We start from the raw sequence: 121,019 nt of genomic DNA, 5'->3' as shown, positions 1-121,019 counted from the left end.
TCCAGCGTATCTCAACCCCAGAAGGAAAATTTATCTGAGTCCTGGGGCATTTCCAACTTTTGGTCCAGCTAAATTTTCCAAGCTGGAGCGGTTCATTCAGCTTTTCTCTTTCTGAAGGCATTTGTCCACTCTCTTCCAGCTGCTCTGCCTCAGACAGTTATATTGGTTTGAAGGGAGCTCTGTTCATCTGGGAGAGTGAGCAGAAAGAGCCAGTGGAACATCTCTGGGTTAAACTGTCCTTCTCTAGTTAATTATGGGGTTGAATTCAATGACCTTAAAAGGTTACTTGATATTGGCCTCCTGCCATGCCCAAACTTTTGAAGAAGGTCTCCTCCTCTGATCACTTTAACTGAAATTTTTTGACTCAGCCTTCAATGTCTTAAACTGCTGTGGTAGTTAGATTCAGGTGTCAACTTGGCCAGGTGCAGGTACCTAGTTTTATTGCTGTGGACATGAGCCAATGGCATGTGAACCTCATCTGTTGCTGATTACATCTGCAGTCGGCTAGGAGGCATGCCTGCTGCAATGCATGATGTTTGATTTAATTGGCTGGTGCTTAAATGAGAGACTCAATGTAGCACAGCCCAAGCAGCTCAGCATACCTCCTCTCAGCACTCGCAGCTCAGCCCAGGCCTTTGGAAATGCAGAAAGGAATCACCTGGGGAAAGTTGTTGGAACCCAGAGGCCTGGAGAGAAGGCCAGCAGAGATCACCCTGTGCCTTCCTACGTAAGAAAGAACGTCAGTTGAAGGTTAGCTGCCTTTCCTCAGAAGAACTATATGTTAACTAAACAAATCCCCTTTTATTGAAAGCCGATCCATCTCTGGTGTGTTGAATTCCAGCAGCTAGCAAACTAGAACAACTACTAATAGGAACCCCAGCTTAAAGCCAAAGCCCAGATTTCCTTAATGACAGCAAGGGACAGTAGAATGCACCCCTCTCCAATTTTGTCCATTTTCCCTCTTCTATACAAGCTCCTCCTGCTAAGGTAAGCCTCTGGAACCTCTTTCTAATCACAGACTCCCAATCTTTAATCTCATCTTTCCCTGCATCACCTTAACCAAACTCTAGGTTTGTGACTGGTTGAGGAGCAACTGAGCTTTTCTTTTTGGGAAACATAATGTAGTAAGTCTGGAAGTGAAAATTTCCTCTCTCATTAGAGTTGCTGCTTGTTACAGTTGTTGTTTAGTGTGTGTTTGCATGTATGTGTGTGTATACTGAGTTCTCTGAACTAATTCTGTAAAGTCTGTATTGGTTGTATGTAGCCACCGAAGTCTCATTTCCACTTGATTAGCTTAGTGGTCATCTAATAGTTGGACAAACATTTGCTTAAATGTCTGGAACTGATAAGTCTCCCTGTCCTTGTTGAGGGTCTATGTAACGATGTCGGGGCTTGCCTTAGACACTTAGCCAGGAAGCTGACAACTCTGCCTTAGCATTCATTTCTTGATATTTTAGAGCCTCAAGGTCAGTCAGCAGTGGAGCTGAGGGCCTTCTCATGTTTTTTCTTGAACATGTCCATAGCCCTAGGTACACACATGTGCAAGGTCTGCTAAATTCTCAGGAAAATGTTGGAGCTTTACAAAGCCCCTATGAACATCTCACCCCCCAGCTTTTCCTTTAAATTTTCCGGTTAGTCTATCATTTGCTCCAACTTTTATTCACTGTTTCAGGCAGCCAGGAAATTAAAATAATGAAAATAGCCCACAACTGTTATTGCCACTGATGCCTGGGAGAAGGCTTTTGACACAGGTGGAGCTCCCTGACAAGTCAAATACAGCATGCACGTGGGGTTTTCCAGGGAACCACCACACAGGGAAAATGATGACAATCTGGGGGGATTTGGTCTTTGACTACGTTCTGCTCCCTCTGGTGGTTTCCCTGGGAATTTTATTTTCTTATTTTCTTCTTTATTATTTACAACTATGTTATTTTTCCAAGTTACCATAGGTGACATAAGCGAGTGGGATGGGACTAGGGCAAGTTAACATGCCACAAAGCTTACTGTTCTGAGATTCAGTTGTTATCTTGAACAAATGCTTCTGGGTTGCTGCAAGCCTTTAGTTAATTTACAGAGTTCTGAAGACATTCATTCTGACAACTCTTTTTTTTGCCAGTGTTTTCATTGCTTTTATGGAGGAGAGGCCCTTTCTTTGGAGTTCCTTACTTTGCCACTTCTGCTGGCATCTTCTTGTTCTTGACCACATCCAGGGTTTGGCCAGAGCAGCAAGGAGTGGTTCTTCACAGCTAGAATAATTCCCTTGCTTAATGGAACTGATTTTGTTGGGTAAGAATACCTTGGAAATAAAAAAAAATAAAAAACCTGACTAGAACAGGTATCCTGTTCATTAGGCTTTTTGTTATCCTTTGAACTTCATGATAAATTGTGATAATCTTCCGATGTCAATGAGCCTGTACCTGAATGCTGTTAAATGCCTACATAGTATTTCATTGTGTGACTGAAACATAAATTCTAACCAATCTTCTATAACTGAACTTTTAGGTATAAGAATGTTTTTAGATATTTTTCTCCCCCCAGTTTAATGTCTTATTTTTTTTGTTTTTGAAAATTCAAACTTGCTTTCATCGTCAAACCCTCAGAGATTCTCCTTGAGAAACAAAACTTGAATAGATGAGACAGAATTAAGTGATATAAAATATCATTTGGACATTTGTATTTCCATCAGTGCTAAAATATTCCTGAACATGGAATAGAATTCAGAATTCCCAGCAGCAGAGCCAATGTTCTGAGAGCTGATGTCACACAGCCTGTGTCCTAGCTGGTTTCTGGACAGGGGCTGTTCATTCTGCCAGACATGGCAGAGGACTATGCTTCTACCAGTGACCTCGTCAAACTTGGCTCTTAATTATTCCTAACTGGGATAATTAGAACCTTCTTTCTCAAATTAAGGGTTTGAGAAATTCCTGTTATGATGTCCATTTCCCTAAAGGTTATTTTCATTGTAATTTTGTTTTACTCTCAGCCATCTTCCAGTGATGATGATGATGAATCTCTTGACTCTGAGGAGGAGGCAGTTGACTCTGAAGAAGAGTTACACACACCTGGACATGAGCTGGTCAGCGCTGTACACGCACAGTGTGGTGAGTGTGCTCTGATTCTTCTCCCCCGACTCACCTTTCCCTAGTCTCTGAGTGTTAGAGGAAACAAATCGCATGTTCCAGACAAATGAGACTTCCTGGGAGGCTTTAGGATTTGGGAAGGAAAATGGCAGGGGAGGTGTGCTGTCTAGAATAAAGACGGGATGAGGGACAAGGCCCTCTGGAGAAGCTGGCTCCTGGTCTGGGCAGGTCACTCCCTGACTCTGAGCCTGGGGGGGAAAGGCTCTGCCTGGCAGCTCTCTAGAATCTCCTTAAACCCTGAGATGATAAACCCTGTTATCAGTGGGAGAATTGAACACTTTTTTCTTAAAATACATACCAGTTCCAAAAATGGAGTTGCGTATTTTTGGCCTCATAGGGCACAACATGTTGAAAACAGTCATTCCCTTAGCTATTTCCAGGTGGGATTTTTAAACCTGATGTTCAGTGAGGGGTCAGCACTGACTCTCACAGTATTTCAGGAGGCCCAGGGGTTAGAGGAAAGCCATCTGCTCATGTGCAGGCCTGTGTTCTTCTTTATAGCTGCAAACCACTCCATGTGAAGATTTGTCAATTTGGGTGAAGATTTGCCAGTTCCTCCCATTTTCTCTCTTCTGGCTTTCATTTTCCTGGATATAGTATTTCAGTCCTTGTTCATGCACACATAAGCCCTTTGCCCCATCCCTGGGCTAGCTTAGGGCCCCGCCTCCTTGGAAAGACTCCCTGGTGGTTTGTGTGCATAAGGGTCTGCAGTTTGGGGTTGTTCTTCCCCCACTGGAGGAACCACACAGAGGTAGCTAATGGGCTTGGTGGTGGGGAGGCTGCGTTCACAGCTTGCCTGCACTTTTCTGCCTAGACAAATGCAACGCTCTTGACAACAAGATGATTATTTTGATTGCCATTTTGGGCACTGTCCTGGCTGCCATGCTCGTGCTGCTCCCTCTTGTCATCTCCCTTCACGTCAAACTCTCCAACGCAATGAAGTGAGTTACTGTGGGTACTAGTGAATAGTGCCTCCCAAATGGGACAACTGGGCACTCTGCTGGGACAGGGCCATGCCTTGCCCTGTAGTCAAACCCTAGGTAAGGTCAAGAACAGCAGGTGGGTTTGAAAAGGCGAAGACCAGGTTAGTTTAGAATCTTGGCTTTTTTCCCTTCTGTCCAGGGTTGTGAGCTCATGAATAGAATGCTCTCAGCCTCGCAGCAGCATGAGTTGGGCTGCTTTGCCATCACTTTGATTCCTTGAATTTATGACCCAGAGTTCAGCACATTGGCTGGGCCCTCCCTCTGTCCTGGAGACAAGACTCTACAGAGGATCCTACATGAATAAGTCTCTGCCTTGTATTCACTCAGATGACAGGCTGTATCGATGGCCTCTAGCCTGAATTAGGGGGCTCTCGAGGTGTTCTCTCATTCATTGCTGGTGCCCTGGGAACAGTGAGGTGAACCTGTCAGCCTGGGGGAAAGCTAAGCTCGGTGAGGATACAGGAGGACACCTGGCAAGAGGATATAAGACAAGAGCTAAAATTTGAGGACGGGAAACTTCAAAGATGGATAGTTGGAAGCATTCCATACTCACGTTCTAGGGAAGTAAAACTTGTGAGTAGAGGGTAAATCTGCGAGCCTAAGGCTCGGCCTACTGCAGCCCCTTCCCGAAATGCCCTGTACCTTGACAGCCTGCAGCGACCAGCTGGGTGACCCATGCTTCCAATTCCTCCTTATTTGCTGTAGCCTGATTTTACAGTTATAGCAGTATTAGGAGAGGAAGGGGTTACAGAAGGATTTAGGACAGGGGCTGAGAGAGCCTCTGTGTCACATATTTGATGGGCTCCAGCCCTGAACTTCTAAGATAACTTGCAACTTGTTAAACAGATTTAGAAGATAAACTCTAATCTGATGCTTTGTGTTTGTCTTTTCTTAAGAGCTGGAAAGGGACCTCCTGCTCCGTTGTCAGCAAATAGCAATCTAGACCGCTCCCCCCAGGCCAGAATCAACACCTGTGTGACTTCCGACCCCCTCAAGTTATGCGAAGAGTGTAGGATATACAGAAATTTTGACTCTCTCCCACCTTGCTTCTGTTACAAAAATGAGGGACTCTGAATTAGGAATGATGGGCACAAAAATCTTCAGGAACAATAGTTCTTCACTGTTAGTACAATGTCTTTATTATTCTATATTGCTTACATTAAATGTACCATATAAATATTATTTTTATATACTTATTTATTTATTTATTTTTCTACATGGGCAGGCACCAGGAATCGAACCCGGGTCCTCGGGCATGGCAGGCAAGCATTCTTACCTGCTGAGCCACCGTGGCCCGCCCTATTTTTATATACTTTTGAATAAATGTGCAATATGAAAATAATCCATTTTTCCTATGGTATATATATTTTTTGTTAGTATATATATCCTTTACTTAAAATTGTATATTATCCATCTGGAACTTGAGGTACAAAACTTCAATATTATATTGCTATAGGAGCAGAATTAGAGTAAAAAACAAAAAGAGGGCATGTAAATAGTTAAACAAGCGGGGACATCGTTGGTTAAGACGCCTGGGGTGACAAAACAAGTGTTTGAAAACTCAGAGGAGGCTTTCTAGCAGCTTAGGCAAAAAGGAAAACATGATGTCTTTGAATGAAGCAAAGCTTTTACCTAGTGAAAAATCTGCTTAGAATATATGACGTTGAATCCTCTCCTTGAAATTCTGAGAAAATGGTATCTTTAGTTCGGATGATACAGAAGACTCAGAAACACTCTCAACCCTCAGTCCATGCTGAGGGCCCACTGTCCATCCAGGCCCTTATTTCTTCCAGACTCTCAGGTGCTCTTGGCTCAGAGAGTGTGGGTTTTAATTAGGGAACTCTACTCTTTGGGGACAACTCTCTTTTCAGGGCAATTGCCAGGGCCAATGCAAGGTTATCAGCTGTGAAAGAATCTGAGGGTAAAAATGAGAATCCCAGAAGCAAAGCAGAGAAAATCCCAGAGAAAAAGCAGAGATGGGCCTGGGCCAAGAAAGGGAGACATATCCAGGCTGGCATGGTCCCGGTTCTGGGCTGCTCTCTGCCACCAGAGATGCGATTTTACAGGTATCAGGGTGTTTACAACCGCCCGAGTCACTGTTAGTCACAGGCACTTGGCAAAATAAGGGAGCCTGGTGAAAGTCCTTTGGAGCATGTGTGGTGGTTTGGAGCTCTGTACCCCAGAAAAACATGTTCTTAATCTTAATCCACTTCTATGTGCGGGACCCAGTTAAGGTATGGCCCAGCTCAGTCATGATGGATCTTAGTCCTGTACCTCGAGTCCTTTATAAACAGAATGAAATTCAGACACAGAGAGGAAGCCACAGGAAACAAGAAGCTGAAAGTCAATGGAACCTAGAGGAGAAGGGAGAGTCCAGGAGAGGCCAACGTGTGCATTGCTGTGTGATAGAGGAGCTCAGGACCAGGGATTGCTGGCACATCCCTAGAATGCCAGTTTTCAGAAAGAAAGCATCGCCTTGCTGAGGCCTTGGTTTGGAATTTTGCAGGTACAGGGTGTTTACAGCCACCTGAGCCAGGCTTTAGTCACAGGATGGGCACTTGGCAAAATAAGGGAGCCTGGTGTAGGTCCCTGTGAGTGTGAATGAGGGTGGAGTGGCATGACATTTGCTGATGCCATGAGCTCTGAGCCCTGAGCCCAGCACCCTGTAATTCTGCAGTAAATTGCTGTGACAGAACCACATTTCTCTCCTGATAACCCAGGGTTCTTTCCACACTGCCAGACCTCCCAGATATGTGACCAGTAAGCTGTTAGGTTCAATGGTGATGGTCCATTAGATCACTGTCTAGAAGAGAGGTGAGGGGGTTGGTTGGTAAGGAAGCCTGGGAGGCAAGCAGGGTATCTGTGGTACAGGCTGAGGATGAGCGGCCCTTCCTCATCAGATGGTGCCCGGCCCATACACCTGACTCCCACTAGGCCAGGACTCCCAGCCTTGAGGACTCTGAGCTAGACAGGAGCTGAGTGGAGCTGACCAAGTGACTTGGTAATTTTTCAGGCTCTTTGTGAGGACAGCTTCCCGGGCCCCAGGTGCTGACCTTGCCACGGAGGCATTGGGCATGGGGCCATACACCTGCTGCAGGAGGAATTGATTCCCCTGGGCCACTAGCTAGGACCATGCCCTCCCCCAGTGGCCTACAGCCCAGTGAGGTGGCAGGACAGTCAGAACAATGTGGAAGGGCTGAAGGAACACAGGGAGGGTTTCCACAGAGAAGATCCAGTTTACACTCACCTTTGTTCTCCACAGCACTGTTGGGAGAGGTCTTAAAAATTAGTTGCCATTCTCCTGTTTGGAGGAATCTCCAAACCCTTTTTCTGACCATTCCCTGCCTTAACTTTTCCATCCTCATCTCCCAGCTTTCTGCCCTTCGCTGACAGCCAACCATACTGGCTTGCCTTCCCTTATTTACAGGTATGCCCAGCTGGTTCCTGCCCCAGGGCCTTTGCACTTGCCTTTTCTCTTCCAAAAATGTACCTCCTCCAACCTTAGATAACAGAGGAGTGCCTCCTTTTATCTGTCTTTGCCCAAATTCCTTCTCAAGATGCATTCCCTGGCTACCCTAACATTGTACTCTCACCTCCACAGTCATCACTTTCTAACCCATCAACCAATTAGATCACATCATCTCTCACTACTTAGATTGTTCATTTATTGTTGTTTGTCTTCCCCACTTAGAATACAAATTCCCTAAGGGCAGGGCTGTGTCTCTCAGAAACCTCATATATTCCGTGGCTATGGAGCCATTAACTAGTGAATATTTATGGAATGAATGGCGGAGAGGGTAGCCCAGCACATACACACACGTGCCCTTCCTCACCTCGCCTTGTACACCAGGGTTCCCTTCTCTCACCTGTACAACAGAGTGCCTGAGGGACTTCGGTTCACCTGCTTCAGACTGTCTGGCTCTCCCAGGGTTGAAACTCCTGGTGGTGACCCTGAATCTGTGGGTTTTTTTGTTTTTTGTTTTTTACTTCTTTTTCCTGTGCTAATTCTTCTGTCCCCATCAGGGTCAGCACCCTGGCACAGCATCTGAGTGACCCAGCTGGCCCAGAGTTTGTTTATATGCCACCAACCCCTTTCACTCAGCAGATCCTTTGAAACCCCACAAAATTTCATTGCTGGAGAAGAGCAGTGAAGGCTGGACAAGTCAGCGATGCCATTCCATTAGACCTGAACACACCAGGGGCAAAGGTATAGCTCCAAGTTGGTTCCATGAGCTTACTCCATGAATATGAAGAGTGCTAATTCTGGTAGTGCCAGTAAACCTTCCAGAAGGAGTGTGTGAATGTGTGTGTGTGTGTGTGTGTGTGTGTCACTCACTCACTGGGGATTGCTGATAATAAACCAGCCACACAGCTGCTACCTTCTCACATAAATCTTCTCCTTGCGTTACTCTGGTTGGCACATTCCCCTGAGGCCACTGGGTAGCTTATGAAACCAGATAATTATGATACACAGAGAGATATAAAAGCCTGCTGGTCCTCAAGAATTCCCAACGACCTACAAAAATGGAGGTACTAAGAAGGCTCATCCTACTGGCCCTTTTAATATCATCATGTTTGGCAGAGCTGAATTCAACTGAATCTGAAGGTGAGAAAATTGAACCAGGTTTTACAATCGAAAGCAGGGAAGACGTTCTTTCCAGGAGCCCCTTCCAGAAATTTAAAAGTTTTACTATCCACTGCCATCACCAGTATAGATAAAAATTTGCTCTTATATGCTTTTGGTGGGATATTGAATTAGTATGCATTCTATTTAGGACCATATGACAATATATATATAAAAACATAAAAAGCACATGGGTATTTATTTTACCGGGTATTTTCACATCTAAGAATTTATCTTTAGGAAATAATCATAAAAACATGTGAAGATATGTACTTGTAGTTATGCATATTTACATATGAACAATATAATTCCATTATTATGTAAATTATGATAAATCCATACAAAGGAATACTATGTGGCATTTAAAAAAAATGAGACTGATGTCTGTCATCTACATTAAGAGATAAAACTCTGAGATGTATACAGTGTGATTATGTTTATATATACATTCACACACTTAAAAAACCTGGAAGAAGAAAGAAGAGAAAGGAATAGGGTCTGGGAGTGTTTACAGCAAGTTAATTGCACAATGATTTTCCTGGGTGGATGAGATAACTGGGTTTTACTTCTTCTTTGTCTTTGCTTCTGATTTTTCACTAGTAAACAATAATAATGGTTTTTGTTGGAGAAAAATAAAAAAATTATTGTAAGACTATCACTCATCAGCCACAGATGAGGAAAAAATTAAAACTTACCTCCTTGTTAAGCGGAGTAATTAATCTTTAGTCAGGTTCCATTATGAAGCATTTTTTTCATTTCCATTCAACTAAAGCTTCTTTTCAAATTTCAGTTCTCTTGAGACATAATTCACATGCATCCAATTTACCAATTTAGTATATTCACAAAGTCTACAACCATCACAATTAATTTTAGAAATTTTCATCACCCTAAAAAGAAATCCTGTATCCATTAGGAGCCATTCCCATTTATCTCTAATGCCCCAGCCCTAGATAATCATTAATCTACTTTTTGTCTCTGTAGATTTGCCTGTTCTATATAAATTTAATGTAAATGGAATCATATGTGATTTTGGGGACCGACTTCTTTCACTTAGCATAATGTTTTTAAGTTCATCCATGTTATGGCAGTACTTCGTTTCCTCTTATGGCTGAATGATATTCCATTTTATAAATATACAACATTTTACTTAACCATTCATTAGTTGATGAACATTTGGGTTGCTTCCATTTTTTAACTGTTTTGAATAATGCCGCATAAAAGTTTGTGCAGAAGGATTTTGTGAACATGTGTTTTGTTTTCCTTGTCTATCTGACTTAGAAATGGAATTGGCTGGATCATAAGGTAACTCTATGTTTAGTCTTTTGAGGAACGGCCAGACTGTTTTTCAAAGCAGTTACATCATTTTACATTCCCACCAGCAGCAGTTTATGAGGGTCCCTATTTCTTTACATCCTCACCAACATTTAGTATTTCTCTCTTAAGTAGAGCCATCCTAGCATGTGAAAGGTGGTATTTCTTTGTGGTTTTGATTTGCATTTCACCACTGGCTGATGATGGTGAGCATCTTTCCACGTGCTTATTGACCATTTGTATATCTTCATTGGAGAAATGTCTGTTTTCATCCTCTGCCCAATTTTAGTTTTTTTTTTATTGAGCTATAAGAGTTCTTTATATATTCTAAAAATAAAGCTCCTTTTAAAAATCATTTATCCTCAGGGCCCAATATATGCTTTACTCTTTTATGAACTCTATATAAGAAATCACAAAAACTTTCTTCCCAACGACTCCAAGAAGTAGAAATCAATTGCTGGTGCTTTCCACTGTGGGGAGCTAATGCCGTTCATCATGGCAGCATGCTTACATGGCTATCACATGTGGGAGGGAGACTCCCAGGCACTAGGGGTTGGGGTGCTGGCTCTCCTCAGTGCCACCTACATTCTCTACCAGGAAAATCAAGCTGCAGGGCCAGCCTGGGAGGTGCCAACTTGGGCGAGGCCCACAAAGCCATGATCCTGCAACTCAATTCCAATGAGAACTGCACCTGGACAATAGAAAGACCAGAAAACAAAAGCATCAGAATTATCTTTTCCCACTTCCAGTAAGTAAAGGCTCTGGTCCCCTAAGGAGGGTGGAGGAAGTCTCTGGGGCGTCTCTGTGGATGGAATCCAGCTGCTCCTACAGGTAACAACTGCAATCGGGAGGACGATGCTAACAGTTGGTGTCTCCTGTGTGGTCTGCACTGGTTCAAAGAGGTCCTGAGAGGGGAAAGAGGTCCAGGGAGGTTGAGAACTTGCCTGATGTCACACAGCTGGGAAATGCAGTAAGGAGGATCAGTACCCAGCCAGTCTAGTTCCAGATTCTGGGCCTTCAGACGCGAAACTAATGGTTCCAAGCTTTATTGGGCATTAGAATCAGTGGGGAAACTTCCAGAAACCCAGATTCCCAGGCTGTACCCCCTACACTCAGACCACAATTGTCTGGGGTGGGACCCAGGCATCATGATTTTTTAGTGCCCAAGTGGTCCTGGTGTGAGCCAAGCTGAGAACTTGGCACAGCACCACAAGGACTCTCTTAGGGCTTCATGGGAACCGCCCCAGGTAATCCTCTCAACAACCCTCTGGGGGAGACACAGTCTGACCTCCAATGAATAGATCTGGAAGCCCAGAGAAGGCACTTCAGGTGCCCAAGGCCCCACCCTGATAAAAGTGGGAGAGAGACCAAATTCAAGCAACTGGTTCTATAAGCATGCAGAGTGTGCACCTGGGGCCTTGTTAAAGCACAATTCCTGGGCTCCACCCCCAGAGTCCTGATTCTGGAGGTGTGGGCTGGGGAATCTGCATTGGTAACAAGTTCTCAGGTGATGCCGCTGCTGCAGGTCCAGTCGCCACAGTGTAGAACCATGGTCCTGCAGCATTCGAGGTAGACTTGGCTTCCCTTCGGGCCTCACAGAAACATGAAGGGACTTTCAAATTTCCTGAGAGCTGTTAAGAAATGTACACACTATTCTGCCATGTAAAGAGGGAAAGAGAACAGAAGCATGGGAAGTTCAGGGGAAGGGAAAGTGACCACTTAACATTTACTGGATACCTCCTGTGAGCCAGGTCTGTGCAAGGTGCTTCACGTTCAGAACATTACAAACCTTACACAAGAGATAGAGTAGGCTGAGTAGGCTGTGTTACCCCCATTTTACAGAACACAAAACTGAGGTCAAGAAGGATAAATCACATCTACAGTTATGCAGCAGGTGAAAGTGACTAAGGAGGAAGGAGGATTCAGGTTTGTCTGCTCTTTGTAATTTACTTCTAAGGCATCTTACAAATGCATTCTTCAGATAACTAGAGAGACTCTGTCAAAATGAACAGAAAACTAAAATTCTGGGCTGCCCTGTACATTGCACAGATGGGGCTGTCTTTAAGGACAAAGCAGAGATGTGAAGAATGGGAGGGGCAGCTGGGGTGATGTAATTTTGGCTTTATTTTAAGAGCTGTGGCCATAGAGTTACCTCCATTTTCAACAACCTTGGACCTCAAATGTCAAAGGGGGTCACTTCTCACTTGGAAGAAGGTCTTACACCAAAGGGCCCCATGGAGGTGGGGGACAGGAGAGATGGAAACAGGGACAAGGAACAAGGTCCTGGGTTCTATGCCCTTCTCCCCAGTTTACTTGTCACACAATGCTAGCAAAGCAGTTAGTTTCCTGAGCCAGTTTCTGGCTGATGTGTGATTTGACCTTGAGAGTAGTGGTGATGGTGATGGTTGATCTTGGAGAGTTTGCAGTGAGGACAGATGTCACCACTTTGTAAATTGTGATGCCAGTGTGAACAGTTGAATTTACCTGGAGAAACCCCCTTTGCTAGCAGCTCTTTCCCAGCCACTGGTGTCTTCTTTCTCACAGGCTCGATCCAGATGGAAGCTGCGAAAATGAATATATTAAAGTCTTTGATGGATCCTCTACTGGTGGGCCTCTGCTAGGCAGAGTCTGCAGTAAAAATGACTACGTTCCTGTATTTGAATCGTCATTCAATACACTGACGTTCCAAATAGTCACTGACTCTGCAAAAATTCAGAGGACTGCCTTTATCTTTTACTACTTCTTCTCTCCTGGAATCTGTAAGTTCTCACTTATACATCCTTTGGGCCCATCTCTTGTAAGCACAGGTTGCCCATTCACCTGCCCAGCTTATGAAATCTTGATTCTGAGGCTCTTCCTTCAGAGATTTCTCTATCTATTAGAGCAGTGGTTCTCTAACTTGAGGGTGCCTAAGTATCACCTGCAGAGCTTGTTAAATTCCAGATTCTTGGGACCCACCAAGGAGATTCTGATATAGGTGCTCTGAGATGGAGTCCATGAATTTGCCTTTTGAACAAGCTCCCAGATATGGTAGATGGGTCTGCTGAGATGGCCCCATACTGAGGTGGATTGTGTTGGAGTCCAAAGCCGAGACTCTCCAATGTCAACCTGTTTATTGAAACCCTGAATTCTTTGAAATGTTCATTCAGGGACTACTCCTCCCTCTCATCTGAGTCATTAGCTCTGGGTCTGGACTCTAGAACCTTCACATGTAAGAGTTTCCCAGGTATTTCTGACAGATAAGATCGTCTGGGGAGCAAATGCTGAGAATTGCTTCCTTTCCATCTGCAATGAGACTGTCAGGCAGCCAGGGGCTTCACTTACATGCTTCTTAGCACTTTCAGCACCTAAATTCTATTGCCAGCAAAGCACAATGCCAAGAACTCCTTCAGGTGAATTCATGAGCAAAGCTTCACTCTGGTTTTCTTGCCAAGACATAGATCTGCTTATGTCATTTTCCTGCTTAAACCTCGGATTTGGCTCTCCACTGTTTCCTTAGCCAGCAAATATGCGGAGTGGATCAGTCAAGGTTTGCCCCAGCTGGCCCAGGCTAGCTTTTCAAGTCTCATCTCTAGCCCCTACTTGCGTCCTGTGATTTAGCCAATGTAAGCCATGTTACATCACTCTGAAAAAAGCCTTCAAGGCTGTTTTTCCACATTTCATTTATCCAGGTGCTTCTTGGCTTCCAGCAGAGGAGGGGAGGGACCAAGGGAAGCTTCAGGAAGGTTTTGTCAGAGCTGAGCTTTGAACAATGGCTTGGATAGGGAGGGAGGAAGTTAGTGAGGGAAGAATCACTCCTGCTGGATCCAACAGCCCCGAGGAGACACAGTGTAAGAGAGAACAGGCTGGAGCCGCAGGTCAACAATGATAGCTGTTGATGAGACTGGAAAGTAAATGTGCAGCTGAATGAGGACAAGCCTCAAACGCCAGTTCTGAGAGTATTTCTAAGAACTGGAGTGGCTCGGTGCAGATGGCGGAGGGTCTCTACTGAAGGGACCGATCCATTTGGCAACAGCATGAAGTTTCACTCTCTGCTCTGCACCTAATGGGCATAAAATCAGTGATAAAGAAGGATCAAAATCTCAATATGTCACCCAGGCGAAAGAGGGAGATGGAGTAACCTTTAAAGGGGAGATGGGTTTATCTGGACATATGGCACAGAAATTAAAAGCCGTCTTTACCTTCTTCTTTTCTTTTCTTTTTTTTTTTTTTAATATTTTTATTGTAAAACCATAACAAGCAAACATACAAACCTTCTTGGCATACCAGCATTCTATACATGGTGTACAATCAGTGGCTCACAATATCATTGCATAGTTTATATTCATCAACATGATCTTTTTTTTTAACACTTGCATCACTCCAGGAAAAGAAATAAAAAAGAAAAAGGAAAAAAACTCATACATATCATACCTCTTACCCCTCTCTCTCATTGACCACTAGAATCTACTTCATTTACTTTAACCTTTGTCCCCCCATATTTGTTTATCTGTATCCATATGTTTTACTCACCTGCCCATACCCTAGATAAAAAGAGCATCAGACACAAGGTTTTCACATTCCTAGTCACACTGTAAAAGCTACAGCACTATAGAGTCATCTTCAAGAAACCTAAGCCGTCTCTATCTTCATCCTCCTTTTGGTCATGCTCACATCCCTTTCAGATATTCCAGATTGTGGCGGTTTCCTGGATGCTTCTCAAGGTGTCTTCACCAGCCCCAACTACCCAAAGGCACATCCTGAGTTGGCCTATTGCGTGTGGCATATACAAGTGGAGAAAGGTTACAAGATAAAATTAGACTTCAAGGAGGTTTTGTAAGTATAGGGTCCACCTCTCCTGTTTGAGCAAAGGTAGCCATCCCAACTGGCAATTGGGGTGCCAAGGGAAGAAAAGCAGTCAATGCACACCCTACAGAGGGGCCCTTTTCAAAGGAAACACTACTGCATTGAACCAAGCTGACAATTTCTCTGATGATTCTGAACATGCCAGGGTCTGGCAAAGCCCCAGGCTTATCATCATAAATTTGAGCTATGATTGTAAGGAAAATTCCTGAGTTGCTCAAACTTTGGGATTGTTGGGATTATAGAAAACACAGTTCAAGTGGTTTGAAAAGCTTTTTCACTCATGGACCTCATTCTCTAGCCTAGAGATAGACGACCACTGCAGATTTGATTTTGTTGCTGTTTATGATGGCCCCACCACGGACTCTGGCTTGCTTGGACAGGTCTGTGGCCGCGTGAAGCCCACCTTTGAATCTTCCTCAGACTCTTTGACTGTCGTGTTATCTACAGATTATGCCAACTCCTACCGGGGATTTTCTGCATCCTACACTTCAATTTATGCAGAAAACATCAACACTAGTAAGTTATAGTTTATGCCCCTTAGATATATTTGAGCTCTCTGAAGAGTGCACACCTAGAAACTGTGCCTTAATTCTTAGCCTACCCAAGGCTACACTTGTTTACAAGCCTGTCATGTATACCTTGGAACATGTTTGTAATCTGAAGCTTGAGGATCAGTTCTGGGCCTTGTTTAATAAAAGAGGGAATTAATGATTTTGTAACCTGCAAAAAATGATAACTATTTCCCTTAATGCCTTCTGCAAAGACACAATTAAAAATATCACATTTGCGGATTTTAGCCACCAACAAGGCCACAGTGAACAAGATCACCTTGTAAAAGTGGATCAACTTCTCTGCTAGGTCAGGCTTCTGATTACAGTTTAGAGCAAAATAGGTTTTGTGCTTTTATATATTCTCCTGCATGCAGAGCTTTTCAAGACTAGAGTTTCTAGCTGATGTAAACATTTGATTTTTTTTGACAGCATCTTTAATTTGCTCTTCTGACAAGATGAGAGTTATCATAAGTAAATCTTACCTGGAATCACTGAAATATAATGAGAATAACCTACAAGTAAATGATCCAACTTGCAGACCAAAAGTATCAAATGTTGTGGAATTTTCTATTCCTCTTAATGGATGTGGTACAGTCAAAAAGGTAAACTGAAACACTGTGGATTTTGTCAAATGCCAATTACATGTTGCATGTAGTCAGAGTAATGCTTGTTAGCTGCTTTAACAAACAGCCCCAATCTCAGTGGCATAACACGTGATAAGTATATGCAGACACACATGTACACACACTCATTCACACATAAATGCCAAATCACTGCATTCATTTTAAGGATAACTGGAGAGTGGTTATCTTGCTCAGAAATGAAAGAATCCTGAAAAGTCACTAGAGAAAGCTTGAACATCTATATACTGTGGGTTTAATAGCTTACCATAACACTTGTGCAGAAAAAGTTTAGGTCTTATATTTGGTGGAAATATAACTGCATTGTTATTAATCGTCTCCTTACCCCTGTACAAACAAAGGTAAAGGCATTATCCTTATTCTAAATGTGTAGAACAATCCTCCAAGTTTGTGATGTGCTCTATATCATCTGTTCCTGAAGTTTCTAGACTTCTTATTCAGTATCTCAAGCATTTCCAAACTGTGGGTCCCTTGAGGATGCATATCCTAAACATTCCACTCAGGACTTAAAAAAACAATGGATTGAAAAGAATGGAGGCTACTCCAGAGGAATCAATAAGGACAGAAGTAAATCATCATCATGTTTTTTTGCCAAAAATGAACACCCAGGCTTTATGACATTGTGAATCACAAGGAGGGGGGCATAGTACAGCCTATTGCGTCAGCCACACTAATGTGGTGCTATTTACGGGAGGAGGTAAGGAAATATAGGGTTTAAATTCTTTATAGGGTTGTAAATTTGCATTAAAAATCAACTTTAATCTAACAAAAAAAAATCTGTCCAATTCCATCTTCAAGTCTTTCTAATCCAGGCAGAACTTCTCATCTCATGTTCAATTCTTTCTTCCCCAGAATTGTTCTTAAAGAAACAAGTTTCAAGTTTATAGTATTCTGGCATGGAAGCTGTCATTGTGTGATTTAAGAAAATGATTTCTTTACCTGCAAATGTTATTCCCCTCTATGCTGTAAAATATTAATGTACTTAAATAAATAAAATAATAAAATAAAATTTTCTCTTGTCCTACAGGCAGAAGGTCATTCGATTACCTACACGAATGTGATCACTCTTGCTGCGTCCTCGACTTCCGAGGTGATCACCCGTCAGAAGCATCTCCAGATAATCGTGAAGTGCGAAATGGAACATAATTCCACCGTGGAGATGATGTACATTGCAAAAGATGACATAATACAAAATCAGAGTGCATTGGGCAAATATAATACAAGCATGGCTCTTTTTGAGTCCAATTTGTTTGAAAAGCCTTTACTTGAGGCACCATATTACGTGGATTTGAACCAAACTCTATTTGTTCAAGTCAGTCTACACACTTCAGATCCAAATTTGGTGGTATTCCTTCACACCTGCGCAGCTTCTCCCACCTCGGACTTTGCACCTCCAACCTATGACCTAATCAGGAGTGGGTACGTCTACTGTATGGTCTTCCTGTCTGTTGGACAGATAATTATTTTCATGAAGTAGCATTCACGCACATATCCATTTATTTTATTCAATTTGTTTTAATCATTTTATAAAATACAATTCCTTTGTACTAGTTATAAATAATCTAAGATAAAACCTTTCCTAAGCGACAGCTCATGTCCACTAGAATTTTTAAGTTTATTCATGCACTATTTGCTGCTGGAAACAAACATTTTTTGTCAAGAAGACTCTATTTGTGTTTTGGGTTTTTTCATACTTAGGTTATTTTCAACAGAAACCCAGAAGATTAATTCATTAATTCATCGTTTGAACACGCACAACATGTCATCAGTAAAACATATGTGGCATTCTTTAAAAAAAAAGTATGAAGTTCTTCTTTGAAAACAGGTTTCCTTTTTTTTCTAAAACTGATAGATTTTAACCATCAACCATACTGACACATTATTAACAAGTGTGTAAAGAAAGATGCTTGAATCTAATTCATAGGTATCGATTTTGTAATTAATCCATAAGAACTTGGAATTACAGAGCTCAAAGGGAACATTGCTGTTTTTCAGAGATCAAATTGATGGTCTTAGCTCTGCATTCTGAACTAAAACACATTGTTTTTAGAAGAGTGGTTCAGAGAAAACTTTGTATCAGCTCCTTTCAGTGTTGAAAAGATGAACTGTGCATTCTCTAAACATGTTCATAAATTCGGTTTCAGATGTATTCAAGATGAGACTTGTAAGTTGTATCCCTTATCTGGGCACTATGGAAGATTCCAATTTAATGCCTTTAAATTCTTGAGAAGCCTGGGATCCGTTTATCTCCAGTGTAAGGTTTTGATATGTGATAGTAGCGACCACCAGTCCCGCTGCAATCAAGGCTGTGTCTCTAGAAGAAAACGAGACATTTCTTCATACAAATGGAAGACTGATTCGGTCATAGGACCCATTCGTGTGAAAAGGGATCGGAGTGCAAATGGAGATTCAGGTAAGAAAAAAACCTGTTTCATGATTTAAGGACACATCACAGCTCTTAAAATGCTGCTCAAATATAGTTGTTCCCAGGCACATCTACTTTAGGTTTAGGGGTTTGCAATAGAGGTTTAGTTGTCAGTTTTAAGTACGTAAGATCAACTTTTTCCCATCAGTTGATAGTATGCAAATCATGTACAATTAGGGCATCTTTTTCACTCATAATTCATTATCCTTATGGCTTTTGATGGTATGTCTTCCTTTCTAAAGACAACAGTTTCCTTTAACTTCCTAATATCCGATTCTAGATACCATACACAGATAAAAGATCAAAAGCAGTGTACTCTCAATGACTAAGTAATAAAAGAAAGTGGCATTCCACACAATCACCTATTTGAAAAGTTATTTTTTAAACAGATAAAATATTATATTAACACCAGACAAACCTGCTTGGTTCAAAAGGACAGGAACTTGAGTTCTGCCATGTTGCATGGGACAGAGGTGAGGGCGAACCCTCAAGGGATGACAACGTCAGCTAGTTTATGAGTCGTTTCCCATGTGACCCAACTATCTGGTACTGAATGTATTGAGTGTGATATGTTTTTTTTAGGATAAAGCACAATTGCATAAGAACTGTTTATATGAATTTATCTTTGGCAAAAAATAATCCTATGAAAAACCTGTCTTTATTTATTATTATTGCATGGACTATGAAGGAATATGATTTGGGTTTGTAGGAAATTATTTCTATGCAACAAAACAATAATTAAATTCAGTAACTTTATAAACGCATTCACTAAAAGGCTTGCATGACACCTCTTTAGATATTAGTTTTAAGTTATTTGAAAACTGTGAATGAAAGTCACGTAATAGAAAAGTATCCCTTTCCCCATTTCAAGGGAAAACACTATTTTCCTGTTGATAAATGTATTTTGACAACTATGGGGAATGTCCACCATTAATACATGACCTTGCATTTCTATTTGTTTGAATTTCACAAGTTTTTCAGCTTACATCAGGGAGCCTAAGTAAGTCAACTGTCTGAAGCAAATAAATGTGAGGACATTTTGTCTTAGAAATTAAGCATATACATGAGCTAATTCAAATATTTGATAGTGGTTCTCAATGCTGTGAATGAATTCATGCATAAAATTCATAGTATTTGCAAGCAATGATATGGCTAAGAAATGCTTTCTTTAAAAATGATTTTGATCTTGTTTTCAATGACAGGATTTCAGCATCAAGTACATCCAGAAGAAATTCAAAATCAGCCTCTCAGCAGTCTGCATCTATTTTCTTTCATGGTCCTTGCTTTGAATGTGATGGTGGTGGCTACAATCATAGTGCGGCGTTTTGTAAATCAAAGAACAGAGTACACGTACCAGAAGCTGCAGGACTATTAACCAAAAAGGTTCAGCCACAAGTGAGACACAAGTTCTCCTGAATACCAAACAAAATGGCACCTCCCAGCTACTATGTTTTGAAGGCATTAGGAAGGACTTGATAAAAACCATATACAGACTGTCTCATCACCAAGAACGCGGTGTGTTTCATAGAGTTCAACCCCTTTGCAGAAAGATTGACAGGAGTAAACCATATAAGGGAGCTCTTATTCTAATGAAGTCACCAAATGGCAAATGAATTAAAAACAACCCCCTTGATAAACATAAAACATTTTAAGCAGATATTGAGAAAAGGAAAAGGTTATTTTTAATAAAGAAACAAAGTCTTCAGAATTAGATGCATTTAGTTTTTCAGATGCAAATATGCTATCTTTTGAACATGTATAATAGTTATAATTTCTGAAAGTTAGGTCTGTTAGTGAGAAGTGCAATCTCTCTATTCCTGTATCACAATGCTTAAATGCCGACTCTCAGTATTTCACACCTTTAAACTGTCAGAAAAGGGCCTTGGAAACAAGAACCTGACTATAAATGGAAAGACTTGCATATGGTTTCTGGGTTAATGAGATGAAACACCATTTTTCCTCAGTTTACTCCATCAAACTCCCAAAGCCAAAAGTCGTTGTCCCTACAAGGAGTAGCCAGTTCTGACTTACACTTACCTACCTGCTGTGGCTGAACAAAAATTATGAAAGACCCTAAGATGAACTAAATTTACACATGCCAAACCTCAGATCGCCTTCTTTATCTTAGGTGAACAATTCACCTCGACTTCCTGTTTTAACAACATGCACAGTTTCAGGTTATAATGTACAGACACAGCAGACAAGTACATTTCTGAATGTTCCAAAGGCATTTTCATTTCCTTAATTCTACAAGCATGCACTGAGTATGCAGAATGCTGGAGAGAATACACAGTGGATATGATAAAATCTCTACCCTCACAGAACAAGTAAGTTCTTCGGGGCCTGATTGATTTCCAGCTCCAAGTCAAAACAAATCTTTCCTATCCTCTTTTGAATATTATCAAGTAGACCTTTCAAGTATCTCCCCAAGTGGCCATCTGGCGAGTTTCCTCTTTGTTCATCCATTTGCAGTAGTTCACAAACTGAACTACTGCAAAGTTCTTTTCTAAACTGTCTCATATGAAAAGACCTAAGAATTTAAATAGAATGAGAAAATCAAATTAAGTATTGAAAAAAATAACACAAGTGTCTCGTCACTGGCCCTTCACCCCCCTCACCCCACCCCAAGAACAGCCTGAGCATCCACAGCTGGCCTGCATGACAGGTAATCAGAGGCCCACTGGCCACAAAAGTGTAATACTAAGAGAATTGTCAAATATTTTGACTCACTAGAGAGTGTACAACCGCATTACCCGGAATCAAAAAAAAACCCTTTTGTAATATCAAGAAACATTAAAATAGACCACTGCATTAACAGTATGCAATCTACTATTAGAGACTTTTTCCTTTAGGAAAAAACTACAGCGAAGCTATGAAAGGTTATGGATCTGGTGTCAGGGCCTCGGTTACAGTTCTGTCACTTACCTGGTGTTACTGGGGTGAAATCTCCTTCTGCCTTCGTCACCACAATTTAAAACAGGAATAGGAAGAGCTGCCTGCCCCCCCAGGGGCATTGTGAGAATGGGATGAGAGAATGCATCAGCCCTCAGGGGCTTTGCGTGTTCCATTTGCCACCAATGGCGCATCCGCCTTGCCAGCTGCCAAACCCCATTTCATAATCTGCATCCTGGTTCTTCACCAGGCACTATCAGAGGTTGGAGTCCTGGGAAACAGACATTGAGGCAAGTGTTCAGGCCTTAGGTACCTCTCCTAATCTGCCATCAGGAGGGGTCTTGAACTTGGGCCAGACAGCAGGCTTGAGTGGAGGGACGTTTCAGGAGAGAAATTTCCAGAAAGCATGAAGCCGAGAGCCCCAGCCCCCAACCTCCCAGCACCGTGCAGGAGGGGCAGCTCCATCCTGAAGAGGGTTCCCGTGAGGATTCACTACACTCACCTCTTAAAAGAGCAAGACTTTCTGATTGTCTCACAAAGCAAAATCCAGCCCAGGTGGTATTTGGGAGCAGGCCTAACAAAGTGCTTTAGAGAGGCTAAAATGAAGGGCTGGGTAATGGAAGACCTGGCACCTGCAAGCAAAAGAAGGAGGGTTGCCTCATTATTGTTTGGTGTGGTGGAACCCAGGCTCCTTACCTGGTGACATGGGGACGTGATGGAAACCCCAGCCCCCCACTCTGCCTTCTCTGACACCACCCTGGTGAGGGGAGAGGAAGAGATTAGGGACGCCTGGGAGGGTGGAAGTCGGGGCCCTCTACTGGACCATTGCTGACACTCTTGGAGATGGGGCCTCAGTTTTTCCCATGGTGCTTGGCTGGATTAGGAAGATTATTGTCTAAAGGTGTTCTCTTTTGCTAGATTGCCCTTTCTTGGTCTTTTGTATTAAAAAAAAAAGTAGGCTTTTGGGAGCCCTGTTTTGTCTGTGGCCATTGGTGTTTCTAGGTTGCCAGCTTCTCCCTGTTAATTGCATAGATGTGATGGAGCCATGGGGCAAGCGTGTGACAGCACCGACAGGGCATAGGTGTGGAGGCCCACCACTGTGGCTGACACAGAACCACAGAGGAGGGTGTGACAGAGCCACGGGGCATAGGTGTGACAGGGCCATGGCTTTTGAGTTTCAGCAACCCTAAGAATCAACCTGGTGCTTTGGAAAAGGGCAGTTTCCTAGAGCTTATTCTTTGAACTACACCAAGGGAAAAACTAATCTGGAAGTTCACTTGGTCCTTAATTAATTTACTCTTAAAAATTATCTTTTCATTTTCAACACTTTTTATGGTAGGGATTTGTTCAAACCCATAAAATGCTAGACTTTGGAAGCTGTTATCTTCCTATTTTCTCAACACGCTATGGATTGGTGTAGCTAATTCTAGCAGCCCACCATTACTGGGAAAAATTCCTTAATTCATTTGGAGTACTTGCATGAAATAGATGCCAGATGCTAAAAATCATTGTTTCCTGCAATTGATGATGAAACTACACAGGAACAAAATTAGCTTTTTTTTTTTTCTTGGCATGGGCAGGCACCAGGAATCGAATCCGGGTCTCTGGCATGGTAGGTGAGAACTCTGCCTGCTGAGCCACCATGGCCCACCCAACAAATAATTAACTTTTGATTTAAAGATGCTGTCATCACCAAAGTGACCAGCAACCACGTATCATCAACTTCTACTACCTATAAGCAGGGAACCTTGTCAGAATAACCATCAGTATTGTGTTTTCACCAAGACAGTTGTCAGTGAAGGGCATGGCTGTGACGTAACCAAAATACTCCCCTTTAGGAGTAACACCCCTCCTTGTCTCCTTGTCAGAATTTCATCTCTCAGCACCTCTGAGCTGGCTCTCAGGCTCCACCAAACACTGACCTCCTTCCTTGGAAATTAACACCAGAGTCTCATTTTGTACAGGCCATTTATTGACAAAGATCAAAACAATTCTTGGAGATGGGAACACATATATTAAAGAGTGCTGCTGAAAGTCCCCATCGGGGAATGGTGAAAAAGGGGGAAAATTCAATCTTGAATTTTTGATATTCTCACAAGCAGTATGGACAACCAAAGCTATAGGCTGAGCACCCACTCTTGGGGTTTGTTCATATGAAACTTAACCCCACAAAGGATAGGTCAAGTCTACTTAAAATTTAGGCCTAAGAGTCACCCCCAAGAGAGCCTCTTTTGTTGCTCAGATGTGGCTTCTGTCTCCAGCCAATACAACAAGCAAACTCACTGCCCTCCCCCTGTCTATGTGGGACATGACTCCCAGGGGTGTGGACCTTCCTGGCAATGTGGGACAGAAATCCTAGAATGAACTGAGACTCAGCATCAAGGGATTGAGAAAATCCTAGAACGAGCTGAGACTCAGCTCATTTTCTCCATTAAGGGATGGAGAAAACCTTCTCGACCAAAAGGGGGAAGAGTGAAATGAGACTAAGTGTCAATGGCTGAGAGATTCCAAACAGAGTCGAGAGCTTATCCTGGAGGTTTTTCTTACGCATTAAGTAGATATCACCTTGTTATTCAAGATATAATGGAGAGGCTGGAGGGAGCTGCCTGAAAATGTAGAGCTGTGTTTCAGTAGCCACGTTTCTTGAAGATGACTGTATAATAACACAGCTTTCACAATGTGACTGTGTGATTGTGAAAACCTTGTCTGATGCTCCTTTTATCCACCTTGTCAACAGACGAGTAGAACATATGGAATAAAAATAAATAATGGGGGAACAAATGTTAAAATAAATTTAGTTTGAAATGCTAGTGATCAATGAAAGGGAGGGGTAAGGGGTATGGTATGTATATATTTTTCTTTTTCTGTTTTCATTTTATTTCTTTTTCTGTTGGCTTTTTATTTCTCTTTCTGAATTGATGCAAATGTTCTAAGAAATGATCATGATGATGTATATGCAACTAGATGATGATATTGTGAATTACTGATTATATAGGTAGAACGGAATGATCAAAATAGGAATGTTTGCGTTTAATTGGTGTTTTTTTGTATTTAAAAAAATAAATAAAAATAAAAGTAAAAAAAAAAGTGCTGCTGAATATTTCTTGACAAGCTAGGAAAAAAGCTCAGTTCAAATCTGTTTCTTTCAAGACAACTTAGAAGGTGGTGAGTCTGGCATAGGCTTAGTCCTGCTAAGGTAAAAGGGAAATAGATAAAGTGGCCACTGCTCTCCTCTTCCGGGAAGATGTGGGAATATGGTCATTTTTCTTTGCATACTTCTCAAGTTTTCTATGCACTTTTTAGGTTTCTCATAATGTTTTGAGGATCTGGGAAACAGCCTGAGAGACCACACGAGCCACTGGCAGCTCAGAGAGCAGAGATGCATAGTTCTTGCGGATGTGTTTCAGATTCTCTAATTGTGACCTGTAACTCAAACGCAACAAAGCCAAGGGCCAATCTGATCCCTCTGGAACTGTTTTGATGGGTAAATGTCCTGCTCAATTCAACTACCAGTAATTAGAGTTAAAAAAAAAAAAATGAGCAGTGGCTTCCTGACAGACACATAGTTTATTTTTCATAAGACTCTTGGTGGAACCTGACAATAAATTCTCATATCACCAGGACAGAAATAAAGACATACACTTACTAGCAGTAGAAAATAATTTCTAAAAGAGCAATGTGGTAGCGAGAGATAAGCCCGCTTTTTTTGTACACTCGGAGACAATGATCAAGTATCTGATAGTGAAGAATTAGAAAATGAAGCACTTCTAGCCTGCAAAGAGTGATTGCCTTAGAAGTTTGGTAATAAGACAAGAATTATTTAATTATAAACCTCAGAGAAGCAAACCTTCTAGCTGTCTATTTTACCTGCCTCTAATAAAATCTGTCAGACTAATCAGTTTACAGAGAGAAACAGATGTTACTCCTTAACTTCAAAACAGATTTATACAAAGACTGGGGAAATCACACAAGAGTGGTGCTCTGACCAGTTCCTCTATGGATCTCCAGTGGCCCCACTGTTGGGAAATGCTCTGTCTGCTGTTCCTTGGCCTCTGCGGAGCCTGCGCCCCTCTTGCTCCGCCCTGCGCAGCCCTGCGAGCAGCGGGAGTTGTGGTCATCTGCTTTGCAGACAGCGATCTCACACTGCAGATAGACCACATCATAGCTGTCGAGAAAGCTGAAGGCGTTGAACTTGAACTGGGCCAGGTTCTTGTGGCGGGAGTGGAGATTGACAAAGGTGTTGTCTTTGATGCACCTGATGGGAAGATAAACCCCAGGCCAAAATGATTAACTTAAAGAGACTCAGGCTTCCATCCAGATCTCTGCATTCCAAATGGAGGTCTCCCCTTATCCATTCTTTTTTTTCAAAAGAAAATTTAGAACACCATCAAATGAGAGGAAAACTTTTATTCCTGGTCATAAATAGAAGGGAACTATAAAATAAACACAAGAAAATCAAAACGAGGCAATTGAATTCTAGCTAGGGTTTTTGTCCTTAGAAGACCTACTCTATTTTGTCAAGAGGGTATACTAAGAGTGATGGTTGTATTATTTAAAGGTAGACTTAGAGTATTTAAAAGTGTATATTGTAGGCAGCACAAGGGTAGCTCAATGTTAGAATCTTGACTGTCATACCAGAGATGTGGGATTCCCTGAGCCTGCACATGCCAAAAACAAACAAACAAAAGTGTATATTGTAAATCCTAGGGCAACCATTAAAAGTTAAGGAAAATAGTATAAATGATACATCAAGAGAAGAGATAAAATGGAATCATAGAACTCTCAGTTAACACAAGAGGAGGCAGTAAAAAAAGGAGAAAAAAACCAAAGAACAAATGTAACAAGTAGAAAACAGTTATCAAATTGGTAGATTTTAATACAATGGTATCAATGATCACTTTAAATGTGAATAGTCTAAACACATCAATTAAAAGAGATTTATCAGAGTGGATAAAAAAAATAATACACAACTAGCCAACTAGCTCTCTATAGCATTAAATGCATCAATCCACTTTAACTCAAGTTAAAAATAAGGGGATGGAGAAAGAGATCTATGTTAACACTAATCAAAAGAAAGTTGGAATAGCTATATTAATTTCAGACAAAGCAGACTTCAGATAAGGAAGATTATTAAGAGCAAAGACATAACAATCATAATTCCAGATGTATCTAACAACAGAGTGCCAAAATACATGAGGCAAAAACCTCATGTAGAACTGCAAGGAGAAACATAATCCATAATCATGGTAGGCGGGGACTGTGCTGGTTTAGAGGATGTATGCACCCCAGAAAAGCCATGTTTTAATCCTAATCCCATTTTGTAAAGGCAGCCATTTCTTCTAATCCCTATTCAGTATTGTATGTTTGAAACTGTAATCAGATCATTTCACTGGAGATGTGATTTAATCAAGAATGGTTGTTAAGCTGGATTAGGTTGAGGCATGTCTCGGATGGGTCTTGATTAGTTTCTGGAGTCCTATAAAAGATGAAACATTTTGGAGATGAAGAAGAAGATTCAGAGAGAGCAGAGCAGAACCATATAGCCTCAAGAAGCAGAGTCCACCAGCTGGCAACTTTTGCAGATGAAGAAGGAAAATGCCTCCCAGGAAGCTTCATGAAACAGGAAGCCATGAAAAGAAGCTAGCAGATGATGCCGTGTTCGCCATGTGCCCTTCCAGATGAGAGAGAAACTCTGACTGTGTTCACCATGTGTCCTTCCACTTGAGAGAGAAACCCTGAACTTCATTGGCCTTGAACCAAGGTATATCTACCTGGATGCCTTACATTGGACATTTCTATCGATATGCTTTAATTGGGACATTTTCTTGGCCTTAGAACTATTAACTAGCAATTTATTAAATTCCCCTTTTAAAAAGCTATTCTGCTTCTGGTATATTGCATTCTGGCAGCTAGCAAACTAGAACAGGGACTTCAACACTCTTCTTTCAGTAATTAATTGATCCATTAGGCAGAAAATTAATAAAGATATCGATAATCTGAGCAGTACTATCAATCAACTAGACCAAATTTACAGACCACTCCATTCAACAATGGCACAACACTCATGATTCTCAAGTTCACTTGGATAAACAGGCCACCTTCTGGGCCACAAAGCAAACCTTAAATTAAATCACACAAAATACATTCTCAGACCACAATGGAATTAAACTAGAAATCAGTAACAGAAAGAAAGCTGGAAAATTCCCAAATATTTGGAAATTAAACACACTTCTAAATAACCCATGAGTCAAAGAAGTCTCAAGAGAAATTTAAAAATATTTTGAATGAAATGAAAATACAACTTATCAAAATTTGTGGAATACAACTCAAACAATACTTAGAGGGAAATTTATAACACTAAAAGCATATTAGAAAAGAAGACGAATCTAAAATCCATGATTTAAGCTTCCAATTTAGGAAACTAGAGAGAGAAGTACAAATTAAACCCAAAGCAAGTGGAAGAAAAAGTGCTGGTTGGTAAATTCTGGACAAAAACTGAGCCTATCTCCCTGACACATCTGCAAGGAGGATTGAAGCAGAAGAGCTTTCTCCCTCTCTTGAATTAGTGTAGTTTAGTGCTACATTTGTGCGCCTCCCTAGCTGTGACTCACATCACCTGTGGAAGGTGCTGCTTCCTGCCCCTCCTTGGCTCTGGGAAACTGATGCTATGTCATGGGGATTCTCATGAATTCTCATGACTTCTCATGAGCTATGGCTCCCACAGTCTACGCTGCCATTGAGTAAGTGGTGATTTTTAATTTCATGCTGGTTGCCAATTACCACCCATAAACGGTTAGCCTGTATTGGGGGCAAGGGAGCATGAAACCCAAACAACCTGTCAAAGCTCTAACATGCCAAATTCCTTGGCTAATCAAAGTAGCCAGAATAAATCTCACCAGTATCCTAAGAGTTGGCCTGAGCTAATCTGCCAGCACCCAGTGCAGGCCCAAAGCCCTGAGGGCATGGACCATGAATGGGGAGTCTAATGGAGCCATAAACCAGAAGGGAAGGAGGGCCTGGACAGGACTGAGTGGGGCAGGACAGCAGAGGTGGGGCTCCAAGTGCGGTTGTTCAGGCTGCCTGTTTCTATTTGTCCCCAGCTGGGATCAGAGAGATGGTGACGGCCCCAGCTCTGCCTCTGGGGCACAGTGAGGATCCTTTTGCACACCGCTATGACTCTGGACTACCAGTCGAGAAGCCCCAGGCTCCCTAAAGGAATGCCAGATGAATAGCACAGTCAACCCGAGAAGGCCTTACGCCCTTCTTACCCCTGCCGGATCAGATCGTACTTGACAGTTGTAAAATCATGGGGGTCTGGAGAAGCCACACAGGTGTCCACGAACAGCATCAGGTTGGGGTCCGGGGTCTGGAGCGTGGCTTGGAGGAAGACCTCTTTGCCTGGGCTGGTGTGGTATGGCGCCATGCTCCCCCCAGGCCGGGACGCGGGCGACTCCAGGAATGATATGGTCACGTCATAGTTGGCGCCCTTGTTTGGGCTGTCGGCCCCATGAACAACTTCAGCAGCTGGTGGGCCGCCCACCCTGCAGGTGAACTTCAGCTGGGGTACCTTGTGCCTCACAATGACTCGCCCAGGGTGACCCCGTATTCTGCCTCTGATGGAGTTGGAGTAGCTGAGGGAGCCGAGGTTCTCCTGTTGGGTGAGGGGAGGGTTGGCGGTCAGGGTGCTTGGCTTCCTGACAAGCACTTTCCTTTCTAAGCAGAGATCTCTCCTCACCCACTTGCCTGGCGCCATCTTGCTGCCTTGCCAGAGCCCAGGGCCTGACCTCTTGGGCGCTAAGTTCTGAATGGCCTCGCTCCTTGGGGTCTAGTGTATGTGCAGAGCCCCCAGGAGTGTACGCCTGGCCTCTCCTTCCCTCCTGTGATGGCCATGGTGTGGGAGGCCCAGGCTGGCTGCAGGTCTCACCGACTCGGAGCTCCCTCTCTGCCGAATTCCTCTACATCCCCGTCCCTTGGATTCGTGCTCTCTTCCAGGCCACCGCAGGCCATCACCCCATGGGACCTCTTCTGCCCTCTTCCAGCTTCCCCTGCCTTTGACCCCAGACCAGTTTGGACTCCCCTTGAGCTGTGGACCTCTGCTCTTAACCTTGTTCCTTCAATTCCACCATGACTAGTTGGGGCCTGGGAGGGGCTGAGGGCATCCTCTCCCTGCCTCCTTCCCACACCCCATGTGGACGCCCAGAGACTCGGCCTGCCCAGGGGCATTTGCACAAGGAATCTTGGGCTGGTGTAAATCAGGTCCTGAGATTCTGCCTCAGAGCTCTTCAAGGACTAACCTGTCAGCTTAGACCAGAGTTTCTCAATATTTTTAAATTATTTTCCCCTCTGCAGGACAATTTTAGACCTCTTCTTTCCTATTCGCTTCCACCCCCCACTCTCACCATGAAATTTTAATACAATGTATATATTGCGTATACTGTACAAATATTCTGTATACTACATGTATATCTGGGCTTTATACGAAAAAGACTAAATTGTATTTTTTTTGGTCTATAATAATCAATATACCCCTTTTGAAGGTGATTTGTCCTTATTAAGAATGCACAGCTTAGAATAAGAGCCAAGTTCCATGGCTACAAGCCCCTACCCCACCTTTTTAACCTCACCTTAGGTTTCCGTGTGCTTACCCAGGCCTTGCATCTCTTCCTCACACCCTTCAAGCTTGCTGCAGCCTCAGGGCCTTTGCACCTGCAGATTCTTCTGCAGGGAGCCTCCTCCAGCTCCTCCTTACCAGACTGCTCCATCTCATCGTGGAGTCCTCAGCTTCTTGACTATCCTATTCAAAGCAGCTTCTCTTCCACCCTAAATCGCTCTTCTATCCTGCTCCTTGTTTTATGTCTTCCCACCCTTCTGCTTGTAAAAGGACTCTCATACATGCATTTGCTCAGTGTCTGCCTCCCCTCTTTTGCACGTTCAAGCTGTGAAGCAGGGACTGTGTCAGTCTTTTTGGCCACTGCAACCTCTACACCTGGAATATGACTTGTTCACTGACTCTCAATTCAGGCACTGACCCCGATGCGGTGGTGGGTGGCCTGGGACTGGCCGTCACTCCAGGTTATTCCTGTCTCCACTGTGTCCTCTCCCCCTAGCACTGGGGTCAGCATACAAGGCTTGCTACTGGGCCAGCCAATGCCAAGAGGACACTCACAGGGTCCTCCTGGTTGGCCTGGAAGCCCCCGGGGCTGCCCTCTTTATAGATACAGGAGGGCTTCCAGCTTGGCTCCTGGGGCAGAAATCTCTGAGGCAGAATTTTCAGAGCATACAGGATAAGAATGAGTATGGTCTGTACAACCAAATAACAGACAAACAGTAAAGTATGGAGTTAAAGGAGTTATTTGGGAGCATGTAGACTGAATAAATCCAACTTTAAAAAATGCCAAGTGTTTTCTGGGCTGGCTTGTGTGTTTTTAAACAGGGATGTCAAAGAATAGAAGAACAGCATAGGACCTTGCTTTTGATTATGTTTTTACTGTTCAATATACTGAGAAAACTGATTTCATGGTTACATACTCTTTATACGTCGTTGGTACATGTGCTTTCTTAACTTTAATGTTAGTGTTTATTGAAATAGGCAGATGATTAATGTAAAGTAAATCAGAATATGTATTTCACTGTATGCAAATGTCCTAGATATTTGCATTCTTGAATGCAAAATAGCTAGCTAGGTAGCTGGGTGAAACATAGCAGTAAGACAGACAGAAATCTGTCCTCTCCCTGACCCATTGTTATAGTTTATACATGGTGGGTGTGTACTAATGCTGTGATAAAGAAACAAATTGTGAAAAGTGCTTTGGAGCTAAGAAAACATCAGCTAATACACCCATTCCTTCATCCATCCATTAACACTCTTTGCTGTGATGAAGGCCTCAGGTGTATCCCAGGTTCCCAAAAGGAAGGCAAGTTTCAGGCAGATTAGTAAACTGCCCTGGGTCTCAGGGATCTCAGAAATGAAGTCATGGGTCATGCCTTTTCTCTGCCCCTGTTAAGAGGAGAGCTTCTCTTCTTGGCCTCCATCCACAGAAGGAAGGGTACCACTGCCTTGTCAGTCTCTTACCTGCCGGACCGTGCCGCAGCGGCCATAAGGGATGGTGAAGATCAGGTAGCGCCCCGTGACTCGGGGGCGACATAGCTCGTCATTTAAGTGGATGTTCCAGGAGGAGTAGCCCAGCCTCCGGAGGTAGCCCCGGTCAATGGTGGCTTGGAAGAGGTGAGGCAAGCAGGAGAGCTGGGCTGCAGCAGGAGGAGCACAGGGAGAGCCTCATAAAGGCAACCGCATGCGCTCAGTGTGAAGGTCAGGGATGTGGGTCTACTTTATCAAAGCCCCTTGGACAGTGCCCTGGCTTAGCTCTCTTCACCCCCCTCCCCTAACTTGACGCTCATTGATTCTTCCAGAAAGGCTGTGGAGCAGCACAACCATGGGGGATGCTACCTACAGCACAAGTCCCAATGGACTGAGCCAGCACTTCATCCAAAGATTTAAAGGACAGCTCATTTCACATGTTGAGAACACCTGAGCCTGGACACGCATCCATCTGGGCCTCTGATTAAGAAGCAGGTTGGAAAGACAGTGGAAGCAAAACGAGTGGATGGAAATGTAGGAGCTCTCAATGGAAATGCAGGAACTGCCCCCCAACTGCCCTCACAGAAACTGGTTCCCCAGACAGCTGCAGACCCTGGGAGGGGAGAAGGTTTACCATTGTCCTTGGGAACAACAGAGTCAGCTGGACCTGGGGAGGGGAGAAATAATGAAAAGCAAACATCAACTATGCTGAATGAAACATTGACAGAGGACTGTGCAGCCACCAGTAAACAGGAAATGTAGGTGAATGGACTCATTTAGTTTAGCTGTTAAACTGGAGGAAAGTCTTATGAGAATACTTAGAAAGGGATTCTGCATTTGCCCAGTGATGTTGAGAATTTGGGTGCCACCAGCACCATGAATTATCAGAGCAAGAGAGCAGGAAACCAAGGGCTTTGCAGGCTACAGACACTGCCCTGTGTATGAACACTGACTGCTGCCCCTTCCCACCACGTGGCACAGTTGGAACCTCAGGTTGGGGAAGATGTTCTTTGTGGTTCACAAAGGCTTCCCCAGGCAGGAAGCTAGTCGGGAGAGAAACACTGGGCCAAAGTCCAGGCCTGAAAGCACAGCCAGCCAGATCCATTCCGCCCCTCCAGACACCCTGGTCCCAGAACACCGGTCCTTCAGACATGTGCCCCCGTCAAAAAGGACCCTTCACCCCCACCCTGTGGTATATAATCCAAGAGGGGAAAATGAATTACCATGTACATTCCACCAGGAATGGCTGGAATTGTGGATAAACACAACGGAAGTGAGGGTTTGGGAGGCAAGGGCCTGACGGATCCCAGCACAGACTCAAACTGCTGGGTCCTGTGCCCCATTCATGCATGCCTTAATGGGGCTCTCATAGCTTTTCCATGTCAGCCCTGTTTCTACCTAAGACCACCAGAGTCCCTCCCACATAGAGATAATGACAATGGTAATTCCTGTGATTTAAGTAAAAAACTAAGAATGGAACAGACAAGGTGAGAGCCGATGTATTTATTCACCAAGTCTCAGAATTCCCTAGCTCCTTGAGATGCACATGGGTTAATCCGGGACAACTATAAGCACACAGAAGGTGGTCAACCTTTGGAGCTGAGAATGCCAAGGTAGATGTAGGTGATAATAAAGAATATTCTAGGAAAAGTGCAGCCCAGATCCTGGGTGGAAGGGCCACAGGGAACCCAGGATGCTTTAAGGTGTCTTTTTGAGTTTTGAGGGCTGAGTCTAGGTGAAGAGGAGCATCCAGGATTGTTCCCTGGACAGAGACTGAAAAAAGGACTGGACAAACTGCAGGCTACCCGGCAGCAGCAATTCTTACCTCTTCAATCATTTTATTACACTGGCGCTCCAAGCTTTGTCCTTAGAATCTTTTAGTTTAAAAAAGACTAATTTTGTGCTAGATTGGAATGAGACAAAACTGATTAATAAAATCCCAAGTGTATGGAATTAAAGCATTCATCACGAAGCTCATACAACTCACATGCCCTAAAGTATTTGTTTTGTTACCCCTGGCTCTGGGGCGGGGGCCAGACTGCCGTCCCCTGGGGTGGTGAATTTCGACCTTAGGACAGCTGGGAGAGCGGAGAGGGCAGGTGCCGGGGGCGGAGGCGCGGGTACACCCGGGCCTGGGCGCGGAGGGCGGCGGCGGTACCTGCGCAGACCACGCCCGCGTCCTCTGCGTGGTGGCAGTTGTGGCGCCCCCAGCCCGCGTGTACGCAGCGCTCCAGCGTGTCCTCGTGGCCCGCGCAGCGCACGTCGTCCAGCAGGATGGGCCCCGCGCCCGGGCCGAAGCGGCCGTGTCCCGGGGCGCCCAGTGCCCGGCCGCAGCCCAGCAGGCGGCAGACCACGCGGGCGTCCTGGATGTCCCAGTGGTCGTCACACACCGTGCCCCACTCGCCCTGGTGCCGAACCTCCAGCCGCCCCTCGCAGCGGCTCCGCCCGCCGGCCAGGCGCAGGGGCAGGTCTGCGGGGGGCAAGAGAAGGACGCGTGTGAGAAGAAACCCGTGGGTGCGCCCCCACCGCCGGACGGCATTTTAGGGTGTCATTTGTCAGTGGCAATAGAAAAGAAAGGAACACCGCGATGAGTTCCACTGCTGACTTGATTGGTCCCTAGCTCTCGCTCTCTCACTCTCTGACAAAAAAATAAAGCCTTAATTACCTGAAGCCCTCTAGGAATGACCATTTTGGACCATCTAGTTTCTCAGATACCTAAGGGCATAATCTTTTAAACAAAAATGCAAAATCTCAAACAGAACGAAAGAAACCAACAGGTGGAAGCAACCACAGCAGATCTCTGGAAGACAATTAATTGTTCTAAAACGAGGCAAGGGCCTCGACTCATCAAAGGAATAGACCCAACAATATTTATTTTACTCTTGATGAGTCAGAGCCAGTATTTTAATGATAAAACTGTATTATGTGACGCAGCTAGTCCATCCCTGGGTATCTACTCGAGATAAATGAAAATGCCTGCCTGCAGAAAGATTTGTAGGTGATGTTCATAGCAGCTTTCTCCACAAAAGCCAAAAACAGAATGGTCCAGATGTCCATCTACAGGAAAATGGGTAAATAGACTGTGGGGTGTCTACACAATGGAATATTAATAAGCACAATAAAAAAGGAACAAAGTCCTGTTACTACTTGGAACCACGTGGGTGAATTTCAAAACAGACTTGTTGAGCGAAAGAAGTCAGACACCAAAGAGCGTGTCATATATGAGTCCGTTTATATAACAGTCTAGAAAATGAAATCTAATGATAGGGGCAGAAAGCAGGCTGGTGGTCGCCTGGGGTGGAGGTGGGAGGGATTCTGCGAAGGAGCTTTCTGGGGCGATGAAAATGCCCTACATCTTGATAGTGGTGGTGGTTATCATAAAGGGATGCATACTTTAGACACATCTCCTAGACGTGCATTTTATTGTGCATGAAGCATACTTCAAAAAGTTGACTTGAAAAAGTAAATATAATTAAAAACGACATTATGTTGGTGGTGCTGCAGCCATAGGCTTGTATAAAATGTTTTGTGTTTATATGAATTGGTCTCCAACTGAGTGTGGTTGTCAATTTCCTGCTGTTTGGCACAGGGGAGCCGCTTGGTGAAGGCCATATGCACTCCTGGCTTGGGTCTCTCTGTGGCTGCAGTGTCCTGGTCTAATCTGTTGCTGCAATATCAGGAGCAAAATAACGGTGCTTGTTAGAATTATGAACAAAGGTCATTGTCTTTGGAGTGAGGTCTCAGTAGGTCAGTTTTTGGTTTGTGACAGCGTTCACAAGTTGTGTTGCTGATGTCTTAGTTGTTGGCTGACTACCAAGGTAAAATTGACCCACATCCCTTACCATATTGCATGAATCATTCATTTTTTCACACATGTTAGTTTTGTTGGTGATACAAGCAATAAAGGAATGTGATTGATCTTATTTCTACCCCAGGTGTTGTCTGTGTGACCCTGGGCAAATTGTTGACTTTTAAAATATCTGTTTCCTCCCAGGTAGAATAGGGCCCGTCATATTTTCTGTTTCAGAGTGTGAGATTCAGTGAGGTGATGTTTACAGTACTCACACTAAGCAGATGCTATACAAGTGTGAGTTATCTCACTGCAACAGCAACCACTACTGTTATCACCACCATCACCTTCAAAATCACTATCATAATTATCGTCATCTTTCAGATGGTTGTTATCAAGTAGAACAAATTGTAGATCTCAAGATTCTTAAAAGTGGCTCGGCTTTTAGGTCTAATAGCAAGTTGAAAAATAACCCAAAATTTGGTTTATGTGAGCTGCTAACTTGCATTTTATTTCCCGAGTGAGCTGTTCTGACATTCAGTCCTTTCTGGCTCTCAGGCTAGGAGGTTTCTACCTCTGAGCTATCTGATGAGTGTCCTCTGAATAAGAGATCAGAGAGACTTTTAGTTACCACGAATAAAAAAGGAGGCTAAAAATCACTCCTCATTGTGGTTACACAGCAAGCCAGGATACCCAGGGACACCCAGGGGCATGACAGACAGGCAGGGATTGGGTGTGGGATAGTAGGGCTCTAGGGCTGGAGGCAGATGGGCTGGAGGCTGGTGGGCAGGGGGCAAAACAGGCCCAGGATGAGCAGCATCTCAGCCTGTCTGTGGCATGCCAGAGCCAGGGTCCTATAGAGGGAAGGCAGTTCAGGCCAGTGGACTGAGAACACACTAGAGGAAACCTATGGAAGGTCTGAGTGCATGAGCTACTGATGCTAAAACGTGGCTGCTTAGGGACCTTTGTACCAACTATTGGCTGCATCTGGAATATTCTTTCCCTGGGTGTTTGCAGGGATAATTCCCCCACCTCATTCATGTCTTTGTTCAACTGAGAGGTTGAAACTCAAGTTAAAATTGCATCATTCAAATTAAAATTGCACCCTTATCAGCTCTTCTGGTTCTGCTCTATTTTTTGTTTTATCCGTAGCACTGATCACTTTTTAAATACCATATTGATACGTAATTATTATATTATATATATTATATGTATGTTGCATAAGTATTATAATACTGTAAAAGTAAAATTCACTTATTTAATATGCATATTGTTTATTGTCTGCATCTTCCTCTAGAATGCCAGCCCCATCAGGACAGAAATTTTTGGCTCATAGTAGGGCCTCAACAAATATTTGTTGAGTGAACAACGTTATTAAAAAAAATAGGGTGGGCAATTGTGGCTCAGTGACAGAGTTCTCACCTGCCATGCCAGGGACCCAGGTTCAATTCCCAGTGCCTGCCCATATAAATGGAGGATCAAATGATTCCATTGTTCCCTTGCCTCCCAGCCCCACCTGGAGGGAAGAGAGCCCCAGGTTGTGTGTGTAAGAGCCCTGTGAAGGGAATGTGCTGATTCTAGCAGGGCTGGAGGAGGCACCTTCCCCAGAGAAAGGCCTGATGTGGTCCAGATGGAGACAGCACAAGGGCAGGCAGCAGAGGAAGCTGTGTTGATATGTGCAGTGTCCTGCAGCTCCCAGCAGGGGACGGAGCTGTGAGCACCCAAACTGAATCTAGAGCCCAGAAAACTGCTGGCCTACCACCCAGAAGCCACTTTATCCCTAGAAACTCAAAATGGCCCCCAGAGAAGAGCATCAGTATGGAGAGGGGTTCCAGGGGTTTGGAACATTTCTGTAAAGGATACACACTGGCTCAGAAAGGTGTGTGCACACACATCTGTCTGCACAGCCATACCTACAGGATGATAACTGATCTCTGTAAAGAATGGAAGACTTGAAAAAAATATTAACAGAGAGATAGTAACTTTAGTGCTTAGAAACAAACTAAATATTACCAGGTAAAGGGACCATTTCTGCATCCACCGAAATTGTAACTGTAAAAAAGAAGAAAAAAAACTGTGAAAAATGTGCACCATCAAAGTCACATATGTATAATTAAAGCTGAAAAAGGACCAGTGGTTTCTCTAATTTCAGACACCCATTAACTTTGGTCTGGTTATAGAAATTCAGCCCATGAATTTTTATTTTCTTGGCATCAAAATTTGACAAATGGTGTTTATCCTGTTTCTTCTCCCCAGCATGAAATAATTTATTTAATTATCAGAAAAGAAACATTATGAATGTACTGAAGTTTTGTAAGGAAGTATACAAAAGTGCTACAGTTTATGAGAACCAGATTTACAGGTACTGAAAATAACGAGAAGAAAATCAAATCAGATTCCTTGGAGACATTTTTAGATATGAGAAAGATCATCTTTGGGAGGCATGACTCCACATTATGACTCTATGGAGGAAAGCAGGCAGAGAAATGGACTTTATTAGATAGAGTATGGTAGAATAAATTATTATGAAACAAAATACTAATCTAGCAATAGGCAGATGATAGTTACCAGGTAAGGCTGTCATTTCTGCTGAAATAGGATCTGTGGCTGCCAAAAAGAACAACAAAAAATTTCTAAGTGTTAAAACTTGGCTTCATTGAAATTTTACATCACAGATTATAGTTTATGAAAAGAAAACTATTCCATAGCAGTATCCCACAGAATCCATCCTGATCACTTTTCTTGTAGATTTACATACTCAAAGGTGAAATTGTATATGATAAATTGGTATTTTGCAAGGCAGAACAATAAAAATTCCCATTTACAGTATCTATGATGTGTCAGGTAATTTGCACTTCTATTCCTCACAATAACTGTGCAAGGTCAGTACTCTCACTGTTTTAGAGATGAGGAAATGGAGACAGTGGCATTGTGAACATGCCCAGGTCATTTGTGATTCAAACTTCTGAGACTCCAGGGTACTTGCTCTTTCTACACCACCCTGCTTTCAAGAGCTTAAGATGGAGGAACCAGCATTCATCCTGGGCCCAAGGTGAATCAGGAGTGAGAGGGAGGGAGGTAATGGTTTCAGGCCCTCCGCAGGGTCCTTACACTGCAAAAGGCACTTCCTGTAAGAACAGGGAGTGGTTTTGGCTGCCATACTTCCATGAAGGATGTATGAGTGCCACCTAATCTGTATAAAAAACAACCTAATTGTTTTCAGCCAGGTCTACAAAAAAAAGCTCACCCCATGTCCTGTGCAAGAGTCAGGGAGAGTTACAAATGAATGAGTCTTCTACTGAAGGTAAGGTCACAGGGTGGTGAGGAAGAAATGGAGAAAGGGAGGGAGGAAAGGAGGAAAATAATGTTAAATATAAGCAAAAAGATCCTACACTTTGGCTTCACTGGGTTTTACCTTATAGCCCATATGTCTTCAAAGTAGCCAAGAATTAAAAGAAAGAAAATGAAGAAAGTGGCAGAGTCTTGTTACTGCAGGATCAGTATCCCAGGGGCCCGGAGAAATCCCACAGGTGGACTTTGCGTGAGTGTTGGGAGGCTGGCTTGGCTTTGCTGCATCTCTATGACCTTGGAGACAAGTTTCTTCCTTCCCTGGGCCTCATTTTCCCCCAAAGTGAGGGGAGGGGTCCAGAGCCTTACTCAACAAATGCGGCCCATGACCCTTGAGAGCAGACTTCAGGCCCCACCTGGAGGCACTGAACCAGAATTTTAACAGGTTCTCCAAGTGGTTCCCATATATGGTAACATGTGAGACTCGCTGGATGAGGCCATCTCTAAGGTCTTCTCCAAAGACACATTTGACACTGTGTTATCTCATTCATCCTGTCCCCAGCATCCACCTTCAGTGCCTTCGGTAGGGACCTGGAATCTGCTCTGGGAGGGACTCGGGAGGAACTTGTAAGGAATTAGCAGGTCTCCTGACCTCTCCTGGGGAAACAGAAGTGCTTACTCTTTTTTTTTTTTTTTTGCATGGGCAGGCACTGGGAATCGAATCCGGGTCTCTGGCATGGCAGGCGAGAACTCTGCCACTGAGCCACTGTGGCCCGCCCAGAAGTGCTTACTCTTGGTGCACGAACTCTCATTGGGCTAAGGGTTTCTGGGAAAGTCCCTCATCAGGGTTCTTGAAAGAGTCAGAGAACATACCTGGTGAAGAAGATGCTTTGTCTGAAGTGGGAGTTGTATCTGCAAATGAAGAACTAAATTCAAATATCAGTGGAAAGACAATGCAATGTTGGCTTGACCGACAGCTTAATTTGTAATGAAAAGGCTTATGCTTACATTGAGACTATACTATAGACAAAATGTTCAGTATGCATATTCATTTTCAAAATATAAAGATAAAAAGTTGATCATATCTAACTTAAGAATTTTGACAGACAGAAAACATTACCAAAGGGACTATCCACTTCTGCTGAGGTTGAAGATGCATCTGTGAATAAATGAAGGGAATAAGATGCTTATGGTTCGAATGGTCATTGAATAGGCTCATTTTCTAAACAGAGCATGACAAATGAGAAGTTGGCCACATCAACTTAAACAGCACAATGCGAGAGACTTTACCAGATGGAGTGGTCACTTCTTCTGGGACTGAAGAGGTATCTATGCGCAAAGAGAAGAAACTTAAATAGTAGACAGGACTCCTGGGTTTCTGTTTTTACTGAGGCTTATGTTGGAGACAAAATGTTCATGCAACAACCTAGTCTGGTAAATAGAACTTGAAGAGGGAACACTTATGGGACAGCAGGGTGTTTACCTGGTGCGGAGGTCACAGCTGTTGAAGTTGAAGCTGCAGGTGAATAAAAATAAAGAGCCAATAATGAGACAGACGCAGTGGACACACATGTATCTAGAAGATGCAGGAGACATAAGGGTGACATTTGTAGGTCAGGGTGACTGGTCAGGCTTGTCTTCCTGCTATCTAGACAGCAGGGCATTTTTAGGGTCTCCCATTGGCTCCAAGCCTCCCCCACTCCTCGGCTCTCCATTCCTCTTTCCCGCCCTTTAATGGCTCTCCTTGGAGGTTGCAGGTTACCCATTTGGAGGGCAACAGGCATTGGCTTAAGTTTCTTGAGTGTATGGGGTTAATCTAATTAACATTCTGTGAATAGAGGATTTGTTTTTCTTCCCCTCAAACCAGTGGGAGGCATTGACCCAGGGATGGTCCTGGAGACAGGAACTTTCCCTAGGTGGGCTGTCCCCAGGTCTGGCCTGAGGGTGAGAAGGGGGTGGCAGACTTATTTGGCTCTTGTACTAGGTGTTGCCTTCCAACTCACTAACAGAGGCTGCATCCTATGATGTTTCATCCTATGACTCTGATATTTTGTTTCTCAGTTCATTCAGTACCTGGAGTAGGAAAGAGTCTCCTCTTTATTGCATCTCTGCTCAAAACTCCTATGCTCAAGGGGTGGGAGGCAGAGGAGTGTTTGTTTGTAAAAAAAAATAAAAATAATTAATTAATTAGAAAAGCGAAGGAAACATGGGCACACAAACAAATGACTGCAATATTTAAAGAACTGCAATAATAAGGAAAGCACAGGCAAACAAAGAAGCATAAGGAACGATCTACTCTGTTTGGGGATCCAGGAGCCTTTTAAAAAAATTAATAAAATATGAAAAAAAAAGTTTGGGAATTGAAAATAATTAAGAAGAGAATGAAAAAGAAGGAAGTAACTAAAGTGAGACTCAAGCTCAGAGGAGGAAAATTTCTAAAAAACCAACAGCAAACAAACTCCGACACTCAATTTGTAGTTTTTGAATGCAATTATACCAGAAACTCCTGGGAAAATCCCAACCAGCCTTCTCTTGAAATCGATTACACAGCTCTGTACCCCTCAGTGCTTTGGCACAGAGCCCACCCAGCACACAGCCCGGTTGGTCCCCACCGAGTGTCCCTGAGTTTCTCAGGAGGGCCAGTGACAATCATGGCTTGACTCTCTGCCATTCTGTCAACACCCACTCGGTGCTGGTCTTTTGGAGAAACTCCTCCCATGGATGATTACGTTAGGTAATTAAGTTAGACTATGAGGCAGTCCAGCAGATGACTAATTGCTCATTGTTTTAATGGACTTGGTTAACAGTTTGGCTGAATTGGCCGAAATAATTTTTCCCTTGGCCAATACATCTAGCTGGACGTTCAATCACTGTTGAGAGATCCAGGGATGGCTTTTATGAATTTGGCCAGAAACATATTGCAAAAAGACAACACAGAAGATTACAAAAGAATGAAAAAATTGGCCAGGACATAAGCAATAGTTTGATGAGCTTATTGGAAAACCAAATAAAATAATTGATAGCAAGGAAGATGGAACCCCAAATAACATTTAAATTACCTGTTGAAGTGGTTAGAGCAATAGTCAAAGATGATGGAAATAAACAAAGATAATTGGTTACAACCTATCAAATAGCAAACAAGAATGGTTTGATATTCAACTTGTTTTCTTCCTTCTGTTTTGAAGCACAAAAACTGCTTAGGCTGGTGTTGGAGTGAAACAGTAAAAAAAATTAGACATGGTTCCTGTCCTCAAAGAGTGAACTGACTCATGGGAAGGAAGGTGAGATAAAATGATCACACATGAAAATGTAAACTTGCAATGGTGACAAGTGCCACGAAGAAGAGCTGCACCATGGTGGGAAAGCTTGTGACAGGTGGCCCGGCTTAGCCAGGGAGGTCCCCTCTCAACTGTTCCAACCCCCCACTCCCCATGCTTGGCATTAAGACACTGATAACCTGACACTACATGGCCCCAAGGCTGTACAGATCTTGGCCCCGATGACAAAGGCCATCCTGCTGCCCCATTTGCCCACATTTGTAGTGCAGTGGAAAGAGGGCATTACCTGGTGAAAGAGTCATTTCTGCCAAAGTGGAAGTTAGGTCTGAAAATGAAACACCAAAAGGAATGTCAAGCGATGGGTCATAAAAATATTTTTTCTGGTTACGCACAAATCTTTCCTTAGTACAATCTCATTTACCAGGCTTTGTGGTTGGAAAAAATTCAGGTATCGGAACTAGTTATTTCCCACCTTCTCCTCGAAAAAAAAACCTTTAAGTACCCAAATTCAAAACACACAAACTGTTGTAAATTAAACTTTCCTGACATGAAACCCATTTCTCTGCTCTTTTAAACTGAAGAGATTGAACTTATTTCAATCTACATATTTCAGGTTTGTTAAGAAGAAGATCATCATTGCTGAGGGCTGTAAAACAGAGATGTCTCAAAGACATTGAGGGAAGTGTGCATTTTTGCTTCAAGTCCTATATTTAGAAAGTCGCGTGACATTTTATGGTTTTCTAAACACTTTCATGGCTGTCAGGCTATCCACTAGTATTTTCTACTCTTGAAACCTGGCTCCTCTATAAAGTCGCCCCCGACCCAGCCCTTGTATCCCCTCTCCAACAATCAGTATGGAGAACAGACTGTTATGTGTACGTGTAGAAAGTAACAACAGGCTCTGTGGAATACTTCTGGGTGTCCTTCTCTATAGCCCAGAGTTTAAGTGAAAGAACTTTATTTGAGCTTGGACATTGAGACCTCAATTTGGCTGCAGAGAGACCCTCTTTGTCTATTTTCCAAGGAGTTAACTCAGCCAATAAGTGACTCCTCAATAAGTGGGATATAATTGTACATCTAGGTAATATCTAGCCTAGCAATATGCCTTAGATAGGTAATAATAGGACAAATAGCAGAAAACTTGTTACCAGTTGTAAGGCCCAAATCTGTAATGGAAACTGAGGTAGGAACTGTCAAAACAAGCAAATATTAGAGAAAGTTGTAGCTAAATACCATCATTGTTGATAGAATTCATTGGAAAAGATTTTTTTAAATCACCCCATTCACAAATTATGCCCCAGCTGTGTTTATATTCTGTTCCTGTTTGATTCTCCTAATCTGTTTTATTAAGCTCGGAGAAATCAACAGTGGGCAAGGTAATACTTGGAACGGGGACTCAAGAGTCCAGGTTCTAGTCTCTGCTCTCATATAACCAAGGATGCGACCTTGGATAAGTCCCTTGTCCTCTCTGAACTTTAACTGCTGCATCTGAAGACCCAGTCTATGGACCAGTAGCATCTGCATTACCTTGTTAGAAATTCAGGTCCTTAGGACCAACCTGGGCATACCGAACCAGAAGCTGAGTTAGAACAAAATCTCCAGGTGGAATTATGTGCATATTAAGGGTTGAGAGGTTCCAAGTCTCACAGATAAGATGCCTGCACGTCCAGAAATGAGTAGTGTGGACCAGGTGGAAACTGGAGAGCACAGGCCCCATACAAAGGGGGCAACCCTTCCCTGCTCAGCTCCAGCCAGCTGGTGACCTGCTGAAATCCATGCTAGTATTATTCATCCTCTAATATCTCCAAAAAATTGAACATTGCAATGGACCAAAATTGTGTTGTATGAATCAAAACCCAGCAAAGGGTCAAAATTGGCCCTTGGCCCACTTGCTTATGACTTCTGAAGAACTTTTAAGGTTTCTTTCAACTGTTGAAAAAATGTTACACTGTGCTGGTATAATATCTAACTTGTCCTTGCCTAAAAGACCTGGTGGGCAATCCTCACAGATCCAACCACAAAGAGAAATCTCTCACTTTCTGATTTTCCTTAGAGCTCAGTTTCTAGCAGACTGGCAGAGGGCTCTGAGATTTTAGAAATATGGGCCAAGAGCTACTTTCATGATTGCTTACAGTTCAGAGAAAACCTAAATTGAGTTGAGATGGTATTTCTCCAACTTATTTAGCCATGCAAAAGTCAACTCAAGGCTTCCCTAGAATGACTCCCAAAATGTCTAGAAGGAGGAAGTTTACAAAAGGCCACATGGGACTTTTAAATTAGAGAGCCAAGCCTGGTCTCAGAAGAGGGCTCTGCACACAAGTTGCTCTCCCCTGGAAAATTGACTTGAAGCTATCATCACTGTGCTCATACAAGGCCCTGGCACTCACTCCCGGGGCAAGCTGCTGATGCTTCATGCTCTTCAGATGAAGAAACAGAGGCTCTGAAAAGAAAGGGACTCACCCACTATTACCCAATGGAGCCAGAACTTAGTTCCAGGTTCTTTAACTCCAAATCCAGGGATGCTACATTTCTACTCAAGAGATTTCAGTGGTCAAAAAAGATTGAGAAACATTTGGTTTAAACCAGATTAAAAAAAAATTCCTTACTACAGGATTTTTCAGAGACTTGAATATACTAATGGCTAGGAATCTTTAAGAGAGGGTAATGGCATTTCCCCAATTTATTTAACCATGTAATTCTTTTTTAAATTTGCAATCATTGGATTAGTGTACTGTACTTGTGGAATATGGTACTCTGTTATTTTGTGAAAATGCAGATTAGAGAAGAAACTTTGCCTGAGATGACTGAAGTCCTGTGACCATTTTAAAATAACAACTCACTGAATACCCACATTTGTGGACCATAAGGAGAATGTGCCTGAAACCCCATCACTATCATTTGACTTCAGAGACCTGCTTTTGTACCAAGGAGGGAGAGGTGCAAACTTCATGTTCCCTGTCCTGTATATGGAAAGTGCACGATCAATATCTTCTCAATTATATTTACTATTTCATTCCATTAACACGTGAGTGCCTTGAGTTAGGTTGATATGAGCTTGATATATTTAGTCTCATGTGAGGTATGAGCTCCAACCCCAACCCTATGCAAAGCCATGTGAGGCAACCCTGATGTACATAAAGCAAGAAAGAAAAGAAAATTACCAGGTGAAGTGGTCCTTTCCGTAACTGATGCTGAAATTATAAAATAAAAATGAAACCAAAATAAGATGAAGTCCAAACAAAAATCCCACCCACAGACAGGAAATTTAGATGATACTTTTTAAATAAAAGATCTGTATCTCAAGTACATCAAAATTAGCTATAAAACAACTCGTGAAATGTGAAATTAAAAGTAAGAAAGGTTTTCTTGCCTGAGTCTGAAATACGGACAGGGATGCATGAAGGCAGAAACTGAGATATACTAATTGATTGCGAGATCAACACAATCTCCCAGGAATTGATAAGAAGGGCTATTTCATTGACGTAATATAGAGAAAATATTTTTTCAGAGTGACAAAATTCTAGAACCTGCCTAATTCTAGTTTCTAGGATTGATTTCTAATTTTCACCAAACAAACTAGTTTTATAATGCAATACCAAATTGTCTGGAGCCTCAACTTCTAGAAAGTGTCTCCTTAATACAACAGGGCACACTCTGACACCTGATTCAATACTATTTATCTTTGTTAAAGAGCTGTCATAGTTGAAATGCACAAATTATACTGAACCCTCTTGTTAGAATGTAAGTTCAGTGAGCGCAGGATTTTTGCCTGCTTTGTTCCCTTCTATATCCTTGGCACCTAGAACTGTGTCTGGCATACAAAAGGTGCTCAGTAAATATCTGTTAAATGAAAAGATGAAGGCATGAAACCCCATTATTCTAGTCTTTGCCCATAAAACTAAAGATAATTTGTGCACTGGACATTTTCATTTCACCTGATTTCTTTTTCTATTCTACTTTTTTGCAAGAGAAAGAAGAAAAATGTACATTAGCTATCCATTAAGAAAAGGAGCAGATCTGAAACCACAGAAGCCAAAAGGAAGTAAGAGTTGAAGTTTCACAAAGGACGCAGGTGAAAGGAATTGGTTTCCATCATAGAATGCTCTACAAAGTCAGCTTTGAAGCTCAAAAAAAGATAATTTTAGAACAAAGGCTGGTAAATGCAAGTACTAGGAAGTGCAAGTAGAGGATTAACAGAGTAAGTCTGGTAATTCCTTGCAGATGCCCGAGATGGAGGGCTCTAAAGTGAACTCATGGATGATGGCCCAAGATCAGCAAATTAAGAGAGAGAGTGATCAAGAGGCTTCCTATCTGCCTGAGATGGAGGCCAACTCCTGACTCCTTACTCGCAGTGCATTCCTGGAGCCTCCATCAGGGCAGGACACAGGGCTGAGGGACTCGGGGCTGGCCCAGGGCATCTTAGATATCCACTACCCCAGTGAGTCTCTGGACAGTGAGCATGGACCTTGTCCTGTGTTGGGAGGACTCCAAAGGGATCCAAACATCTCACATTTATTTCCAGACCACCACCAATAGCCATGGCTCTGACAGCTTCAGAGGAAGCCAAGGGTGGGTACCCAAGCAAATGACCCCGGAGTCTTCGTGGTGGCCACAGTTGTGGATGAACAAGCCCAGATGTCGGCACTGGCCTAGCGAGGTCTCGTTCCCCTGGCATCGCACGTCATCCAGGAGGATGCTGCCTGGGCCCTCCCCGAAGTGGCTGCTCCCCAGGGCGCCAACGCCCTCCCCACAGTCCAGCTGCCGGCACATGACACGTGCAGAACCGATGCCCCAGAGGTCATCACACACTGTCCCCCAGGTCCCATTGTGGGACACTTCAACACGCCCTTCACAGGCTCTTCCTGCCCGCCAATCTGATGACGGGTAAATCTGAGGAAGACCCGGAGACTGTTATGGGAACATGATTAGCTCTCCTCAGCAGTAATTTCTAATAGGACTTTTCTCTAGTCCCTCATATAATAAACCCTGAATTCCAGTAACCTTGAAGCTCTGGCCTCTTGTTTCTAGGTCTTACAGAAATAGGTCAAGCTAGTGTTCATAAATGGAGGAACTGGCTTTTCCAGGCTCATTCTGGCTTCAATTGTCCCCATTATTCTCATCTTTGGATTTGAAATAGGGCAATTGCAAGAATAGGATAAATATCTATTTTGGAGCCAAGTCTGATAGTCAATAGCATCAGAATATGTCTAACTCAACTTTTCACTGTTGTCTTTAGGCCAAACTTGTCCTTTGGCTCAAGTTCGACGTTGAAAACATCCTTCAAGAACCAGGAACTGGAGAAGCACCCGGTTTGGCTTCTGCCCTCTCCCTCCACATCAGCCCTGTATTTTCTCAGTCCTAGGGCAGGCAGGAATCTAGGTGAGCCCTGATATTACTGGCTCTAACCTCAGGGAGTCAACTAGAAAGAGTCAATAGCCCAGGGAGCTGCAAAAGATCAGTAAAAGGCTTACCAACTCTAGAAGCTGTTTCTGCTGATTCTGGTGCAACTTCCACAGCTAAAAGAGAAAACCCGGTGTTTGTGTCAGTGGAAAACAAGCTGAGTGGACAGACGCATCCATGTATGTGCAGGCCTCTGCCAGTATGGTGGTTCCGAGCTTTCTGGCAAATTCAGCACCATCACAGGCTGACCAGAATTTCTAAATTGAGTGCACACCAGGTAGCATTTCTGAGCCACATTTCCCTCAGCACTAGATGGGGCGCTGAATCCCTCCTGGGCAAGATCCTGGCTTACTGACCCTAACTGAAAGTATCCTCTAAATTTAACCAGGGAAGAGCTGTCAACAGCCACACAGGAGAGGTGAGATTATTAATTAGGACATGTGAGCGAGGGTTGGATGCTATTTTGACCCAGTAGTTTTCATCCTGAAACATCATCACTTGCTCAAAACACCAAACACTAAACCTTTGGATTAAGAAAAAAAAACTACCAAGCAACTTGCAATAGATACATCATCAGCCCTATTTCTTCTTCATCCCATTCCTTCTTGGCACCTCATTTCTACATCTCCCTTTGGGGGTGGGGTGGGGAATGCTCTGAGTGGTGCTGAGACTCAGCAAAGTGTGGGGAGTCATAGATGATTGTTGCATGTGTTATTTGGTAACAAAAAGTAACAAAGGAATGTTTTAATATTCTCATCGGGCCTATTTTGGGGGGGGGGTGGGATCTATTTTTTTTATTGGGCACAAAATTGTCCCTGTTGGGGAATCAGCAAATCAAAAGAGTATTCATAGATAGCTCTCTCTGAGAAATATCTTCATGGGAAATTGTTGAAATAGACATAGAGAAAAAAACTGCAACCTCAGAGAAGGGGCGTGAATTCCAGATTTCCTGGGATATTTTTGTCCATGGGATCCCTTCTCTTTCTGAGGCTAGGGGACCAGGCTGCGATAGTTAGCTTGGGCAGGGGACTTTCTTCTCCTGAGACTCGGGTGACCAATGTCCTGGTCCTGAGATGGAGGGAGTTCCTGGGACATGGGACTTCTAGTCCTAAAACTGGGATAATTCCAGGCAAACCAGAACAAATTGTCTATACTACAGGTGGCTCTGATCCCCTCAGGGTTGGCTTGCCTGGTAGATGTGGCTCTGTGCTTCTTGAGTTGCAAACCAGTCTAGGGAGACTTCAGTACCTGAGCAGACAGCCCCAGCGTCCTCGTGGTGCCCACAGTTGTGGATGGACAGGCCGAGGTGGTGGCACTGCCCGAGGCTGGTCTCACTGCCGGTGCATCTCACGTCGTCCAGGAAGATTGGGCCTGAGCCATCTCCAAACAGACTGCTCTTCGGGGCTGCCAGGGCTGCCCCACAGCCCAGCTGTTGGCACACCACCTGGGCGGCGGGCAGGTCCCAGAGGTCGTCACACACGGTGCCCCAGGTGCTATTGTGGTTGACCTCCACACGACCCTCACACCTGCTCCTGCCACCGGCCAGCCTCACCATGGGCAGATCTGCAGGAGCAGAGAGCAGCTCTGCTCAGGGGCGCTCCCTCCCGCCCACCCGGATGGCACCTCCAGTTAGTGAATTCTACCCAGGTCTGCAGGTTGCTGTTTGGATAGCATGTATCTGTGGGAACACTGCATATGCAGGAGAAAAGGTGTTGGTTCTGATACTGGTTCTTGCATCTGAAATTTAGCACAGACTGCATCATGTCTTTATACCCTAGAGAATTTAATTTGGGAGTGCAGGCCATGTGTTGACTTTTAAAATAAATCACATTATCTTTGTAAAAGACACATATACTTAAGAAATCACTTTCTGACTTTTAGCCTCTTTTGAGTGTCATGTCGCAGGTTGTTTCCCTAAAGATTCATAACAATTCAGCTGAATGTTTGGAGTTCAGACTTTACATTTCTAAGCTGAGTCCCTCAAAGTACATTAGGAAATTCTGAAAACAAAATTAATTCCACTTGACAAACAAAAATTGTGAAGTATTCAATGGGGGATGATGTAGGTTAGCTGCGGGATGGAGAACCAAGCAGAGGAAGACATGGGGTCCCTGCTGTAGGAAGGGCAGGGCTTGGCCCAGTGAACTGAGCCCTGAGCCAAAAGCAGAAGTCAGTTTTACATTCTGAGCCCCCAGATATTGGGGCTGGTTACTGGGGTCCCCTTTGAGAATGGACCATAGCCCCAGCCTTCTGATGATGCCTCCGAGGACGGGGTGATGGTGGGTCAGGGGGGTGGGCTGTCCTCAGAATTTATTTAGGGGCATCGGAGCACATAAAAATGGCATTTTTTTTTTCTAAGTGGAGTTGGGTCTTTCCTAAGCTCAGAGAATCCACCATATTACTAGGTTGCCTCTAGCTTTTGTTCCATAGGGCAGTGTTTGTACAACAGCGCCAGGGCCATGAAAATAATGTTTGCTTTATTTCCCTTGGCCACACATGGCAGGACCCCAGCCTCATTACTATAGTTACACAACATAAGAATGGACGAAGTACCTATTGGATGGAAAACATGCGGTTGTTCCCCGGGAGTTGAAGAAACTATACATGTTAAATAGAAAAACAGTCACCATGAGTACATTCCAAACAAACACAATGAAATTTCATGCTCTTCTCAAATGCCATCTAAATCACATAAATGGGCACTCAATCAGTTACCACTTAAAGTGGAAATGTAGCACATAAATGTGTACCCATTATTCTGATTAAAACTAAGAAAATCAAATAAATAAAATATGTGTCGGAATTGTGAAGATACGGCTGCACTAGGCTGATGCCTTTTCATAACCAAGGAGCTCAGCGGCTGCACCCCAGGGTGCTTGCCAGCCTCACCCCTCCTGATCCCCCACCCCCACTCCACCCTGGTCGCTCGGCCCTCCCTGCGATGCCACTGCTGTGGGAGTCACCACTGCGGGCAAAGAGCTGGTGTCTCAGAGTCCAGCTGAAATGCGGTGCTCGCGTGTGGCAAGGCTAATGCGTTGACCCGCTAGCACCCAGAACCACCTTCCCTCTGGGTGTGGAGCAGGGTCCCAAAGGAATGGGAAACAGCCGCACATGTTCAGGAAGGGTCAGGAGCTCAGGCATTGTCAAGGAAAGCGAAGGCTGGGGGAGGGTGCCTAGCAGGGGTCTTTGCACTAGTCAGCAAATAAAATGGACATAAACTCACGGACGCCAGGGTGTGCAGCAGCTGCGGAATCTGCAGAGATAAAGGAAACCGTGAGGTTGGTTTAGCAATAGAAATCGGATGGTAGAGTGGATAAAGAGGCGGACACAGCTTAAATGTGACACGATGAGGCAGGGTGTGAGCTATTCTTTAGGGCTCCCCCTGTAGGTTGCTACAGCTGTGTGTGGTGGAATTGCCCAGCTAAAAACCCTGAGGCAATGACTCTGAGAAACACTGCCTTAGTAACTAAACTATCAAATGGTAATAAAATCATTAACTTCCCTGGGCATTTGTGATGCATCTGATGTTTGATGCGGCACGTCTGAGACAGGGCCCATAATCTCTCTAATTTTATAATATGGTAGACCTTCAAGTCAAATGGTATCCTCCCATGTATCAAGCTGTTTCAGTGTATGTATTTTTTCAGAGTTAACAGAAACCTGTGGTCCAGGACATGGGAGAAGGTCTAGGCCAAGGGAGGCAATTCTAGACTGTACCTGGCAATTCCAAGCTTGGCCAGGGCAGCTCCAGGACAGGCCCAGGAGGGCCCTGTGCTCACCTGAGCAGATGACACCAGCGTCCTCGTGATGCCCGCAGTTGTGGGTGAACCAGCCGCCGTGAGCGCACTGGTCCAGGGAGGGTTCCCTTCCCGTGCAGTTGACATCATCGAGGAGGATGCTGCCGGAGCCAGGGCTGAAGTGGGTGCCCGAGAGGGCGGACACGGCCAGGCCGCAGCCCAGCTGCCTGCAGACCACGTGCGCATCCTCCATGGACCAGCCGTCGTCACACACAGTGCCCCAGGTGTCGGCGTGTGAGATCTCCACGCGGCCCTCACACCTGCTTGACCCGTTCACCAGCCGCACACTCAGACCTGGGTGGACATTGCAAAGAACAGCCTTCATCGAGGCCCATCTGCAAAGCCACTAGAAGAGTCAACTATTTCCTGGAAACTGCCCTCTGACAATGGATAGTAACAAGCCTGTGCCATGTTATAGTTGGTCAAGAAACGTGTGAAGAGGCTCCAGGGGTGGAAAGGGCAGTGAATAGGGGTTTACTCCCATGTGCAAAGGGCGGTGTCACAAAAGGGAATGGAAGTTGGATATGCTTGGAACACAGGTGAGGTGAGCTCATGGATGGGAGCTGAGAGGAGCTTTAGGGTTAACATGCACCCTAGCCTTCCTACAGGTAGGTCTCCATGACCAGCTTCCAGAAGCCATTCTTGTATCTCCCAGCCTCCCCTTTCCTCTCACTTCCAATCCTGGCTTTTCTAGACGAACCAGCCCAGCCTCCAGCAACAGCTATTTGGACAGCCTGTTTGAGGCTTGTGGAAATGGATGGGGTTTTCAGCAGGCCCCTTCCCCCCAGAGAAATGCCAGAGCACTTTTGAGATAAAAATTGACAAAGGGAAAATACTATGAAGATAGAAAGAAGGATTACCTGTTGGTGGGGGTGCCTCTGTTGACTTTGGAAAAGATGCTTAGGATAGACAGAAAGCAAAAGAAAAAAATTATACAACAGCTTTGGCTAAGCATCAAATATATTTAACTCTTGGCCTACAGTCAAGTGGGCTTTCCAGATAATCTATAGACAGTTTCTGATTCTAAATTAAGATTTAGAATCCCTGCATTTCTCTTGCTTTGGAAAACGTGGGGGTCAGAAGGTAATGGTTGACATTTAAACAGGGTGCATCCTATGGCAGGCACTACCCTGGCCACCTTATATAGGGAAATCCATAGACTCTCAGCACAGCCTTGGGAGGTAAATGCTATTTTTAGCATTCTCACCATTGTCCAGAGGAGGAGACTGAGGCAGGACATGGCTCAGTGATTTGTTTGAGGTCTCCCAGTGAGTACGCAATGAGGCTAGAATGACAAACCCAAGGTATTTGGCCCCTAAACCACTACTCTGCCACCCAGGGTGACTTTGCCAAGGTAAGTCACAATGAATCAGTTTAGAACAAGTGAAGATTACCTGAGGCTGGGTAACTCACAGTACCCGAATGTGTGGGGTAAGGCAGAGAAGCTACAAAAGACATGAATACAAAGATGTGGGTAGGTCATCTCCTTTCATTTAAACCTGGGACACAGACTTGCTTATTTGAATCAGAAAAGTACATTATCCCAAGGTCTGGTCCTGGGGAAAATGGGAAAAAGTGCACCCAATCCAGGCGTCTGTTTAGGAATGGCTTGGAGTCACCATGGTTACAATCACAGTGGCTACAGTAATGGACACCTAGCTTGTCACATCTATCTTGCAAGATGGTTTGGTTTTATCATACTTCCCGGATGTATGGGTCTTACCTCCCAGGTAAATGTCTGTTCTCAAAAAGTAAAAGCACATCTCAGCAGGTGATGCCTTGCTTATCTCAAGGATATACACTGGGAAGCTCAGCCATAGGGAGGGAACCGAAGAGCCTGAGCAGTCTGTGCAGTTGGGCTAGGAGTCCAAGGTCAGGATATAAAGAGAACTTGGAGCTACTGCTTGGCAACCCTTCCACTGGTCTCTGATCCACCCCACCCCCAGCTCTACCCAGGACCTGGTTCCAAACCTTCCCTGTCTCTAAGCTCCCAGCCTGTTGTTTGATGTCACACACAGCATGTGGCTTTACCTTCTGCTTCCCTAAGAACAGTGATTCCTTCTCTTCACTACTCACCTCTCCCCTCAGAACCTTCCAGTGCCTCCACCCCAACCTTGTCCTTTCATCCTATCTCACCTGATTGTAGCCAGATCCAGAGAAAAACCAATTTGCCTCTTCCCAGTCAAACCCAGAGAATACAGAGATAGATGGGGCTTTTCATTCCAACTGCCAAATTTATTTGCAGAAATTCAACTGGGATAAAACTGAGGAATAAGCATCCAGGCCAGGATCTTGGCTCCCAGCTCTGTGACTCGGAGAGCTCTGTCTGTTCCCTGTAAAACCAGGAGTTTGAACTAAAGGGGTGTTTCCCAAAGGAATTACTCCTATTGCTGGTAGAATACGAGTTGATTTGAGTTGCTGCATCTTCTATTTTAAGAGTTATGCATTTATTATATTAACATTAAAAATTTATATTTAGTTCCATTCTGATTAAGGATATGTCCAGGTGTGCATATGTGCAATCAGATTAGAGGATATTTGATAGCTCACTGTTTATTTTAATTTTGAAATGTTTTAACAGTATTTAATTGCCACTGCATTTACTTTTATGTGTTGTCTATTGGTATTGAGAAAATTGTAGTGTGGGCAGTATGTGGATAAGGCAGGGATCGTGCAGGGGCATCTGACTGACTGAGGCTTGGGCCACAGTGGCACAGGACTGTCCAGGACCCCTTACAACCTGCACTGTGGTTTCCCTACTGCTCTAAGTTCATTGGGTGGAAAACTTACAGAGTCAGGCTGTCATCTCACCCACGCCTGGCCTGCAGGGTCAGTGCCCACCTGAGCAGATGACGCCGGCATCTTCATGGTGGCCGCAGTTGTGGGAGAACCAGCCGCTGTGCAGGCACTGCCACAATTGGCCCTCATTTCCCATGCACTCCACGTCGTCCAACGCAATGGGACCCAGGCCTCGGCCAAAATGAGCCCGACCAAGGGCCGATACGGCCCAGCCGCAGTCCAGCTGCCTGCACACCACCTGGGCATCCCGCAGGTCCCAGCTGTCGTCACACACCGTCCCCCAGCTGCCGTTGTAGTGCAGCTCCACACGGCCCTCGCACTGGTGGCTGCCATTGGCCAGCCTGAGGGCCACATCTGGGAACGCAGACACATAGGTCACTGCCCCGGTGCTACCCTTTAATCACTGCACTAGAGGGGGGCCTGGGCATTCCTCTGAGCTCACTGGCTTTGGAGGGTTCCATCGTTCAAACTCGGGGGGAGGCCCATTGGTTACCAACGTACTCAGGGATTGCTCTCTCCCGTGAGTGCCAGTAAAAAAAAGAAAAAATTAAAGCTCTTTGCCCTGATAGGATTAATTGCCTATTTCATGGAGGTCAAAGGAAGCCCTGGCAAGCCCTGGGTGAAGCAAGAAGGAGCGTGTGTGCAAATGCTGGCTGTGGCTGCTCTGAGGGCAGAATACTGTCTTTTAAGCCACATGAAAAGAAACCACACAAGAGTTTTACATGAAACAGGCTCAGAGACAGTGGTAGTCAAGCCTCCTTTTCCAGCATGGTGTGTGTGCCTCTAACATCAGGTGTGTGTGCCTCTAACATCAGGTGTGTGTGCCTCTAACATCAGGTGATGCTGTGGATGCGCCATTCTATGGCAGTGTGATATGCTCGGCCAGTTTCTCCAGGTCGCATCTTGGCAGTAACCTAAGGAACCTGGGAAACCACGCCTGCCCTTTCAAATCCTTGGTGTCGGGTGATTGTGCCTGCCTTTCAACCTCACTGTCATCACCCATCAGCCAGGACCTGGAGCTAAAATGACCGAAGGACCTACCAGTATTGTTTTCATCTTGCACAACAGACTCATAGGATGCAAAGAAGCCGATGTTGGTGATGATGGCATCGCTGTGGAACACCACGGTCATGTGGTTCGAGGAGGAGGTGAAGATTGGGATTGTACCAGCACAGAACCTCCCCAGGGAAAAAGATTCGCTTTGTGGGCCATCAAAGATTTCAATGAAGTCGTACGGACACCCATAGAAATTTTCCATTCTGCAAAGTGAAACGATCTCAATCAGACTCAATCCACTGGGCTGTTGTCCCAGTAGGAATTGCCCAGATTGGCGCCCAACTGCCTGAAACCTACATCTTTTCTCATGGGAAAGAGGAAATGATGACCCTGTTTATATGGGCAGTAGTGTGTATTCTCTTTTTTTTCTAAAAATCTTTGAATTTTGATTTTTTAAAATCTACTGAAGTTTTAGCTCAATTTCATTTTCTGAATATGTCTTGTAAGTGCATGGGTTAGGATTTACCTATGCACTATGTGGAAAGTAAATTTCCCCTTCCCAGAAGCAGCTATGATGAACAGTTTCTTTTAGTTTCTTCCCAGAGATGTTCTAAGTGCAGAGGGCTGTGTACTGTACCCTTCACCCAAGGTTTTCTTGCAGCTCATTCCACAGCAATACACCTTTGTGAGTGACAGCATTATATGGACGTACCAAACTCTATCTAATTGATCCCCTACTGATGGGCAATTAAGGTGCTTCCAATCTACTGCTACATAAGAATGCTGCCATGATTATCTTCTGAGACCCAAGGCTCTATCTGCAGACCAAATTCCTGGAACTATAATTGCTGGGTTAGAAGATCTGTGCATTTAAAATTCTAATCAATATTATTGAATGGGCCTCCAAAGGCCTGCCTCACTTTTGAAAATTCAATGTGGAAGAATGCTTTTGGGGGGGGGCGGGGGTGGTCAGGGTGATGGCATAAAACTGGTGTGTTTAACTAAGGAAAGATGATAGGAAAAGTAGGAGATATTTACTCACTTCACCACTTCAAATGTAAGTTTGACATGAGCCCTGGTATCCACTTGTATGTCCCAGGCACATACCACATTTGTGGGGTATTTTTTTGGATACCAAGGACTGGAGAACGAGCCTGAATTATTTGTTAGCAAACCACCACAGTGGAAATTTTCATCTGTAAGAAAGAGTGAAGAAACTCCGTGAGAAGACAACCATGGCCTCTGCTGGAGATTTTAGAGAGGCTGAATGGGGTTGGAGTGAAAGCGGAAGTAAGGAAAACGTGTTCCAGGACTGCATTTGTCAATAACTAAAAATGTTAGCTTTGGAGACTTTCCTGAGCTTCATCTGTCTTTTGGCAGCTGAAGAGCATTCCATGTGCCCTGTCGAGCTCTTAGGATTTTTAAAAATTTTATTGTGGCAAAATATATATAACATAAAATTTGCCATTTCAGTCATTGTAGGTGTGCAATTCAGTGGCATTGCTTACGTTCTCAAGGTTATGCAACCATCACTATGATCTATTTCCAAAAGTTTTTCATCACACAAAACAATCTCTGGACCCATTAAGCAATAACTCTTCATTCCTCCCTGCTCCCTGGCCCCTGCTAACCTCTCATCTACTTTCTTTCTCTATGAATTTGCCTATTCACGATGGAATCACATCATTTGTCCTTTTGTGTCAGGTTTATTTCACTTGGTATAACGTTTTCAAGGTTCATTCATGTTGTAGCGTGTATCAGAATTTCATTCCTTTTTATGGCTGAGTAATATTCCATTGAATGGATATGCCACGCTTTGTTTATCCATTCACCTGCTGATGGACACTTGTGTTGCTTCCAACTTTTGGCTGTTGTGAGTAATGCTGTGAACACTGGTGTACAAGTATCTATTCAAGTCCCTGCTTTCAGTCCTTTGGGGGTATATATATATATGGAATTGCTGGGCCAAAAGGTAATAAGTTCATATTTTGTGTGTGTGTGTGTGAGGAGAAAATGATAGTGACGTATTACAAGTGGTTGAAAGGGCTCTATGAATTTGTTTGCACAGAAGGGTCAAAATATGCATTTTAGTGAAAGGGGTGCAAAGACAAGCTAGCCAGAGTATCCTTTCTCATTATGGAAAGTTATAAAATAACTTGTATTAGAAGATCCCTGGTTGTGTTACATACAATTCCTAACTGCAATTGAGACCAAGTTGCTTAAAGCAACCATTTTATGGGGTGGAATAGTGGATTTGGGGTAGAATTTGTCAAAGGCCTTGTGCTGCAGCTTCTCACATGCAAAAAGAAGAAAGAACACTCATCTAGTTCCAGGAAGTGATAAAACTGAAAGCAGAGAAACACAAAGCCATGGAAAAAGTTTAAATAAAACTTCAGGACTTGGCGGGGAGCTGTCACCACTGAAGTCTGTGAAATATACACAGCAAACATGATGCCACAAGCAAGGACTTTTACCCAGATTACTCCTTTAAAATACTCAAAAATGTTGACACTTGAAAGCTAGGAAATGAATTCTCTGTGTCTCCATAAACAGAGATGACACAGCTCCTCAGCAGTTTGGACGTTTGTACACTGAATGTGGATGGGCACAGCACACCTTCTGGTAAGAGCTGTCCCTGAGATTTCTGTTTCCTTGCACCTCACAGCACAAGCATTATTGCAAGTAGTTAGCCCTTTCTTCACAATGGACACTCGCTCCAGGAATCCCAGTGGTCCAGAGACTGCATTTCTGGCGAATCTTATCTATCCCTCCCTCCTACCTCTTCCCTGCTCTCTGCTGCACCCAACTCCACCATTTTTTCAATGCAAAAGATTGCATTGCTCTTGTTCATTGGCAACAGAGAATTTAATGGACTGTGCCTCAACTTCAGGATTAAGGAATAGGCAAGCTGCACACACGTCAGAGACCTGGTGACTGGTTGAAAGGTATGGAAAAACAATACCTGTTGGTCCTACTTTTGGATTGGCATCAGCACCTATTCACAGACAGAAGAAAGAATGAGTAATGGACTGAGTATGGCATCATATAAGTCATTAAAAAAAAAACAACTCTTAGGCACTAGGGACGTAGGAGCAATAACCGTTAATGTTGGTTGAAAGATTGGCAGCCTACATCATTGTCCCCTGGGGGTAGGAACACACTTTGCTTTTCAGTCTCATGATGGCTCAAACAAAACATACGATTCATTTGCTTTAGGTCAGCCAGTGGACTCACCGAGCTTTAGAAACAAAAGTGGAATAGGCAAAATTGAACACAGTCATTAGCAAAGTGTCTCAAGGAAATGATCCTTATAGAGTATGGACTCGGATGTGACCTTGGAAGTGCCTTTGCTACCTTAGTAATCAAGTGAGAATTCCAATAGTATCTATTTTACAAAGAGGTTGGAAGATTGAATGAGACTCTGAATGCACTGGGTTTGGCACGTAGGCTGACATGCAGCTGGCACTCTTTGGACACCAGCCACTAGATCCGTTCAGAGAGGGGATTGTCAGCAACATCAAGGCAGACCATCCCCAGAAGGGAACGTCTGAGGATGTAAACCCTCTATGTCATCACTACAAATTTTCAGCTGAAGCCTGTGACTATTTTATAGACACAGCAACTTTTAAGCCAATTTACCTTACAAGATGCCTTGAAGCCCAGGGCTTGCTTCTGAGTACTTGCCTGCTGGCATTGATGTCCCTCTCCCAAAGGCTGCTTGCTGGCAGCTGAGACTCCCTCCCTGCTGAGGTCTGTTGGGTGCCTATGGGCGCCCACCTGAGCAGATGACGCTGGCGTCCTCATGGTGCCCGCAGTTGTGGGTGAACCACCCGTTATGTGTGCACTGCCACACCTTGGCTTCGCTGCCCGTGCACTGCACGTCGTCCAGTGCGATGTGGCCCGTGCCCCCGTGAAAGTAGCTCTGAGCCGGGGCCAACAAGGCCTCGCCGCAGCCCAGCTGCTGGCACACCACCTCGGCATCGGTCAGGTCCCAGCTGTCGTCACACACTGTGCCCCAGGTGCCGTTGTAGGAGACTTCCACCCGGCCCTCACACCTGTGGCTGCCATTCACCAGCTGCAGGGACATACCTGGGGGACAGGAAAGCAGGAGCTTCTGAGCTGTCCCAGACTCTAGAAGCTCCTGCAAGTGGAGAATGTTTTCCAGGCCTTGAGCATTGTCCTGTTGGATCCTCGGCAGGGTGGCCCTTTGTCCTCATTCTCCCGGGATAGTCTTGGTTTATGGCTATTGCAGATCAATTAATGGCAGTTGATTATTTTAGGGTCCCTTTTAACTTCCCAAAGTACACGGGTTGGAGGATACATTAAATAGTCACCCTGATCATAAGCCACAGAGAGCTCAGGAAGATTCCCCATATTGTAGGGCAGGAGGGGTTTTGGATGATTTCTGCATTGAATTCTGCTGGAAGAAAGTAGACTGGTAACTGCAGTTTGGAGATAGTTTTGTTCCAGATAGCTTTCCTTTTCTTTTGCTATTTTCCTACTGACTCATCTGATTGCATTTTCCTTTCCATTAGAGAAGAAGGAGGCCTTCAACCCTCACGGGGCCTCCATCTACGCACACAGCCAATGCAGGGTATGAGACATCAGCCCCCCGCTTCTTTAGCCAGGTTTTGGTGGAGGAAAGCAACAGTGGCGGTGCAAAGGTGAGGAGTGGGCCCTGTGGGGCTACATTTTTTAATGTCCTAGTGGATACCATTAATGAAGGTCAATACTGCAGGTCGGATTTAGAAAAACACCTCTTCTAAAGGGAAAGAACACATTAGGTCCAACTCTGTCCAAGGTATGAGTTAGGATACCCACCACTCTCTCTGTCATCCTGTTGAATGCTGTTGTACAGAGCGTAAAACCCTGTGTTGGTGATCATGGCATCACTTCTGAACACTGCGGTCAAGATGTTGGCAGAGGAGAGGAAGGTGAGCTCTGCTCCAGTACAAAATCTGCCCAGGGAGAGGGAGGCAACTTGCTGACCATCAAACACTTCAATAAAATCATAAGGGCAGCCGTAGATGTCCTCCAGTCTGCAGAGGTAAAGACCAAATTAATCTTTCCAAAGGAATCCATGGAAATGTTTAAAATTAGGATCATCATTCTGGCATAGCATACAGCCAAAGACTGCAGTCATCCCTGCCACCTCCTTCCAACCCTGCCACCTTTTTCCAACCCTGCCACCTCCTTCCAATTCTGTCACTTCCTTCCAACCCTGCCATCTCCTTCCAATCCTGTATCTCCTGTCAATCCTGCCATCTCCTTCTAGCCCTGCACCTCCTTCCATTCCTGCACCTCCTTCCAACCACACATTCCCACCAGCTGATTTTACAACTTACATCTCCTCCTCCCCTTTCAGCATCTCACACCTGGTCCATTTCAGTGGCCTCCCTACCAGTATCTTGGTGGCCTCTCCCACTTATAACCCTTATTTCCCTCCACCTTGAGTGTCAACTTTCTATGCTGAAAATCTGATTATGTAATTGGTTGGCTTAAAACACCTCAGACTCTCTCTACAATGTAAAGACCAAACTCCTTAGCTTTAATTTTCATGAAACCCAACCTATGTCTAGTCTCATCTGCCTAGCAGCCTCTCTCTTTCATCATGGCTTGGTTTGCAGACACATTGGTCAAGGCACCTGGCCCTCATGGTTCCCTGCTACATGATGCTCACCTATTCATTCTTCAAGGTCCTATGCTAATGTCACCACTTTGTGTCACTGCCCCAGCTCAGCCCCTCCCTCTCTTCATACCCCAGGCTGAGGTAGTCCCTCCCTCCTTTCTCTGTGTTAAAAGTTTGGGCTCTGCATTTGAAGTACCTCTTACTGCCAGCTATGTAACCTGGGTCAAGTTAAATAAGCTCCCTGGAGTTTGTTTTCAAACCTCTAAAACAAAGATGGCAGTATATAATAGCCAAGCTGAACAAGATGGCACATACGGAATGCTTAAGTGTCTGCCACATGGCAGGGGCTTGGGTCACTGCACATAGCATATTTCGCAGCAATGACCTATTTACAGGATTGTGTGAGCAGACAGTGAGGTGGTGGATGATGATACATGTGAATGAGCAACACTTTTAAAAAGTTATTTTAATGGCTGCCCCCAAATTTCCTTAGGGTGAAGACTGTCTTTGTTGATGAAAATACACCAATAGACTATTTTAGGACTGAAAGAGGAGGATTTTGGGATGTCAACTTAAAGGACCCAAAGAGACAAAGAGGTAGCAAGTTTGTTCTGCCTAAAAAGTCAAGAGAAATTTGGAGGTGGAGATGAGCAGGAGAGAGAAGAGGGGGAGAACAAGAGAGAGGGAGGCAAGAAATTTGGAGAATCTGTAGGAAAAGGAGCCAGTGAGAAATTCTGAAGGGGAATCATTGACAAAAGAGCTTTGAAGACTAATATTTAAGTTCTTTGCTTGCAATGAACAATCCTTTCTTCTATCACCCCAAATCTCAAGTAACTGCTGCTCTGCACTCAATGCCTTGTAGGAGGGGTGTTTTGTGTCTTACTACCATGTATATATATATGTATGTATGTATGTGTATATATATATAGGTGGGTATTTTCTTCATAACACTTACCTACTTAACCTTAAGTGGTATTGTCCTTTTGAGTTATTGGTTTCTCAAGTATCAGTGTTTCCCCATCTAGAAGCTAAAGTTCATGAAGGTCAGGCTCTTGCCTGTCTGTCTTGCTTCGCACCGCAAGCCCATTCCTCAGCCAGGGCCCACACAGAGTTGGTGCTCAGTACATATATATTTAAAGAACATCAGCATTGATTTAACATGATGAAGATGTGAGCTACACACATTTGCATTTAGGTAAGCATATGTAGCCTTTGATGTATACATTATTTGGGCTCATTGTATAATACAGGCCCAGTGAATATACTTACATTTGTATACAAACTGAGTACTGGATTTAAAAAGCTGCTTAGTGCAAAACTTATCTGTTCCAATGAAATAAAAGGCCAGGACCTTGAACTCACCCATTTTAAAGTTTTTAAGAAAAAGCAACTCATAACATTCATGTGTAAATTTGACAGTGGCATGGCAGGAACAAGTGGCATGCAATCTGAGAGATCATTTTATCAGAAAACAGGACATACTTCACTTTGAGAGGGCACATTTTAAGTGTGTATGTAATTTTTACACATCAAGGGTGAACCAAAGCTCTCATAGAAGTCAAAATACCAGAGCAAGCTTTAGTGTAAATTAGAGTCTCTCAATCTTTGTACTGTTGACATTTTGGACTGGATAATTGTTTGTGGTGGGGTTTGTCCTATGCATGGTGGCTGCCAGTGACACTCCCCTAACCCCAGTTGAGAACCACTGCTGTAAATAACTAACTTTATGTTCTGAGAAGGAGAAAGTAAATGTAAATATTCTAGACTAAAAAAAACATCAAAACCCATAAATCGACTAAACTCTGGTTTAGGCAACATAGTGAACTGCTCCTTTATTTGTATGATCCAAAATTATAGCAGGAAACATGCTGGAATAGTAACCTTGAGATGACAGAGAGTGTTGGGCATTAGAGAGTTTGGAATGACCATTTTCCAGAAGTAATAAAATGATATTCCATGCCCCAAAACACTAGAAGCATAAATTTCACAGATTTGAAACATGGGGTTCCCAGTTTTGTCCCACTGCTCTTAACAGAGTAAATATGTGTTGAATGAATGAATGATAAATACATTTCACTCATACATAATGTCCCGTGACATAATTTATGCCCTCCATATTTAAGAGGAATTTTATCCACCAGGTAAAAATCCACCCTTCACTGCACTGACTACCGATTTTACATTTTTTGAAGTCAGGATTTGACCATTCAGACCCTCCACGACCATGGCCAATGGACACAGATGGCATGCAGTGGCCGAAGTCTGAGACAAACCCGGGTGACAAAGTCAGGAAGGAAGAATGGCCCAAACCTGACTCAGAGTAGAAAGATGAAACTGGGGTAAACATTATTGGGAAAAGTAGTACCATATTCATAAAAAATCATTTATGAGTCATTGATTCATAAAAAATCTAGTCATATATATGTATGTGTATATGCATCTATTTATACATACACACACATATCTACAAATACATATTAAAATAGAATGAGTCCCTTTAAAAATGAGGGATGGTTGGATAAAGAAATAGAAGGATTTCATACTGGGTGCATGATGGGAACAATGAACGAGCTGGGGCTGTTGACTCTGTAGAAGGAAAATCTTAGTGGGGACATGACACAAATTCTTGAAGGGACATGACACAAATTCTTGTAGGGAAGAAATAGGTGGTGTGGCGTGCCCATATCCCCCCTCGCTCCCGAGAGGTGGAACTCCCCCCTTTTTTCCATTGACAGCATCAGAGGAAACAACCAAAACCCATCTGTGAGAATGAATAAAAAGGATTTGGGCTTTGTATCAAAATGGAGCTGGCTGAGAGTGAAAGGGTAGGCTTTCGTGGGGGATGCTAAAGGGTACTTTTGCACTGCCTAGAAAGTTGAGCTAAATGTCTAAACGACTCTCTTAAGCTCAGGTGACCAGCCCAATTCCTACCTGAAACAATTTTTCCTGTGGACAAACCACCTCTTTGAGAAATGCCTGGATTCAAATCTAATCTCACCTTTAAAGCAGAGAAGGGCCAACCTACTTACTTCAGGCTTGGGATTGTCAGTTCTATGTGGAACTTCTCAGCCACGTGTATCACCCAGACACACTCCACATCAGTGGGGTAGTTTGTCGGATACCAAGGACTAGAGAAGGAGCCCGAGAGACTGGAAATGACTCCACCACAATTGTTACTTCCTCCTGTACAAGCAGGCGAGAGACTCATTGTTTGCTTCTTCAGGATGGTAACTTGCATTTTCCCAGGGGTAAAATCATTGTTTGCTTCTTCAGGACGGTAACTTGCATTTTCCCAGGGATAAAATCCAGAATTCCATCAACCTCAACATTTTGGAATCATAACATGGAAAGTGATTGTGCCTTATGGATGGAGCTGTGGCTTGGGCTAGTGCAAGTGACTGTATCAGCGAGAGGGAATGAGGGAGGAGGAAGGAAGTAGGACTGGCAGGCAGGACCCTGAAGTGGATGTGAGAGGAGTGATGGCATTGAATATATTTATGTGGCAGGTGTGGGGTGTCCAGCCAACACCTCCTTAACATTCTCCCCAGCTCCCTGCCTTGCAAACCAATGCAATCCTGATGTAGACAAGCCTCCCCATTTGTAAGGGCTCCATCTCTCTCATTCCTTCCTCTTATGCAGCCAGGGAGAGAAAGACGTGTATTCTGCTTTCATGAATTATCAAAGTGATCCCACTTGATCTAATACTTACAGGTTATAATTGCAGTGAAAGAGAGTTACCTTGTGGCACAGGGACTTGAGGAATGGCAGCTACAAAACACAGAAGCAAGGAAAATCAGGAGGGAGCTTAGCATCCTAAAACATCTTATACTTAAGTGCAAAGTAATGAACTTGTTGCTACTCCTGAGTCTTCACAGGTGGTGTGGGCAAGGGGGGAAATGTGCCCATTTCCCCCCTCGCTCCTGAGAGGTGGAACTCCCCCCTTTTTTCCATTGATTCACAGGAAACCCTAGATGATGCTCAGTGACCTCACTCATTTTCTTTTACTTGCTAGGGTCCACTAAGGGCTGTCCTGAGAATGGTCTGTCACTGGAATAACTCAGAAACATCACCAGGCTAATGGCTGTGACTCTGTGTCTGTAGAAAGTAATCAGGTACTGAAATCCACAAAGGCAAAAGCCAGAGAGCTGGAAGCCGTGCTGGGAAAGACAGGCTCTTCCAGCATACTCTTGAAGTGAGACAGTGCCTGGAGGGGAGCTCCAGGCATAGGTGGACCTTTCTCTTTTCAGGTGCCCCTTTGGTTTTGACGTCTATACAGCTTATACTTTTATATTCTATATACATTCTCCATTCCTACCACATGGCAGGCTGAGGGCAGGGTAGGTCTTATTGGAATGTGGAACTTGTTTGCATTTTATACAAAGGGTTTAGTGGGGCAGGGGCTTGAAGCCAATAGGTGGGCTGCATTTGAGAATTCCTTTGTCTCTGTCTCTCCTCCATCAGCCCCACTGCAAATCGAAGAAAAGTAAAGCTGATGGACACTTGACTGCCTGCATCTTGCCAACAGAGGTGTTTGTTATCATCAGAAAGAATTTTCTTTAACCTTAAGTGACACAGAAGCATTTTTCTCTTGTTAAAATGCTTAACATATGAGATTTCTCTCAGAGAATTGAATGGCAGATACCTTACTTTTTGTGCCCAATTAGGCATATAAAACTCCATCGATAAATGGTTTGCTGAATTAATGCTTAGAGTGGATGCTATTTAAATGATTCCTTTTCCCTACAGTTTCTTTTATCCTCTGACCCATTCTCTTTTCCAGTCAGCACCAGGGCCAGGGAAGTGGACAGCTGAGACTCCTTCCCAGGAAGTGAGCGAGGCTCCAGGATGCAGGACCACAGGTTTTCTGATCTGGTTGGAATCTTGAGTTTGGGAGAAGGTTACTGCACTCTTTGGTCTTGAGTAGGTTCCCAGAAAGACGTTTACTCTTTCCTTACCCCAACTGAGTTGGTTAAGGCCTGGAGGACCACAAAAGAGCCCCAAACAGCTAATTTTTCACCAACAGTCTACTCTTGACCCACTGGGAGAAAGTTTGGCATTCAATGACACCTTTGTTTTCCTGCATGCTTACATTTTCTAATCAATGGCCTCCAGAGGGGGCCCTCTTTTCCTATCAGCCCTCTTCTCAGATACCACAGTGGTTGAATCTTTCTCCTCCTTTCCCCTCCTGCCCTTCCTTGCTCTGTTGTCCAAGAAGGAGACTGCTGGATGTTATTTCATTTAGGCAACGTGGCTATTTAGCTCATTGTCTGAGCCATTATTTCCCAACCTTGGATGCACATTGGAATCACATGGAAAGCTTCAAGATTATGGATACCTGGGGCCACCTGCAGAGATTCTGATGTGGCTGGTTTGGGGTGCAGCCTGAGCATCAGGAATTTTAAATACTTGCTAGGTGATTCCAGTGTGAAGCTAGCATTGGAAATCAATAGTCCAGCCCATGGTCCCCTAGTGGGCAGGCCAGTGTAGAGGTTAGATTTCTTGTTACATTTGTAGAGAGAGGGAATTATAAGTGTCTGACCTACCTGGAGGGGTGAGGGTCACATCTGGAGACCAGTTTTCAGCTTCTGCATGCATGAAAAACATAAAAGCAACAGTCAATGTAGAAGGTTGGAATTAAATGCTACAGAGATACAGAGGTGATTTTTTTCTTAAGTGTGGGCAGGAGTAAAGCAGATAGGCTTCATGCCTAATAAGTAAGAACAAAGGACTGTATAGACCCTGGAAAATCAGCCCCAGACATGGGAGAGATTGTGGAGGAAAGGGCTGCCAGTTGCATTTCCCTGGTGTGTCCATCCTCAGGATGGAGTCAGACTTTCAGTGTTCTCAGTCTACCTGGCTGAAGGGATATTCACCTGCTGGGTCACTTTTCTTCCCTTCCCCAGCCCTGCTCTGTGTATGGACTCAACCCATCGCTAAGATGCTGGTTGCTGAAACATCAGAAAGAAGGGGCCATGGAAGAAGAAGCTACCTGAGCAGATGACACCTGCATCCTCGTGGTGGCCGCAGTTGTGGTCTGACCAGCCAGATCTGGGACACTGGCCAAGGTGGCTCTCACTTCCTGAACACTGAATGTTGTCCAGTAGGATATCTCCAGAGCCTGGACCAAAGTGGGCCTTCCCAGGGGCAGCAATGGCCTGTCCACAGCCCAGCTGGCGACACACGACCTTAGCTTCGCTCAGGTCCCACAAGTCGTCGCACACGGTTCCCCAGACACCTTGGTAGAAGACCTCCACACGTCCTGAGCACCGGCCCAAGCCACCTGCCAACCGCAGCACTGGTCCATCTTCTAAACAGAGCAGATTTTATTTTTGAGTTGGGGGAGTTTTATGTAGGAAGTGATTTCTAGCCCCCTCAAGTCTGTGGCCAAGGCAAACACAAGGGCAAATAGTTGTTTTGATTCCACAATGAGTTGGGTTTAAGGATTTTAGAGTGAGCCAGAGGTGGGCTTGGATCTCAGCTCGACTGCTTCCTCACTGTATAACTTTGGACATGTTACTTCATCTCCTTGGACCTCAGTTTCCTCATCTGTAAAATCAGGACTCTAGCAACATCTCTCTCAGAAGACTGTGGTGACAAGTCGGTGAGAGCATGAGTATAACGTCTATCTCAGCACTTGGCATGTCTGGGCTCTGGCCATGTGAGGTAGGCTTTTCTTGGGGTCACTACACTGGGTAATTGGGGAAGTTAGTTCCAAGCTTTTTTTTGATGGATCAACTGTGCTTGGCTAAGTGAAGATGCAATCCTCTGAAAAGCACACTGATTTCACAGAGCCCAAAGGGATTGGCTATTTCCGGGATGACAGGTTGTGGCAGTCGGAATTGCCTGCCATCTGTGATGGCACTCCCTTACTATGCCCATATGCTCTGCCACAATGTCCTTCTTCCTATTTTTCCAACTTACCTGAGTCCACTGAGGGCCTCTGCACTTGCTGTTCTCTCTGCCCCTTCCTTGTTGTTCATCATGTCACCACCTTGGAAAGGCTGTCCATTCCCATCCAGCCTACAGAAACACCTCCTCGCTCCAGGCTCTGTACTATGTCACCTTGTTTTTTCTATTCCCAGCCCTTATTTCTACCTCCAAATCATCTTGTGCAATGATTTTTCCACCCTTGCTTCTTGTATCTCAGTCCCCTGTCATGCATGCATACTAGGGTGCAAACTCCACAAGGGCAGGGGGATTTCCTGATGGTCCAGTATCTCTAGCATGTAGAGCTGGGGTTGGCACATCAGAAGACCTCAGTACATATTGTTGGATGACTGAATGATGGCCTTGAACCAGTGAGTGGTTTGGATTTCAAATGCTGGAATTTCCTGTGCTTTCTCAGGGTGTAGTCTCAAACAAGCTTTTGAGGAGCAAACCTATAAGGATTTTCCCAACTCAAAAGGAAACAGCTCCAAAACTGTAGCCAAGGAGTTACTATTCAGTCTTCTGATGGCCAGAAAAAGTTACTGGGGTTCCTACAGGGGTACCCAAGTATCAGAGATCCCATGATCGGCAGGAAATGTGTTTGTAGGGTGCAAACTGGGCTTGTTCCCAGAATGACTGCCTTTATGGACTTGGCTGACAGGAGTCCCCAGGTCTTTCATTTGGGTGGTTCTAGAGTCCAGTGCACACAAGCATGAAATGGGCCAGCTGGTGGAGGAAAGCTGATTCTACTTACAAGAGAGTTTGGCTTTTGGCTCCCAGAACCTTGGACAGCTCCCAAGGGGTTGGTGGTAGCAGCTGCAGCCAAAAGACTCTTCAGAGAATTCAACTTTTTCCCAGGAAGAGGAGCAGCGTGGACATTTCCATACTGGCTGCACATGCTGCCCTCTTTCAGCTGTGCATGTGGACCTCTTAATGGGAAAAACTAGCTGTTACAGAGTGGGGTTGTGCAGCTGGCTGTGGGAGTCTTTTAAAATGAAACCCCAGGCTTCTGCTAATAGGAGAATCCCTCAAATAGGAAAACTGTTCTTTTTAAAGGGCCAATACCTTCTTGAAGCTTCCTACCTGACTCCTCTTCCTTCTGCAGAATTGCATTGAACAGGGCATAAAATCCAGTATTGGTTATCATTGAATCACTTCGGAATACCACTGTCATGATGTCTGAGGAGGAGAAAAACATCACAGCTACCGGGGCACAGAACTTCCCCATGGAGAGCGAGGGAATTCGGGGGCCATCAAAAATTTCAACTGAGTCATAGGGACACCCAAGAATATCTTCTAATCTGAAAGTGAACAGAAGTGGAGGGTTAAAGGTGATTTAAAACTTTCTAGAATTTAAAGCTTAAAAAGCGTGACAATCTAGCAATTAAATATTTGGATTACACTTAAAATCCCACATTCATGTAAAATATTAATTAACTTTTTCAGACACCTCATTTTTGAACTCTTATTTTATTTGCCTGAGGGACATATGAAGTTTATGGTTACAACTTTATGACATAAGTTTTAAAATCATAATGGTTTTGGCCAGTCACAATCTAAATGTAACATCAGGCAATGCTGATGTCATTGTAAATAGATTCTCTACAGTCAAATCACCCCTGATAATCGGCAGGTGGCAGACATCCCAGCCAAATTTTCTTACTTTCATATTTCATGTTTTCTGCCCTACAATTCTTGAGGAGACCAAATTTGACATTAAAATAATAATAGCGGTAATTAAAGGGTATTTGCAGTTTGGCAATTGTTCACAGGGGATAAGGATGAGGGAAGACTTTGAAGAAATAGATTACTGATGACAAGATAGACTTTGGAGGTGAGGGTTCAGAGCTCTTACCTCATGGGCTGTGTATGTCCTTAGGGATTTAGTCAATGGAGATAAATATTTCTAGAATGTTCTTTGGTTTAGGACATGTCTGACTCCCAGGCCTTAGTATAGTCATATCTGAGCCACAGTCAGCACATAGCTCAAGCTGGTTATCACAAGCTGCTATAGTACCGGATGTGTGTCATACAGCAAGAGAACAATGGCTTTGTGCAGACTCAGCTTATAGAAGAGCTGGGGCTCTTGGTGAAGCGTTGGGGACTGTGACATCAAGGGGCAGTTTAGCTTTGGGCAAGTTAACCTCTCTGAGCCTCAGTTTCCTCATCTTTAGTGGGAACGACAAGGGGATCTGTTTCATAGGGCTGAAATGACTCTACACTGTGACAATGCACACAAAGTGGGCACTACAGGGCCTGACACACAGTCAGCACCAAAACACTGTCATCTGTTATCTTGTGGCATGGAGATAAAAATAACTGTGGCTTTGTAAAATTTATCTCTTCATATTGAGATGATGCAATGACCTCTCAAGCCTCCTTTAGCTCTGCAGAAACATCTAGAAGATGCAGGGCCCAAAGCTGGAGTAGTTAGAAAATATGTGTGTAAGGGAAGCCTCTCACTGTTTAAAGCTTAGATAAAGGAAAAAGGAAGTCAAAGAAGAAAAATTTTGGTAGACAAGAAGGGCAAAGCCAGAAAGTAGGATTTTAAAAATATTTTTTAGAAAAAAAAATTATCAAAATGTGGTTAAATAAAAAATGGATTATTTAACCACTGTTTGAATTTTTTAACGTAGAAGCAACTCATTGGATAGTGCTACAAAATTACCCCAAATTTCAAACTTGGAAAGATTCTAGAGGTTTATGTTCTTTTTCTGTTTTACCCTAAATGTTTCCCATTAAAAGAAGTATCATGTTATAATTGCCAAATTAATATTCTTATTTAAATAGAACCTTCTCTAAAAAAAGTTATTTTCTTACTTCAAACTTGGAATCATGAGCTCTAGGCGGAATTTTTTATCAACATGGATCTCCCAGACACACTGGATGTCTGTTGGGTAGTTTTCTGGATACCGTGGACTAGAAAATGAGCCAGAGAGACTAGAAATGACCCCTCCACAAGAGTTACTTTCTCCTGAAACAAGAGGAAAAAGGATGTCAGGATGTACCCACATGAATCTGGCCTGGCTGGGGTGCAATCCCAGGGACAATGTGCTCACACCCAAAGGCCTGGGGGGGTTGGGCAACAGTTTGTCTGGGTGGACACCCATGCCCAGAAGCTAACTGAATGCAACTCTCGGGAAGCAGTGCCCATGCAATCCAATTCTAGTGCATCAAAAAGGATCAGCGTGTGCGAGTTTCCTGTCTTTCCTTTCTGCCTGCCATCTGATAAAGAAAATTGCTGTATTTGTCCTCTCAGTTTATCATCTCCTTCTCATTTAGAATGGGGAGATTCTAAAGAATCCTCTTTAGATCCTTGCTTGTTGGGAGAGAGACAAAGTAGACTGTGCGAGGAGAGATTGGAAAGGCAGACAGAGATGGATGCTGTAGTGCCTGTGTAAAGGGGAATTGAGCAAGAGGCTCCAGGACAACCTCGGGGTTTGGTGCTATTGAAGATAAAGGGAAAGGGTCGTTACGGATTGTTTGCAGAGGTTTTGACGGGGGACCCCTTTAAGCACATTTTCATCCGTTTTGCTGTGTAGATTGTTTCCTTTAACTCAGTATCTCCTCTGAGAGCAGAACTGACAGGTCTTTCAATTTATAAGTGTTAAGTTATATAGCAGTGAAATCATCTTTTCATATTAGTTGTAATATTAGTATAGATAACTATACATTAATACACACATTTTTAAGGTAGCATGCAATGAAAGAGCAGAACAGTTAGAATCATCAAATTACTTTAGAGGAAAAAGGAAAACACAGCATGCGCTATTTACCTTGTCCCTAAATTATGAAGTAACTAAATTTTTCTCCTTTGTAACCCTCTCCTCCTCATTTCACCCCCTAGTCACATTGCTGGCTGCTTTTGTAGGTTACAATAACTGTGGCCAGGTCAGAATGACACAGAACCCTTGGGAGCTGACGTCCCAAAGGCCCTCCATGGCAGGGGCTGGTGGGCTGGTGCTTGCTGCAGGACTGGACCCAAGGTAGGTGGGCTGAGGAGCACTGGACCAGAGGGACAGAGCTGTTCTCCCACGCCCCTTCCCCCTGCCCCCACTCTGGCCTGGGCAGATCCACGTTCCCCTTTCCTGCCTGATCCTGTGTTAGAAAAGTCCCTATGTTTTTAGAAGAGTGACATGGTGCCATGCCCCTTGGCTCTGTGGGGTGAGGGCTGAGCGGCTGCTCCAGCTGAGGTGCCCAACTGCCCTGGCCTTCCCGTGTAAGCAGGGGCACTGCCCTGGGGGCAGAGGGGCAGGGCCCCACCCAGCCATGCCAGCCTCTTCTCTGGGCTCTGCCTGGGAACGCTGCCCAGCAGTCTGCTGTGATGGCTCCTGGAAATGGAGTTACCGTTTCAATTTAAAGCAAGTGACTACCTGCTGAATGCTCCTGAGAAGCTGTAGAAAGACCTAGAGGGAAGAAAGGGAGACTGTGATGGCATCCAAGGGAAAAATACTTACTTTATCTACAAGAGCAAGTGCAGATATGAAGCAAGCGAAATGTAAAGTCTTCTTAGGAGCACCGATGTACTTACTACAAACTGAGAGGAGTTTGAAAGTGCTGCGTGAATGTCCTCTAAGGTCCGGTAGCAGATTTAAAGAAGGCCACACACTCTTTGACCTGCCTCTCATCATAGGCTGGGGCCTAGGTCCCCTTCCTTGACCCTGGGGACTCTGTGATGGCTTTGGCCCACAGAATAAGGTGGAAGTGACACTTATTAAGAAGTGGGCAGTCCCTTTTCTGTCTCTTGGAACCCTGGCTCGCATGTGGGGCCCTGACCCACCTTTCTGGAGGCCTGACCACCCTCTGTGAGAGACCTCGTGAAGAGGCCCTGAGGCCACCTGGGAAGAAAAAGGGCCCCAGCTGAGCCATCCTTCCAGCTGTTCCCACCAAGGCACTGGGCACGTGAACAAAGCTGTCCTGGCTGCTGCAGCCCAGCCACCGGGGAGAGAGCGCCCAGCCACCAAAGGGAGAGCGCCCAGCCCCACAACTTAGTCCATAAGGGGCAGAAGAGTCTCCCGGTGGAAATGCACAAATTCCTGCCCTGCAAAACCATCGTATACAATTAAATGGTGGTTGTTTTAAATAACTAAGTTTGGAGAAAGCGATAGATAACCAGAATAGGTCCTTTTACTCAATGTTGTCACATCACCCATTAACTTTTAATTTAGTTGAATTACATAAAATGAGAAAACTACAGATCAGCCTGCATTTGAATCTCCAAGGCCTTTGAACTTGACCTTGACCCTTTACTTTAGACAGCCCTTCATTTCTCACTCATGACTCCAACACATAAAGCTCGCCTCCCCCAGAAAATGACCCAAACACACAAGGGCTTTTCCAGGCAAAGGCCTGAGAGAGATGTGTCGGCACCTGGATGACTCGTGTGTCTTCTCTGAGGCTGTGTGAGGATAGCCAGGTGCGTTCAAAGGGCCAAAATGGGATATGCAAATCCCAGTTCTGCCACTTTCTAGTTGACGTATGTTGGGCAGGCTGCTTTGCCTCCCTAATCCTCAACTGAGGGGAGTAAATAAATAAATGTAGGCAGAATCCCAGTGTTCTAGCCTCATGTCTGCTGCTGAGCAGACACTTAGAAAAATCTGCTGCAATGAAGCAGAATTCTTTTTCATTCACTACCAGCATCATTTACATTGCACGTGTTGGTCTCATTTTTCTAATTATTGGTTTTTATTACAGATAATTATCATTCAACCATTAAATTACATGGTCTTTGAAAATGGGCAAAAATCATAGACTCCCACGAGCATGTGCATTAGAGTCAGAAAGCTCAGCGTGAAAGCTTGATTCCACCGTTTACTTGCTGAATGATGTGGGGAAAGTTATTTAACCTTTCTGAGATTCAAAATTCTGTTCTGTAAAACACATGATTTCATACCTTTTTGGCAGGATTGTCCTTAGGATTAGCAAAAATCTGAGCAAAACATTTCCTTGGTTGTTGTATGTCTGGGGCCAGTGAGTAAGGTATGGTAATTGAGGTTAGAGGCTGGGAAGCATGATGGCCAAGGGCATTAGCAGCCTAGGTTCAAGTCCACTGGCTAGCTCTGGGTACATTGCTAACTCTCTAGATCTTAGCTTACCTACCTGGAAAATGGAAAAAATCAAAATGCCTACCTTAAGGAGTTATTGTGAAGATTAAATGTATTGAATATGCAAAGGACCCAGAATAATGTCTGATTGTTCAGCATTTATAAGCATTTGCTATTGTTATTATAATTAATATGATGGAAAGCTGCCTGGACTAGAAAAAATGTGGACATACCTGGAGGTGTGGGAGGAGGCAGGTCTTCTGCATCTGAACACATAAAGAAAGGGAATAGGTCATTCTCTTTAGCAAGTCCAAAGTATGGAGAAGCTGGGTGACAAGGATGTGGGTGAGGGGTGAGGGGCAGAGGACAGCTGTCTTTCTGGCATGGGACCCAGAGACCCAGAACTCCCTTAGGCAGCTCCAGCCCACCTCTGGCAGGGTCCTTGGCTTCAGCGAGGGCAGAGCAGCTGGTTCCCCAAGGCAGCCAGGGCCAGAGTTCCCTCTTGCAGGATCACCTGGACTATTACTCAAAATACAGACTCCTGTGCCCCTTTCCAAACCTAGTAAATCATGATCTCTGGGGTGGAGCCCTGGAATTTGCATTCGTAATGCTGCAGGTGGTGCTTATGAAATTTGGAACCTCCCTGCTGAGCTCTGGGAGCTGTCCATGGTAGAAGATGCGTCCGAGCCCAGTGTCTGACTCAGAATAGAAGCTCGAGGATTGTTTGATGAAATAACAAACTGATGGATGAAAGTTCCATCCAGGTGTAGATGCAAAATGTCCCCACACCATCAGAAATCATTTCTGGAGGGGTAGGGGAGGGCTCCCTACCTGAGCAGATGACACCAGCATCCTCATGGTGGCCGCAGTTGTGCTCGGACCAGCCTGAGTGGGCGCACTGGCCTAGGTAGTGCTCCACCCCAGAGCACTGGAGGTTGTCCAGGAGGATGCTGCCCAAGCCTGGGCCGAAGTGGGCCTCACCAGGGCTAGACACAGCCTGACCGCACCCGAGCTGGCGGCACACGACCTCAGCTTCATGCAGGTCCCACAGGTCATCGCACACGGTGCCCCAGGCCCCTTGGTGGAAGACTTCCACGCGGCCCGAGCACCGGCCCAAGCCTCCTGCCAGGCGCAGCTCCGGCCAGTCCCCTGCAGACAGAGAGAAGTGCAGTGTGAGCCCTGAGAGATCTTGCCTGGAAATCTTGGCCCGCACCAAGCCTTGGAGGATGATAGGAGTTGGGGGCAGCCACTCCTCTGGTGCCTGGGCTGTGCTCTTCCTGTTTACAATTGGAAAGGAAGAGTTGGGGAAAGGCATTTGGGCCAGGGGTAAGAGTATATGCAAAATGACCCTGAAATGCCATTTCTCGCCTGCACAAATCTCTAAAAAAAATGGACATTAAAATAGAAAAGTACAAAGCCATCATCATATCTTAAAAAATAAAAAAAAATTCTAAAACTACTTTCTAATGACATCTCAAGGGTGTAAGAATCTGTACAGTTTAGATAGGGCGTGAATTCATTTTTTTTTTATTTTTTATTTTTTTACATGGGCAGGCTCACAGGAATCGAACTTGGGTTCCTGGCATGGCAGGCAAGAACTCTGCCACTGAGTCACCACTGCCTGCCCAGATAGGGAGTGACTTTAGAGCTGGAAGAATAAATAGCTAATTTATAAACAATACAAGAACAGCTAGTACTGAACTGGTTCCGCCCAACAACAAGAGGTGTAACCTACCTGGACTGCTAACATTGGATTCTTCGGCAGCTGTTGATAAAGAAAACAAATGTCTTTTGTAAATCCTGACTTTGATAACTGAATACAATGGTGTGCTGGTTTGAAACTACCATGTACTCCAGAAAAGCCATGTCCTTTTAATCCTAACCCTATCCTGTGGGGCAGACCTATTGTAAATTTGGATGTTTTGATTACGTTGTTTCCATGATGTGACCCACCCGTTGAAGGTGGGTCTTAGTTTATTGGAGTCCTTAGAAAAGCCGGCACAGAGAGGAGACACCTAGACACAGATGTTTGGAGATGGTTGGAGACAAGACAGAAGCTCATAGAGGAGGCCACTGGAAGCAGGAGCTGAAAGCAATGAAACCCAGAAACAAAGAGCCAGCAGACACCACCATGTGCCTTCCCATGTGACAGAGGAACTTGGATGCTGTTTTTCCTCTGAGATGATATCCTCTTATCACAGCCTTAATTTGAACATTTTCAGCTTAATAAGTCCCCTTTATAAAAACCAGTCCCTTTCTGGTGTATTGCATTCCAGCAGCTTTAGCAAACTGAAACAAATGGTTCTAACTATATTCTCATAAATGTTTATTAATCTGATATGGCAAAAAAATCAGTCCCTTTAAATAACAAAGTACTGGGAGAATAAGATTCACACAAAATGAAGCATCTCTCTGGTTGTTGGCTGCTACTGCATTCTGAGAAAATGGTAAGATAATCATCAAATACCAAGGGTACATTTGCGGTGATCTGACTTAAGTTATTGGTTTTGTGGCAGATGAGTTCCATTTTGGGGAGTCTTTGGGGCATGTCAAACTTAGACAATAATTCTCCAGAACACCTGAAACTAAGGACTAACACAGTTCATGAGGCTATAAAATGGCTAGCTGAGCCACACATAACAAGAAGCCACAGAGCAAACAGACAGATTGACAAATAAGTGCATAAGGAAACAAGAAAGCTCACAAACACATAACACAAACAATAAAAAGCAGTGGTTTTAAATATTTGCCTCAAATTAAAAGTCACAGATACCAGGTACTGGTACAAATTAAACTGCTTCTCTCATGGGCAATTCCATGCAGCCAGTACCACCGTGAGTTATAGTCACTGATTCTTTCACGCTACGTCATTTGTAACAGCTGTTTACCAAAATGTATCTCATTATTAGAAAGGATTATTAATAGACATTCCCAAAGCAACTAATCTATGGCAAGCTAATTTTCCCATAAATAAATCCAAAAGTTTTAAAAAGTTATCACCAGGCAATTGAAATTCCTCATCTTAATTCACTAATTTCCTTGGAGTCGTGATTAAGTGGGGGGAAACGGTAGTTAAGAATTTAAAGTTAGGTAGCCCCTACTGTTTTTAAGTAATGTGCAAGTGCTTTCCAAAGGGTATATCTAATCCTTACCAAACCCTGCAAAAAGCAATTCATCTTCTGATTTTATAAATGAAGAAACTGAGGTTCCAAGAGTGTAAATACAGCCTGAGTATTAGCACCAACCTTGGGGGTCATACTCAGATCTGTTTGCCTCTGAAGACCACCTTACTTTACTGACCTCAGGCTGCCCTCAGGCTGCCTCTTTAAATGAAAGATCTTTACACACATTCCTTTAAAATCCCCATAATAAACCATGATCTTGCATATGTCTATATTCAGTAAAGCACACACAGCTTGGGTAATTCCTACTATGGGAGGCCAGCAATCAAAAGCTTGTATATTTAACCAAGTCAATATAAATAAAGTGAAAGTTGAATGCTTTTTCCCTGACTCCCTTTGCCCCTGGCTACCTCCAAATGCTAACAGGGTGGTCTCAAAGAATTCTGGGACAGCAGTGACTGTCTAAGAAGGGAGGCCTACCTGAGCAGATGACACCGGCATCCTCGTGGTGGCCGCAGTTGTGCTCGGACCAGCCCGAGTGGGCACACTGGCCCAGGTAGCGCTCCACCCCGGAGCACTGGAGGTTATCCAGGAGGATGTTTCCTGAGCCTGGGCCAAAGTGGGCCTTCCCAAGGGCGGACATGGCCCGACCGCACCTGAGCTGGCGGCACACGACCTCAGCTTCGTTCAGGTCCCACAGGTCATCGCACACAGTGCCCCAGGCCCCTTGGTGGAAGACCTCCACGCGACCCGAGCACCGGCCCGAGCCGCCCACCAGCCGCAGTTCTGGCCAGTCCCCTGCAGACAGAGACTGGTGAGTGTCCTTCAACACAACACACTTACCAGGAACTGGTGGCCCTCTTCCCCCACGACTATTCGGACTGGAGGACCTGGAAGGGGGGTCAGTGCTGGTAGGTCTCAGGACTGGAGCTCAGATTTCCTCCCTGAGCAACTGAGCTTGGTGGAATCAGTTAGTGCTCAGCACTTCATTTGGATGGTTTATCTGGTCCTAGCATGGGTGGGCAAACACTGAGAGGATCTTTGGACTTTAAGGACCAAGGATTCCTCCTCTCTAGCTGGGAAAAGATTTCCCAAGCTTTTCCCTCTAAGCCCACCAGAGAGAGTTTAGCCTCCCTCCAGACACTGTAGGTATTGCCAACCCACCTGGGAGTTCTCCACCTTTCACTGGCAGGCGGAACCAGGCCAGGCTCTGGGCTTTTACCATCTATCCTACCATCATCTGTTTTACCATCATTGCACGAGGCCAAAGACTCTATCCATCTATCATTTAACCTGTTATTTTTATTTTCTTGAAGGTGCAGATGTGCACAGAATAATCACTGCAATTGTCAAAATATCATTTATCCTTAAAAGTCCATTAATTTAGTATGTATTTTGCCAGAGACATGTTACAATTTGTTTTGGCTAAATGCAGGAAGATATTATAAACGGTTGGTACAGTAATTTGGGATTTTATGGGGTGCTTTTGTGTGTGTGTGTGTGTGTGCGTGTGTGTGTTCACCTTCATCCTTATAACTCAGAAAGGTAAGCAGAAGAGTATCAGTATAGCAGTTTATATATAAGGAAACTGAAGGCTACAGAAGCAAAGCAACTCACTCCAAATTCCATAGCTAGTAAGTGGCAGATCTAAACTTAGGTCTCCTGATTCCCAAATTCACCATTTTTTTCTTTGTTAGTCTGTATCACCATCTCTGGAATGGCCCTGACACTCTACTCACTTTGAATGAGTCAATTAGTGATGCATGGTGTGAAACTAACTACAGTCAGGACAGGTCATATGAGGAAAACAGTCCCATAAAAGACACTTGTAAGTGTCACTGACTTTGATGACTCTGAAAGGCATAGGCAAATGAGCTTTTCTTCATCCTGGGATGCCAGAGTCAAACGATCCCAATGGTTTTGCGTGGACAGAGTGAGCAGAGTCAAGAGATCCTTTTGCAAATAGAACTATTTGCATTTGGTTCAGTTTCTGCCGATGAGACTGGTACAAATGCAGGCCCCGAGAGGGACATATACTTGGTAAATGAATGGATGTGTCCCCAGGGCTTACCTGGTCTTGCTGTTATTGTCTTGGGTGTTGCTGTCGGGATGGCTGTGGGCACAAGAAAAACCCTTCAGCAAAAAATGAGGACTCGGACGAAACAAGATGGCAGCATTCTAAGATCCGTCTCCATTAGATGCTGGAAATTCTGGCTGATTCCTTCTCTCTATAATCTTGATAGTAAGTGACCTTCCAAACCAACTCTCTTTTCATGTGGGTCTTAACAATTCTTAGGTGTAGGGTCCAACAGAAATAACATCCCTTCCTGCTGCCCAGTCTATGGAAGTATAAACATAAATGATGCCATTCTGTGCTAAAATGAAAACATTCACAATCCGCGGCCTTCTGGGGGAAAACAGCCATTTCCCTGATCTGCTTCTCCTTCATTAATTTTTCCTAAATGTAGAATATTCTGCTTATGTGTCTCATTGTCTTTGATAAGAAGGAATTAGAAAATCAAATTGACAATGACCCATTGGTAGTGACACAATGGCACCCGTAAGTAGGCACCAGGGTGAATGGGCGTTATACTGGTGTAAAAATGTGTAGACAGACTCTCAGCTTTGGTAGATTCATGCACGAAATTGGGAAATATGAGAGTGATCAAAATATGTCAGTTAAAGCACCAGGAGTGGGAACAGAGGAAGAGTGAAACATGAAATAGTAACGGAGATGAAATATCAACATTAAATGTGACTCACTGATGAGATGTGGGGTCTGTGAAACTGCCCCTGCAAACACAAGGAAACCAACGTCAACAACTGTTTAGCACCAATGGGCATGATTCCCCCAACCCACTTTGTGACATAACCCCCTTCTTCTGTGTTTTACAGCAAGTTTCCCAAACTTGTCCCATGTCAAACATCACCCCAGAGCTTGTTAAAACTGCAAGCGACTGTTCTGAGCAGTGTCTGGGACAGAGTGGCTGCATCATTTACAGTTCTAAGAGCTCAGCTTTTTTCTACTTAGTGGTAAATAGTGCAGGACCCACTACTGGGAACCGCAGGAAAATTAGTGAACCTTTCAGGTCTCAGTTTCCTCAACAGTTAAAGGAGAAAAAACATGGGTATGTGTGAGGATTAAATCAGATGACACCAGTCCTTAAAATCCTGCCTGATACATATTAGCCATTCAGTAACCTTCACTGTTATTTTGATTATTTTGATCACTGTTATAATTACTTAACCTCAAGAACACTGTGCTTCAACAGAGACCCTTGGCTAAGCTTCCCTCTTCCTTCTCGCCGTATGTCTTCTACATCCATCTCTCTGCTTCCCACACCCTTCTCTCACCCAATGCCCTTTTGCTATTTCTTTACTTACGACCCACCCAGATTTAAAGCCAAATTGAGGGCAGTTCTCCCTGATGTTTTCTTTAGCATCCGTTGCCTATATTGACCTCTCCTTCTCCTATTTCCTTCTAAGTTTCACATGTTCACTCATTGAGCATATTCCATTTGTTTATTTTTGTTAATTTAGTGTATTCTGTTGGTCCTCTAACTGCATCACAAGTATTTGTCTTGGATTCCCCTTTAGGGTGGGTCTGAGCCCCACTTAGGCTGGCATGACACTTTGTTACTCTATGGGTCCTAATAACACCTACCCAGTATTAGATTTAGAGTTATCTTCAGATGGCTGACTACAGCGGGATGTTTCTAAGAAACTAAAAAGCTCATCCTAAAACAATCAATTAGTGGGCATGGAAGATGTGCTACCACTATGCTGAGAGCTTTACCTGCAGCATTCCATGTAACTCTCATAGCCAACCTAGGAAATAAGGGTCTTTTATGATCCCCATTTTACTGAGATGGAATTAAGGCACAGAGAGGTCAAGCTGCTTGTCCAAAATCACAGAGTAAGTGGTTAAGCTATAACAGGTTCCGAGGGAGTGTTGTAGCACTGCTGCTCTGAACCAACGACTCTTACCTTTGGCTGCAGAATAATAATAGGCGATGAAGTTTTTTCCTATGTTGTTGAAGCTTCGGAAGTACACGAGGGTCATTGAGCTGGAGGAGGAGACGTAGGTGAGGTAGGCGCCCGAGCAGGTCTTCCCCAGGGACTTGGTGGAGGATGGAGGGCCGTCCAGGATTTCAAAATATTCATTGGTGCAGTCGAGGCTGTGGAAGCAAATGTCCATGGATGCCCTGATCTCCACATTAGGCCCTTTATTTCTTGGCTAGCAATGGGCTGAGGCAGCTTTTAAAAGCCTGTGAGCCCATTAAAGGTTGGGAAGAACTTCTGTCCACTGGCTTTTTCGCTCTGACAGCCATTACTTTGAGGGAATGGGGTTTTAACTGGGAGAGAAGAGAGGACCCTGAAGCACTAGGTAGACCCGGCTGAGGCCCTTGGAGCGGCCCAGGCCACAGGGCACCCTGCAGCCTGGGGCCAAGGGCAGGACCAGGCAAATCAAACCAATTTCACCACGTGGCCAGGAGCATGTGCAGCAGGGGAGAGGTTGCCGGGGGCCTGCAGGTGGGACATGGCCTCAGTTCCAAGCAATCTGAGAGGGAAGTGGCTGCCAAATCCTCTACCCAGCTTGCTTTGTGAGCAAAACTATCTGATTTTGTAGGGGTTGTTCTTCCTGGGGAAGTTTTATCCGGAAGCCATTAGTGCTAATATTAGAAAATCATTTCCACACATCAGCCCAATGAGCTGTCTATTCCAAGGCATACTTTGATTAACCCAAATTCTAGAGTAATAACTTATTTAAATTATTGCTGGTGGTTAATTTCTATGAAATACTCATTTACGAATAACATCAAACCTTAAACACTTACAACATTACACCCTAAATTTTCCTGATTCACCAGATCTGGAAGTAACCTCGGAATCTGCATCTTTAACCCTCAAGCAAGGATTCTCTCACACAGACGTGGGTACACACACATGCACACACACATGCACACACACACAGCTGTAAAAAGCATATAAAGTGAATTTTATTTTAATTAAAAGTGCATATTCAACCTTCTTTATGCATGCAAAAAGCAACAAACATGTGGAAACCAAAATTAAAAATATATCATTTGCAATTACTCCCTCCACCAAATAAAAGGAATACTTAAGTATAGATCAAACAAAACAGATATAGGATTTGTATGCTGAAAATGACAAAGAGTGAACATTAAAAATAACATTGAATGCTACCCAGGATGTGGGGAAACTGGATCTCTCAGACACTGCTGATGGGACTGTGAAATGGTCCACCCACTCTGGATAATCGTTTGGCAGTTTCTTAGAAAATTAAACATGTATTTAACTCAAGCAATGGTACTTTTGGACATGTATCCCAGAGAAATGTACATGAATGTGCAAAGTTGCTTTAGTTCTCATAGCAAAGACTGAAAACAACCCAGATGTCCTTCCGCTGGGGAGTGAGCAAACAGACTGTGTTACATCCATGCAGTGTAATACTTCTCAGCAATAAAAAGGAACCAACCACATGCAACAACTGGATGGACCCAGGGCACCATGCTGAGTGAAAAAGTCAATTTCAAAAAATTCCTTAGTGTATGATAAATAGAATCATATGGATTATAACTTTCACAAAATGACAAAACTATGGAGATGGAGAAGCAATTAGCGATGGCTTGGGACAGGGATGGGAGATGTAAATATAAAGGGTGAATGGGCAGTTCCTTTGTGGTAATGGAACAGTTCTGAATCTTGATTGTGGCAGTGGTTATACAAATGTACATATGGAAGAAAATTTCATAGAATGACACACACGCACAAACACATGCATGAGAAAATCAGTAAAAACTGAATAAGGTGTGCAGTCTAGCTAACAGCACTGCAACCAACGGCAGTTTCCCAGCTTTGATATTGCAGCAGTTAAGAGATCACCTTTGGGGGATGCTGGGGGAAGGATACAAGGGACTCTGTGACAGAGTCTATTGTTACTTCAAAATAAGAAGTAAAAACAAATGCATGAAATACGCTTTGACTTATGAGAACCAACCACAGGAATGATTGATTGGAATTTTGAACTAATTGAATGTGGTTAAGTAACATATTTAATACTTACTTAAGATATGGAAACGCCAACAGTATATGGTCAGATGCATTTGCCTTGATTTCCCAGACACAGGTGATGTTATCATGCATTTCATTCTGGGGGGGATTCCTAATCGCTCCAGATGAATTAGTAATAATGCCACCACACTGAGATTTTTCTAAATGCAGAAAGGAGGTATTTTAGAATTCCAGTTTACTTCATTGTTCAGTTTCCTATTTTTAGAATTTATACCTCTCATTTCTTTTTTGTTTTCTTCCCCCCAAAGTTTTCATTGGTCATTAGTTTGTGGGTCTCTGTTATGAAATATCACAAGTGTAAATTATTCTAAAAAGTCTTGCATTTGTACACCATATGTTCACACCAGCATTATTCACAGTTGCCAAAATTTGGAAACAGCTCAAATGTCTATCAGTGGATGAATGGATAAACAAAATGTGTAATAGTGGAATACTACTCAGCTTTTAAAAGGAATGAAGTTCTGATACATGCTCATGCCACTATATGGATAAACCTTGAAGATATCATATTGACAGCTGTTGTATAATTCCGGTTATTTTAAAGAGCTAAATAAGCTAAATATAGAGACAGAGAGTAGAGCACAGGGTACCAGGAGCAGGGAGGGAAGGGAGATGGGGAGTTAATGTGCAAGGGCTTTAGGGCTTCCGGTTGGGGTGATGGGAGAGTCCTGGTAGTGGATAATGGTGGAAGGTCACACAACTTTGTGAATGTGATTAATACCACTGAACTGTGTGCTTGGAAATGGTTGGGATGGGAACACTTATGCTGTGTATATTTCCATTATTAAAAATAAAAAAGAGAGCAACTATAGAGACTATGACATCGATCTCATAGTGGAGGAGAAAAGGTACAAAAGGACATTATTGGGGACATATGAAAAAGTTGGAATACAGATGGAAAGCTTTATATAAATGTTAAATTTCTTGGGCTTGATAACTGTACTTAAAGTGATTACACAAGTGAATATCTTTGTTCTTAGGAAACGTTCACGGCAGTATTAAGTGTTTAAGGATCATGATATGTGCAACCTACTCTCAAATGTTTAGAAGACTGATGGATAAATAGATGAATGGATAGAGAGGATGACACAGCAGATGTGGCAAAATGTTAACTGGTGGATCTGGGTATCTTGTGGGGATACTCTGCATGGGTTTTGTATTATTTTTGCAACTGTTATGTAAGTTTGAAATTATTCCAAACTAAAAAGATTAAGAAAAAAATGTCTTGTGAACTTAGAAAATTAGGGTATGAGTATCTAAATATTGAAACATCTCTCACCTCTTTTGAGAATTCTACCACTGACATGAACTCACTGGAAAAACCTGTCATCTATTAACAGCCAGAAACTCCTTCTCTGGTTACTCCCTAGTAGTGGTTTCAATAGCCTTGATTTTTGTTGGTTACCAGTAGTGATGAGTAAAGAACTGCTTCAGTTTCCCAATGGAGGCCGAGCCTCTGTGGCAGCTGTCTTCGGTGTATATGACGATGACAGTCTCTTACCTACCATCGCTTGTAATTTTAATGGTGGAAAAAAGTAGTCCTGAATAATCCACATCCCCCCAATACTAATAGCATTCTGCGGCCACCTGTCCATCCACCTGCCTGTTCATTTGTTACTCTATTTGCTTGTCTTACTGTCTATCTACCTGTCCAATAGTTAGTCCCAATTTAAAGATGCTTCCCGTGGCAATGGAAACAGATGGCTTTTCTCCATCAGTTCATCTGGCTGCATAAGAACTGGACCACACCCTCAATTTGTGGTCTTATTGGATTGAGTCATATAGTTGAGGCTCCCTCTAGAAGGTACAACCAGGCTCTCCAGGCGTCGGTATTGTTTTAGCCCTTTATCCCCATGGAAACCTCCAGGAAGGTTCTTGTGGCCCAAGGCATAGTCAAGAGAGGAGGAAAAAAAGCAGATGGAAAAGAAAGGATGGAGAGGAGATGTAGACAGAGAAGGAGGAAGCAAAAAGAAGAAAGAAGTGCACATAAAGGCAGAAGCCCCCTCAAATGGTGGCCTTGGCGCTGCCCTGCAAAACTGCTGTGCTCATGGTCCCAGGCCAGCCCTTCACACATGGTATCCAGGCTGGGAGACCAAGGAAGCCAGCATCACTTGATTCATTGGCCTTTCCTCTTTGACTAAGTAGAAATGGAATTGAAACCATAAATTCGTTGGCCTTTGCTACTGGGCCCTTCACTCAAAACACAGGTTTAAACGAGTAACACAGGCAGGGTAGTGGTATTTTGGCTAAATTTCTTGAACAACACTTGAGGGCTTGAATTAGAGAAAGATAACCAGAACCACCAAGGCTGTCTTACCTGCAGTTGTTCCTACTTCCAGGGCAGCCGGAAGGAGAGCTGTTGAACACACAAAGGACATGAGGAGTGCTGGCTGTCTCTGAGGGGCACAGCACCCCAGTCTGTACATGAGATGACTGAAGGCCTTTGAACTAATACACCATCTGCCCCCTGCCTACCCCCCAGACCCCAAATGCTGAAATGGTCTCTGGGAGTGAGGTCTGAGCTTGGAGGGGACTTTATGCACAAGAGGGAAGAAGTACTTTCCAGACTTTGATGCATTATTCTTTTGTCATAAATGCAAATGGGAGATGCTTTTTAACTGGGGGGCTTAAGAAACTAAAGACATGAAATTCTCACTTCTAGTTTCTTCCAGTGGCCCAAGGATGGGCAGTTGTCAGGCTGAGATGCAAGAATAGGAGAAGGCACCAATTCACAATTCATTGATTCCTTTCATCTTGTGCTGCTCAGAGTTGAGTCAGGACCCAAAGATGCTGCGGACCACCCCTCACACTTCTCTCTCCATCCCCAGCATCCCTCTCTCAGCAACTCTCAGCTCAGCGCCTTGCCCTGGGGATTCTCTCCCACGACCCATTCATTCCCACCTGCTAGGGTGGACAACCAGGAAAAGGAATGTGAATTAAGCTTTATCAGACTTTGTCAACACAGCTAATTCATGACTTACCCTCTGAGTGGACAGCACTTGCTCTCAGGTTGAGAGTGTGCAGGAAAGTTCCAGCAAGAGAAGCTCTGAGGGCCCAGGGCTCCACCAGGAGTATAGTGAGGTAAGGAGGGAGTGGGATGAGAATTGGCTCACCTTGACATCGTTAAGGTCTGGCCCCTCAGCCTTTTACTCCTGGACAGTTTGTTTGTCCTGAGTTTCTTGACAACCTACCTTTAACCACCTCTCTACCCCGATCTCATCATCCCCCACTCCTACATGCAACTCTCAGAACTGCAAACCCAAAGTACTGCACAGAAGTCTGAAAACTGCATGGTTGGAGGATGGAGGCGAGAGAAAAAATGATAATGGATGACATTTCTAAGGCATTATTCAGCTTTCCCTCTGTACAATTAGGTAATTCCGTATCTTCAGTCACTTTACAGGCTTGGAAAATAAGACAACAGTTTCCTTCAGAATTCCTTCCCCAAGGTTTTGCTAGACAGCACACAAAGCATAGCCCCCCTACCTGGTGGTGGGCCAGTGGACTGTCCGGCACCTGTAAGCATGAGAGAAGGAAAATGTCCAGTGTGAGCAAGTACTGTGCAGGCTCATGTTCAATAGTTATATTTAAAAGGACTCACTTGGAAAGAGCCAAAGTAAGGCTGTGCCTGAGAAAGGAGCCAAGATTTACCTGAACAGATCACGCTGGCGTCTTCACTGTGAGCACAGTTGTGGGAAAACCAGCCGACGTGGGCGCACTCTTCAAGGTGCTCTTCATCTCCCCTACAGTGCACATTGTCGAGGAGGATTTTCCCAGAACCTTCCCCAAAGTGGGCCTCGCCCAGGGCTGAGAGGGCCCAGCCACAGCCCAGCTGCTTGCAGACGACGTCTGCTTGTGGCAGGTCCCAGAGGTCATCACACACAGTGCCCCAGACACCCTGGTAGAAAAGCTCCACGCGGCCTGCACAGCTCCCGTGGCTTCCGGCGAGCCGCAGGGGGGCCCAGCCTCCTGAGCAAATCAAAATACGGTGTGGATAAGGAAGATGTTATAGGCTGATTGGAGCAGATGCATCTTCAAAGCTGAAGACCCTGCAATAATGCTCATACCAGGTAACAGCAAAAAATATCCTAATGGACCTCACTCATCACTACCTCTATATGATTCTTGGCCAGCTTCATATTCTCATTTGGAGAGCATGTTAGCATCTCCTACCCTTCTGCAGTGGACTCAGCTTCCATGAGGGTCTGCTTTGTCCATTGCTATATATATATCTCCAGTAACACTGTTGAATGAACAAAGTTGCTCACAAAACAATGGGAAAAGGTGAGTAGGTCTTGCAAACACAATCCTACCTGGAGGTGCAGAAAAAGGTGGATATTCAGGCACTGATGTCACCAATGATGTGGGAAGTCGGCTCTCATGGGCTAGAGAGAGTAAAAAGGAAGGACTATCATCAAAAAATTGTCAGAATATTTGGAGAAGATACACCATTGCTTCAAGAGGGCTCCTGTCCCCTGCTGAAGGGCTCCTGTCCCCTCCCAGAATTCATCAAGAGTCATGAAGACACTGCATTCTCAGATGCCCAAGATCTCCAGTTAGGGCAGAACACAGCATTGCTGCCTATGGACAAATCAGCACATACCAAGTGGTTGCAAAAGCAATTCTCTGGGGCAATTGTCTGCTTTATGCAAGGTCATCAGTTGGCCACCATCTGTCCCATCTCTGAGCCTCCCCACATATGCCACTGTCAAGACTTCACTTAAGCAAAGCACAGAAGGTCATACAGCAGATTTGTGGTGGGGAGGTGGGCATCCAGGCTAAAATGGCTACAGAAGTGCTTTCATTTTGTCCCTTCCTTCTTCTTCACTGCGTGTGAGGGAGGCAGAGAAAAATGTTGCTAGTTCCATTTGGCAGGTAAGAAAACGGAGGTGCAGAGAGCTTGGGCCACTAGCCCCAGGCAGAACCAAGAGTCAGCTCACATGCCAGGTACCAGGAGCGGGCCACCCACTTCCTGGTGTTGGCATCACCTGGCCATTTCCTAACAACACCCCCATCATCTTTGGGCCCCTCAGGAGGGTATTGAGAGGAAACACTTCATGGTTCAAATGCATGTCCTTTGTTCTACCTTCTGCTTGGTGGGTGGAAGATTCGGCCCCTATCCAGGTGAAGAGAGAGAATTTGTATAAACCATGGACTCGTCGTGAGCCCCCTCTCTAGCTGCTTCTGTGGTGTCTCTACGACCCAGCGTGCTGAACGGAGGCTGCCACGCAGAGGCGCTGCTCTGGCCACTGGCACACAGGGCAGCCTCCTCTCGAGCCTGTGAAATTACACACACCAGCGTATAGGAGCCTTGGGAGGCACTTGGGAGCGGCAGGACCCTGTTCCTGATCCTTCTGCCAGCCTGGCTGCCATTTAGCTGCTCAAGCAAATGTTCCTTGTGGGCAAGTATTTTTTCCTTGGAGTACAAGATTGCTTCAGGAAACTCCCAGCTCCCCAGGAACCACTGCTTCTGGGGACTCCAGAGGCTGGCCTGTGTTTGCAGTGACCACTCCCCTCTCATCAGAAACGCCAGGGGCTGTTCCCTGAATGGCATTTACAGGAGGGACTCTTTGGACAGGACTGGCAAGCAGAACTTTCTCAGATACCCCAGAACCTTCTCACAGTTCATGCCTTTGAGGACCAACAGCGAGATAGTTTGTGTTGTGCTGGGCAAGGACGGACATGTGGGGTGATGGTAAGGTGGGTAGCAGAGGCACCCACAGGAAAGGAAGGTGGAAACATGGGAGAGGACTCCCCAGGGGCCAAAAGGATGGGATGACAGGTCCTACCTGCTGATGGCTGTGCTGTCTGTGGAGCTGCAGGCCTGGCTGAGGGCGTGAAGGGGTTCTCTCTGGCTACATGAGACAATGTCAAGGTTAAAGAGCATCAACTTTGAGCCCCTGTTAAGCACTGGCTTTCTCTGAACATTCTCCTTTCCTGCACCCCACATCCCATCTGCAATGCTGTGGGCAAAGCCAAGCCTGTAGCCTTGCTCCATCACTAACCACTCCTGACACCCAGGGGTGGGGATAGGGGGCACATCTTCTCTGGCACTCAAGACAACTATTTATTCCCATTTTTTCTAGATTGGTACTTTTATTATTTTTCTGTTCAAAAGTGATATTTCTCCCTTATGGAATAATTGGGAAAAAAAGCAGATAAAAAGCAAGAAAGCAATGATCCCCTGTAAGTCCACCACCTAGAGAAAACCTCAGCACCCACTGTGGTGCCAGTTTGCCTTGCTTTCCTAGGCTTTTGTTCATATAAATGAGGATGGACTGATACACAAACAGCATGAATTGCTGGTGCTGGCTCTTTAGGAATATCCTAACTTAAATATGAAGCATATGCGGTGACTTTGCAGAGGCCCTTTCATGTTTACCCCATGTAAGGAACTAAAATTGTCCCAGTGGCCCATGTGGATTTAAAAATATATATTCGATCCCGGTGCTTGCCCATGCAAAAAAACATATATATATACACTTCATCTTACCTACTGGTAGAGTTTCTGGAGCATCTGTGCCTGGCAGGAGTTGGGGTGCAGTTTCAGCAGGGAGAAAGAGAGAGAAAACAAAAGTACTACCTAAGTCTGATGGAATCTCACAAAGGTGGTCAGCTAACCAGTGGGCCGGGTGGTGACCAAGCCTGGCCTGTGAATCTGAATGAGCACAAAGGGGCTTGATCACTTCTTAATGCTTCCAAGCCCAGCAAAGGATGGGGCAACCGACCAGGTTCTGGGGTGGGGGCGGGGTCTGATGGCTCACCAGGAAAGAGCCGCACCCTGGGGTTTGCAGAACACGTTTTACTATCTCACCCCGTGTGGTCATGAATGCAGGACTAATGTGCCTGAAGGACACAAGGTGGGACGTCCCGGGGACTGAGCAGCCCCTCACCTGTGCAGATGACGCCTGCGTCCTCCAGGTGCCCACAGTGGAGCCCGCCCGGGGCCCCGTGCTCACACTGCCCCAGGTGGCTCTCGCTGCCCGCGCACTGCACGTCGTCCTGCAGGATCTTCCCGGAGCCGGCCCCGAAGTGGGCGCCTCCGGGGGCTGCCACGGCCTGGCCACACCGCAGCTGGCGGCACACGACGGCAGCCTCGGCCAGGTCCCAGAGGTCGTCACACACGGTCCCCCACGTGCCCTGGTCGAGAACCTCCACGCGGCCTGAGCACCGCCCCGTGCCATTCCGCAGCCTCACGGCCATCCAGGGCCCTGGAGAAAGAATGCAGTGGGGAAATGAGGCTTCAGGAGGCTGTCCTTCACCTTTAGACTAATAGTGGGTCATATCTCCCCACTTTGCATATATGCTGTCTGTTGGGAACACAATCCCTTCACCCACCAATAAGAATTACCAAATTCTTATTACCAAAGGATTATCCAAGGGCATTAGCACATTCTATGCTGCTAAATGCTGACTTTCTTTCGATTTCTGTTCAAGAATATCTCTGTGATGAACACAAGTGAGCTGAACAAGTCATTTCACTCACCAAGTGGTAGAGGAGTTAAATGGACTGTCTTTTCATTGCTTTCAATATCATCATCCATTTATTCCAATAATATTTAATGGACACCTTCAGTATGCAAGGCCCCAAGATTGTTCTTGGTATATGAGATTATGAAAAATGTATAAGAATCCCTGATGTAGGAAGCAGACTGAGCATGGAAAGGACCATGAAACAGCTACAGTTAATATTCTAGTTGTGAGCTGGGATGCCACCTGCTTGTGCTGGCCAGGGAATACCTCTGGAAGGAACTGCATCTCAGAACAACAGTGAGATTTTATCAGTAAGAGAACTTTGTGATCTTTGAAAACCTGTCATCTCCCAAAAGGGCGCAGCTGCAGCGGGAGGTCTTTGAGAAGGCGAGGAGGGGAAGGGGGTGGGGGTAGCAGGGACTGCCCAGCCTGGGCAATACCAGAGCTTGTGATTCAGACAGAGATGGCTTGGCAGGTTTGAGGCTGATGAACTGATTGCTTCAGTTTTCATTACCCTGATGTGTCTAGACACTTGACCTGAGGCTAGGTCTGTGAAACACTGCTTCTCAAGGGGCCAAAGTTTGGAAAGCTGTTTATTTTATTCCCTTCTTGGAGCTCGACAGTGCTAATTAATATATTAAAGTCTATGTCAGGCCCTGGAGTAACAAATGCTTAAACCTGTCTGATCCAGGATAGGCCAACTTCTGTAGCTATATTTGGATGTATTACACATGTTGAATCGTGAGAAATTTTTGTTTCTTGCTATTAAGTTTGGGAGAGATTGCCATCATCAAATTATATCATCCAAGAAAAAGGTCTTTTAATTAACATTGTGCCTAAGACTGAGGCAGGATTGGATAATAGATATCCTTCCTTGTTCCCAAAAAGCAGTAGCCTACTGCTGGGGGGTGGAGTATGAGTTTGGAGGGAAACTCCATTGTGGCATATGTGAAGGAGTAACTGAAATCTGACTGCAATATTGGGGAAAAACTGACCCTGTAGTCAGCACTGCAAGTACAAATCCCAGAATCTCATGGCTGCCAAATTATGAAATTTCTGTTTCATAGAAACAGGCCCTAGAAGAAATGTTGTCATAATAATACTGGAATCCAGCTCAGTTCCTGTCTAGACTGACTCAGTCCCTAATACTAATGTCCTTACAGAGGAGATTTGCCTATTTGGGGGTGTAAATACTATTTACCCCAGTATCTGCTATTCTATACACTAAGTCCAGCATAAAATAAAAAACTATGGAACACGTGCCAAAAAAAAAAAAAAAAAAAAGGGAAAAAACCCCAACCTATTGTCCAGAAGCATAGCAATTGACATAAATGGAATAAGAGATGACCTAAATGTTGTAACAATCAGATAGGGACTTCAAAACAGTTATTAATCATAACATCCACAAATCTCTTGGAAAAGGTGAACAGCAAGCAGGAACAGATAGGAAGTTCAAGAGAGCAACTGAAAATATAAGAAAGAGTTAAATGGAAATACTATAAATAAAAACAAATAGAATATCAGAGAAGAATTTCTTTGATGGGCTCATCTTTAGACTCAACACAACTCAGGAAAGATTCTGTGAACATGAAGATGGTTATAAGAAATTATCCAAATTGGAACACAAAGAAAAAGAGTTTTAAAAAGCAAGAACAGAGCATCCAAGCACTGTGGGACATGGGGAGCAAATGATGTACCACATGTATACATAGAGTTCCAGAAGCAGACAGGAGAAATATTGAAGAGAGGATGGTCATTTATTTCTGAAAATAATGAAAGGCATCACACCACAGATCAAAGAATCTCAGAGAACCCCAAACAGGATAATCAAACTGCTGAAAACTGAAGATAAAGAGAAAATCTTAGAAATAGAGATTAAAAAAAGTGTTACATTTGAGAAGAACAAATTAGGAATTACAGCAAACCCCTATTTAGGGACTACGCAGGCCAGAAGACAAAGGAGTCCATTACTAAGGTGCCGGAAGAAATAAAATAATTAGCCCAAATTTCATCTTTCCAAAAAGACTGCTTCAAAAATGAAGTAAAAATAAAGGCTGTTTTCTGACAGAAGAAAATTGACACAATTAATTGACACCAGGCCCACACTACAACAAATATTAAAGAAAATTCTTCAGGCTGAAGAAATGTTATTCCAGAAGGAAAGATGGATCTACCTAGAAGAATGAGGAATGCCAGGATGTAAAAAATGAAGGTAAATATAAAGGATGACTCTCTCATCTTTATTCACAAAAGTAGTAACAGTATATCAGGGGGCATATAATGTAAGAAAAATTAAAATATATCACAGCAATAAGACAAAGGATGGGAGGGAAGAATTGGAATTATATTGTAAGGTTCGTATATGAAGTGATATAATACTATTGGAAGGAGTTTAAGAGCTCCTAGAGAAAAAACAAAGGTCAAACCTTGATCCTTGAAGACAGGCAGATCAGAATTCGAGGCTTAGCTCTATCACTTGAAAAATGTAGGAAAAATATTTGACATTCCAAGTTGCTATTTATTTATCTAGTAAATGGAGAGAATCTGTGCCTTCTGATAGCTATCTGAGTGCAAATACTCACCAAATTCTAGTAGGAACATACCTGCTGATGTGAGCGTAGAAGGAAGGGGGCTGGACCCCACTGTGGGTGGGGTTGCCAAGAGCGCATCACCTATGAGCCAGAACACACAAGGACATCCCCATGAGCAGAAGTTTCCAAAACCCACATTGGGAAAGGAAATGCAGAAGTAAGAACCAGTGGAATCAAGAATTTTCTGTCAAATCTTTTCTCCTCCAGAGGCAAGGAGTTAAGAAGTTCAGAAGAGTCACTTTCCACCCCCACAACTTACCCTCCCCCTCAATCCCTCCCCATCTATCTCCCCAACCTCACACCCCCACTTATCTCCACCCCCAAAACCTATCCCCACCCACCGTCCTGCCCCCTATCCCCATCCCCACCCTCACACACTCTTATCTCCCAGCCCTGCTCTCCAGACTCCACAGAGGCAGGGAAAACTCTAGTTATCTGGAGAAGAATCCCCTTGGTTAGTACATTTCAGTTCTTCAAATTCCTGCACAACAAATTCTGGAATTTCTTTGATGCCATACTGGTTCTTTCTCTCTTAAAAAATACCCATATTTCTCTTCTCATGGGGACATTACGTTCAACAAACCATCAAGCCTTTCCAATTGAGCTAGTATTTATCTAGACTCTACCGCACTTAAGCAATTAGGGATGTAGACATGACCTTTACCCTGGTCTTTGCTTTTCTTTTTGTTGTCTCAAAACCTCAAAGAACCTTAGTGCTCTTTTATGGTGGGATGCACTTGACCAAATTAGCAATTCAACTCTCAAAGGGCAGTTTTTTAAACTGGTTGACAGTGGGTGGGGGCATATAAAAGAACAGTTCATTTGGGTGATTTTGGAAGTGGAGGGGTTGGTTGTTTTCCAGCTGCCCACATAGCGCCTTGTCACGCTGGCCTTAATACATAAGCAAAATACCTACAGCTTATCTTGCCTGTTCTTTACGCAGATGGACACCTGCTCTGAGCCAGTGCAGGGGAGAAACTTACTGTGTTGCCATCAACTGGGGAGACTCCCCTGGTCTCTCCTCTGTGAACCATTTTATCATGCATTTAGGGGACCAGCATCATTCTCTCCTGACAGAAACACACAGAGGGATGAACTCTGTGCCTCCCTGGAGAAGTAACTTGTCCTCCCTCATTCTGCTGCTTCTGTACCTCCTGGGTTTGTAATATTAAGTAGGGTTTCTAATGGTGATGACAGCACTCACAAAGTGTTTACCTTTCTTTGCCTGTGCAAAGTATCCATTTGGAGATGTGCCTCCAGGTTAACTACACCCATTATTGCTGAGTTCATAAATCAACTTGACAGTATAAGAATTTTCTAAAGATAATTATTGGCAGAGAAGAAAAGGAATTTCTCAAAACTCTGTTTTTATTGGCCCCTGATCCTGCCCTGATCCTGCCCTAAATATTCCTCTACGTTTGTTGAGGAATTGCTAATGCAGTTTCAGAAAATGACTCTCTGGGGAAGGAAAAGCTATCCCAGTTCAAACAGACAATTTACCCACCTGGGCGTGTGTGCCACGAGGCCACAGCTTCCGGCTCAGTGGTGGGGACGGAGGCTGATGAATCATCAGCATCTGATAGTTGAAAATATTAATGACAAACAGTAATATAATAATTTCATTTCAATGCTAATAAAATCTTGAATAGCAGCAAAAACTGCACAATGACTTCTAGAAAACTGGGTGAATGTGTCTGAAACGACATAAGGAGGGACATCCCAGGGACCGAGCAGCCCCTCACCTGCACAGATGACGCCTGCGTCCTCCAGGTGCCCGCAGTGGAGCCCGCCCGAGGCCCCGTGCTCACACTGCCCCAGGTGGCTCTCGCTGCCCGCGCACTGCACGTCGTCCTGCAGGATCTTCCCGGAGCCAGCCCCGAAATGGGCACCTCCAGGGGCTGCCACGGCCCGGCCACACCGCAGCTGGCGGCACACGACGGTGGCCTCGGCCAGGTCCCAGAGGTCGTCACACACGGTCCTCCACGTACCCTGGACGAGAACCTCCACGCGGCCTGAGCACCGCCCTGTGCCATTCAGCAGCCTCACGGCTATCCAGGGCCCTGGGGAAGCACAGAGAAGAGAGAGCCTGGGGGACAGGCCCCTCCAGTGTCTGGGAGGTCCCCTTCATCCTTCTAAATTTCTAGATGAGAGTGTCCCCATTTTAACAAACATATCAGATCACAGAATCTGCATGCATCCACACGTTATGAGGAGTCAGATGGTCTTCATTCTCAACTAATAATGGCCCTTTGCTATATTCTTATTCTTATTCTAAAAGATGAAACTGTCTTTATGAATTTTTCAGAATTTATGGAAGGTTCTTCTAATAACGGACACTTTATCTATATGCTAGTTCTCTGTCATGGAATGATGAGGTGCCATTATATTTAACAAAATTAACAAAAACTATCCATCTGCACATCAGAGCTAAGCAGACCCTTTGTCACCCAGAACTACATTAACCTTGGAGAAGCTTTACCATGCCTTTACCATGCAAAGGAGAATGAGGATAGGAATGAACACTTGCGGTTTGGGGTAAAGTGCCAGAGCTTCAAAGAGCCACCAATTCACATGTCTCTCTTAATCTTTACCACAAGCATAGGTGGTAAAAGGTGGGTTCCCCATTTTATAGAGGAATAAATTGAGACTCAGAAGGTTTATGAGAATTGCCCTAAATCCCACGGCTTGCAAATGGTGGGGTCTCCCACCTGAACTCTGCCTGTGTTTTCCCTCTAGCTTGGAGAAATGCCTCTCTCAATGCTATCCACCAGCTTAATTTCTCAGGAACTGCTTCCAATACCTGCTGGTTGAGGAGTCATTGCCTCCAGGGTTGTGGTCTGTGAAGGCTCTGAGAAGATGTCATCTATAAGGAATAAGGGAGTTAGCGTGCTGACGGTCAGTAAGGTTGAAGAATAAAGTAAATATACTGTAGAAAGGACTCTCCTAAGACCTAACACCCTTCTGTAGTTTTTTGGTTTTGTCTTATTTTGTCTGTAAGTACCATCATCACCATCAAACAAGAGAGTTCAGCTTTTTCTTTATCCATTATAAGTTCATGATAAGCATATTCTTGAACATACTTTGCTCAATAGAAATAAATCTTTTTAAAATAGAAGACAACTCGAGGGCATTACACTTAAGGAAACAGAAAGGGAATAAAAGCGGTCTCTACAAATGAATAACTTTATGTGCCATCCAATATCCACAGTGATTTACTAAATGCAAAGAAGGTAAGGCAGAGTGGCTGTGTGTAAAATGTTTATAACTCAGTCAGAAGCTAGGACAAATAAGTACACAAGTAGCTGTAACATGAGATGGAGCAAGACAGGTGTCAGCAGAAAGGGTACAAATTTGGAGATCAGGGAAAACTCCCTGAAGAAACGGAAACTTAACACCTTAGTAGGACTTCGACAGGTGGAAGAGGAGGGAGGAGAGCTCTTCTCAGACTCCAGTTTAGATACTCAGAGAGATGAGATAACATATTTAAATTTGGTTAGAATACCTTGAATTACCCATGGTAGCATATCCAGTAATCCCCAGTACCAGGATATTAGCATTTTCCTTGTGCACATTATGTATAAAACTTCCTGAAAGGTGGGACAAGAAGGCAGGGGGATTTGGGTCAAGTGTATTTTAGAGGCATAGCATCCTCTAGTGGAGATTTTATAGGGCTAATTGCATATTCATGCTCCAGACATCCTGTAGGAAGGAAATCTGTTTAATTTGCGTAACCCAGAGTTTCCTAAACTCACAGGACCACAGAACCTTCATCTTAACATATTGATGATGTTCTGGAAACACATTCTCAGAAATATCTTTATTTAGCTACCTCAAGGATCTTGGTACTGGGGCCCCCTAGCAAGTTTGGTATTAAATTTCCATTTTTGTTATTATTTCTAAAAATATGAAGTACCTTGTAAGCTTGAATAAATATGTAGTTATGAAGTTTCAATGTAAGCTCAAAAATAACCATTTTTATGTACCTGTTTGTGTTTGCACTTCTGCAGAGATGGTGGATGCAGCTGTTATTTCAGTAGCTACAATCAAAAGAAAACATCAGTGAGTAGTGAACAGTCACTTCAAATAGATAAAACAAAAGCCGAGGAAAGGGAAAGCGATCTGGTATTCCAAATCGATGTACAATGTTTCTTTGCAAAATGTAATATAATAAGCAAGTTCTAAAGGGGTTAGATCTAATTTTTATCCCACCACTTATTACAAGTGAACTCAAGTTTCCTTATCTGTAAGAAGAGGAATCAGATATTATGTTGGATAGGAAAGAGCTTTATAAACCAAGAAGATTTAAAAATTATCATTAAAGCCTAAATTCAATAAATACTTCATTGTACAGAAAAGTTCACTAGCAACAAAAATTGGTTTACAAAATTAAAAAAAAATTTAAATGCCTTTCGCAATAGTATAAAAATAGAAATTCTTATGGATAAGTCTAAGAATACATGCACAAAATTTGCGTGCAGAAAACTACAGAATATTGATGAGATAAATTAGAGACCTAAATGAGTGAGAGATATATCAATGGATCAGAGAGCTCAATATTGTTAAGATAACAATTTTCCTCAAATTTATCTATAGAATCAACATAATCTCAATTAAAAATCCCAGCCAGTGTTTTTATAGAAGTTGATAAACTGACTTGAAAATTTATATGACAGCAAAGACACTAGATTAGCCAAAATAATTTGAAAAGAAGAAAAAAATTGAAGTTGGAGGATCAACACTACCTGATTTTGGGATTTACTCTAAAGCCACAGGAAAGATGGTGTGATATTAGCATGAAGATACTAATATAAGTTAACAAACAGAGTTCAGAAATAGACCTAAATAACCATATTCATATGTATATGTATATGGTTATTTAGTTTTTAATGAAGCTGCCGTGGTATTTTGATGGATCCTTTTCAACAATGGTGTTGAAACAATTAGATGTCTACAGGAAAAAAGAAGACCCCTGCATCATAACTTAAACCATATGCAGAAGTAAAATGATAAAAATTTTTTTTTTTTTAGTAAAAAGCTAAAATGATTTACGGACTTAAATGTAAACCCAAACCTATGAAACTGTTAGAAGAAAACAGGAAAAAATACCTGTGAAACCTTTGGTTAAACAAAGGTTGGTTAACTAAAACACAAACCATTAAAAAACTTGGAAAATTGTATTTCATTAAAATTAAAAGTTTCTGCTCTTTAAAAAAACACTGTTAAGGAAATGAAAAGATAAGCTACAGACTGGGATAAATGATTTGCAAAACACATATCTGAAAAAGTACTTGCCTCCAGAATATTTGAAGAACTGTCTTATGACTCTATAAGACAATAACCCACTTAAAAAAAAAAAAGCACATGAAAACAACACTCAACGTCTTTAGTCATTAGGGAAATGCAAATTAAAATTGCCAAGAGCTATGTATTGTCTAATTACATAATATGACATTCCAGAAAGGCAGCAGAGTAGCTATTAAGGATAAGATGTTTTCTGTAGAAAGAACCCAAGATCATGAGATCAAGCACAGAACACAGTTCTATGTTATCAGTTCCATCTGCTCCGGTCAGTTAAAATATGGACTGGGAAAAGCTAGGCTTCAAAGTGAAAATGAATCATTTGAACCAGCCTGATAAACTTCTTAAAGCTTGACTTCATACGGTCATTTTCTTTCCATTGCTGTCACACACAGGGCAGATATTAGTGAGGTAGAACTAGAGGCAAGTGGACTGGGAGGTAGCAACAACCTACATCATTCTTACCTGGAGAGGCAGGGCTTGCTGTTAGAGCACCTGTGGGTGTGGAGAGAGGAAACCGTCAACCAACACAGGAGGAGGCAGGTGCCTCCTCTTTCCCAAAATTCGGAGCCGTTTAGAATGCAAAGCCCCTCACCCGAGCAGACCACTCCGGCGTCCTCCGCATGACCGCAGTTATGGGTGAACCAGCTGTCGTGGGTGCACAGGCCCAGGTGGCTCTCCTGACCACTGCACTGCACGTTGTCCAGGAGGATCTTTGCGGGACCTGGGCCAAAGTGGGCGCCGCGGGGGGCAGAGACTGCCTCTCCGCACCTGAGCTGCCGGCACACGACTTGTGCCTCCTCCAGACCCCAGCCATCATCGCAGACTGACCCCCAGGTGCCCTGGTAGGACACTTCCACCCGTCCAGAGCACCTGCCTGGGCCGTTTGCTAGCCTCAGGGCAGGCCAGTCTTCTGTAGAAATGAAAGTAGAGGTAAGCTTTTGAAACCGACCTGAGGAATGCACCCTATTCGCCTGGCTTACAAATTAAGATAAATCTTTCAATTATCCCACAGGTATAAGAACATTCCCAGGAAAAAGAAATAATTATACCACCAGTGTCTTGTGCTCTTCACTAATCACTAAGGAAAGCAGGTAAGATTATAGAAAATGTATTTCCCAGGCCTTGGTGCTCAGAACTTGTCATCAGCAGGGTAGATGAAAATTTAGGAAAATGTATGTCTGTCATTGGGAAATGGATAAGTTAGATGGTTTATACAAAAATTGGAATACTCTATGGTAAGTGAATCAGTGAAGTACACAAATATGTCTGTGCGTATATACTCACCTGTGCACATACATATATACATATATCAACATGGGCGAATCTCAAAAATGTAACACTGAGTAAAGAAAAAAATTATCAAATGATAGATAAGAATTGATATAATATGTGTGAAAGAAAACCACAAAATAACATGTAGAGATCATAAAATATATGTGAAAAATACCAAAAAAAAAAGAATGATAAAGATAGACACAAACTGCTAGAGAGTGTTTATCTCTGAGGAGGAAAGAGAGAAAAGAGAAAGGGATCAGGGAATAATGGAGATGTTAAATTTAACCAGAATGTTCTATTTCTGGATAAGACTGGCCAATCAAAAACAGACAAATGTAAGCACTGGCCATGTCTAGATGAGGAACATGGGGTCATTTGTTCCATTGCTCTGTATTTTCTGAATTTTAGAAGATGTTTCTCCGGAGAAGCAGGGAAGTGGGGATGACCAGGTGCACAGCCACCTACAGCCTTGGAGACCTGTGACTTTCTCCGTCTCACACTGTGCTTTCCCATGCTCCTCCCAGGCTCCTTCCATGGCTGTGACAATCCCCTCATGGTTACGAGAGCAGTGGCGTGTCCTGCGAGCACGGCTGCTCACCTGGCGGTCTGAGCTCGGGCACGCTGGCTCTGCGCCTGGCAGATGCTGAGTCCGCCACAGGGAGAACTAAAACGGCACGGAGATGGTGATTAGTACTGACATTTTTTTTCCTGGGATGGGTAGCAGGAGACATCAGGAACCCCCTCAGCAGCCAGTTGCTAAAGAAGGGCCGCCCACAATGCCATACGGTAACTAAAACGTCTGGGCTGGCCACCAACGTCTGGACTGGCCACACGCTCATAAAGTAAGGTTAGAGTCAGGTTCAGGAAGCTGAGAGTAAGCTCCTAATTGTGATTGGGCTCCCCAAAGAAGTTTTTCCTCCTTTTTAACCTTACATCAACTCAGAGTTCTGCAAGACGACACTCACCAGTGGGACAATCAGTTATTGAAGAATTAGGCAAAAGCTTTAAAAGTCATCGTACTCAAAAGGATACTTATTGTATGGATGGCACCACAGAGGACAATCCACCTGCCTGGTTCTCTCACCTGGGGGGTGAGGCTGTTTGTCGATAGTATTTATGATGCAGATATGGCTCTTACCTGCTAAGGTAGCTGGTATCTTTTCATTTTCTTCTGATACTGAAAGGTAATGATATCTGTTACGAGGAGCTGGCTTCACATGTGAAATGCTAGTACTTCTTTCCAAGAAGGAATATCTGTACAAATAGAGGTTACTGGCATTTTCAGAGTGACATCTGTGTTTATGAATCTGTCTGGCAGGACTGTTCTTAGTCCAGACTGAGCTACCCCAAGTGGGGTTACATAGCCTGCTCACACCTGCATTGTGCGCATGTTCCATTATTCACTCCCCCAACATTTATTGGGTGCTATGATGTGGCAAGCATTGTTAGGTGCCAGGGATACAGTGATGAGCTGGACAAGTAAACCCCTTGCCCACATGGGGCTTAGAATCTAGTGCTGAAAGAGACAATGAACACCTCATACCATCCCAGATCCTTTGGTAATGAATTTCCATCTGTCCTGAACATCCACTTGTCTTCCCATGGGCTTAAAAATGTGGAAAGCAGCATATACAATGTATCACACCCATTTTCGTTGTTTTACTCAGCTCGTTTACCTACCTGATGAAATGGCTGGAGGGGTAACGTCTTCTAGGATGGCAGGAGTTGAGAGAGCTGTTAGTAAAACAACAATGCAAGGAAAATGACTCTTTATATTTAATACTGAATGGAAAAAGGGCTCCTTTTATCTCCTTCTCATTTCTAGGAGAGGAAGTCCATTATCTTTATACAAGCTCATTCAAAACAGAGAATTTTTAAAAGAACCAGCAACCTTAAAAACATTAAGCCAAGTGAAACAAATCTGAAATGAAAGGTGACATATTGTATGATTCCACTTGTATTAAATATCCAGAATAAGTAAACCCACAGAGACAGAAAGCAAATTGGTGATTACCCTGTGCTTGGGGAGAAGGGAATGGGGAGGCTTAATGGGCTTGGGGTTTTTTTGGGGGGATGAAGAAAATATTTTGGAACTGGAGAGAAGTGGTGGTTGCACCACGGTTAATTTGTCATGTGAATTTCACCTCAATTTAAAAAAGGTAACAAAAAGAACCAACAGGTGCCTGTTTGAAATAAAGTTTCTTTACTCAGCCCCTGGTTGTAAGGGGACAGTTTAGAATAGGAGCAATGGGGCATGAAGGTTGGCAGTCAAATGTCATCTCGGACATCTCCTGAATGCAGAGTGGCCTTGTGCCCCTTGACTTCTGCCCACGCTCCTCTCAGATAGAGCCTCAGTGGGCTAGAAAGCCAGTTAATCCCACCCTGGGCTGAGTGTCATGATTTTGCCGTGGTGTAGGAAATGCTGCGAGTCCAGTGATCGCTGTGCAGACACGCGTCTTCTCTGATCACACCCCGGAGTAGACAGTGGCTCTAGGTGATGGAGAAGTTGATGTTGGAGAAGTTGATGTTGCATCAGTTGGGATAGGAACAAATGGATGTGGCTTATCAGCAATGAGCATAAATTCATACCCTCCTTGCTTGACTCAGCAGTCATGGATCAGAATTCCCTCCTCTTCCATCAGTGTTATTCCACAGGATGCATTTTCAGGCATAGAGGAAGCTCACACTTAGTGAACATGGACAGTGTGCCAGACCCTCTTCTAAGCGATTTACACACATCCACCAATTCCATCCTCACAATGACTCCTTGAAATAGGTGCAGCTATCAGCCCTGCCCCCACCCCCTTTCAGATAAAGGAGCTGAAACAAAAGGAGGGAAAGAAGCACAGCAAGAGCTACCCAGCCGGGCAGTAGTGGAGCGTGGATCCAAGCCCCGGAGTCCTTCCCAGGACCTGCTCCTGGCAGTGCGCTGCCAGGCAGATGGAATATGCCACGTTGGCTTTGAAAATACCCTTATGTAGTAATTTGGACATGAGGACTATGAACTTCAAAGTGTTTGCCCTCTCCTTTATTAATGTTTGGAACTATACAGAAATATGCAAATTGGGAACAGCCAAGTGGTATTCATTTATTCAAGCATTTATTCATTTAACAAGTACTGAATGCCACCAAGCAGCAGGCATTGTTCTAAGAACACTGTGTGTGTGTGTGTGTGTGTGTGTGTGTGTGTGTCTTTGTGTATGTGTCTGTATGTGTGTGCTTGGGGAGGTGGCATCTCTCATCAATGTCAAAGATGAGAGAAAAATGGATTCTACCCCAAGAAACTGAGTGTCATTGGGAAAATAAGGGGATATACACTCAATTATATTCTGGAAAGAAGTAAAAGCTAAACATGAGGACAGATAAAGAGCTACAAACTAGATGGGGCAACTACTAATGCCAACTTGGCTTGGGGTGCAGAGGACTGGACTCCAAGATGTGGGCTTGGCGCCAGGGCTGATGCTGGGGTTCTGGAGGGGGACACCCCATAGACAGTGGACACTTGGATTCTGGAGAAGTGTGAGACCCAGTTCAGGACTGGCCATCCTTTTACTCTTGGCTTCCCTCATCTCAAATGAAGCCTTTGTTGGCCAACATGCCCAAACAACCACTTAAGCAGTTAAGAGGATTTTAATGTGGTGACAGAGGTTTAGAACTGTTGAGAACTGTTCAAAGGTTATGCTCTCAGGCTCTGAAGTCAGATTGGTTATTATCATTCCATCGGCCTTGGGGACTGGGATTATAGAAGTCCCCTGATCTGGCTATTGTGAGGCTAAGACAGAAAAACTCCACATAAGGCACACGGTGATTGACACAGCAGGAGGTTGTGCTGCCCAACAGAAACCAAGTGTGAGCCACATATGGAATGTAAAATTTTCTAGTAGCCACACTAAAAAAATGAAACAGGTGAAATTAATTTTAATAGCATACCTTATTTAACTCAATTTATCCAAAAAATTATTATTTCAACATGTACTCAACATATTAAAAAATTGTTAATGAATAACTTTATATTCTTTGATGGCACATCTCCATTCAGTCTAGTCACACTTCAAGTACTCTGTGGCCACATGTGCAGTGTGCCTACTGTGTGAGACAGTGCAGGTACAAGGCAGGGCTTCCTAAAGATGAGCTGTGATGTCATCACTGTCAGTGTAAGAACTACGTAACGGTATACTTGAAAGGTCAACAGTTTTGGTGATGGAGGAGTGGAGATAACACAATCTACCATGATGACAAAATGAAAATGGCACATAATAGTGACCCAGCTCACAACAGCCAAGAAGTCCACCCTCCTCCTGGGATCCACAGGTACAGGAAAATAATTGAATTGTTCCATAAAGGACACTTCACAGGCATTAGGCCAGATACTCCAGTTTATTTTCATAAATTCAAAATAGGAAGTGACCATTTTATTCATCTGGAGTAACACATACTCCAATCTCTTTTCCTCCTACTCTTTGCATTTGTGAAAGTATGTGAAATGAGAAGTGTAGTGTTATGTTATTTGACAGCAAAATTATAGATAATGAAACATAAAATGCAGCTGGATAGCATGAGCCCATCAGGGCTCTTCTCGGTCTCAAGTGGACAATTAGAGGTATGTAGTGATGGTGAGGGAACCACTGACTATCATGATGGTATAATTTAGAAGTGATGATAAACTTGGTAATGGCTGTGGGGGAAGATGTCTTACCTGAAGATGTTGAATGCACAGTGGCTATAGAAGATGGATGTGTTGAGATGGCAGCAGGTAGAACTGCAATAAAGAAACATCCATTAACAGAATGCAACTGCTCACCATGACGAGGTAGTGGTGTGGCTTTGCAGAAGTTCCCTTGGTTTCGCAAGACATAGTTTTGCCTCAATGCTGAAGTGACCATGGCCTGAGTGGTGAAAATGCCAAATAACCTTACCCTCTCCATCCTCTGTCCTGTCGGCCTTACCCATCCCCATTATGCATCTCTCTAGACTCCATGGCTAAGGGCAGGTCTTTGGTGTCTTGTGACTAGAGTTGTGTGGCTTTGATCTTAATATTTTCCCTAAGAGTTGGCTTGATGTTCTGGACATTGGAATCCCCTGACACTTTTATTCCCTTGTTCTGCCATTTTATTTCTATGCCTGCTTTGTTACTGGTCTTTCTCTGTGTCTCAGGGCTTGCCTCAGCTTACAACCTCTCCATGGCTCCACAGGTTCCCATATTCTCATCTGCTTTGCTGAGCTGACTCCAAGACACATTTGACCATGGGAATTAGTTACAATATTCACAAGGAACACTGACAGAGAAATTAGAGGAAGTGGATGGTGATGGCTTATCTTTTTGTATTGATTTGGTAGATGCTACCCCTCTTCCCTACCCCCTTTCTTCTCTTCTCCTATTTGACATTTGGATCACTGAATTTTAATGTATCATGTCCTCAGTGTGACATCCATTTCTGTGCCACTGAGCAGAAGCAACTATGGGAATGTATTTAATGAGTAAGTGTGGTCAACAGAATAACTGACTTCTAAAACCTCAAAGATGGCCAGTTACCATGTTCCTTTTTGTCATCTCCATTATATGTTTCCAGTCCCTTGGAAACTGTGAATATGTTAGGTTACATAGCAAAAATGAATTAAGGCTGCAGATGGAATTAAGTTTGCTGATCAGCTGACCTTAAAATAGGGAGAGGATCCTGGGTGGATTTTATCCAGTGTAATCACAAGGGTCCTTAGAAGTGGAAGGAGGATGCAGAATTAGAGTCAGAGTCAGAGAGAGACATGAAATCTACTAGCTTTGAAGATGGGGGATGGGTTCTGTGCCAAGCAATGCAGGTGACCTCTAGAAGCTGGCAAAGGCAAGGAAACAGCCTCCGGAATGAACACAGCCCTGCCAACACCTTAATTTTTGCTCAATTCAAACTTCTGAACTTTTGAACTGTAAGATAAATTTGGGTGGTTTGAGTCACAAAGTGTATGATAATTTGTTTCAGCAGCAATAGGATACTCATATGTTATGTAAACATTCTATGTGATCAAATTGTACTCCCTCCATAGAAAACTTGAAGCATAACATTTATAAAAATAGAGCTTGGATGCTCTCAGAGCAGCTGAATCTCAAACACAATTATAAACTGAATCTTAATGACTATTCTAACTCTGCTCAAAATAGCTTTGAATATTTTTTTAGTGGCATTGTTATCTTTTTTTTTACCCTGAAGTTTGTGAAACTATTGGAGTGACCCTTTGAAAATAAGCTCCACAGAAACTCAATTATAAGGGGCTGGTTATGATGACTCACTCAGTAAAATAATTCATCAATGTCCCTTTCATGTACTTCTCTCCTGTATCTAGACGGATAATCAGAAATGTTCCAGGGGAAAACAGTACAAAACATTCCCTTAGCTGATAATATGGTTGCTGAATTTCCATCACCTAAATACACATAAATGGAGAAGTTTCTTATTCAGTTAAACTAAATGACTTTTATTTCATCTACTTACTGTTTTGTGTGTGTGCATGGGCCAGAAATCAAACCCGGGTCTCCCTCATGGAAGGCAGGCATTCTAACCACTGAACTACCTACTTATTGGTTTTTAACAAATTTGTAATGTATAGATCTAAAATATAAAATGTAAAATATAGTGAACTACTGGTGAAATATAGTCCATTGGACATACTAGGATCTCAGAAGTATTTGCTGGTTTGATAGTTTTTAAGATACTTTAGAGATAACGATACTGGCTCTTCAGAATGGCCACACAATGAGAGCAAGCCAGTTGCCATTGGAACATGGGGTCACCCACCACCTGGGGCCCTGGTTTCCCCACTGGGACCAGAGCAGGAGCGACCAGGACCAAATACACATAGGGCTGCCTTCTCGGCTCCCATGATTCCTCGGCCCAGGGCTATAGGAGACCTTCCAGGATCTCCAGTGGACATTTCTGCTAATCTGATATATATCCCCTACTATTGTACTTGCAAACATTTCAAACAACTTACAGTAAAATACATGTATCTCAATAGAAAGACCAGGAAAAAAATAGAAATGTAAGACATGATTAAGCGGACGGATGGAAAGGAACTAGAAGAAACAAAAAACCAACCCACTAACAATGCCTTTAGCTAACTACTATACAGATTGTTCAATTAAGGACTGAACTTCCTGCAATGTGTGGTAAGATGGAAATCATGGTGAGCAATTGAATTCTCATTGTTTTATAAGTGGTATCTTTGTAAAGGAAGTCATCACCTTTGTTTGAGGACCACTGAGCATTTTATTGATAATGCATTGACTTCAACAGCAGTTTTGTAGGAGTTTTGTAGAAGCAAAATGCTATGTGTATTTTTGAACATCAGCTCTCCGTAAAAGTCAAGCAAGGTCATGGTGGTTATCACAATAGTAACAGACTGGTAGCTCATCTCTTGGTAGCTATTTGGCCTTGGGCAAGTTGACAAACTTTATGTGCCTCAGTTTCTTTAACAATAAGATGGGGGTCACAATCATCTCTCCCTCATAAGGCTGTTGTAAAAATTAATTGAGCTAAGCATACAAAGTGTTTAGAATTCATTCATTCATTAGAGTAAGGGTCAGGAAAGTAAGGCTTGTGGTTCAAACCCAGCTCAGTGCCTATTTTTGTAAATAAAGTTTTATTGGAATTTGATATTACAGCTAGTCAAATATTTGTAAGAACTTTGCATTTGATATTTTGAGAGCATTCACAGTTTTGACAGCTGATCAAATGGTATCTAAGTTAGTGTTTAAAACTTAGAATTTAAGAACTTTGCTGCCTGAATATGTAGATTTTTTCCTTGTCTTGATTTTAAATTGAGTTATGAAACTTACTATGCAAACACAGGCTTTACAATGATTATACGGATACTTTATTTAAATGTGTCTATGGGTAAACTAATTAAGATATCCATTGTTGGTGGTTCTAAGTGTATTGTTTATTTTCTTAAATAAAAAAAAGTTTTATTGGAATTTGGGGTACAGCCACACCCATCAGTTTACGAATGGTTACTTTCATACTACAACAGCAGCATTGACTGACTGCTACACAGGCCATCTGGCCTGTGAAGTCCAAAGTATTCACTGTCTGGCCCTTTACAGAAAAGTTTGCCAACCTCTAAACTAGAGAATTAAATGACTAACAGCTTTGCAGGTAAAGTGCTTAGACAAGTGCCTGGAATAATGGAAACACACAATGCAAGTTGGCTCTTGTATCATGCCATGTCTATGATCTCATCTGACTCAGCTGCAGCACTGTGAAGTGGGTGTTTTAATTGCCTTTTTTAAAGAGTGCTGGCAACTATCCCAAGGTCACACTAAGCAAGTGGCAGAGGTAGAACTTGAACTTGGAACTTCTACCACCAAATCACCTTTTCCTCATGCAGAGCTCCACCTTGGCTAGTACACAGGTCTCCCTTGAGCATATTCCCCTTGTTTCGTCAGTTGCAGGACTCGCTAGCTTATTAATATACCAGTAGGTTGATAGTTCATGTGCAAAATAAGCAATGTTCTCCCCTCAAAATTTGGTTCAGCAATTCCATCAAAAAACTTTTGGCCCCAAACCAAAAGGAAAATAAGGACAAATACTGCAAGATTGACATGAAAACACCTCCTACCTTGGAGCATGGATGATGATTCCTCAGCATGCTCTGCAGGGAGAGGGTAGAGAACGCAGTGACAGAGCGTAGACCAGTGAGAGGCGGTCAATTCAGTATCTCTCAATCAACCACCCTATGTCTCATGTAGGGGAAATTAACATGTTCTGAACAGTCATGTAAGCTGTGCAAATAATGCACCAAGATTTTCCTTTTAGCATGTCAGTAGAAATCATGCTCTTAACATCAAGTCCATTGGAAAAATGAAAATATCACATTAGGAAATAATTTTAAACCCTCATGATTGAAATGAAAATAAAGTTAATTTTTCTGGAAGGAAGAAAATGGTTCAACAGCATTTCCCACTTAATGGTGTCCTAATGGCCCAGGAATGCAGAAATGACAAATAATGACTCCCAAAATATGGCAATTTGACCCTCCCTCCACTTATTCCATTTCTTTCTTGTTCCTCTACCTATTACCTCCCCAGGTAGCTCAGAGAATGAAAAATATCAGGTTGATAAGACAAAAGTATGAACTCACCTGATTCAGGCTTTATATATTCAGACTCTGTTAATATGTGGGAAAAGAAAAGATCTACTTTAAAGGACAGTTGTTGTTTCTGGAGAATCTTCAGTTAGAAATGAATTTTAAAACAAAAGAATGTGACTCCTAAAAATAAAAAAGTTTACCCTTCCTGGCTTAATTCAGATGACATTAATGAGAATCAAATATATAAACGTTATTTAGCACAGTGCTAATAACACATGTTCAATCCAGTTGTGCTGTGCAATTTTCACCATGTAAACTCTGCAATATCTCCAAATAGGGGACAAACATTCATATACACTTGGAAGGGAAAGTGAAATTCAGTGATTTTAAAAAATAGAGTGCTTTGTTGGAATTATCAGCTCATAACAACACAAATCAAACAAAATCAAATCAAAAGGGGGGAAGAAAGAAACAAAAAAATATAAAAACCAATACTCACAAACCAATACTTGACTTGTTTGGATTTGACTTCAATAGCCTATTGATTTTGTTATAATCATATCGATCCAGTCTTTCTAGTTTAATACAATCGGAAATTTTAGCAAGTGACCAAGTTCCCTGCTCTAGGCCCACTAAATGAGTTACTTCATTTTCAATTGTCACACAGGTACACTAAATATAGGTCACATGTTGCAGAAATTCATATGTAAGTTTAGATCATTGGTTGTCAAGTAGGCGATTTTGTCCCCACCCCCACCCCTCATGAGACATCTACAATGTTGGAAGATATTTTTCTTGGTCACAGGTGCAGGGTGGGGACTATGCCCTGGCATCTAGAGGGTACATGTGAGGGAAGCTGTTAAACATTCTATAATGCACAGGACATCTTGTCCCCTGCCCCAAAAGAATGATCTGGCAAAAATGTGAGTAATGGTGAGGTTGGAAAACCCTGTTCTAGATTGATCATAGGGATCATAAAAATGACTATTTTATCAAAAGAGTTACGACTAGCAAACACAGACTGAACTCACACTCAACAGGACAAAACTCAGAACTTTTCTAATTTACCTTCTTTAGACTGTGGGCTAGCTTAAAGCTAAGTACCCCAGAAAAACAAGATGTTACTTCAGTTAAGGTATGGCCCAAATTAATCAGAATGGGTCTTAATCCTAATACAGTAGGCCAGAGAGAGAGACAGCCAGAGGGAGCAACTAGAAGCTGGAAGCCAACAGAATGGACAAGCCAGGAGAGGCCACACACACGGCCACGCGACAGAGAAGTCAAGGACCAAGGATCTCCGGGAGCCAGCCCTGGAGCACCACAATCCTCTGGGAGAATGCATCACCTTGTTGATGCCTTGATTTGTGCTTCTAGCCTCAAAACTGTGAACCGGTAAATTCCTGTTGTTTAAGCCAATCCATTATATATTTGCTACAGCAGCCAGGAAATTAAAACAGACAGTAAATTTTCACTGGGAAAGAACTTTATCCCTTAGTTCACCACTTTATCCTGAAGCCATATCCTGATGCATTCAGTGGGTGATTAATGCTACCATTGATTAATGCTGTCTATTTCACCCATTCTGAAATCTACTTAAAATGAGTTCTTCCACTAATTTTCTCTGTATAAAATCCATTTAACATCTGTGGTTAATGAATTCCTGAGCTCAGGTTGACAGTCTCAGATTATCAGTGTCAGTTACTTTGGGCTCACACAGTGGTCAGCACTGGTATGTGATAACATCAGGGCAGACTGCTAATGGGATCAGTGTGATGCAATCCGGAAAAGGAGGGGAGTCATGGGCATTACCTGAGCAAACAACACTGGCATCTTCTCCAGGACCGCAGTTATGGAGGAGCCAGTCCGCATGAGGGCACTGTCCTAGAAAACTCTCTCTTCCCGTACAGCCCAGATCATCCAGGAAGAACTCGCCAGAGCCTTCACCATATTGGGCCTCAACAGGGGCTGCCAGGGCACGCCCACAGCTCAGCTGCCGGCACACCACATCAGCTTCATTCATGTCCCAATGGTCGTCACAAACCCTGCCCCACTGGCCATGGTAGAAAACTTCCACACGTCCAGAACATCTGCCTACCCCATTCACTAGTTGCAATTGTGGCCAGTCTGCCAAAGACACAAAATTATTGCGTATTAAGAGAAGGAGCATATTCTCAAATGGGCATCAGCCCATTTGTTTAACCATTCAACTACTATGTCTTCAACACAAATTATGTCACTGTAGCTAGCTGTGGGTCCATGGTTAACAGAACACACCTGGTCCTCGGGTCAATGTTTATAGTCTAATTGAGGAAACTGGAGGAAGCAGTCACATCAGTCCAAAATGAAGTGTATATTTCCAACTTCGGCAAGTGCTAAGAAGCATAGGGGAAGAGGTATGTGATATTTTGAGAATGCATAATGTGTGAGTGGGCCGAGGATGTCTTTTCTAAGAAGTAATAATGGACCTGAGGTTTGGCAGAATAGGAAGGAGTTAAGAAGACAAAGAGGAATGGGGAGGAGGGGAGAGATTTCCGTGGTGCAGTGAGATAAAGCAGAGGTTTAAGAGTGAGGTGAATGCATAAGGAATCCATGAGGAAATAGTTTTGCTTGCTAGTGTTGACATGGTTGGAGATCTACCCACCACTCAGAAGTGCATGATCCATCAAGCCACATCAAGCTAGGACAGAAAAGCTTGACTTACCACCAGGGAATGGTGTTGGGATCTCAGCGTCTATAAGCAGAAATACAAGTAAATTAAAATAAAGCAAAGTAATCCACTCAAGTTTATTGGGGGAGGGTCAGTATGGCCTCGTGGGGTTGAGCTACTGTCATGGTTTGGGTGTTGGCAAATGAGAAATTGACCATGTATTTGAGCAGCTCAGAGTCACTTGCAGATTTTTCTTTTAAATTGAACTATTTGCTCACACTTTTTGCTAGAAAAGCAGAAAGGCAAAAGGTTCCGTTGCTAAGAGAAATGTATTCCTATGGCACTTATAAAGAGACTTCTGGGGTGGGGCATGAGACGATAGCAGAGTAAGATTCACATTAACAAGAAAGAGCATGACTTTCTTTTTTAATCTCTGACATGCTGTCTCTCCAAACTCAAACAGAGACATTATTTGCCAAGATTTTCTTTAGTTCCATTTCATTTCAACTGCCTCTTTGAATGATAGTATATTAAACAATGTTTGTATTTTCACTCCAAATTTTTCTAAAATACATTTGACTACCAATAAGACAATTTGGAGAAAAATTTTCTGTGTGGTCAAAGGAAAGAGACAAGGGAGTTACTTTTTCTTTTCTTCCCTTTGTTTGGTCCTTTTGAATAAATTCAGTTTGCCTTCTTCTCCTCCCCCACCCCTTGCAATAGATTTGTGTTGGTAAACAGGACCAGAATTGGGGGCATTTCTGGATGTTCTGTTAAAAGACATGCTAAAGCATGATTCTTACCAAAAGCTTCCGAAGTTTCATATGCATATTCTATGAGAAAGAAAGGAAAGTTGAATGTAACTTGAGTTTATTTGAGATGATAAGAAATCTGAAATTCCCTGAGCTTGCTTGAAGGGTCAACTGCTGCCCCATTGCTATGACCCCAGTGAAACAGATTAGCCTGTAATTATTCTTATATGTGGTTATTCCAAAAAGGTGTAAGACTTAGCTATCTTGGAAGGAAAACCCTTTTGACTCTTCCAGTACTTGTTCAAATACAAACCTTTAGGCTTCACCCCATGCCTAGGAATAGCTCAGCCCTTTCAGTTAGGGTTGGTTTTTGAGGTTTTCAGCCTGAGGTACAATGGTGCATCTTCCTAAAGGACCAATTTTACTTAATGTTAAGTATTTAAAACATTGGTTGTATATGAAAGTAAATATGGTTTGTTTAATAACTTAAAAGTAAAAATCCACGTGACTTTCTAAGATGAAAGGACTTTAAAGAGAGTCTCTGCTTAGGACAGGAGACCTTGGACTGTCTGTTGGAGTATTTGTTTAAGAAATACTAGTACTAATTAATCCGTCATCATTTGTCCTGCACATGTTCAACTCGTCAAACTGAACTAAACTTGAACGTGATCAAAAGACACACTTACTCATGCAGCAAATTTTCATTTTCTCACACCTCAACCCATGTTCTCTCATATTTCTCCACATTGTGCAAAGAAGAGCGCTTAAGGAAATGGGACAAGGGAACCCATGAGTTTTGATGATGTAGGAAAGTGTACTCTGAGGGATCTGTTTTAATAAATTTAGGGCAACTCAGCATGGGAGTTCCTTGCATGTGGGGAGTGTACGGGGCTTGGAGTGTAGGCTTATTGTGGGAACCTGAAGTAAGTGAGAAAGGTGAGAGTATTAGCAAAGCATCAGAGGCAACTCTGAGCATTTCAGATTTTGCCTAGGTTCAGGGCATATTTTCAGGGTATTGGCATATTTGGGAGAGGGGACACAGCAGTGGATGTAGAGTCTAGAGGGCTGAATATTTGCTGTGACTTTAGTCAGTGCCCTTAACCTCTCTGAACCTGTTTCTTTATTTGTGAATGGAGATAAAAAAAACAAGTGTGTCCTGAGTTGCTGTAAGGATGGAATAGGATAATTGATGGGAAGTGCTTTGCAAACCATTCAGAGATCTGGTACACCTGATCTTGGAATACATGACATGCTAAGATTACAATAAAGATTCCATAAATCTTCCAAACTGTGACATTTGAAAGAAATTAGATTATTTTGCTTCCTTCCCCCAAAATGACAGAGTAAGCAGTAAATTTTAATCAGTCGAGAGGACAATCAGATGTAATTATTGTGGGTGAAAAAAACTGGACAAGGCTAACATTTGGGAAAGGAGCTATAGAAAACTTTGCATTCATTGTTAAATCAATTATCTATCAATCATTTATCAGTTAATTCATTAATAATCATTAAAGTCAACAAATTGAACTACAAATACTTGGTTCTAAAGCAGTGTTTCTACACCTCAGCACTGCTGAGGTTTGGACTGGAGAGTTCTGGGTTGTGGTGCTGTCCTATGTAGGACAGGAGGTTCGGCAGCCTCCCTGTCCCCTGTGCACTAGACACCAGTACTTCCCTCCCCTCAGTTGTGACCATCAAAAATGTTTGCAGATGGTCTCAAATGTCCCTTTGGGAACAAAATTGGCCTGAGTGAAAACCACAGTTGACTAGAAAAGTGTTTTATGATTCCTCTGAAGTCTGATTTATACTTCTAATAATTTTCTAGCTGGACTCTTCTCAGACCCTCCCAAGATGCCTGGCCAGAAATAGTGGCAGAGACCTCTTGCCACCAGCCCGGGCTGCCTGGAGGACCCAGATGAGGCAAAGGTGAATACCACTGGTCTCGCCCTTGCTGTGGTCTCACTGGAAGGGTTCTGGAAAGCATCCAGCCTGGCTGGACTGTAAGGCAGGTCCTGGGAGTGCAGGGGGCCTGAATGGCTGGGGGGAGGGGAGAGGGGATGATGGTTTAATGGACCAGAACTCTCAAGGTGACTCCGCCCCCTTCCCCCAGCCCCCTTAACTTGTTCTCCAGAACAGAGCAGCCTGGAGAGGGGAAAGTCCCCACCAGAGCAGGGCCAAAGACTGGTCTTGGCTGTCAGCAATAGATTTCCTTCCAAAGCAGAAATTCCAGGCCCGGCATCATGAGTGGCTGCTTTTTAGGCTACAGAATAACAAGTTAAAGGGTCTGAATGATGAAGGTGCATCATCATCACAGCAAAACAGTGAGGGAGAAAAGGTACCATCATCACCATCATCACCATCCTCATATCATCATCATCACCATCATCACATCATCATTATCATCATCATCACCATCAACACATCATCATCATCATCACCTTCTTCTTCTCATCACTATTAATATTCCATCACCATCATCACATCATCATCATCATCACCATCACATCATCACCATCATCATCATCATCTTCTCATGACTTTTACTATTCCATCACATCATCATCATCATCATCATCATCATCTTCTCATCACTATTACTGTTCCATCACCATCATCACATCATCATCATCATCATCATCATCTTCTCATTCCATTAGTATTCCCATTTTGTTAGATGAAGCCTAAATGTTGTTCAAAAAGCCACATTACCAGGAAGGGCAGAGGGATATGGGGCACCAGCAGGCAGGGAGGGGCCTGCCAAACCAGCTTCATGGCGGGCGACCTGAGCAGTTGCACAGGATGTGCACTCAAGAGGGCCCATGCCCTGGAAGCCCCACATTTGGTTCAATACTCTGCCATTATGGTTTTGAAAACCCTAATAATTTTTTTTTTTTTTTACATGGTCAGGCACGGAGAAGCAAACCCAGGTCTCTGGCATGGCAGGTGAGAACTCTGCCACTGAGCCACTGCAGCCCACCCAGCCCTAATAATTTTTCTTTTTCTTTTTTTACTTGGGCACGCACCAGGAATCAAACCTGGGTCCTCTGGCATGGCAGGCAAGTGTTCTTGCCTGCTGAGCCACCGTGGCCCACTCCCAGCCCTAATAATTTTTAAACTAAACAGGTCCTGCCTTTTCCTTTTGCACCAAGACCTGCAAACTATGTTGCTGGGTCTGTGGATGGACCAAAATTTTTTCACATCAAGTCCAGAATTCTATCCTATATTCTGGCCTTTGGCACAAGAGGACTGAGGTTAGATTTAGGGCATTTCACTGCTTCATAAATATCATGGAAGAGAAAGTTCAGTATGAACTGTCCTTGTATAAGCATGGCATTTACCCAAGCAGATAGGGTCTTCCTTACCCATCAAATGATACCCTAAATGGCACTGTCTCATGTTGGGGAGGAGGAAAGAGTCTTAGGGAATAATTTGAACAAAATGAGAAATCAACTCTCAGAAAAAACAGAAATAAGTTTACCCGAGCAGATGACGCCCGCGTCTTCCCAGTGCCCACAGTTGTGGGTGGCCCAGCCTGCATGGGGGCACTGGCCCAGGTGGGCCTCTGACCCAGAGCACTGCATGTTGTCCAGAAGAACGGGCCCCGAGCCCTGGCCGAAGTGGGCCTCTCCGGGGGCAGAGGCGGCCGTCCCACAGCCCAGCTGGCGGCACACCACCTGAGCTTCGTTCTCGTCCCACAGGTCGTCACACACCGTGCCCCACGTGCCTTCAAAATATACCTCAACGCGGCCAGAACACCTTCCAGAACCTTCCACGAGCTGTACAGCAAGCCAGTCTTGGGAGAAAGGCAGCCCCCCAAACCCCACCAAAGTGTCGGTGAAGGGAGCCGGCCTCTTTTCTACCACTCATCATCACCATGAGTACTATTTATTAAGCGCCATCTGTGTTCTTGTTTGATGCTCAGAACTACCTTGTAGGGTGTTATTATCTCCATTTTACCCGAAGGAAATGGGGTACAGACAATGTCTGCAGCTTCCCCAAGGTCACATAGCAAGCTGGGCGGGGCGGAACTGGAACCCCAACTCATTCCGACTGCTCCCGGAGGGCCCCCCATCAGAGCTCTGTTTGAATGCCTTAGATCTCCCTCTAAGGAACCAGGGCCCTGACTCCCTGTAGGATATTTTAGTTTAAGAAATATCTCCTGGATTCTTGGATAACTCCTCCCGTGTCATTGTCAGGAGTGAGTCTCGGCTATTGGAGACCTTCCCATGAATGACAAATGCACTGGCTGCCCCTTGTTCCCAAAGACGCGGCCGCTCCCTCCCAACACCAGCCCCCCGCGTTCCGCCTCCGCAGGGCCCTTGGCAGGACAACTCCTGCCCAGCTCCCCCAGCACCTTGGGGGCAGGTAGGGTGCCTTCGGTGCCATCCCGGCTCCCATGCGGGACTCTGTGCTGTGGCTTCCCAGCTCAGCTGCTCACTAGCTACACAACTTGAGCAGGCTGCTTCAAATTCTCATTTTCCTCTTAAGAGAGGGCAATGATACCAGTCCCTACCTCCAAAAGAACTAATGAATGAAATGTCTCGAAGAAGCCCTGGCATAGAGGGAGGACTTAGGAATTGGCAAACTTGCATTTTCTCCATTTTATAGCTGAGCAATTAGATAGCTGAAGAGGCATATACAAATTCTCATGGCCAGCTGCGGGAGACGGCCGTCCGCGGGCTTGTCTCCTATTTTCTTACTACTTGCGTGTTGGTTTACAAATAAGATGAACTCCCAGGGGCCACAGGGCACTGTGTCTCAAAGTGCAGCCCTCAGATAGCCTCTGGGCAGGCTGGTTAAATATGCAGATTCCTGGAGCACACAGCACATCCATTAAATCAGCATGCCTGGGGATGGAGCCCAGGATTTTGCATGTTCCACAAGTTCCTGGGGTAGTTATTTTGCACCCCCAAATTTCACTCTTAAATCAGTCTCTAATGTATAAGAAGTATGAAGCTACACAAAGGTCCGAGGGCACCCCTGGCTACTTAACCTGAAATAAAGCAGGATGTCCTTATTTCCGCAAATGAGCAACTCACCTTGCTGGGTGGCAACTCATCCTGTTGGGTAAGGGCCTTTGGTCCCCAGGGGTTGTCACTGTTCTGTGGCAGAACCAGGCAACCCCTTCCTCTTTCATGGAGATCTTTCCCTTGCCCCCCATCCTTCTCCAGGCCAGAGGAGATTTTCTGGCTGAGACTCACCTTCTCTTTGCTCCTCGGGGATACCTTGGAAGGTGCTTCTCTTAGGGTGTCCCTTCCACAGCCTTTCTCTGGATCCTCTGAAGTCCTGCCTGTAGCAAACTGAGATGCAAAGGCCTGTTAGTATCCGGGTGTTCAGAACAGGGCTCAGATGAAATAACCTCCCCAGCAGGCGCTCCCCGAACTGGGCCGGGCACGGACTGCAGCTTCACAGCCCCACTCCAGAACCCCCGACCCAGAGTTTCAGCAGCTGGGGGCCTGGGAATCGGAGCTTCTAACAACCCAGTGGTTCTGTCATGCAGCCAAGTTTGGGAACCTATGTTCTAGATTCAATTTTCTTCAGGTTCTTTCTCTGGGTGTGCTTGGTCTTACAACTTCACCTTTTCCTTTTAATCATATATGTATTTGAACTGGCTATTCCATGCCTATCAGTTTCTATATTTTAAAGTGCATCCTCAAAAGTTGTGAAGCATGCAACCAGGTGAATGAAACTTAAGGACAATATGTTGGATAAATGTCAGAAACAAAAAGACAAATATTATCATGCCTCACTCATATCGTTTAACTATAATACACAAACTCAGAGAATTGAGGTCGAGAGCATGAGTTGTCAGGTTGGAGCCTATTGTAAAGGGTGTTAGATTGTAAGCACGTACAGCAGTCAGATATATTCAAGAGTTGTAACTGATATTTCTAAATTCTGAGATATTGGACCATTTGTATATAACCTGGTTGTTTCCTGAAACTTTGGGTATTTATGTGACACCTAAGACTCATAGTTAAAGCACTGAAGCTATGAAAGCCAGCATTACCCCATTCAGCAACTGCTTAAAAAGCTGAAAAAGTGATAAGACTTCATCTAGAGATGAATAAAGCTGATCTAGACAAACTATGGTAAAGCAGAGCGCTGGGTAAAGGATGATATGACCCATATTTTCAAACTTCAATCTCTGTGCAAGTCTAAAGGGAGACATGTTTATTTGGGGCAAAATTTATATTTTGGGTAGCACATTATGTCATTTAACTTGTATAGTCAGTTTACTTGAACACCACAGTTACATGGAATCTTGAATAGGATGTGAGATCTTGTTGGTTTGTACAGGTTAGTGTGATGCCCTAATAAATACCAGAGTGATTTGGGCAGTGAATAAAAAAGTATTTGCAAAGTCCCCTTGAGGACTGGGGAGAAAGGAGAAAATATTCAACTTCCCCATCTGGGAAATCCCTGATATTCTCAAAAGCAGTGGGAACAACCAATTCAATAAGCTGAGCACTCAATCTTGGGACTCGCCCCTATGATGCTTATTTCTGCAAAGGAGAAGCTAGGCCTACTGATAATTATGCCTAAGAGTCACCCCCAGAGAATCTCCTTTGTTGCTCAGATGTGGCCTCTCTCTCACTAAGCCAACTCAGCAGATGAACTCACTGCCCTTCCCCCTACGTGGGACATGACTCCCGGGTGTATAAATCTCCCTGACAACATGGGACAGAACTCCCGGGGATGAGCTGGGACCTGGCATCTTGGGAATGAGAAAGCCTTCTTGACCAAAAGGGTAGAGAGAGAAATGAGACAAAATAAGGTCTCAGTGGCTCAGAGATTTCAAACAGAGTTGAGAGGTTATCCTGGAGGTCATTCTCACTCATAATATAGACATCCCTTTATAGTTTATGGTGCATTGGGGTGGCTAGAGGGAAGTACCTGAAACTGTTGAACTGTGTTCCAGTAGCCTTGTCTCTTGAAAAGGACTGTATCACTATATAGCTTTCACAATGTGATTCTGTGATTGTGAAAACCTTGTGTCTGATGCTCCTTTTGTCCAGGGTATGGACAGATGAGTAAAAATATATATATATAAAATATAAATAAATAATAGGGGTAGATAAAGGGTAAAATTGAGTAGAGAGAGGTAAGGGGTATGGGATGTATGAGTTCTTTTTTTAATTTCTTTTTCTGGAGTGATGTAAATGTTCTAAAAACAATCATGGTGAAGAATACACAACTATATGATGATATTGTGAGCCAATATGATTATTATATGATTGTATAATGTGGTTGGACTGTACATGTGTGTATATTTCTTAATAAAAATATATTTTTTTTAAAAAGTGCATCCTCAGCTTTCTGTAGTTGATCTTGAAATGCTTTTCTTAGTTACAGTTTAAGCATAAGTTTAGCCATACTTTTTCATTATTTGACATTTTCTGATATCTCTTGGATTTGTCTTTCTTTTGCTTTTTATCTATTTTTCCATCTTTATTTTATTATGTAATTTTTTCATTGAGAGGGGCTTATTTAATTAATTAATTTTACCTATTTGGATTTGTGTTTTAGAGGTAGTTGTGGAAGGAGATGAGATATTTTTGCTGCTGCTTAACGACAATTCTTTCTTTCCTTGTCCCCGGCACTTTCTAATTAGGTAGAAAAGTTTTGATCTATTTTTTCCTTTTGAGTAAACAAGTAACATGGTTCAAATGAAACTCTATGATGGACTTTGCAACATGAGCCCATCTGCCCTTCAGCTCACGCCTCTGTTTCTTTGCATTGTTTTGAAATGATACCATGCCCAGTAGATAAGACATCTGATGACATAGGCCCATGATGCTGCTGGATCTGCATACATTTACAATAGTCCAATTAGACTTTATGAGTCTGTAGGTTAGGGTCTGCTGTGCCAGTCTCTGGATAATTTCCAGAGTCATATGAAAGACATACAGAGCCTGGTATATGTGGCTGGGAAGAAGATTTTATGCATACCACCCAGGTTGAGCACTAGACCAGACAGTATATAATCCAGTAACTAGAGGTGATTGTCTTCCCAACACAAGAATGTTCCAGGAGAAATGGAGAGCCCGGGTAGCTTTAGCAGAGGAGACAGAGATAGAATGATCAGAAATGAAGATGGTAATCAGGGAACAAAGCTCAGAGGGCCTTATCAGGCTGTGGCATTTACTCTGTGTGAGATAAAGAAAGTTTGCAAGGCTTTGAGCAGGCCAATGACATAACCTGGCTTGGATATTTTAAGGACCACTCTGATGATTGTGTTGAGAATCAATGGGAGGGCAAGATGGAAGCTGGGAGACCAGTTGGTGGCTACTGTGGGGATCCAAGCTAAGATGTTAGGGGTCCAGCCCACCAGGTGGAGGAACAGTGTGAAGTGAGAAGAAGGGGTTGCATTATGATATAGCCAACAAGATCTCCTGGTGGGCTGGATGGAGGATGTGAGAGAAAGCATGCAATCAAGGACAACTCAAGGTTTTTGTCCTGAGCCAATAGCTGGGTGGAGCCTCATTATTATCTGGGATGTGTTGGCCACTTGAAGAAGAGCTATCCATGATTCTCCTTTTTAATCCTTGCAGAAACTTGACAACTTAGTTTTTCTCACTATCGTTGAGGAAATGGGAACCTAAAGAGGTAGGTAACTTGCCCTGCACAACCTAGCTCCTTAATGGTGGAGTGACATTCTAAATGTAGGTTGCGCAGTGTCTCAATGTGAAGGTGGGCAGCTATTTTTAAAGTTTTTTTTTCCAATTCTATAGCCCATCTTAGACTAGTTTTCACTGACATTTACATTCCAATCAGTTTTTTAGATCCTGTTCTACCAGGTTTTAGATTCTGCAAATTCAAATACATCTGAGAAACATAAGCCCCACAAATACATAATATCAAAATGAGATAAGTTAAGTTGGCGAAAGTAGAAATTAATTGTGCATGAGAGAGAAAGAAAGGAGATATTAGCAATTTAACTATAAAGGACATTTTGGTTAGTTAATTGGGCTGAGGATCAGAATTTTCCAAACACCACGTGAGTGGAAATTGGATGAGGACTTAGTCCCAGAGTAATAGCAAAAGGTGAATGAGCTATTGGGGTGTAGCTATTGGACCCTATTTCGAAAACTCCCTCAAGTCCAAATGAGCTGACCACTTTCACACATTTGTAAAATTCCATGGGTTCTTTCTGCATTACCTTGTTTACTAGGGCTGCTATAACAAAATACTACAAACTGGTTGGCTGCAACAGCAAGAATTTTTTGGTTCATAGTTTGAAAC

General features: G+C 43.7%; 3 protein-coding genes across 3 annotated transcripts; 2 read left to right on the top strand and 1 right to left on the bottom strand.

The window, feature by feature from the left end:
* The first annotated feature begins 2,752 nt into the window (after positions 1–2,752).
* Positions 2,753–5,305, top strand: LOC143653275 (protein FAM24B-like). The gene is made up of 3 exons (XM_077124432.1): positions 2,753–3,101; positions 3,955–4,081; positions 5,020–5,305. The coding sequence occupies exons 1-3, from the start codon at positions 2,930–2,932 to the stop codon at positions 5,195–5,197; spliced, it is 477 nt and encodes a 158-aa protein (XP_076980547.1). The 5' UTR covers positions 2,753–2,929; the 3' UTR covers positions 5,198–5,305.
* Positions 5,306–8,584: 3,279 nt separating this feature from the next.
* CUZD1 (CUB and zona pellucida like domains 1) lies at positions 8,585–20,441 on the top strand. The gene is made up of 9 exons (XM_077126310.1): positions 8,585–8,729; positions 10,656–10,806; positions 12,603–12,817; positions 14,723–14,873; positions 15,202–15,419; positions 15,884–16,056; positions 17,123–17,514; positions 18,240–18,508; positions 19,723–20,441. Exons 1-9 carry the CDS (start codon positions 8,648–8,650, stop codon positions 19,893–19,895), a joined length of 1,824 nt encoding a protein of 607 aa, XP_076982425.1. The 5' UTR covers positions 8,585–8,647; the 3' UTR covers positions 19,896–20,441.
* A 4,529-nt stretch (positions 20,442–24,970) lies between these two features.
* On the bottom strand, positions 24,971–115,781 carry LOC143653434 (scavenger receptor cysteine-rich domain-containing protein DMBT1-like). The gene is made up of 62 exons (XM_077124464.1): positions 115,252–115,781; positions 111,825–111,854; positions 111,076–111,105; positions 108,426–108,452; positions 107,904–107,936; positions 103,993–104,055; positions 100,977–101,030; positions 100,435–100,473; positions 99,895–99,960; positions 98,484–98,513; positions 96,704–96,757; positions 95,521–95,583; positions 94,463–94,780; positions 94,225–94,296; positions 92,733–92,801; positions 89,550–89,867; positions 89,150–89,179; positions 88,446–88,511; positions 86,970–87,041; positions 86,308–86,625; positions 86,143–86,172; positions 84,974–85,012; positions 82,649–82,796; positions 80,548–80,738; positions 79,324–79,353; positions 78,628–78,673; positions 77,041–77,441; positions 73,672–73,704; positions 72,012–72,048; positions 70,215–70,361; positions 68,478–68,695; positions 66,457–66,774; positions 66,011–66,052; positions 64,206–64,235; positions 63,497–63,650; positions 59,660–59,877; positions 58,616–58,927; positions 57,801–57,833; positions 55,881–56,034; positions 54,884–55,101; positions 53,885–54,196; positions 52,251–52,328; positions 51,904–51,942; positions 51,026–51,337; positions 50,470–50,499; positions 49,800–49,844; positions 48,495–48,809; positions 47,318–47,362; positions 45,008–45,037; positions 42,995–43,036; positions 42,133–42,171; positions 40,052–40,084; positions 39,859–39,897; positions 39,689–39,727; positions 39,442–39,480; positions 37,849–37,887; positions 37,294–37,332; positions 33,649–33,960; positions 32,125–32,157; positions 31,485–31,660; positions 28,681–29,063; positions 24,971–25,667 (listed from the first exon to the last, which is right to left on the bottom strand). Exons 1-62 carry the CDS (start codon positions 115,352–115,354, stop codon positions 25,376–25,378), a joined length of 7,365 nt encoding a protein of 2,454 aa, XP_076980579.1. The 5' UTR covers positions 115,355–115,781; the 3' UTR covers positions 24,971–25,375.
* Between the last annotated feature and the right edge of the window lie 5,238 nt (positions 115,782–121,019).

This window comes from Tamandua tetradactyla, chromosome 13 (assembly GCF_023851605.1).
Source record: "Tamandua tetradactyla isolate mTamTet1 chromosome 13, mTamTet1.pri, whole genome shotgun sequence".
Lineage (NCBI taxonomy): Eukaryota > Metazoa > Chordata > Mammalia > Pilosa > Myrmecophagidae > Tamandua > Tamandua tetradactyla.
This window is presented reverse-complemented; position numbering and strand designations above follow the sequence as displayed.

What these genes read in the sequence shown, in the direction of transcription:
- LOC143653275 (XM_077124432.1), top strand. Translation starts at nt 2,930, where the DNA reads ATGATGTCCATTTCCCTAAAGGTTATTTTCATTGTAATTTTGTTTTAC. An exon ending in CGCTGTACACGCACAGTGTG is followed by an intron (nt 3,102 to 3,954) that starts GTGAGTGTGCTC and finishes TTTTCTGCCTAG; the next exon opens with ACAAATGCAACGCTCTTGAC. An exon ending in AAACTCTCCAACGCAATGAA is followed by an intron (nt 4,082 to 5,019) that starts GTGAGTTACTGT and finishes TCTTTTCTTAAG; the next exon opens with AGCTGGAAAGGGACCTCCTG.
- CUZD1 (XM_077126310.1), top strand. Translation starts at nt 8,648, where the DNA reads ATGGAGGTACTAAGAAGGCTCATCCTACTGGCCCTTTTAATATCATCA. An exon ending in GAATTCAACTGAATCTGAAG is followed by an intron (nt 8,730 to 10,655) that starts GTGAGAAAATTG and finishes ATTCTCTACCAG; the next exon opens with GAAAATCAAGCTGCAGGGCC. An exon ending in TTAGACTTCAAGGAGGTTTT is followed by an intron (nt 14,874 to 15,201) that starts GTAAGTATAGGG and finishes CTCATTCTCTAG; the next exon opens with CCTAGAGATAGACGACCACT.
- LOC143653434 (XM_077124464.1), bottom strand. Translation starts at nt 115,354, where the DNA reads ATGCAGTGCTCTGGGTCAGAGGCCCACCTGGGCCAGTGCCCCCATGCA. An exon ending in TCAAGTCCCTGTGCCACAAG is followed by an intron (nt 63,651 to 64,205) that starts GTAACTCTCTTT and finishes CTGCTTGTACAG; the next exon opens with GAGGAAGTAACAATTGTGGT. An exon ending in GCAAGATGAAAACAATACTG is followed by an intron (nt 54,197 to 54,883) that starts GTAGGTCCTTCG and finishes CTGCGTTCCCAG; the next exon opens with ATGTGGCCCTCAGGCTGGCC.